We start from the raw sequence: 144,179 nt of genomic DNA on the forward strand, positions 1-144,179 counted from the left end.
TTTAAGAGAATTTTGGGTAGGTACATGAATGGGAATGGTATTCAGACTATGGTCCGGTTGCAGTTTGACGGGAGTAAGCAGTATAAATAGGTTAGCACAGACTAGATGGGTTGAAGCTCCTTTCTGTGCTGTAGTTTTCTATGGTTCAAAGGTTCAAATAGCCATGAACTACAAAAAAGAGAAGACATGCATGCTCCTCCCTGCACGAAAAGGAAAAAGGAACAAAACTCACAAACCTTACACCCCCTACCCCCTCCCTCATAGAAAAGCTAACTCATTAACCACACAGAAAATGGCTGCTGGAAGGTCAAACCCCAAACTCCCAAGTCCTCCCTCAAAGAACAGTGACAATAAAATCAAACCCTCAACCCCCTTCCCCTCAGAAACAACGACAATAGTAGCAAATCCCCTAACTCCTTCTCTCACACACAAATCGCCTACACAGAAAAACAACAAGAACATCTGATGCCAAATCCCCAAACTCTCCCTTGCACAAAAATGAACATAACTCACTGGGAACCCCAACCCACCAATCAGCAACAAGAAAGAATGCAGAGATAACTGAAGGAGTGCAATATAAATAGTGTAATAAGTAAGTACAGTCTAATAATTACATAGGATTCTATCCTCATAAAATTTGCACTCTGATCTGGGCAGCATCATGGACCTTCTGTACCTTCTCTAAAGCTTCCACATCCTTTCTGTAATGAGGTGACCAGAAACCATAGAAACCATAAACTATGACAATCTTCTACATAATCTACCACTCCACCTCTGCATAGTTACTAAACAATCCTTCTACTTCCTTATTCACGTCATTTATAAAAATCACAGAGCAAGGGTCCAAGAACAGATCCTTGCAGAACACTACTGGTCACTGACATTCAGACAGAAAACCTTTCTTCGACAACAACCCTCTATCTTGAATTGGCAAGCCAAGCCAATTCTGAATCCATACAGCCAAGTTTCCTTGGATTCCATGCCTCCTGACTTTCTGAATAAGCTTACGTAGGGAACATCATCAAATACTGTATTAAAATCTATATACAACACATCTCGGGCTCTACCTTCATCAATATGCTTTGTCACATCTTCAAAGAATTCAGTCAGGGCTGGGAGGCATGACCTACGCATCACAAAGCCACGCTGACGATCTCTAATCAGACTATGTTTCTCTAAATGGTCGTAATCCTGCCTCTAAGAATCTTTTCCAATAGTTTGGCCACCACTGAAGAAAGATTCACAATAATGTGAATCTTATGAATCAATGATAATGACAAATCATTTCCTTTATTGATTCAATTTATCTGACCTTGTGGCAGAGTATGAACTGGTAAACAGCATCACAGTTTGCAAACATCTGAAAAAGAATCAGAGGAAAAACTAAACTTTCCAGATTCATGGAAGCTTTGTCATTAGAACAATGATGGTTAAATATTTTCAGAGCATGACCCTTTCCAAGCCATGGAAAAGCTTGTTCCTTCCTGGGAATCAAGTCAAAGTATACCCTTTTCCGATAGTCAGAGGTTAGAGGAAGAGTTAAAATTATCCCATTGTATTACAAAATGAGAAAGGCAGACATGGTTGGAGACCAGGGTAGTGGAAGTCTATCAATAGAGATACTTCCTATAAATTGCTAAATGTGTTGAAAGCTGTATTTGATATCACTGATCTGTTTTCCATTCTGATAAAAGAAATTCCCCATCTTTGAAAACTGGCTAGAATATATTGGCATCAATGGATTTTGGAGAGCTGATTGGCCAGAAATGTGGACACAAGGCATGGCAATACCCACGATCCTACTCAGCAGCAGAAAATACTTCAGGGGGCCAATTGGCAGACTCCTGCTTCTCTTTCTATGTTCTTACATGAATGACTGATCTAATTTGTCAGCAGTGTAAAGGCTTGCTGCTGAGATTTAGTTGTTCAGGCCTCCTGTTGTTACATCAACCAGCATTACACAGGATTATCTGAAGTAATTCTTGAACAATTGACACACCAATGTTCAGCAGACTTTGACTGATTAACTGCCTACAGTTAAATTAATTGCCGCTGCCAATTTCTTTATGCTGGCACTTACTCTGAGTTTCTGTGTTCACAACATGACACTTCAGTGTTTCAATTCAATGCAGAAAGTGCATTCAAAATGCTTGTGATCAAGCTTTGCACACAATTCTTTCCACTCCTGGAGTATGTTTAGAACTAGTAGCATTGCTCTGATCTTCATCCCATCTTGTAAAGCACAGACAATGGATGTGTTGAAACAGCTTTGCTGGAGCATGTAACGTAACTCAGGAAACCTATGTCATACCTATTGATATTCCTCCTGAACATTACTGCTGTTTCCAGACATTTGTAGCTGAGCATTTCCAAAGTATCTGCTGAAAACTGAAGCACCCTTTCTGTAAAAGGCAATTTTCAAAGTTGTTAGTACGTCAAAGAAAATTGCTAACAATCTTTTAAAAATATATTACAGAAAATTGATAACCATATATTCAAATCACACTGCGGCAGCTGGAGAATTTAATTGAAGTTATGAAATTGTTCATGAACAGTTAGTTCCCACAAGCCATCAGGCTGATCAATAATTCCACCCATTAGCTCACCCCATCACCACTAGCTACAAATCAGCCACCCCTCTCTACATCCTTTGCGCCCCCCCCATGCACAGCCACTTTGCACTTGCGTTCCACAGCCCATACCTACACTAACACAATCACTGTCCTACCATATTTTCATGAGCCCTGCTGCTACCTAGTAGAGTTACCTAGCTTCACTTTATGTACATGCAATCAGACTATGTATATACAGGGTGTATGGGGTGTCCAGGGAGGTGAAGCACCTCGGGTGAAGGGGCTTGTCATGTCCATTTTGGGGCAGCTCACTCACCTTTGGTCCCCACCGGACCTTCAGCTCTCACCTGTGGCTCCAAGTAGCTGTTTGCATGTGACAGCAGCCACACCCTGAAACACTGCTTCAACATATGGGCTAAACCATGCGAGAGTAGCTGGTGGCCTCGTACCCCAGTGAGGTAAGGACACGCCTGTTCTAGCATGCAAAGTCAGCTCTGGCAGACTGGACAGTGAGATCCAATGGCCAGAAATGCAGTTCTGCAATGCTCTGTGGAGAGCAAAGGGCATGACAAAGCACAGAAGATGTCCTGGCCATCGATGCAACCAAGGAAGACACCAGTTGGTTGTACCACTGTACCCAGCCTTCTGAGGTCAAGAGAGTGGAATTGTCTCAGTGCAATGACTTTCCCATTTTAAAAACGCTCCTGTACAGGTTTCCTGTCATCATCGGACATGATGGACAGCCACCATCTATAAAAGCTAATCTAATTTACATATGGACGCACTCAAACAATTACTTGAACATTGTGTTTTGTAAGGTTACTTTTATGTTTATATTTATTGTTTTTATTTTTTTATTGTGTTCTTTATGCTTATTGTGTTCTTATATGCTACATCAGATCCAGAGTAACAATGAATTTTTTTTTTCTTTTACACTCATGTACTCAAATGACAACAAACAATCTTGAATCTTGAGATTGAAATAACTCTAGAATAAGAAGTCAGTATTTGTAAAAATAACTAAAGGATCCCAGAAAGGCTAACTCTGTTTCTCTGTAACTCTGAAGCTGCCTGACCAACTGAATTTACAGGCTTTCCTGATTTTATTTCAAACTTCCAGCTTCTGCAGTTTTTGATCTTCACAAAATGATTTTTTTTGTTGTAAAAACCCAAATGGATTCACCAGTGGTTAGCCTGGAAGTGACCTGGCAATGCAATTGATTTTGAAATGGCCTCTGAAATGACAGTGAAAATTAGGAATTGGACAGTAACTGTTGGGGGTGAATTAACTACTAAAAACAGTGATTTCTTCTGTTAAACTATCATTAGTAAATTTGCGTTAGAGGTTAATGAAGAACTGCATATGCTGTACATTGCTAGTCTTAATGCTGCCCGCATGAAGTCTTCTTCTGTGAAGCAGCATTAACTTCCTAACGAACCTGGTGAAGACCCACAAAACAGATAAATGCGTGCTATTGTGTAGTTTATATAAAAACTTCCTCTAGTTGAGCACCTTCACTCCATCTGCAACAAGCCAGATTTCTCAATGGCCAACAATTTTATTTCTAATCCCCATTCCCATTCTGACATGTCAGTCCATGGCCTCCCTTACTGCTGTGATGAGCCCATTCTCAGGTTGGAGGAGCAACACCTCATGCTCCATCTGAGTAGCCTCCAATCTGATGGCATGAATATTGATTTCTCTCCCCTCCCTGTCTCTCTTCTTCCATTCCCTATTCTGTCTCCCCTATTAGCTCTTCTCTTTTCCTCACCTGCCTATCAACTCCCTCTGGTGCCCCTCCTCTTCCCTTTCTCCGATGGCACAATCTTCTCTCTTATCAGATTCCTCCTTTTTCAGTCTCTAACTTTTTCCACCTATCACCTCCCAGCTAATCACTTCATCCCCCTTCCCCCACCCACTTTTACCTTCCTCATCATCTGACTTCACCTATCACCTTCCAGCCTGTACTCTTTCCCCTCCCTTACCACCTTATTCTGGTGTCTTTCCCCTTCCTCCCCAGTCCTGTTCTGGGCCCGAAACATGAACTCTTTATTTTTTCCATAGATGCTGTCTGACCTGCTGAAATCCTCTAGTATTTTGTGTATTACTCTGGATTACCAGCATCCAATGAATCTCTTGTGTTCTACAAGACGAAACTTGTTCCTTGAGTTTCAATTACACAATAGAGTCAATAGTATAATATTGTATGTTAGACCATAAGACATAGAAGCAGAGTTAGGCCATTCAGCTCATCGAGCCCGCTCCACCATTCCATCACAGCTGATTTCAGATCCCACTCAACCATGTACACCTGCCTTCTCGCCATATCCTTTGATGCCCTGACCAATCAGGGAATGATCAACTTCCACCTTAAATATGCCGACAGACTTGGCGTCCACTGCAGTCTATGGCAGAGCATTCCATACATTCACTACTCTCTGGCTAAAGAAATTGCTCCTTACCTCTATTCTAAAAGGTTACCCCGCAATTTTGAAGCTGTGTCCTGTAGCTCTGGATACTCTCACCATAGGAAACATGCTCTTCACATCCACCCTATCTAGTTCTTTCAAACTTCGGTAGGTTTCAATGAGAATCCCCCGTATTCTTCAAAAATCTTGTGCATACAGGCCCAAAGCTACCAAAGGCTCTTCATATGTTACCAACATGCTGAAAGTGCAGCATAAATGCATCATTGATATAAAATACCAGATACTAGATCACTGAGATAAAAACATAAAATATTTAAAATACTCAGCAGATCATGCAGTACTTAAGAAGAGAAAATTAGAGTATTAACAATCATCAAGCTGAAATATTAATTTTGCACCTTTCTTCCCAGATTCTGTCTAACCTGCTAAATGTTTCCAGTATCTTAATTTCTTTTAATCTAGAGTAAGGGCACAGTAACCAAGGGAATGCAACCCTTCATCCTAACCGTTTAGCCTCCTCAAACTCCCCTTCACTTGCTCCAGTAGAAAGGACCCTCATTGCATCTTAGATTTTGTGATTGATCTATAACTTCAAGCATTCAAAGTGCATTGTGAGATTCACGCTGTTGACTATTTGACCCATTCACTCTGTCTGGAAGCAATGCACACCCCCACCACTGCACCACACAATACAACAGTAAGCCTGAACAGATTCACATTCAGTCTAAAAGCTGGATGATGCTGAACTTCCCAAAGCCGGGAATCAGAGACAGTAGAGGAAAATGGGACTGTATTGCCAAGGCAAACCTAAGTCATGTTGGGAACAAGGCATCAGTCATGGAAAGCAGGGATAACAAGGTTGATCAAATAATTTTGGATTCTAGATCATGCCCCTCCTGGACCAATAACAATGCAGCACTCAAATTCTGACAGGTATTTACCTGCCCTTCTACCTCTGGAAGTGACTGAAACCTTCATAGCAATACCTAGATCACATCAAAAATGGGAACAGGGCTCTTTTCCTTATTGTAGAGCGTTGACTTCCATGTTCAAAAGGCTTGAATCAGGTGTGTGCACTGGACGCTGAAATGGATACAACTTGTGGAGATGATACAAGAGTACAAAGTGGAAGTGCTTGTAAGTAAATGGTTCAGAGTTCTTTTGATTTTAAGAAAGATCACTTATTGGTAGCTTTCGTGTTTATGCTACTACTCAGAATTAATGCAAATAAATTGCTGTCTTTTAACAAACTTGTTTTTGTGTGTTTTTTTTTCTTTTTGCTGAATAAGAGACATAGTGTTCCTGCCTCAGGTCCAATGGTTCAATCTCAGCCAACACTCAGAAGCTCTGAGAAAGTAGTGTTTGTATGACTGCTACCTTTGGAACTGAGGGCCTATGTTCACCTGGGCCTCTGTTACAAAGTGGGCAATGAAACAAAATCATGTTACTTAGTGTCTTGGCAGCATTGCTGGGAGTCAACTACCACAAATATTATGCTAATATTTCTCCTTCTGCAAATGCAGCTTCAAGTTTTATCTCCTATTCTCATGTTAGATCTCCAGCTTATCCAGTTTTTTTATGTATATTAGGAGACACAACAGTCACTAGGAGGGGATTCTCTCATTGAGGAGAGGAAGGAGAAGGAGGAGGGGAAGAAATAGAGCTCTCAGCCTAAGAATACTTCATTTAATTACTCTTGCACTTTATTGATATTTATTTTTGCAATAAAATATATTCATAAAATGCATAAGGAAGTACAGTGTAATCAGTATGTTTCTTTGGTAACTCTCAGAGTCATAGAGATGTACAGCATAGAAACAGGCCCTTCAGCCCATCATGTCCATGCCAATACCATTTAAACTGCACTCCCACTGACCTACACTGGGACTGTTGTGTCCATGCATAACTGTATATCAATTAAATAAAAGTAAACCAACACGGGAAATGGCTTTAGCAGGTGTATTCACATGGCAACGAGAGAGAGCAATCTGTGTGCATAGACAACAGCACATGCACAGACAACAAATCAATATGTAGAGCTGGGGGGTGGGCAGGGGTTGCCATTGCTCTAAAGGAAATAGACACATACTTCCTCTCCCATATAAAACTGTATATACACATAGCATTCGATTTCCCTTCCATAAACCCATATTCCAGATAAACATGCTTTCACAATAACAGTCCATAACTAACATCACATCGCGGCTGCTCCAAAATGATATCGTATTTGTTAAGTAGGTACCGTGCACAATCCTGATTTGATGGAGACAGACGTGAGGAGCACGGAGGAACATCTGGAGAAACTTTTGAAATGCCTGCTTCGCTGCCGTTGCTACTGTGCGATCAAGAATCACCGGAGGGGAAGGCCCCAAATCCTCGGCTTTGCCTATTGCCTGTTGCCGGGGCTGGGGTTGAAGCGCTCGGCAGAGATGGTGCTCGGTGTTGGAGGCTGGTCGGAGGCTCGAAGTTTTCGGACGGACTCAAGAGTCGGTTGTGGTTGGGTGCTTCCAGGGTGCTGCATCGGCAAGTTTGTGGTGCTGGAAGCTCATGGCAGGAAGAGAACTTCTCTTCCTTCTACCGTCTGCATAAGATGATGGGACTTTGGAGAGATATTGAGACTTTTTTTTTTACCATGCCCATGGTCTGTTCTTTATCAAATTACGGTATTGCTTTGCACTGTTGTAACTATATGTTATAATTATGTGGTTTTGTCTTTTTTTCAGTCTTGGTTTGTCTTGGATTTCTGTGATATCATTCTGGAGGAATATTGTATCATTTCTTAATGCATGCATTACTAAATGACAATAAAAGAGGACTGCGTGTCTTCATAATCTAATCTAAGGGTTCAGTCTTTCGGGTGGTGCACTGTTTCTTTCAGGAGTGGCATTATGCTTGGCAGGTGTCTTGTCCAAAACAACATTCTCGGTTTCTAGTATCACATTGTTGTCAGTGACATCATCACCAGGAGGTAAGTCCAGTGATGGTAATGTGTCCACCTTGTTTGCTGCAGTTGACTAGGTGTGTTCTTCAGTTGAACATCCAGTATCTGGTCCACATGAGGTCTCCATGTCTAATCTCCAACATTTACTGATCACCAACATCAGTGGTCCAGTTTAATAACTATCCTATCGGGTGTCCAGTTGTCTTCTCGGTAATCATGCCACAGGACTTCCTGTCCGACCTCGAAGCTCTTTGCTGCTTCACTTGGCAACTGGCTGAACTGTTTATTCTGCACTTCCCTCTGTAGATCTGGTTTCAGGAGGTCTGTGTGAGATCTCAGATTTCTGTTCATGAACAGCACTGCAGTTGTTTGATTTGTCATCGCATGAACAGAGTTCCGATACACGAAAAGGAAGTTGTCCACCTTATGCTGTAGAGAAACGTCCTCCTTCTCCATTGCTTTAATGGACTACTTGAAGGTTTGGATAAAGCTTTCAGCTAACCCATATGTTGCTGGGTGGTGAGGAACTGATTTGAAATGTCTGATGCCATTTTTCTTCTTGAACAGTTGGAATTCTTCTAATGTGTATTGTGCTCTGTTGTCACTCACAATTTATTCTGTAAGCTATTTCTGGCAAAAATAGTTCTTAGAGCGGAGATTATCTTTGCTGATGTGGTTGACTTCATTGGTATAACCTCTGGCCACTTTGAATGAGCATCCTCAGCAATCAGAAACATGGAGTCCATGAATGGCCCTGCAAAGTCAATAAGTACTCTTTTCCATGGTGACGATGGCCACTCCCATGGGTATAGCGCTCTTTGTGGGGGTGAGTTTTGAACCTTTTGGCATCCTGAACAGCTTTTAGCCAAGACTTCAATCGGTTTATCGATTTTCTTCTCAAACACCTTCTGATTAGCATTAAGCAGTTGTGCCTGTCTCTGGTTAGTGCTACCATTTAGGCTGCTGTTGCCTGTTGATGCCACACTGAGAACTCATCCAATTGCATCCAGAAAGTGCCGGGACTCCACTTTTCAATACATACAGCTCTAACTGCTGTGTTTGGTATCCATACCTTCAGTTTGCCTTTGGGAGACACTTTTTCACCTGTGTAAGTCTTTAGCATCACTGGTCTTCTCTAATGGAGTCTCAGAAAACAGTCTGTTGTCGTCATCCTCTGGAATTATGGGTAAAGTTGACCCTGTATCCAGCTCCATTTTCAGTTTTAAACCGGATACACCTATTGTGATCCAAATGATTTAGTGATCTGTTTCAGTTATACTATGCAGTTTTAGGCATGACAGTTTAACTTTGTCAGACTCTATGTTGTCTGATTCTGTTTTACATTTGGTAACATTATACATTTGTTTAATTTTGTGTTTTGTGACTTTTCAATCGGTTGTACTTTTTGTCCGCCTTGCACATTCTCTCCATGTGACCTTGTCTGTGACACTTCCTGCAGAATTTTTCTTTGAACCATCAGTTATTTGCATCATGGGAGGATTTGCCACATCGATAACAATTTTGGCTTTTTGCACTATTCAGGGACATTTTGTCCATTTCACATTCTAACCTATATTGTAATGGTCAATGCCCATTTCTAAGGCTAGGGCTCTTTCTGCCAGTATCCTTGTTTGAGTGCTTTGACAATGCAAGCACTCAAACAAGCCTGACCCTTAATACATCAGAGAGTCCATCTCTAAAGTCACTGCACTGGGAAAAATTTGCACAGTTCTGCAATGTATTCAGACAGTCTTTTATCTTTTGACTGTTTCCTTCTGTAAAATCTAAACCCCTCAGCTATTACCAGTGGTTTAGGGCTCAAGTGATTTTGTACAATTGTAATAAATTTGTTGAATGTATTGCTTGCTGGCTTTTCATGGGTTACTAGGTTGCATAAGAGACTGTACATCCTTGCACCTTTAAGCTAAAAGGTGTATGGGATTTATTCTGCACCTCCACATTGTTCACATTACAATACAGTTCAAACTTCTCAATATATGACTCCCAACCTTCATTAGCATTATCAAATTCGTCAACTTTCCTGAATGAAGCCACTCCCCGTTACTTTCACTTCAAATTCAACGTGTCTTTCACTATTATTATGCACTGTACTCACGCATTTGTTTGCATCTCCGACAGCTTTCTTGTGCTGTTTAACTCTCACTGTTTGTCCCGTAACTGCTGGTGCAGTTTCTGATATTTTCTGACATCCAGGTTAGCATTTGTCATCAATTTGTTGTGTCTGTGCACAGCTACATATCTATCAAATAAAAGCACACACATGGGAGATGGCTTTAACGGGTGTATTCATATTGCAAACAGAGAACAATGTCTGTGTGCGGACAACAGATCAAAACCTAGTGCTTAAAGAAATAGATCCATACATTACAGGGACCATAGCTCTCCTTAGCCCTCCTATCCAAACTTCTCTTAAATGTTGAAATCAAGCTTCCATGGACTACTTGTGCTGGCAGCTCATTCCACACTCTCATGACTCTCTGAGTGAAGAAGATTCCCCTCATGATCTCCTTAAACTTCTCACTGTTCACACTTAAGTCTTGAACTCTGGTTGTTGTCCCACTCAAACTCAGTGTAAAATGCATGCAGGCATCTATACCCCTCATAATTTTATATGTCATCAAATCAGTGCATTCATTGTGTCCCACCGAAACTCAGTGTAAAATGCATGCTTGCATTTGTACCCCTCTTCGTTTTATGTGTCATCAATTCAGTGTATTCATTGTATCATCAAGTTAATGAATTTTACTTGCAAGCACCAATACAACACATGTGGCCTTCTCTGAACAATTTACCATTCTAGTATTAGAGAGACTGGTACACTCGATACAACCCCTCAGTGTCCTGTGGCAACGGGACCTTAGATTGAAATCCTTCCCAACAATGTCTTTGTGATGGTTATGTGGATCATCCCATAGCACATGCTCCTGCAGCCTGGAATGTGCTAGTTAGAATTATTCACTCATTGCATTTGGTTGGACTTAAAGACCATCAGATTTAAGCAGACCAAGGAGTGTCTTTCATTGTTGATACCTTCCAGTAGTAACTGATGTTTTTTTTCCAGTATGTATTCCCTAGAACAATGCATAGACTAGAGAATCTTCCATGATGTAACTGCTTGGGATGAACCTTGAGAAGAACCCCACATCCTTTCTCTGATCTTCTTGGCAAGTGCACAGTCCACAAAGAGCTGGTCAGTCATCTCATCCACACTAGAGCTGCCACAAAGGCCATATATGTTAGGAATGAGATCCTGAACGTGTTCTTGCATTTGAATAAGATCATGCTTCAGCTGTAACTTCCAGTCAGAGGAAGGGCCATACTGCCAGTAGCTATCAAACTGACAGTTACAATGAACTCATCTGAGTCTGGCTACTTTCCCTGCTGGAGCTGAAGTTATTGGCAACACCTCACAGCTTTCCATCCTTAGTTGCATAATGGAGATCTCCATGCTGTGAAAGCTGACTACATTTCACTCTCTCCTGCCAGAGACCAGCAGGTGAATAGAATGTGCAGCTTTGCTACCTCTGACTGCATGTCAACCCTGCCCTTTACTGGAGCCAAAAGACATTCAAATCTGTTAACTAACCCCCCTCTTCCAAGGAACAAACACTCAGTGGAAACATTTATTCTGCTTTTCTTCCACAGTAGCTCTCTGACCTGCAGAGTGCTCCCACAACTTTTTAAATTTGTATTTCCTAGCATCCACAATTTTTGCTTTTGTATAAATCTAATATCTTCAGGGCTTGCTTTACATGTTGAAGGTGAGTGCAGCAATACAGTAAGTGATGACTGACATCTAATTTACATGTGAGCACTGATAAATTTGTTCTGAGGTTTTCTTAGGTGCACTAGGGAGCCACCTAGAGGGAAACCAGGAATTGATTGTAATATTGAACCGTGGACTCCTATTTTAAAAAATATATATTCAAATAAATGATAAGAAATGTGTAATGTGTAACTAAATGAATGACATCTATTTTACCTTTTGCTAAAAGCTAAATTGACCTAAGTTGGTATTAAAATGAATTAGGATCAGCATAAGAAAATTTGGCATACTGTATCTATATTTTAAAAGATGAGTTTCATACTCCATTGAGTTTGGCTTGTTTTACATTCATAAAGCAATTGTCATGTAAAAGGAAATTAGGTAAAACTATAGTTAACGGACAGGAGGAAAATTAAAGGCTTGAGCTTATACTATTGGCAGATTATACACCAGGAATGAAGGTGATGTGATATGAGATAAGGTCTGAAGCTCTCACCATTCTCTCACAGCCAAAAGAACACTGCACTTAGAGGACAACTTGCCTTTAATAAGTACGAGCAAATTTTAACTGTTCTTGGTCAATTGATAGTTCAGTCAGCATCGGCTGGTTCCTGAACAAACAGCAGAAATGGCCTTCTGTTGAAGCAACACTGTAAAATTAATCAAACATTGTGGTGCTGTATACCTTCTGGAAGCTATCACCTTCAGGCCATACAATATTTAATATGAGTAAGTATTAATTTTATGGAGAGTATGTCTGTGGCAAATATTGAAAAACAAAACTTAAAATATTCTTATTGATATGGGTTATACCTGTCAGTAAATGTGCTTAAAATAATTCCTTATATGCTATTTGTTTTATAAAACATTGTTGCTTGACGATTTAGATTCTTATACCACCTTATAAGGAAAGACTCAGTTAAGGAAAATAATATGTTAAATAACTGCAGACCTAAAGAACTCGCTGAGTCATAGCTTGATTATTCAGTCTGATTTTAACCAGCTCCATGTTCAAGCATATCCCCCATCTTATTAAAGTAATCAAACCAGAGAAATTAAATATTCCCTTTCTGCTGTAGTTAATATTCCCAGTGCCTGGATCCAAGCCACAGTTATTTTTTTGTCAATCATCTTATTACTTATGTTTGATCAAATAGCAAACTGAATACACAGCTTGGATGGTGCTGTTAAATATGTGAAATGCACAGAATGAATACGGTCAGCCATGCCCGTTTCCTTTTGACTTATTACCTTTCATTACTACAGGAGCAAAGGAAGCAATTAAAAACAAAAAAAAAACAGTTTGAAAATCTGACAATTAAAAAAAATTGTGATCTAGTGTTTTGTACATTGACTGGCTTCACACTTGGAAACACATTGTGTTCCTTCTGGTTAACCTCTTTCTCCTTTCAGTTCTGTCCTTGTTCCACTTGAGTAGGCATGAACAATAGAGGAAACAACAAACAAACTGATTTACACCCTTAAAATAATAATTTCTTAATGTGCGTGGCTTAATTCTACATTTTGTCATTTTTTTTCCTGGAGCTCTTATTATATTTATATTAACAGGACTCTGGAAAAGGGCAAATGTTATCTTTGGATGTGCTATGCTTTTTGTTTTTAGAAACATTGCAATTCCCTTCCAGTAGAATGAACGGATCAAAGCCATAAACTGTCAGCATACTGGGAAGCCCTTCAGAAATCATGAGGTTCTGGTGTCTATCTCACTGCTCAGCCAATTACCTTGTAGAAGGTAAGTGCTCCTGGAAACAAGCAAGTGCCTCTCCATTCTGTGTAACAATAGGGACTTGAAAGCACTGATGATGAATAAAGCCTGACTCTGGTGCTTAAAGGGCCTGAAAGCTGTTTATTTGCTTCAGTGCATTGGAGAAAACAGCTTTTAGCAATGAGCTAGAGATAAAATCGGAGTCCAAGGTGCCTCCAACTGGCAATACATAAACACTGAAAGTGATTCACAACTTAGAGGTGAAAAACACAAGCCTTTTAATGTGCTTCTGGTGGGGGAAAGGTCAGGAGCAATGACTTATTTTGCCTTGCTGAAGACAGGGTTATGTCAGACTGGGATCTATGTGCCATTTGATGACAAGGTCATGGATGGAAGGATGTTATCTGTGAGAAGGCAAAGGATTTGCTGGGTTTTGTGGCTCTGTAGATGAGAGATTTCTGAGAGGGGAGATTCAGCATTGGAATTATAAATGCATTGCACTAGATTGAATGTGATAGAGTGAAGATTTGTGTGAGTCAGTCAAATGCAATGAATTGGATGGGAAGTTTGTTTGTTGCTTCCATTATGATGGGCATACTGATTGAATCTAGGATGGAAGAAGAGAGAAAATTTAACTTTGTACAGGGATCAACAAACCAAGGAAATTAGAATTGAATCAATAAAGATAAATTGAACTGGTAACCAGCATCAAGATTCTGGCAACCAGCATGAAGATTCGAACATTGAGGATAGAAATAGGGAAGGAAAGGAGTGTGATATTTGATGGATGGGTGCATGAAGGGGCTTGACATATGGTCGTAATTTCTGTGGACATATACTGTGGATGAAAAACAAAGTGGTAAAACAAAAGCGATAGCAGAATTTCAGACAGAAAAGGCTATGAGGTTGGTTTGTTATAGTTCATGTAACATAAATACAAAACAGTTACCAATGAATGATAAATTATTAATGGATGATCTCATTGGACTATGGTTGAACCTCCATGGTCCAACATATTAACAAACATAACCATTCTCTTTTTAAGGTGGCCCTTAAAGATATGCTTGCTTCTAATTATGTGAATGGGTTAGCTAAGGAATGGTACAGTAATTCCATTGGTCAGTCAAACTATAACTGCCGCAATGAAGCAAGTTCAAAGTAAATTCAGTATCAAACTACATATATGTCACCATATACAATCTTGAGATTCATTTTTTGTGTGCGTACTCAGAAAATCCAAGCAGCATAATAGAATCATTGAAAGACTGCACCCTACAGAGCGGATAAACAACCGGCGTGCTAAAGGTAAAAACTGTGCAAATACAACTAGAAAAATAATAATATTAAATAAATAAACAATAAATATCAAGAATCTGAGATGAAGAGTCCTTGAGAATGAGTGCATGGGTTGTGGAAACAGTACAATATTGGGGCAAATGAAGTCGAGTGAAGTTATCCTCACTGGTGATTGAGGGGTAATACTATTTCTGAATCTGGTGGTGTGAGTTCTCAGCTTCCTTATTCCTGATGACAGCAGCAAGAAGAGAACATGACCTGGGTGATGGCTGCTGCTTTCCTGTGACAACGATCTGTGCAGATAGTGGGGAAGACTTTACCCGTGATTGACTAGGCCATATCCATTAGTTCTTGTAGGATTTTCTATTCTCAGGCATTGGTGTTTCCATACCAGGCTGTGATGCAAACAGGCAATATACCCTCCACCACAATTCTATAGAAATTTGTCAGTACTAGATATCATGCTGAATCTTCGCAAACTTGTGGTGCACCGGTGCTGATGGAGATTGTGCAGATGTTGTTGCCAATCCAAGCTGAGTAGAGTCCACAAGTGAGGAAATCAAGAATCCGATAGCACAAGGAGGTGAGAGACCAATTTCATGAAGTTTATTGATGAGTTTTGAAGGGATGATAGAGTTGAATGGTGAGCTATAGTCGGTAAGGTATATCCTGATGTGTGCATGTTTGCTGTCAGATATTCCAGGGCTGAGTGAAGAACTAATGAAACACCACTTGAGCTGGTGAGCAAATTGAAGTGGATCCAAGTCTCTTCTCAGGCAGCAATTAAGGTGTTTAATCAACAACCTCTCAAAATACTTAATCAGAGTGGATGCATTTGGGTGATAGTCATTGAGGCAGTTCCATGTTCTTGGGCACTGGCTTGAATCAGGTGGCTACCTCAGACAGACCAAGTGAGAAGTTAAAAATATCAGTGAACACTCCAGCCAGTTGATCAGCACTGATCTTTAGTATTCAGCCAGGTATCCCATCTGGGTCACATGCATTCTATGAGTTCACCCTCCTGAAGGATGCTCTCATGTTGACTTCGGAGACTGAAACCACAGGATCATCCAGGATGTCATGCACCAAACTGACTTGTTGTAAAATGGTTGTTGTATCATATCAAATTCTTCAACTTTGAATTGCAGTGTTTCATTACCAAGGACTTTCAGGTACAATATATTACACTTTTTGAAACTTCAGAATATTCTAAACCATTTTGCCTCTAATGAAATCAAAACACACATAACCCTGAAAGAACTCATCAGATTAGGCATCAATGGAAATGAATAAACAGACAATGTCTCAGGCCAAGGACTTTCATCAGGACATTTTTGACGGCCCTATTCAGTATTGTTGCAGGACAAGATATCGAGTTGAAGACTTCTGACTTACACATTTTGGCCTTTAGCTCTCTTATAGATAGGAGGGCACTTTTGTTAAATGGAAAGATGTTTCTCCTCCTACTCGTGCACAATGGTTATGCGACGTTCTGTCATGTTTAGATTTAGAGAAGATTCGTTGTTCAATTTCTGAATCTCGTCAAGACTTTCAAACATTGTGGGGACCCTTTCTGAATTATTTTCAAAACCCTCAATTCATTGTTTAAATTTAGATGTTGGCTATTATTAATTTTTATTATACGAGAAGTTATTTTACCGTTTTTTCTCTTTAATAAACAACTTCGGTCTTGGTAGGGGTTAGACTCTTTTTTTGTAATAAATTAGTATATTTCAATATAACCTTTATTAACCTACATGAATATGGGGTAATGAGATTGTTATTATGAATAGATATAATGTAATTGTTTTTTTTTACCTTTATATATACTTTCTTGTACTCTGTATTCTTCTATGTAGAAACTAATAAAAATATTGAAAGGAAATTTAGTCAACATTCTAAACATTGGAAATCCAGTAGCCAGTTGGTACATTGCAAACTCCAATGAAAAGCAATGAGACAATGAGCTGATAAGCCATTTAGTGGTATGTTAACTGAGATAGAAATATTGGTCAGGACGCCAAAGGTGGCTCTCTTTTATTCTTTTTTGAACTAGTAGCAGAGGATATCTGGTGTTCATCTGAGTAAATAGATGTGTTTTAGTTTCAAATAACATCGATATAAACATACCCCTGATGTAACTAAGTTTGAGTTTTTGGGTAAAATCGTTTCAGGCTATAATCGGAAACAGAAAATTTGATGCATTCTCTCTTTGTTCTTCTCATCTCCAACATCATATTTGTACAAAGAGTACAATTACTGACAAACTAGCCTGTAATCTTAAGTGCTGATTACTTCTGCATTAGGAAGAACTTAAAAACAGAACGGTCATTTTTAAAGATTTATTATTATCTCAGTTGGTGAAAGCATAGTGTCTCGTAGCAATAATGCCAGGGTATCTTTGTCAGCCTTTTGCATGCCAGATTGGCTTCGGTGAACTTCCTTAAAGTTCTTCAGTCTTCTAAGGATAATTGGCTATGGCAATAAGTTGAAAAAAAAATTCATAAAAATTGCATGTGCATTAGACAGACAGTTCTTGCCAGAAAACTCCCTTCAGATAATATACATCTTCTCTACCTGTTGTGAAGAAAGTCTTTGCCCACAGCAAAGATTGACATTTTTCACAAGGCCAAAAAGATCCTTCAGTCACCTCTCTTTCTGAGGCCAGCTTTAGACGTCTCACATCTGACAGACAGTAAAAAAGAACTAATGAAGGCTTAACTTTGTAGCAGCCCCTTCACCCTAATCTAAGGAAGATAGGATGATACTGGGAAAATGCTTGAATAACCTGTTCTTGAACCTACTTACGTTTCAAACTTTAAGCGGATTAAAGTGTTTTTGCATCTGTCCTTAGGTTAAGGGTGAAAAACCTACATTTGTAATCAATTGTCATCTGGCTTTCTCAACAACTTTGGAGGGATTTCACAGAATTACAGAGCCTAAATCTAAAAGTCAATTTATTTTTTTTTTTCCTTCAGCGGTTGAACAGGGCACAACTGCGCAAGTGCGTAAAAGTCAGACTGTGAGGCAGCGGGAGAGTTGAAAAGTGAGCAGATTGAGAAGAGTCAGTCATTTCTTCAGTGGTTGAACGGGGTACGACTGCGCAAGCGTGTGAAAGACGGACCACGAGACAGTGGGAGAGTTAAAAAGTGAGCAGATTTAGGGAGCAGGCGATGGAGTAGAGGGAGACAGAGTAGGAGGCTTTGGCTCGAGAGGCTTCTACGAGCAGAGGCTGAGGACAAGCTTCACTCCAAGTGAGGTAAGGCCAGGTAAGTTCCTTTATTTAGTTTAATTACCTTAAGAGTGGGTAATGGAGGCAGCAGTTAGGGCAGTTGAGTGCTCTGTTTGCAGTATGTGGGAAGTCAGGGCGAGCATAATCGTCCCTGATGACTACACCTGTGAAAGGTGCATCCAGCTGCAGCTCCTGACAAACAGAGTTAGGGAACTGGAGCTGGAGCTGGATGAACTTCAGATCATTTGGGAGGCAGAGGCAGAAATAAACAGGAGGTACAGAGAGATAGTCACCCCGAAGAGTCAGGAGACAGGTAGCTGGGTGACTGTCAGGAGAGGGAAGGGGAATAGACAGAATGAGCAGAGCACCCCTGTGGCCGTTCCCATCAATAATATACCGTTTTGGATGCTGTTGATGGGGACAACCTACCAGGGACAAGCTGAGTGTCCCATCTCTAGCACCGAGACAGGACACTCAGCTCAGAAAGGAAAGCGGGAACAGAGGAGAACAGTAGTGATAGGGGATTCGATAGTTAGGGGGACAGACAAGAGGTTCTGTGGGAGAGATTGAGAATCCTGGATGGTCTGTTGACCCTCTGGTGCCCAGGTCCGCGATATCTCGGATCGAGTTCTCAGTGTTCTCAAGAGGAAGGTTGAGCAGCCAGATGTTGTGGTCCATGTAGGGATCAATGACGTGGGTAGGAAGAGTGAGAAGGTCCTGAAAGGTGAATTCAGGGAGTCAGGTGCCAAGTTATAGGACAGGACCTCCAGGATAGAAATCTCAGGATTGCAACTGGTGCCATGTGCAAGTGGGTTTAGAAATAGTAAGATAGCACAGATCAACACATGGCTGAAGACATGGTGCAGGAGGGAGGGCTTCAGATTTATAGATAATTGAGCAGTTTTCCAGGGAAGATAGGACCTGTTCCAACGGGACAGTTGACATCTGAACTGGAGGGGGACAAATATTCTTGCAGGTAGGTTGGCTAGAGAGGCTGCAGTGGATTTAAACTAGATACAAGGGGGGAGGGGAAGAAGAGTGCAGGAACAAATGTAGAGGAGAAGGAAGAAAAAGGAGATAGTAAAGTTGTTTGCACCGTTAATGATAAAAAGAGTGTAAGAGGTTGAAAATTTCTTAAATGCATTCATTTTAATGCTAGGAGCATTGTAAGAAAGGTGGATGAGCTTAGAGCATGGATTGATACCTGGAAGTATGATCTGGTAGCTATTAGTGAAACATGGTTGTAGGAGGGGTGTGATTGGCAACTAAATATTCCTGGATTTCCTTGCTTCGGGTGTGATAGAATCAGAGGGACAAGAGGGGGAGGTGTTGCATTGCTTGTCAGAGAAAATATTGCAGCAGTGCTCTGGCAGGATAGATTAGAGAGCTTGCCTAGGGAGGCTATTTGGGTGGAATTGAGGAATGGAAAAGGTGTTGTAAGACTTATAGGGGTGTATTATAGGCCACCTAATGGGCAGTGAGAACTGGAGGAGCAAATTTGTAAGGAGATAGCAGATATTTGCAGTAAGCACAAGGTTGTGATTGTGGGAGATTCTAATTTTCCACACATAGACTGGGAATCCCATACTGTAAAAGGGCTGGATGGTTTGGAGTTTGTAAAATGTGTGCAGGATAGTTTTTTGCAGCAATACATAGAGGTACCAACTAGAGAAGAGGCAGTGTTGGATCTCTTGTTAGGGAATGAGATAGGTCAAGTGACGGAGGTATGTGTTGGGGAGCACTTCGAGTCCAGAGATCACAATGCTATTAGTTTCAATATAATTATGGAGAAGGATAGGTCTGGACCCAGGGTTGAGATTTTTGATTGGAGAAAGGCTAACTTTAAGGAGATGTGAAAGGATTTAGAAGAAGTGGATTGGGACAAATTGTTTTATGGGAAGGATGTAATAGAGAAATGGAGGTCATTTAAAGGTGAAATTTTGAGGGTACAGTACCTTTACATTCCGAGTTAGGTTGAAAGGAAAGGTTAAAAGTTTCAAGGGATATTGGAAACTTGGTTCGGAAAAAAGAGAGCAATTTATCTACAATAAATATAGGCAGCATGGAGTAAATGTGGTGCTCAAGGAATATAAAGAATGTAAAAGGAATCTTAAGAAAGAAATTAGAAAAGCTAAAAAAGATATGAGGTTGCTTTGTCAAGTAAGGTGAAAATAAATCCAAAGGGTTTCTACAATGTTGTATTAATAGCAAAAGAATAGTGAGGGATAAAATTGGTCCCTTAGAGAATCAGAGTGGTCAGCTATGTGTGGAACCAAAGAGATGGGGGAGATTTTGAACAATTTCTTTTCTTCGGTATTCACTAAGGAGAAGGATATTGAATTGTGGAAGGTAAGGGGAACAGGTAGGGAGGTTATGGAAACTATGATGATAAAAGAAGAGGAAGTGTTGGCGCTTTTAAGGAATGTAAAAGTGGATAAGTCTCCGGATCCTGTCAGGATATTCCCTAGGACCTTGAGGGAGGTTAGTGTAGAAATAGCAGGGGTGCTGATAGAAATATTTCAAATGTCATGAGAAACAGGGATGCTGCTGGAGGATTGGCAAATTGCTCAAGTTGTTCCAATGTTTAAAAAGGGTTCTAAGAGTAAACCTAGCAATTATCGGCCTGTAAGTTTGATGTCAGTGGTGGGTAAGTTAATGGAAAGTATTTTTAGAGATGGTATATATAATTATTTGGATAAACAGGGTCTGATTAGGAACAGTCAACCTGGATTTGTGCATGGAGGGTCATGTCTGACAAATCTTATTGAATTTTTTGAAGAGGTTACTAGGAAAGTTGACGAGGGTAAAGTGGTGGATGTTGTCTATATGGACTTCAGTAAGACCTTTGACAAGGTTCCACACGGAAGGTTAGTTAAGAAGGTTCAATTGTTAGGTATTAATATTGAAGTAGTAAAATAGATTCAACAGTGGCTGGATGGAAGACACCAGAGACTAGTGGTGGATAACTGTTTGTCAGGTTGGAGGCTGGTGACTAATATTGTGGCTCAGGGATCTGTCCTGGGTCCAATGTTGTTTGTCATATACATTAATGATCTGGATGATGGGATGGTAAATTGGATTATAAAGTATGCAGATGAGACTAAGATAGGTGGTGTTGTGGATACTGAAGTAGGATTTCAAAGCTTGCAGAGAGATTTAGGCCAGTTAGAAGAGTGGGCTGAAAAATGGCAAATGGAGTTTAATGCTGATAAGTGTGAGGTGCTACATTTTGGTAGGACTAATTAAAATAGGACATACATGGTAAATGGTAGGGCATTGAAGAATGCAGTAGAACACAGGGATCTAGGAATAATGGTGCATAGTTTCCTGAAGGCGGAATCTCATGTGGATAGGGTGGTGAAGAAAGCGTTTGGTATTGGCCTTTACAAATCGGAGCATTGAGTATAGGAGTTGGGATGTAATGTTAAAATTGTACAAGGCATTGGTAAGGCCAAATTTGGAGTATTGTGTACAGTTCTGGTCACCAAATTATAGGAAAGATGTCAACAAAATAGAGAGAGTACAGAGAAGATTTACTAGAATGTTACCTGGGTTTCGGCATCTAAGTTACAGAGAAAGGTTGAACAAGTTGGGTCTTTATTCTTTGGAGCATAGAAGGTTGAGAGGGGACTTGATAGAGGTATTTAAAATTATGAGGGGGATAGATAGAGTTGATGTGGATAGGCTTTTTCCATTGAGAGTAGGGGGGATTCAAGCAAGAGGACATGAGTTGAGAATTAGGGGGCAAAAGTTTAAGGATAACACGAGGGGGAACTTCTTTACTCAGAGAGTGGTAGCTGTGCAGAACGAGCTTCCAGTAGAAATGGTAGAGGCTGGCTCGATATTGTTATTTAAAGAAAAATTGGATAGCTATATGGACAGGAAAGGAATGGAGGATTATAGGCTGAGTGTAGGTCGGTGGGGCTAGATGAGAGTAAGCATTTGGCACCGACTAGGAGGGCTGAGATGGCCTGTTTCTGTGCTGTAATTGTTATATAGTTATATGATTATTAAGATGAGAAGGTCCTTCAATATTTTCTCCTATCTTGGCAGACCTGCAAACAAAAATATTGTTGTCATCTGATTATGACACCTATTCTTCATCAATTAGTCTACAACAGAGTGGCCCATAAACCATGGCAATAGTCTTCCATGCTTTCATCCAGTGAATGCAATTGTGTGAACAAATGCCAGTGAAAAATAATAAATTGCATTTAATTATATCTCCATAATTCAGGGAAAATGTTGCTAAGGGAATCTACATGGATTCAAGCCAAACCCTTCTTTTTCTGGGAAATGTTTTTGCTTTAATCCTACTCCAATAGCTATCTTCATGACCTCGTGTCCCAAAGACGTTTCTTTAATGGAATAATTCTGATGAGTAGTCATTTTTATAATGTGATTCTAGAAACAGAATTTGCACACAAAAGGTGACATAAGCGGAACAAGACAATTACTCAGAGTTCTTTTTTAAATATTGATTGTGATTAAATTTGATCATGGTATGGTGCAAGGCTGAGGGACTTGGGGAATTCTGCTCTTCTTGCAAAAATGTGATTGTCTTTTAACTCTATCTGTTCAACAGACAGTCTCAGTTCAATGCTCTGTTCAAAGTTGGTGCCTTTGATCATTCAGCACTCTGTCCTACACTGGAGATTAAATCTAGGTTCATATGTAACGTACTGCATAAATTTACAACTTTCTAAATCAGAGGGAAAACTTTACAAACAATTCACATGTATCAAAGAAAGCAGAATATGCTTCCATTTTGTTGAATAATTGGTGCTTTGGGATGTCAGTAACATTGGAATAAAACTGTGCTGTAATTATCCTGCTAAAAGTAAGTCTTCTACATCCTATCATATTCAGTCCAGGTCAGGACTGAATGCAAGTACTCCAGTAGTAGTTGTTAATTATGTGCTTAATTTATAGAAGTCAGCACACTTAGTAATTTTTTTGTGGAAGTGACAAACTGTGCTGCATTATCACTGTTCTTGTGATTGTATTAGTTCTTAATTTCAAGAATAAAAGACATTGGACATTAGAAAGAGAAGCTGAAATATGAAGGGCACAAGTAGATACTTTAACCATGAGCAGAGCATAATTTCTTCAATTAATTGTCAAATGGGCTTATCTTGTTATCTCCATGGGTACATCTTTTAAAATTTTCACTTATCAGTTTTTATGAAGACAATATTCAAAGGGAAACTACTTAAAGTGGTAATGAATCTTTTGTTCTTGGAAAGGTGCTTGTATTATCCTTAAAACATAAACTCTGTGACTCTGATTCAGAGATCTGTAGGGTGTCCTATGATTTGCAAAAGAATTTGGTGATAAAAATGTTCCATGGTGCTTCCATTCTGTGAATATTTCACTTTCAATATAAGGCCAGGCTGAATTGTTTCTTTCTTGTTTGCAGTTGCTGATTTTTGGATAGCTTCAGTGAAATCTTTATTCTTACAGTCATCAATCTATGGTTGAGGCTTAAGTGGTCAGCTGTGATGTGACATTTGGCTTTAGCCATCTTTCTTTCCAGTCCTGAAGTCAACTGCCCAAAACGTCAACTGTTCGTTTCCCTCCACAGATGTGTGTGCTACTCAAGATTTCTAGCATCTGCAGAAGGTCTGGTGCCTATGACATTAATGCCAATTGAATTTAAAATATTTCTTCAAGTATTCATAAGGTTGAGATGAAACATATAGTAACTCCTGTATAAAAATTACTGGTCACATTTGGCACTCTCAAAGTCCTGCTCACTGGTGAGAGCTTTGCTCTCTGTTCAGCTAATCCCTTGATTATTTTTATATGTGATTAGTTTGACCTAAGTTTTTCCACCTATGAATGTTCTATTCATGGTTTACCTACAGTACATGTAAAATATCATGAATATTTCTTCATTACACCTTGAAGTAAAAATGCAGTTTAATTTTATGTGCTGTCTGAACACCTTTAAGACATCTCTTCTTTCAGACCGATTCTGTTGATAATCTCTCAAACATCAATGGTAAACAATTATATTTAATGGATTGTCCATCCTTTTCTTCCTCATCCTTTCTTGCATGTCACATAGACCAAATCAAAAGCTGTCTATGGATGTGATTGTGCTGGTGAGTATACAGAATAGATTGGAGGATTTTAGTTATGGGGAAAGATTGGATAGGCTGTACTTGCTTACCATGACTGGCTGGTGACCTGATAGAAGTATATATGATAGGAGCATACATTTAAGGTGAGAGGAAGGGATTTTGAGGTGTAAGAATTTTTTTCAGAGGTGGCAGTAAATATCTGGAATGCGCTGTCAGAAGAGGAGATATTTATAAAGCATCTTAGATAGACACAAATTTCATGACATATGGCAGTGATATTAAACCTGATTCTGATTATGATCACCAGTTCCTCTACAAAACCCTCTGTCACCTGCACTTTCTCATTCCCAATAGGACAGGGGTCCCCAACCTTTTTGCACCGTGGACTGGTTTAATATTGACAATATTCTTGCGGATCGGCCGACCAGGGAGGTGTTCAAGTAGGGTTAAACTCACCTCAACGTGTCTTTTAGAGTTGCCAACTTGCTCACTCCCAAATAAGGGACAAAAGTAGCAGTCAAATCCCAGGACACTTATGTTTACTCCATGAAAGACTACTATGACCATGAAGCCTTGCACAGGTACCTGTGCGCGCATGCGTGACGTGCGCATGCACGCATGTGCTGATTTTTTTTCCACAAATTGGTTTTGGCTTAATCTTCCTGACTATACTGTACATACATTATTTCCGCTTTATATAGGCTGTGTATTTATCATAAATTTCCTGCTTTTACTATATGTTAGTGTTATTTTAGGTTTTATGTGTTATTTGGTAGGTTATTTTTTGGGTCTGGGAACACTCAAAAATTTTTCCCATATAAATTAATGGTAATTGCTTCTGCGCTTTACACAATTTTGGCACAAGAGGTTTCATAGGAACGCTCTACCTTAGCGGGGGAAATACAGGACAAGAACGGTCCCATTTGGGAGAAACTAATTTAGCCCAATATACGGGATGTCCCGGCAAATACGGGACAGTTGGCAACCCTATGTTCGAGTTCAACAGTGCATGACAGGGAATGAGGAAAGGTGCAGCTGACTCATATCGTTTCCTCGCGGCCTGGCGGTTGGGGACCGCCGCTCTACAACTCGTTCTCAATGTTATTTATTTCTAATTTCTTTTTATTATTATTGTTTGTTTTTTAGTAATTACACAGTTTGTCTTCTTATGCACATGGTTTGTGCGTCCGTTTTTGTGTGTAGTTTTTCACTGATTCTATTGTGTTTATTTATATCGACTGTGAATACCCGCTAGAAAATGAATCTCAGGGAAGTATATGGTGACATATACACACTTCAATAATAACTTCACTTTAAACTTTCTTCCTCTTAACTCAGCTTACAATTTCTTTCAGTGCTTGCACACAATCCTTCATTCTGGGAAGAGGTACAAAAAGTTAATACTTCATTATTAATTTTATCTTGTATGCATTTTTCACCATATTTATCATTAATATGACCTTTCTGTCATACTATAAACATTTCTTTTTGTAACTTTCACTATAGATTTCCGAAAGAACTCCAGAAGAGAATTAGGAAAATCAGGAAAGGTCATGAAAAGTCCTTGATAAGTTGGATTAAAGACAATCCTGAAGAGCAAGAGAATAACTAGGGAGCAGGTAGGACAAGACAAGGACAAGTGAAGGAACATGTGCTTGGAGGTGGATGACGTGGGTGAGGTCTTAAATGATTACTTTAAGTATTTTTATGCGTACTTGCCAATGAGAAGGATGTGGAGGATTGGAAGATCAGTATGAGTATGATACTCTTTTGAGATAAAGAAGGAAGTAGTGTTAGATCTCTTTAAGAAAATGAAGGTGATAAAACCCCATGGCCTGATGGCATACACTTCAGGTGATTGAGAGAAGCAAGAAATGAGATTGCTGGAATCTTGACAATATCTTTCTAATATCTCTCACCAGAGGGATGGTCCCACAGGACTGTTGAGTTATTAATGTTGTTCTATTAGTCAAGAAGGGATTTAAGACTAATCATGGAAACTATATACTGGTGAGTCGCATATCAGTGGTAAGGAAGTTACTCGAGCGGATTCTTGGGGATAAGGTTTATGTGCATTTAAATGACAATAGTCTAATTAAAGATGTTCAGCATAACTTTGTGTGGAGCAGGTCATAAGACCAAGGAGCAGAAGTCAGCCATTTCGCCTATCGAGTCTGCTCCGCCAGTTTATCTTGAGCTGATCCATTCTCCCACTTAGTCCCACTCCCCCGCCTTCTCACCATAACCTTTGATATCCCTGGCTACTCAGATACCTATCAATCTCTGCCTTAAATACACCCAATGACTTGGCCTCCACTGCAGCCTGTGGCAACAAATTCCATAGGTTCACCACCCGCTGGCTAAAAAAAAATTCTTCACATCTCTGTTTTGAATGGGTGCCCTTCAATCCTTAAGTCATGCCCTCTCGTACTAGACTCCCCCACCATGGGAAACAATTTTGCCACATCCAATCCGTCCATGCCTTTCAACATTCGAAATGTTTCTATGAGATCCCCCCTCATTCTTCTAAACTCCAAGGAATACAGTCCAAGAGCAGACAAATGTTTCTTATATGTTAACCCTCTCATTCCCGGAATCATTCTCGTGAATCTTCTCTGAACCCTCTCCAACGTCAGCACATCCTTTCTTAAAAAAGGAGCCCAAAACTGCCCACAGTACTTCAAGTGAGGTCTCACCAGTGCCTTATAGAGCCTCAACATCACATCCCTGCTCCTATACTCTATTCCTCTAGAAATGAAGGCCAACATTGCATTCGCCTTCTTCACCACTGACTCAATCTGGAGGTTAACCTTAAGGGTATCCTGTACGAGGACTCCCAAGTCCCGTTGCATCTCAGAACTTTGAATTCTCTCCCCGTTTAAAAAATAGTCTGCCTGTTTATTTCTTCTACCAAAGTGCATAACCATACACTTTCCAACATTGTATTTCATTCGCCACTTCTTTGCTCATTCTCCCAATCTATCCAAGTCTCTCTGCAGACTCTCTGTTTCCTCAGCACTACTGGCCCCTCCACTTATCTCTGTATCGTCAGCAAACTTAACCACAAAGCCATCTATTCCATAATCCAAATCGTTGATGTACAATGTAAAAAGAAGCGGCCCTAACACAGACCCCTGTGGAACACCACTGGTAACCGGCAACCAACCAGAATAGGATCCCTTTATTCCCACTCTCTGTTTCCTGCCAATCAGCCAACACTCTATCCACGTGTAAGTGGTTTCTACTTTTATGTCACTGCGTACGTTAATCAAAATGGCTTCTTTGTTATGTTAATCTCTTATGTTACTGTGTATGTGAGTTAAAATGGTTTCTTTGTTATGTTAAATGCTGATAAAGTCTCTAGCTAGCACTTTGCTTGGGTTATAACAGATAGCAGAGTACTATGAACCAATGGGTGTCCATGTGATTCTTTCTTGGGGTGATATGCTGTCTCATGTGATTGGGAACCAGGGGCTTTTGGCGGGGAGTCGGAGGAGAGACCGTGAGGACAACGGACGTGCGGGGAAAGCTCAGGTTGATCACTCCGGGTGGTTCTGAGCTATGAGTCACCGGGGTCAGAGTGGTCCCGAAGAGGTCCCCGAGCTCCAATGAGTGCACGAAGAACTTGAACTTTGATAAGTCTGGCACCTTTTCCGTTCATTTTATTGTATTGAACTTCTGTTAATCACATAGATTTAGTAATATCTATAAAGTGTAATTGGTAAAATGTACAGTGTGTGCTGGCTTATGATTGATGTTTGACGTTGAATCAGGTGGCAGTTGTACAGCAACTGACACAACCGGGAGAGCAGGCAGGCAGCGGACGGGGTTTCCCTGAGAGAAATACGAGCCAATATAGCTGAGCGTTACACACATATATAACTTTCCCGTAGTTCTATGGGCCCTTATCTTGTTAAGCAGCCTCATGTGTGGCACCTTGTCAAAGGCCTTCTGAAAATCCAAATATACAACATCCACTGCATCTCCCTTGTCTAGCCTACTGGTAATTTCCTCAAAAAATTGCAATAGGTTTGTCAGGCAGGATTTACCTTTAAGGAATCCATGCTGAGTTCTGCCTATCTTGTCATATGCCTCCAGGTTCTTGGTAACCTCATTCTTGACAATCGACTCCAACAACGTCTCAACCACTGATGTCAAGCTGACAGGTCTATGATTTCCTTTTCGCTTCCTTGCCCCCTTCTTAAATAGCGGAGTGAGATTTGCAATCTTCCAGTCCTCTGGAACCATGCCAGATTCTATAGACTTTTGATAGATCATTACTAATACCTCCCCAATCTCCACAGCTACTTCCTTCAGAACATGAGGGTGCATTCCATCTGGTCCGGGAGATTTATCTACCTTTAGACTATTCAGATTCCTGAATACTTTCTCTGTCGTAATTGTGACTGCGCACACTTCTCTTCCCTGCCACCCTTAAGTGTCTGGTATACTGCTGATGTCTTCCTCAGTGAAGACTGATGCAAAATACCTATTCAGTTCCTCCACCATCTCCTTATCTCCCATCACAATTTCTCTAGCATCATTTTCTACCAGTCCTATATCTACTCTCACCTGTCTTTTGCTCTTTATATACTTGAAAAAGCTATTAGTATCCTCTTTGATATTATTTGTTAGCTTCTTTTCATAGTTTATCTTTTCCCTCTTAATGATCTTCTTAGTTTCCCTTTGTAAGTTTTAAAAACTTCCCAATCCCCTATCTTCCCACTATTTTTTGCTTCCTTGTATGCCTTCTCCTTTGCTTTAACTTTGGCTTTGACTTCTCTTGTCAGCCACGGTTGCATCCTTTTTCCATTTGAAAATTTATTTTTTGGAATCTGTCTGTCTTGCACCTTCCTCACTTCTCGCATAAACTCCAGCCACTGCTGCTCTGCTGTCTTTCCCGCCAGTGTCCCTTTCCAGTCAACTTTGGCCAGTTCCTCTCTCATGCCACTGTAATTTCCTTTACTCCACTGAAATACCGACACGTCAGATTTCAGCTTCTCTTTTTCAAATTTCACAGTGAACTCAATCATGTTATGATCATTGTCTCCTAAGGGTTCCTTCACCTTAATCTCTCTAATCACCTCCGGTTCATTACACAATACCCAATCCAGTACAGCCGATCCCCTAGTGGGCTCAACAACAAGCTGTTCTAAAAAGCCATCTCGCAGACATTCTACAAATTCTCTCTCTTGAGATCCAGTGCTGATAAACTGTCTCTCTTGAGATCCAGAGCCGTCAGTAATCATGCCTTACTGACTTACTAACATGCCTTAAAAACTAAGTTTTTTGAGGAGGTGTCAAAGGTGTCTGATGTAGGTGGAGATATGCATATTGTCTATGTGGATTTTAGTAAGACCTTTGACTAAGTCCCTCGTAGGAAGCTCATCAAAAATATTAAGATGCAGGGATCCAAGGTAAATTTGCCATTGGGTTTCAGAACAAGCGTGCCCATAGGAGACAGAGGATAATGGTCAATGGAATTTATTTTGACTGAAGGTCTGTGGCAAGTGCAGTTCCATAGGAATCCATACTAGGACTTCTGCTGTTTGTGATATGTATATAAAAACTTAATGAAAATGTAGATGGGTGGGTTAATAAGTTAGTAGATGATACGATTCTCTTCCAACTATTGGAGATACTTATCAGGAGTGCTGAGTATGCAGGACCCTTAGCATTGTCAAAGATTCCTCCCAGGCATTATTATTTGTTAATTTTTTGTGGTAATATTACTATATGTGTTGTTTGTAAGTTATATGTGCTATGTTGTGCACCTTGGTTCAGACATATATACAACTGAATAATAAAATATTTCAGAATACTGACATTCAGTGTAAGGTGTATTAGAATACAAGTTAAAAAGGAAACACATTAATGCTACTGGCTCTTCATTCCTGATGAGACCTGAGTGATGGTAGGGAGTTTAATAGTCTCAGCACCTAAGGGAAGAGGCTACTTCCCATCCTAACAGTCCTGGTCCTGCGTAATGGTAGGGGTCAAAGAGATAGTGGGACGGACAAGACAAATGGCCAATTCAGTTTGAATCCTATGTGGTGTACATGTATACGGTTGAATGACAATAAACTTGAACCTGATCTAGAATTTGAAGATTTTTAGTGCTGTGGACAGGGTAGAAGATTGCCAACAGATACAGTAAATATAGGTCAATTGCAGCTATGGGCAGGGAAATAGCTGGTGGAGTTCAACCCGGCCAAATCTGAACTGTTGCAAGATGGGAGGTCAAATGTAAAGGGACAGTACATTGTTAAAGGAAAGCCTCAAAGCAGTGTTGATATACAGAGTCCAAGTGCATAGTTCCATAAAAGTGGTAAAGAAGTTGCTTGCCTTTATTAGTTGAGGAATTAGGTTCAGCTGTATGTTTCAGCTTTATAAAATTCTAGTTAGGCTATATCTGAAATATTGCATTCAGTTCTGGTCTCCGCATTGTAGAGAGCATGTCAAGACTTTGGAAAATGTGCAGAAGTGGTTTACTAAAGTACTGCCTGGATTAGAAGGCATGTGCTGTAACAAGAGGTTGGACAAACTTGGGCTGCTTTCTCCGGAGCAACAGAGGCTGAGGGGAGATCTGACGGAGTTTTATAAAGATTATGAGGGGGCATAGATGATTAGACAAAGTGTATCTTTTCCCCAAGATTGAAATGTCTACTGAAATGTAAGCGTAAAGTGGCAGGACATGGGATGATGAAGGGGACTGAGGAGCTGTCGAGAAGAGGGCTAATATATACGCATGTGTTATTGGTACAGTGGGTTAATGGGTGGAGGTGTTGATCAGCCTGGTGGCTTGGGGAAAATTACTGTTTTTGAGTTTGTTGGTTCCTGGATGAATATTTCATAACCTGTTCCCTGATGGGAGAAGTACAAACAGTCCATGTGCAGGGTGGTACGATCCTTCACGATGTTACTGCACTTTTTCAAGCACCTTTCTGTATATATGTCATTGCTGATGGGTAGGTTGGTGCCAGTGCTGAGTTTTAGGTAACATCTGTGGAAAAGAGTTAATGTTTCAGGTAAATCTCATTTCCATTGATTCATACTGATGAACGGTCATCAACATGAAACTTGAAATCTGTTTCGCCCTGCACAGATGCCAGCTAAGCATTTCCAGCATTTCTTTTTCTTTACTTTCAGACTTCCAGAGCTGCAGTCTTCATAAACTTGGAGGCTTATTTAAACTGACAGTAATGTACTTCCATAATACAAAGGACCAGGGATGTTGAATCCCAACATCACTAGTCCCCGACAAATTTATCTTCCCAATAGCAAAGTAACTTTCAGTCAGTAAAATTATCCAGCTTCAGTTTGCAGTGCATCTACTTCAACGATCGATGATCCTTTGGGACAGAAAATCAGTGTGCATTCTAACATGTTTAAAAAAAGAACTAAAGATGCTGGAACTCATCTAAAATTATATTTCTCTCCTTTCTGTTTCTGATGAAGGATTCCAGACCTGAAGCATTAGTTGTTACTTTTCCTACAGATGCTACTTCACCTGGTGAGTATTTCCAGGGTTGCCTGGTTTTACCTGTGGTCTTGGTTTTGTTTGTATACAACTGCTCCTTGGCTAACGTTAACATATCATTTGATATCCTTAAAAATCAACTTTCACAAGAATCCCATTTATATGCACCTGAATTATTAAAAGCTGCATTTTAACATAATTATGGTTAATCATAAAATTTCAAAATATTGATTTAACTGAAAAAGACCATTCAGTCAAATCTGAGTTTAATTGATTTGGCAAGACATTTTTGATTTGGGCGCCACAGTAGTATAGTAGTTAGTGTGATGCTATACATCGCAGGGTGTTCTGGAGTGCGGAGTTCAATTTCAATGCCATTTGCAAGCAACTTGCAGGGTCTCCTCGTGAATCACGTGCATTTTCTCCAGGTGCTCCAGTTTCCCCTCTCAGTTCAAAAACATACTGGTTAGTAGATTAGTTGGTGATTGTAAATTGTCCTGTGATTAGGCTAGTGTTAAATAGGTGGTTTGCTGGGGGTGGGGGCGCAACTCATTAGGCCAGAAGAATCTGTTCCACACTGTATCTCTAAATAAGTAAGTAGATAAATAAAAGATCAGTCCAACTAGCTTCCCTATGTGACATTACTCTTTCCTTTCTCTGTCATCTAATTTCCTTTCCCTTATTTTGCATTAAACGAGACATTGTACAGATGCAGCACGGTACCATGGCAATGTCTCCTTACCTGAGCTCCTATGTTTAATCAATATCTCTCTCACTGTATTCACTGCACTTATTCTGAGCTCATAACACTTTTTTTCTCAATGTTTGAAAACTTGAGTTAAAAATTGCCTCCACTACATTTCAACAGGAATAATTAGTTGATTTTACCCAAAGGATAAAGTTACATATGGAGACATTAAATTCCTTTGTACAGATTTCACAACATCTATGGCTGATAGCTTCATTTTGAAATTATAAACTAATTCTTTGCAGTTCAAATTAATAATATGCTCTCTAGTTATTTACTGATTTTATTCTTATCCCTTTATTTATAACACTTTTTGCTGCCCTCTCTCCTTTATATTACTGACACATTGAGGTTCTTTATGACCTTGGGGAGTTAGATATGCACGGATATCCCTGTCATCTTCAGTTTCATGCATGCACCACAATATTAATTGGTCCTTTCATGTCCGCTTGACTGCCAGTTTTTAATTGGCCACAGATAACCCTCCATCTCTGGCTGTCGGAAAAACAAGTGCAATGTTGCTAGCTCAAAGAAGAAGCTTACTGATTGCATTAAATTGATACTGAACGCTGTAGGATATCTAGCCTGATGGAGCCACATCTTCAAATCTTTTCATGTATCTGTACAAGGTCAATGTTGCTCAAGGATTATATTTAAAATTAATATACAATGTCAATGGCCAGTGAGTTCTAAACTGACGGTTTAGTGTTTCCAATGCAAGTTTCATGTATGCATTAAATATACAGCAAAAACTTAAATCGTACCATTCTGCCCAATTTCATCAACAGATTAACATTGGGATACAATTAGACAATTGGGATACTGATGCTATTTCAGCTCTAAGTCACCCAAAGGACTAAAATCTGGAAGAATTCTTGTGTTGAAGCCACTAGAGGTGTTCGTGAAGCTCTGCTTCTGTAAATCACAGGATCATTTAAGCTGGGTGTTTATAAAATATGTCTTAATTCAGAGGGATTTAAATTTTTAGGCTAAGATATTGCAAACAACCCAAGAAAGATTAGCATAATTTACAATGCTGTATAATTTTTACCTTTCGTTCACTGTGAACCCATAGGTCAAAGCTATAAAAATGCAACTCTTTTGAAGCAATTACCTGCAAGTCTCAGGAAGACTAATGGATTATTGAAGAGCTCATGGTTAATCACACTTGAATGCAAGAGGCTGTGAGAGCTCAGCTGAGCAAGAACTCTCATGTACCCTGCTAAGTCATACTCCATCGCTACTCCTTTCTGCCACAGATCATCAGTTCCACTGATCTGTGAGCACAAACAGCACGATAGAGGAACTCTTTCTCTGCATGTGCTCCAAAAAATGTCCAAGGAGGCAGTTCCACCATTCCTGCAAATGTGTGTTGACCATTCACATTTGCAGGAATGGTGGAGTTGACCATTCATGTCAAGAACTAATAGACAAAGAAAAAAAATAACTGCAGATGCTGGAAATAAAATCAGAAAGTCTTAGAAATACTCAGCAGGTCAGGCAATATTCTGATATCAAACATTCAGCCCTTTTCTCTTACCACAATAACATCTGACCCATTAATTATTTCCAGCACCTCTAGTCTTGATTTCAGGAATGGGACCTCTAACTCCCACATCCTGCCCAGACAACCAGACAGGTTTTGTTTTTTGGACTGTCCATGCCCCCAGCACCTACTGCTGACTCCCCTTGTTGAGACTTCTCACTATCAGAATCAGAATCGGGTCTAATATCACTGGCATATGTCATGAAATTTGTTGTTTAGTGGCAGCAGTATAGTGCAATACACAAAAATACTATAAATTACAATTGGAGTATATAATAAATAAGTATATAAGTGCAAAAAGAGAACAAAAGTACTGAGGTAGCATTCATGGGTTTCTTCATTTTCCTTTCAGAAATCTGATGGTGAAGGGGAAGAAACTGTTCCTAAAACATTGAGTCTGTGACTTCAGGATCCTGTACTTTCTCTCTGATGTTAGTATTAAGAAAAGAGAATGTCCTGGGAGATGGGGTCCTTAATGATGGGTGCCAACTTTTTGAGGCATTGCCTTTTGAAGATGTGTTTAATGCTGGGGAGGGAGTGCCCATGATGAAGCTGGCTGAGTTTGTATCCCTCTGCATCTCCTTCTGATTCTGCGCAGTGGCTCTCCATACCAGATGGTGTTGCAACTAGTTAGAATGTTCAACAAGGTACAGCTGTAGAAGTTTGCTAGAGACTATCTAACCTGAGTGATGTGTCAGGGCCTGGATTGGTGGTTGAGACAGAAGATGAGTATAGTGGGGTATCAACAGGTCTATTTTCCTCCTTGTCTTCTGCACTGTCATCAGTGCCGACTTCGGGACGAAAGGTCCCGAGTTTGAATCCAGCTGGCTCCCCTGCATGCTTTCCATCTAAACTGAGTTACGAGCTGGTGGTCTCTTTGGAAACTCAACCAGCAGAAGGCAATGGCAAACTACTGCTGTAACTTGCCTCGTACGCGGTTTGCCACTACATCAGAGAGGCGTGAAGGGAAATTGTCCGCTAACCGGAGAAACTCCAGATGCGACGTACCTTTCCTTTCCTTCTGCATTTACTGTGGAGATCACTCAGATTAAATCAGAAAAGGGCAGGTATTGCACTGTACCAAAGATTTTCAACGGTTTCAATTGCCAGATGTAGACAGATCAAAGTGTATCCAATTCACTTTTTTTATTATTTTACTGGCTGTAGGGGAGAATAATTTATCATTGACTAATCGCGACAATCAACTTCTAACAAATGATCTGTAACAGACTCAGCTCTAATAAAAGGGAGACTTCAGATATTCAGAACTCAGTGGCTCTCAGATACAGTGACCTTTTAATCTCATTCAAGCTACAGTTACGACACATCGTTTCTTGACTTGTGTTTGTATGCCATTGCAAATATTGTGTGACTCAAGGAATTTCTGTTGAATACATTCTGACAAAAGCTTTGCATTCATAGCGACTATTTTTTTAAAAATTACAATAATATGCTAGTAGATACTCAGCATTCTATCAGAGTGAACCACTAATTGCACTGCAATTTAACTTGAAGACAATGGTACTGTCGGTAAACCTTTGTCACCTTTATAGAATAAACTTAAAAGAATCTACTTGTAAGTGAGTGATTTTAACATTGATTTATCACACCATTAATACTTCTGCCAATGCTACCATATTAAAACATATTTCCCACACTGTCCCAATAAGGCCAAAAAGTTTGTTTCCTCCAGATTCCAGTTCCATAGGAAGAGTGGAATGACTGGGTTTAGATTTTATAAAACAGTTACTTGCTCATCTAAATCAAGGCAGAACAACAAGTGCAGTCTCATTTATCACTGCCATTTCAACGTGATTTCTAAACTTGGATTCTCAAGCGGTTGAGGTTTTGATGTGAAGGCAATTATCTGATTCCGTGTTTCCAATCACAAGGGAATAGCTCAGACCTTCTATTTCAGTAGTACAGGAGGGTGGGAGTGCTTGATGGTGGAGATTTCCACCATCATTCAGAGATGTGAATAGTACATTGTGCAGAATGGGCACTTGGCACTTAATTCATATATGCCAAGACAAGAAAGATTACTAGAAGAAATGAATGGTCAGAAAACCTTACCTGCTAGCTACTTACTTAACCAAAGAAATATATACATATTTCCGGTTTAAGACGATCTAGTGATGTCCAGTGACTGCTTATCAGTGGCAAAAAAAGCAAGAAAACTACTAAATAACTTAATAGTAACACTTTGTTAATAGACCATAAGACCATAAGACAAAGGTGTAGAAGTCAGCCATTCAGCCCATCGAGTCTGCTCTGCCATTTTATCATGAGCTGATCCATTCTCCCATTTAGTCGCACTCCCCCACCTTCCCACCATAACCGTTGATGCTCTGGCTACTCAGATACCTATCAATCTCTGCCTGAAATACACCCAATGACTTGGCTTCCACTGCCGCCTGTGGCAACAAATTCCACAGACTCACCACCCTCTGGCTAAAAAAATTTCTTCGCATTTCTGTTCTGAATGGGCACCCTTCAATCCTTAAGTCATGCCCTCTCGTACTAGACTCCGCCATCATGGGAAACAACTTTGCCACATCCACTCTGTCCATGCCTTTTAACATTCGAAATGTTTCTATGAGGTCTCACCTCATTCTTCTAAACTCCAAGGAATACAGTCCAAGAGCGGACAAACGTTCCTCATATGTTAACCCTCTCATTCCCGGAATCATTCCAGTGAATCTTCTCTGTACTCTCTCCAATGTCAGCACATCCTTTCTTAAATAAGACCAAAACTGCCCACAGTACTCCAAGTGAGGTCTCACCAGTGCCTTACAGAGCCTCAACATCACATCCCTGCTCCTATACTCTATTCCTCTGGAAATGAATGCCAACATTGCATTCGCCTTCTTAACTACTGATTCAACCTGGAGGTTAACCTTAAGGGTATCCTGTACGAGGACTCCCAAGTCCCGTTGCATCTCAGAACTTTGAATTCTTTCCCCATTTAAGTAATAATCTGCCCGTTTATTATTTCTGCCAAAGTGCATAACCATACACTTTCCAACATCATACTTCATTTGCCACTTCTCTGCCCATTCTTCCAATCTATCCAAGTCTCTCTGCAGACTCTCCGTTTCCTCAGCACTACCGGCCCCTCCACCTATCTTCGTGTCATCAGCAAACTTAACCACAAAGCCATCTATTCCATAATCCAAATCGTTGATGTACAATGTAAAAAGAAGCGGCCCCAACACGGACCCCTGTGGAAAACCACTGGTAACCTGCAGTCAACCAGAATAGGATCCCTTTATTCCCACTCTCTGTTTCCTGCCAATCAGCCAACGCTCTATCCATGTATGTAACTTTCCCGTAATTCCATAGGCTCCTATCTTGTTAAGCAGCCTCGTGCGTGGCACCTTGTCAAAGGCCTTCTGAAAATCCAAATATGCAACATCTACTACATCTCCCTTGTCTAACCTACTGGTAATTTCCTCAAAAAATTGTGATAGGTTTGTCAGGCAGGATTTTCCATTAAGGAATCCATACTGAGTTCTGTCTATCTTGTCATATGCCTCCAGGTACTCTGTAACCTCATCCTTGACAATCGACTCCAACAACTTCCCAACCATCGATGTCAAGCTAACAGGTCTATAATTTCCTTTTGCTTCCTTGCCCCCTCGTTAAATAGCAGAGTGACATTTGCAATCTTCCAGTCCTTTGGAACCATGCCAGAATCTATCGACTTTTGAAAGATCATCGCTAATGCCTCCACAATCTCCACAGCTACTTCCTTCAGAACACACGGATGCATTCCATCTGGTCTGGGAGATTTATCTACCTTTAGACTATTCAGCTTCCTGAGTACTTTTCTGTCGTAATTGTGATTGCGCACACTTCTCTTCCCTGCCATCCTTGGGTGTCCGGTATACTGCTGATGTCTTCCTCAGTGAAGACTGTTGCAAAATACTCGTTCAGTTCCGCCGCCATCTCCTTATCTCCCATTACAATTTCTCCAGCATCATTTTCTATTGATCCTGTATCTACTCTCACCTGTCTTTTACTCTTTATATACTTGAAAAAGCTATTAGTATCCTCTTTGATAATATTTGCTAGCTTCCTTTCATAGTTAATCTTTTCCCTCTTAATGACCTTCTTGGTTTCCTTTTGTAAGGTTTTAAAAACTTCCCAATCCTCTGTCTTCCCACTAATTTTTGCTTCCTTGTATGCCCTCTCCCTTGCTTTAACTTTGGCTTTGACTTCTCTTGTCAACCACAGTAGCATCCTTTTTCCATTCGAAAATTTCTTCTTTTTTGGAATATACCTGTCTTGCACCTTCTTCACTTCTCACATAAACTCCAGCCACTGCTGCTCTGCTGTCTTTCCCGCCAGTGTCCCTTTCCAGTCAACTTTGGCCAGTTCCTCTCTCATGCCACTGTAATTTCCTTTACTCCACAGAAATACCGACACATCAGATTTCGGCTTCTCTTTTTCAAATTTCACAGTGAACTCAATCATGTTATGATCACTGCCTCCTAAGGGTTCCTTCACCTCAATCTCTCTAATCACCTCCGGTTCATTACACAATACCCAATCCAGTACAGCCGATCCCCTAGTGGGCTCAACAACAAGCTGTTCTTAAAAGCCATCTCGCAGACATTCTACAAATTCTCTCTCTTGAGATCCAGTGCCGACCTGGTTTTCCCAATCCACTCGCATGTTAAAATCCCCCAAAATTATCATGACACAGACTTTCTGACAAGCCTTTTCTATTTCCTGTCGTAATCTGTAGTCCACATCCCTGCAGCTGTTTGGAGGCCTATAAATAACTGCCATCAGGGTCCTTTTACTCCTGCAATTTCTTAGCTCAACCCATAAAGATTCTGCACCTTCCGATCATATATCACCTTTTTCTAATGATTTAATATCATTTCTTACCAATGAAGCCACACCTCCCCCTCTGCCTACCTTCCTATCCTTCCGATACACCGTGTATCCTTGGACGTTCAGCTTCCAGAAACATTCATCCTTTACCTAGGTCTCAGTGATGGCCACAATATCATACCTGCCAATCTGTAGCTGTACAACAAGATCATCCACCTTATTCCTTATGCTGCGTGCATTTAAGTATAACACTTTAAAGACCAGTATTTGGTACTTCTCGTTTTGATTTCACTGCAACTTTATTGCACTGCAACTCATCCCAATGGCTACAAATTTGCCCCATCACCTGCCTGTCTTTCCTGACATCTTTACTGCTCACTATCTTAGATTTATTTCTATTTTCCCCTTCCTCCGTTCTGTCATTCCGGTTCCCATCCCCCTGCCAAATTAGTTTAAACCCTCCCTAACAGCTCTATTAAACTTTCCCGCCAGGATATTGATCCCCTTCGGGTTCAGGTGTAACCTGTCCTTTTTGACCAGGTCATACTTCCCCCAGAAGAGATCCCAATTATCCAAGAATCTGAAGCCCTGCCCACTGCACCAGTCTCTCAGCCACGCATTCATCTGCCTGATCCTACTATCCTTGCCCTCGCTAGCACGTGGCACAGGTAGCAATCCCGAGATTACTACCCTGGAGGTCCTGCTTCTCAGCTTCCTTCCTAACTCCTGGAAATCTCTGTTCAGGACCTCCTCCTTTGTCCTATCAATGTCATTGGTACCAACATGTACGAAGCCAACTGGCTGCTAACCCTCCCCCTTCAGAATATTCTGGACCTGATCCGAGACATCCCGTACCCTGACACCTGGGAGGCAACACACCATGTAGGTATCTCTATGAGGCTCACAGAACCTCCTGTCCCTTCCCCTGACTATGGAATCCCCTACAACTACTGCATTTCTCTTCTCCCTCCTTCTCTCCTGCACAACAGCACCAGGCCCAGTGCCAGAGACCCGGTCACCGTGGGCGTCCCCTGTCAGGTCATCCCCCTCAACAGCATCCAGAACAAGATATTTGTTGTTGAGGGGGACAGCCACAGTGTGCTCTCCACTATCCGGGTATTTCCCTTCCCTCTCTTGACAGTGACCCAGTTTTCTGACCCCTGTAACCTAGGGATGACTACCTCCCTGTAGCTCCTGTCTATCACCTCTTCACTTTCCCTGATAAGCAGTAGGTCATCAAGCTGCAGCTCCAGATCCCTAACACAGTCTCTGAGGAGCTGCAGCTCGGTGCACCTGGCACAGATGTGGCCATCAGGGAGGCTGGAGGTCTCCCAGGATTCCCACATCTGACACCCTGAACAAAGCACTAACCCTACAGGCATGCTATCTAATTCTACAGGAATGAAACAGGAAAAATAAGTCTACTTCACCCACTTACCTCGCTAAACAGACGAACTTTTTAAACTGTTAGCTCCTACCCTTAGCTGTGAGAGCCCTGCTGTTGCTGTCTTTCCGGGCCGATTCGCGAAAGGAGGGGGGAGAAAAAAAGTGTTGGTGCTTCGCTCTTGCCTCTTCCCATTTACCGCCGAAGCCCGTTGAAGCCAAAGCCCTACACTCTGCTCCCACTAACCCCGCTGCCCGCTCTGACAGCTGCCTGCTGTATAGGGTGGTCTCCTTTTTAAACTCACCGCGCTGTCCTGTTGACATCACGCGCCTGCGCAGTCCTGTCCTTCTTGCACTCGAAGATGTTTTTAAAAAAACTGCCTTTCTTCAGAATTCAGCTCCGAAGGATAAAGGATCAATGCTAACAATAAGAGGTGAGCAGTGGTGGTGGCAGAGGCACAGGCAAGAAATGGTCAAGGAATGTGGAGATGAGTGGTAGCAGAGATGGAAGCACAGGGAAGGCCTGGTTGAGGCAAGCAAAAGCAGAGGCAGATCACAGTAGAGTCGTGGCTTCCCTGAGAGCAAGGAAAGTCCCAATGTCTGATCAATAGGAAATGTCAGGCATGGTCGGAATTATTGCAGCAGGGTTCAGGCCCCAATAGCCATCTGAGAGCAAGGAATAGGCCAATGCTTGGATGATTTAAGCACTGGGTCAAATGGAACAAGTCAGGGTGTCTGGATTTTCAGCTTCTGCAGAATCTTTTGTGTTCCTGGTTAGTGTTTGTCTGAATGTGACCATTTGCGATTAAAATATTGGAAAATCCCACGCTGCGTACACCTCAATTACTGATAAGCACCAGTAGTGGATGAGATCCTGACAAAAGTATGATCAAAAGATCTTTATAAGTATTATTTATTTTCAGTCACCATTGATTGAATGTCACATCTATCTGACAGTCTAGCTTATTAAATGCTACCTCAATACCAAAATTTCTAGCTGTGTAATTAGGTTCCTTGGTCTCAATGGATGAGTTTCAGTTGCAATAAGGTGCTAAAGGGATGCACTCTCATGGGCTGTCTTTATGTCAAGTGCTATCAGAGTTCCGTGCTCCCTTTCTGCTTTCTGTTTCTAACGTGAAACACTCGTGAATGTCACCAATACACCAGATGATAACTGTGGAGCACTTGCTTTGCAGCTGTTGTTCCAACTCTGCTTCAGAGTGAGCATTGACTGCTTTGGTAAAGGTCAGTAGAGATCACAGCTAGTTGAAACAATTGCTCCGCAAGTTAGTTTTAATTAACTCTGACAGTGAAAACACAAAACACACATACGTTTAAGCTGTTGGACACTTCAGAACTGAACAAGTGATTTGTGCTTGAAAGTTAGTTCAGTATTTGAATTTTCACAATGTGGCTATTCCAACTACAGGAATGTTAAATGAAAATAACAGTTAGCCACACCCTGGTTGTTAAAAATACAAATCTGGACTATTTATTTAGAGAGCATAATAAGCATTGTGAAGTATTTAAACTGGGGGATGGCACAGTGGTGTAATAGTTAGTGCAATGCTTTATAGCATCCGCTGTAAGTTTGGAGTTCGATTCTCACCACTGCCTGACGGGAGTTTTATGTTCCCTCCATGATTGTGTGGGTTTCTTCCAGGTGCTCCAGTTTCCAAAGAGATGTACTTAGGGTTAGTGAGTTGCACCAGAAGCATTATGAACCTTGTGGATTGTCCAGTATAATCCTCACTGATTTTATTTGATTTGACACAAACACCACATTTCACTTCATGTTTTGATGTATATGCAACAAATAAATATCTTTACTGGGTGTGCACATCTTGCACAAACCTCTCATGGTCCCAGTTTAGTTCCTCCACAATCGAGATAGCTCACCAATGCCTGTACTTTCTAAAGAAGCTGAAGAGAGCTGGACTATGCATATCAATACTCATGACATTGAGAGCTTCCTAACATGATGCATCATCATGTGGTATGGAAATTGCATTGTGGCAGATGGGAGGGCTCTAGAAAGGGTAGTTAAAACTCTGGTTTTGCTTTGTGGTATGTCTGAATATCCTATTTTTGTATCAGAACTTTCCAGACAATGTCTGTGAAGCTGCCAAGAATGCTCTGAGTATCAAGGAAGACTATCTTAAGTGGTTCCAGACATTGTTCAAAGAAATGTCAAAAATTTGCTTCAGTATAGAACTCAGAGTAGTAGTGGAGTGATGTTATTCTGTCTGGAGGTCTGCGTGTCACCAACTCAGGGGAAATCCTGGTCTGGGATCACTTAAAATGGAGAAGCAGCATTGGGAAAGCACTCAGCTTGACTGTCCTGACCGTTACTGAGCTAATTAACACAGTTCTGGTATAAACTCTTGACAGGTAAGGCTTGACAGTTATCATCTGGTGTATTAATGACTTGGATGAGGGAATTAAATGCAGCATCTTCAAGTTTGCGGATGACACGAAGCTGGGTGGCAGTGTTAGAGGATGCAGGGTGACTTGGATAGGTTGGGTGAGTGGGCAAATTCATGGCAGATGCAATTTAATGTGGATAAATGTGAAGTTATCCACTTTGGTGGCAAAAATAGGAAAACAGATTATTATCTGAATGGTGGCCGATTAGGAAAAGGGGAGGTGCAACGAGACCTGGGTGTCATTATACACCAGTCATTGAAAGTGAGCATGCAGGTACAGCAGGTGGTGAAAAAGGCGAATGGTATGCTGGCATTTATAGCGAGAGGATTCGAGTACAGGAGCAGGGAGGTACTACTGCAGTTGTACAAGGCCTTGGTGAGACCACACCTGGAGTATTGTGTGCAGTTTTGGTCCCCTAATCTGAGGAAAGACGTCTTTGCCATAGAGGGAGTACAAAGAAGGTTCAGCAAATTGATTCCTGGGATGGCAGGACTTTCATATGAAGAAAGACTGGATGAACTGGGCTTGTACTCGTTGGAATTTAGAAGATTGAGGGGGGATCTGATTGAAATGTATAAAATCCTAAAGGGATTGGACAGGCCAGATGCAGGAAGATTGTTCCCGATGTTGGGGAAGTCCAGAACGAGGGGCCACAGTTTGAGGATAGAGGGGAAGCCTTTTAGGATGGAGATTAGGAAAAACTTCTTCACACAGAGAGTGGTGAATCTGTGGAATTCTCTGCCACAGGAAACAGTTGAGGCCAGTTCATTGGCTATATTTAAGAGGGAGTTAGATATGGCCCTTGTGGCTACGTGGATCAGGGGGTATGGAGGGAAGGCTGGGGCGGGGTTCTGAGTTGGATGATCAGCCATGATCATAATAAATGGCGGTGCAGGCTCGAAGGGCCGAATGGCCTACTCCTGCACCTATGTTTCCTGCTAGAGATTGGTTCAGGAAGCTTCCATCATTCTCCAGTAGGCTTATGCCTATTACCTTTCTTTACAGTATTGATTGCCTGATAAAGTATTCTGATGAGGATTCACTTTTAAAATTATCATACTTTTAATGACCAAACCTCAAGCACTTTGAAAATCACTGACAATCATTTTAATTGTTCTCATCTCTTGCAGTGTGATACCATTAATAATGTAACTGAAAGGGATAAGGGATCAGAGAATTAAGCTGAAGTCTCAAATTACCATTTATTTCCAAACTCCCTGCTGATGTGGGGACGCTTGATGATGGCACTTGGAGGTGACCAAGTACTTTAGCAAGGAATACATCTTAATACATTTTCTATCAGACTTCAATTACTTCAATCTCCAGTCTGTTTTCTTTTGTGGTTTTGCTGTATAAATTTGTTTTCCTTCAAAAACTCGTTAGTTACTTGATAAATTTGCACAGCCTCAACATTCAGAGCTATATATTAGCAATCTGGGAATGTGCTAACGCAGATCAAAGATACAGCGTAAAGTGATCAATTGTGATTCCTCATTAGGGAGCTGGAAAATTACTCCATTTCTGTCATCTGGAATTGAATTGTCTGTCTTATTTTCCATGTAACTGCATCCCACACACTCACTTAATATCTATTCAAACATATGAAATAACTACAAAATGTGCTGGGTATTAGGACTGATGAAGGGTCTCGGCCCATAACACTGACTTTTTATTCCTTTCCATAGATAATATATGGAATATATAGCTCTGAATGTTGAGGCTGTGCAAATTTATCAAGTAACTAACGAGTTTTTGAAGGAAAACAAATTTATACAGCAAAACCACAAAAGAAAACAGACTGGAGATTGAAGTAATTGAAGTCTGAGTTCCGCCAGCATTTTGTGTGTTACCCTGGATTTTGAGCATCTGCAGAAGCTCTTGCATTTATGAAGCAATTAGGGATGCCTCGATACTAGAAGGTACTGCAGAGATAAAGATTTTTTTTTCTCTTTTACCTATTCTTTAAGACTGCAAAAGACTCTAAATGTAACAATACACAGTCAATCGAAATATGTTTTTTAAATCTGCAGATGCTAAGGATCTGAATTAAGGACAGAAATACTCAGTTGTAATAGCATAATGAAGTCAATGGAGAAATGAAGCAGCTTCTTTATTCGGCAAAAGAGGACACAGCAGGCACCATACTGAGGTGTTTTCGGTCGAAAGGTCTTGCTGGCTCAATATGGAACTCAATATTTTATGTGCTAAACATAAAAGGACAACTCTATATTTACAATGTATCCACAATGATTTCTTTGAAACTACACACAAATTTCACACCTCCCAATTCACAGCCATACCACAGACATCCAAATGAATTTTAACTGGCATTTCCGGGTCTGTGATTCACAGATCTTAGAAACTCATTGTTCATTTATATTAAATCTATAATTTACATCTGTATTTGAGGATTGGTGGCTGAGAAGTCATTTACTAAATATAAATGTGCTAAACCGAAAAATTGCTCTAACACAGGTTTGCAGCATCTGTGAAGATGTTATTCAGCATTTGTGAAGGGGCCCTTTGAAAGGAAAGAGAGAGAGAAAAGAAGCATAACTAAAAAAACAATTAAATATAAATATACAAGGGAGATGCCCTTTTTTAAAGAAAGGGGCTTCCCTTCCTCCACCATCAACTCTGCTCTCACACACATCTCCCCCATTTCACACACAACTGCTCTCACTCCATCCTCCCACCACCCCACTAGGAATAGGGTTCCCCTTGTCCTCACCTACCACCTTACCAGCCTCCGGGTCCAACATATAATTCTCCGTAACTTCTGCCACCTCCAAGGGGATCCCACCACTAAGCACATCTTTCCCTCCCCCACCACCCCCGCCCCACCCCCCCCGGCTTTCTGCAGGGATCGCTCCCTATGCGACTCCCTTGTCCATTCATCCCCCCCATCCCTCCCCACCGATCTCCCTCCTGGCACTTATCCTTGTAAGCGGAACAGGTGCCACACATGCCCTTACACTTCCTCCCTCACCACCATTCAGGGCCCCAGACAGTCCTTCCAGGTGAGATAACACTTCACCTGTGAGTCAGCTGGGGTGATATACTGCGTCCAGTGCTCCCGATGTGGCCTTTTATATACTGGCGAGCGCAGACTGGGAGATCGTTTCGCTGAACACCTAGCTCTGTCCGCCAGAGAAAGCAGAATCCCCCAGTGGCCACACATTTTAATTTCACGTCCCATTCCCATTCTGATATGTCTATCCACGACCTCCCCTACTGTAAAGATGAAGCCACACCCAGGTTGGAGGAACAACACCTTATATTCCGTCTGGGTAGCCTCCAACCTGATGGCATGAACATTGACTTCTCAGACTTCCACAAATGCCCCACCTCCCCCTCGTATCCCATCCATTATTTATTTATATACACGCTTTCTTTTTCTCTCTCCTTTATCTCCCTCTGTCCCTCTCACTATATCCCTTGCCCATTCTCTTGGCTTTTTTCCCCCCCCGCCTTCCCCTTTTCTTTCTCCCTAGGCCTCCTGTCCCATAATCCTCTCATATTCCTTTTGCAATCAACTGTCCAGCTCTTGGCTCCATCCCTCCTCCTCCTGTCTTCTCCTATCATTTCAGATCCCCCCCTCCCCCTCCCACTTCCAAATCTCTTAATAGCTCTTCTTTCAGTTAGTCCTGATGAAGGGTCTTGGCCTGAAACTTCAACTGTACCTCTCCTAGAGATGCTGCCTGGCCTGCTGCATTCACCAGCAACTTTTATGTGTGTTGCTTGAAATTCCAGCATCTGCAGCTTTCCTCGTGTTTGCGAAATATGAATAATTAGTAATTTTAAATTGTAGAGAAACTTGCAGGAGCATTAGAAAAAACTGTAATGTCTGTGATTTAGTGAGAACAGGTCAGTAGATTAATGGGACATTTAGATAACTACTTTGTGTTGCCATAAGGAGGCTGTGTGACATGCCAAAATGCTTAGACTAATCCTCTAGTACAGCCTGATCTATCTGACCTGTCAGTGTCTCCTCCACTGTTACCTTGAGGCCCAAGACAAGTTTGAGGAACAGCACCTTATATTCCACAGCCTTCAAGATTCAACATTCCAGCTTTAGGAAACACACTTTTTCTATCTGTATTGGAACTGGCCATTCTATTGTAAGTCATCCATTTATGATGGCTTCATTTTTATTTCTTTTATTCATACTGAGCAGCCCACTAAGTGATACATAATTCTTTGATTTTAAATAAGGAAATGCATGATGTTTTTGTCTAGAGACTAAAGTCATATATTATGTTAATTATTTCAAGTGAAATGAGCAGCACTGTCAAAATGAGCATCAATTATCCTTCCTTAAATGAATATAGGAATGTGTTGGTGTAGAGTCACTATAACAAATGAGTTCCATGTGCTAAAGGGATTGTGATGCTGTTGTTAGCATGGAGTTCTCAGACACTGACCCATATAGAAAGAATGAATGGTGATATTGAGATGTGGGGACTTGGAGTGAAACCTACAGCTGAGTTTGTTGTTCTATTACTTTTAAGCAAGAAAGACTTTGGCTTTGGAACGTACTGTTAGGGAAAACTTGCACATTGCTGGAGGATACATTGTGGATTGTACAGCCTATATCATTATTCCTTCAGCTACTATGATCCAAGCTCTGTAACTCCCTCAATTTCACTGTTAGGTGGCCCACAGGACATTAACACCGAAGTAACTTCCCCCTTTTGCTCCTAAATTTAACTCATAAGACCCAATATTGATCTTTCCAGCATCTCCTCAAATATTGTTTTTGTTTGCTCAATCAAGGAGAGAAAAATAAGTATTTGAAAGTTAAAGATACAGATTTCATAATATGTGACTGTAGGTATTTTGATCTGAGGCAAACTCTCAAGCTGGGAATGATGACATCCGGCCATATTTCCCCACAGCCTTCCCCACCCGTTCTCAGCTTCCCAGTTTTGGAATTTACCTCCAACATACATTGTCTACAAAAACCTGGTACACTAATGAAATTCAATCCCCTTCACAATCACTGTTTCTGGCTGAAGCTTTATCTCTCTCCTACCATAACTTCCACCAGAAATGACCATCCATCACCCATTCCATTGCTTTGTGCTCTGTAGCAGTACCTCAAGCTTTCTCAGTTGGTTGGATTCCTTCCATAAATTCAAAAACATCAAGATTTAGTTGTCCTATATATATTTACCCTCACCAAATTCCTGTTAATTTTTCACCCCATTGACTTCCATTGGATCCCCACCTGCAATACCTGAAATTTGAAGCTTAAAACATACTATTATTTTGCCTCTCTCTAGCTTTGCCTCTCTGTCTCCCAAACTTTTGACCTGTCTGTCTCCTTTTTTTTATATCACTATTGATTGTGATCTTTTTTGACCTAACACTGTGGATTACTTGCACTGAACCACTTGGCCTCTCACCAACCTCTCAATGTTTTAAACCCTCCTTAATATGCACCAGATCAGAGTTTATTTTCCCACTAAATACTTCAATTTGCAAGGTTTCTAGACTTTACAGGTTCTATATAAATGCAAATCTTTTTAAGACTCACGATCTGTACTCTGTTTATAAACTGTGAACTGGAAAAGGTATGTATACTTCAACCCCTGAAAATAAATGGAAGTAACAATGAATACAGAAGAATTTTCAAGAGGTTGGAAATACAAACCTTTCAGAATGTTATTTGCTCAAATGAAAATCAACATATTACTGTAAACTGTAAAATGATTCATCTTTAGTTCCAGTCGCTGGAAACATCCAGATTACACCACTCAACTATTTTGTCAAACTGATGACTAACAGCAAAGCAAGAGACTGACAGCCGTTTAATGTTTAAGGATTTTAATACTTTTTGGAAAAAATGTTAGAGCAGCATCATAAATTCTACTTTGAAAGCACATATACTATGGCAAGTTCTCTTGGGAATTTCAACACTTGACTCCCATTGTCAAGTTTGAAAAGAATAGATAATGTAGAACGTGTGAGAATTAACTTTGCTTTTATTAATTTGTTTTTCCCATCAATTCGAAAATAAATAAATTGGAGAAAGTTTATCTTTCTTTTGAATTCATTGTTTCTGTTGATTCAGCTGCTTCATTCTCATCAAAGTCTAATGTAATTACCTTCAGAATGCCTTAGGAATGTTGAACCTGATTTGGCTCTCAGGAGGAAAGCTGTAATTCATAACAATGCTGACAGTGATCTGATCACTTCTGTGTGCATTTTGCTTATAATGTTATGCTTTGCATCTTGCTACTTTGACCCATGCGTCTGTTGGATTTACTGTTGAGCCTGTTACTTTACTTATTTGGCACAGAGTTGATTACTGCCCTGTTTTTGAACACCTTCCATTGTGCAATTATTTGAAAATAGCTTTCACAAGTGCATTAATCAAGAAAAAAATATTTATTGAGTAAATGCAGGCATTTAAATATCCAATACAATATTCATAGGAGCTAATTTGATGCTCTCACTTAATTGTATTTGATAAAGCGACTGTGGAGAAGTGGTTCTCTTCTGGGGTGTCTAGGAGTCACATACAGTACTGTGCAAAAGTCTAAGGCAACCTAGCTTGTTTGAGGTTTCAAATGGTATGACCTTCACAGGGCCCTGATCTCAACATCATTGAGACTGTCTGGGATTACCTGGAGAAACAGAAGCAATTGACACAGCCAAAGTCTGCGGGAGAACTGTGGCAAGTTCTGCAAAATACTTGGAACAACCTACCAGCAAATTTTCTTATAAAACTGCACAACACTGTACCCAAGAGATTTGATGCCGTTTTAAAGGAAAAGGGTGGTCACACCAAATATTGGCTTGACGTTTTTTTTTAATTGTTTGCTGATCTTTATAGTAATCTTTTTGATATTTAGAAACATCCATGGTCTCATTGAACATGGAGCATGGTTTGAAATGACATTTAGCCTACAATATCACTGCTTCAAGAGGTGATATCTGTTATCAAAAATCCCTACCATTCGAGCCATGCCAACTTCTCATAGCTACCATCAGGTGGTAGATAACAGAAGCTGCAAGTCCTGTACCAACAGATTCAAGAACAGTCCCCTCTCATCAACCAATTTGTCTTAGAACCAACTTCAGTATAGCAACTCTATAACCACTTTTCACTACAATGACATTTTTATAGATCTAATCGTGTTCTTTCTTGTATAATTCATCTATAATTTATATCTTTCTTGTGAATTTGCATATATGATTCTATATGCCTGTGATGCTGCTGCAATTATGTTCTTCATTGCACCTGTATTTGTTCAGATGACAATAAATTTCACTTACATTTTGACATTGGCGGCAACTGATTTGGATCCTCAGGTGTACATTGTTATTCAAATGTTGTGTAACGCTCAGCTATACTGGCCTGTATTTCTCTCAGGGAAACCCCGTCCGCCGCCCGCCTGCTCTCCCGGTTGTGTCGGTTGCTGTACAACTGCCACTGGATTCAGCGTCAAACATCAATCATCAGCCAGCACACACTGTACGTTTTACCAATTACACTTGATAGATATTACAAAGTCCATCAGATTAATAGAAGTTCAATACAAAAAAGGAGTGGAAAAGGCGCCAGACTTATCAGAGTTCAATTCCTTCATGCACACGTTGGAGCTCGGGGACCTCTTCGAGACCACTCTGACCCCGTCAACTCGCAGCTCGGGACCACCCGGAGTGATCAACCTGCGCTTTCCCGCACATCTGTCGTCCTCATGGTCTCTCCTCCGACTCCCCGCCAAAAGCCCCTGGTTCCCAGTCATATGAGACAGTATATCACCCCACGAAAGAATCACATGGACACCCATTGGTTCATAGTACTCTGCTATCTGTTATAACCCAAGCAAAGTGCTAGCTAGAGACTTTCTCAGCATTTAACATAGCAAAGAAACCATTTTAACTCACATACACAGTAACATAAAAGATTAACATAACAAAAGAATCCATTTTAATTTTAACATAACAAAGAAGAAACCCCTTACAGTTGGAATATTCTTTGCTCCCCTTCCTAAATGTTATTGATTTACGGGTTATATTGGAACTGAACACAATGGAATGTAGTCTTCCACTAATGAACACAGAGACATGAGAGAGTGCAGGAGTCTGGAGCAATGGACAATCTGTTGGAGGGACTCAGAGGATCAAGCAGCATTTGTGCAGGGAAGATAATTGGTGTTTTAGGTTGAAACCCTGTACTTGTCTGGGACAACTCCAGGCTTTCATCAACAGTTCCTCCAATTTCACTTGAAAAGCAAGCAATCCAATGTCAGTAACCTCTCACAGGCTGGCATCGACAGTACGATTCAACAACTGATCAACACTGTTGAAATGGACACCTATTTCCGATCTCTGTCATGGGAAGAAAGTTCCAGTTAGGTTGAGGAAAATATTCAAAGATATGTGCAGAACTTCCTTGAAATGTTACAATATTTCTGCTGATTCCTGGGAATCTCAGGCCAAGAACCACAAAGCAACGTGAGGTGATATTGAGGACCCCAAGTCCATGCATCACGAGCCCACAGATGTCTTGTGTAAACAGCAGAGCAAGCCAATCACTTCACAAAACAGAGGGCTGTAAGACTGGAGGAGATTACAGAGCAAGAAGGTGAAGTCATGAAAATCCGGAAAGCAAAGATAAGCATGGATAGCTAAGATGATAAGAACATAAAATGAGAAATAGAAGCACAGATAGGCCATACTGACATTTGCATCCTCTCTTATTTGCCATAGCTAGTCTTCTGTCTCTGGTGTACTTATGATTGCCTGAGTTGCAGCAATCTAACAGCACTCAAGAACAAGCAGCTACCGTACATCCTAGGATAGGCATTCCAATAATTATAAGCTTCAGTATAAAGAGATTTCCCCTATCTCAGTTATGAATGGCTGAACTCTTTCCCAGAACTATGCCAATTAATTCTAAATTCTCCAGTCAGAAGAAAACATTTTGGATGAAGCACAGTATCTGCAACACTGTTGATTTGAATGGTGATTATACAGCAGTAGACAACAGTAGTATTTTTGTTTAGTAAGTATTTATCCTTTTTGGTTAGTTTATAACTATTTAAAAGTGTGTTAATTTCTCTTTCATTTTAAAGGACTAATACGTACATTCTATCAATTCATTTTTGATTGTTGAGCTATTTTGACAGGTTTTGAATGATGGCCAAGCTGAGGTGTGGCTTTGCCGTGTGTCAGTTGTTTGCAGACAGTTTTGAACACAGATTCATTCTAGCATGATCACCTTGCCAATTACATCAGTCATGCCCCACTTGTTAAACCACAGAAATACAGGAATGTTTCCTGCTGTATTGTTCCTCAATTCACTGAGATGGAAGTTATTCTGTGAACTAAGCTCAAAGTGACATTAATACTTAATGTGAAAAAGACTAAGGAGCTGGTGGTAGACCTGAGGAGAGCTACGGTACCGGTGACCCCTGTTTCCATCCAGGGGGTCAGTGTGGACATGGTGGAGGATTAGAAATACCTGGGGATACGAATTGACAATAAACTGGACTGGTCTAAGAACACTGAGGCTGTCTACAAGGAGGATCAGAGCCATCTCTATTTCCTGAGGAGACTGAGGTCCTTTAACATTTGCCAGACGATGCTGAGGATGTTCTACGAGTCTGTGGTGGCCAGTGCGATCATGTTTGCTGTTGTGTGCTGGGGCAGCAGGCTGAGGGTAGCAGACACCAACAGAATCAACAAATCATTCGTAAGGCCAGTGATGTTGTAGGAATGGAACTGGACTCTCTCACAATGGTGCCTGAAAAGAGGATGCTGTCTAAGTTGTTTGCCATCTTGGTCAATGTCTCCCATCCACTACATAATGTACTGGGTGGGCACAGGAGTACATTCAGCCAGAGACTCATTCCTCCGAGATGCAGCATAGAGCATCATAGGAAGTCATTCCTGCCTGTGGCCATCAAACTTTACAACTCCTCCCTTGGAGCGTCAGACACCCTGAGCCGGTAGGCTGGTCCTGGACTTATTTCATAATTTACTGGCATAATTTACATATTACCATTTAACTATTTATGGTTCTACTACTATTTATTATTTATGGTGTAACTGTAACAAAAACTAATTTCCCCCGGGATCAATAAAGTATGACTAAAGTTTCTGAATTTGCATGGATAACACCAGGTCTGTGCACCTTGCACAGTGCAGTCTTGTTTCTGTGAATGGTCACTGGTTGCACATTGGTAGAATGGTACCTGTCTCTGGTGATGAATTGCAGGTACTCCAGTACCCTGTTAACCATCTCCACAGCCCAAGTTTCTCCTCATGCAAAGGTTCCTGGGCTGTCAACATCACACATGTTCTATCCTGTGCCCAACACATAGATGCAGTCATGGAAATGTCACGTCAGTAGCTCTACTTCATGAGGAGTTGGAGGAGATTTGAAGCATCATGAACAATTTCTACAGGTATACAGTGGAGAGCATTCTGTCTGGCTGCATCACCACCTGGTGCGGAGACCTCAAGGCTACAACGTGCTGGATCGTAAAAGGCTTTGGAGAGCTGTAGGTTCAGCCAGCTCAGTCACAGGCTCAACCCCGTCGGCTATAAGGGCATCTTCAAGAAATAGTGCCTCAAGGAGGTGGCATACGTCATAAAGGATCATTCCCTCGTCTCACTATTACCATCAGTAATCAAGATCGCTCACAGTGGAGGGACGCCATCAGAAAAGGTGTGGACGCTGCTGAGAACAAGCTCAACCAGGCAACAGAGGAAAGGCACCGGAAGTGCCACAACAGAGCTTCTGCCCCTCCAGGCCTCACCTGCCAAGTATGTAGCAGGCAGTGCCTGTCAAGGATTGGCCTGTACTGCCACTCCAGGACGCACATATCAAACCCCACTAACTGACTGAAAGGAACCATCATCATCCTATGGGATGGATAGCAAGAGAGACAGAGACCATCAGTGAGGAGGTGCGGGAGCCTGAAGATACAGACTCAGTGTTTTAGGAAAACCTCCTTCCCGTCCACCATCAGATCCCTGAATGTCCATGACCCATGAACACTACCTCACTATTCCTCTTGCGCTATTTATTTTATTTTTTACTGTAATGTACAATAATTTTGTCTTGCATTGTACTGCTGTCTCAAAAAAAACAAATTTCATGACATATGTCAGTGATAATAAAGGTGATTTTAATTTTGATTCTATGATGAAAGCTGTGGGCTTTCCAGGTTCTTGCATGGTTATCATGTAGTGTGTGCTTTAAAAAAACATAGGAAAAAATGCTCCCAGGCACAAGTACACCCAATAGCACTGGCTAGAGGGACTAGGAGATACCCCACTCGGAATGGTTCAGCCTCCCTCCCCTGCTGTACCTAAAGCAAAGACACTTGTTGGCTCATATACACCAAGAGCAAAAAGGATCAAGCAACTTTTGGCTATAATGAGATGAATTAGATGACCATAAGTTGCAAGATGACAACCGACAACCCACAGTGCACTAGATGGTTAAAACTTGTGAGTTGCAGCTAAGAATGTGTTAGAACCTGCTCCATGAACATTTAAGTCAAAAATATAATTAGTTTTTGCTTGATACAAGGACCATAATTTGAGGTTTAAATTCAGTGGGGTTGGTGTATTGGGGAGAAGGGAGAGGTGGGATGGGGGAGGGGATACTTCACATCCCCAGGGTGTCACTTCAACCTATTAATTAGGATAAAGGATCCTACTTGCTTGGAGCTGCCACTCAATATGCAGCATGTTAGAATAACAGGGGTATTGGGTCAACTTACAGAATAAGGAGAGTGAGATCTGTGCAGATGTGAAGGTTAACTCCAGATTCAAGTTTAACTTCTTCCACTCTACCATTCACCCATTGGATGTTACCAACAAAATAGCAAAAAATCAAAAAAAACATTAAGGTGCTTTGAGTTTCAGCATCCACAATATCTCTAGTTGGATAGTTGGTTAAAATTTAAACTCTAATTTCTGATTTTAATATATTTCAAAGAAATGCAGAAGTAAACGTTCACATGTTTAGGCAGAAATCTGATAAAGGCCGGATTCAAGTGATTAGAATATGTAACCTTCGAACAGCTCGCAGAAGAAATAGTCTTTGTAACAAATGGACAGAATGACTAGAATTTTAATGTTGCCTTGCCTCGGGATAAAAACAGAATTGATTCTTCTTTGAACAAGTGAGGTACATTTCACATTAATCCACACTGTACAAGCACTTGGTTAGATGTACTATGTTTCAACACAATAGCTTCCATTTATATAGCAGCTACAGTCAAAAATTAGGCAAAAATATCCCAGATTTCTTTATAGGAGCATTATCAAACAAATTTTGTACAGCCTATTTAAGTCAATGACCAATATCTTGGACCAAAAAAACATGAAGTTTGGGAAACAACTTTCAACTAAGCACACTATTGCTAAGTCCTAACTGCAATGAATCCAACACTTTTAGAAATATAACATTTTTTGCTCGCATTTGTATTGGTACTTAAAATTATCAACCTACAGAATTGCTTCTCTATTTCTCTTTCCATTCTTGCCCACAATTCTTTCAGTCCAGTTATATGGTCTCAACCTCAAATATTGACTGTCCATTTTCTCCAGGATGCTCCCTGATCCAAAAGTCCTTTCGCCAGCTCATTTTTTGTTCCTTCATCACCCCTTCTCGACATCCACCACACAACTATCATTTATATTATCCTTTCCTTTCTTAATCTCCATTCTATCAAAGACATCTGCTTTGTTCTCTCCTTACCCCACGTCAACTTTTCTGCTACTTAATATACTTAATATGGTTGATTCTTAAACTTTCCACAATTTAATAAGGTATCATAAACCTTAAACATTAATTCTGATTATCTTTGTTTAGATGATGCACATCTGGTAAGAATTTCCAGGTTTGCAGCATGTACAGCACGTTATTTTTGAATCTTAGACACTAAATTGTTTTAAGGTTTGTACACAAAAATAGTAAAATCTAAGCATGCTATCCCACCACAGATAATACAGTAGGAATCCAACTGGTCACTTGGAATATATTTATTTGTTGCTTCAAGTAACTCATGCAGAACAAAATGCTCACAAGCACACTCACAATACCACTGCACAGGGATAGAGGAGATATCCCAATCATACATTATGGATTAGTCTCAGAGTATCATTTTAAATTGGAACAAACTGGTGTCAGGTAATTCTTCTATGGAATTAATTACATACACATTAGCAGCAAAAGGAGACTTTTGCTGATTCTAACCAGCATTTTTTTCTTGTGTCTTTTGTCTACATCCTGTCTAAATATACATGAAAAATTAAAGAATGACTTTAATCAGGCTAGCTTCAAGAAGTTTCTGCTTAATTATTATCAACATATCAAATGCAGTACAAGGGGACACAACACACTCAACCACTGCTATACCACCATCAAAAATTGCTATCCCTCACCCGCAAATTTGACTGGCTGTGCTTTGTCTGCCTGCATACAGACAAAGACTGAAGAGCATGGCACTGGTGAAGAGGCCTGAAGAGCTAGATGTCAGAATCAGGAGTGAAAATTGAGGACTGTTTCGAGTCGTTGGACTGGAACATGTTCAAGGGTTTGTCAGCAGACCTAAATCAATATGCCACACAAAATTCATAAGAACTTGAGTGGATGAGTGTGTACCCATGAAAACATTCTGAATCTGCCCCAACCAAAGGCCCTGGATGAACCAGGAGATTCATAATCTTCTTAGGGCAAGGTCTGTTGTGTCTAGGGCTGGTGAACCAGAATCATATAAGAAGTACAGGTATGATCTTGGGATAATCATTATGAGAGTAAAGTGTCAATTTCAGACTAAACTGGAATGACAGGTGGATGTTTGACAGCTGTGGTAGCACATCCACAACATACCTTCCTACAAGTTGAGATTGGCAACAAGCTAACCTTGTAGGAAGTGACAACAACTCACCACTCCCAGATGAGCTCAATGAGCTCTCATATAAATTTAGATAGAGTGAACTAGGATACATCCACACAAGTCCCCACATTTCCAGATGAATCTGTAATCTCATTCTCTGTGGCTAATATTTGGGCATCTTTCAAATGGGTGACTCTTTGAAACGTGTCTGAACTGGATGATATAGCTAGTACCAATGATTTGTGCAGACCAACTGGCTGGAGTATTTATGGGCACACACAAACTCGTACTTCTGCAGTCTGAGGCTTCCACATGATCCAAAAGGACATCTACTGTATTCATGACAAAGGAGTGTGCAGTGACGTGCCTCAATGACTACTGCCCAGTGAAAGGTTTGTTATGGTGCAAATCAACTCTTGACATAGAGATGACCTGGGACTGTTCTAATTTGTCTAACACTGCAACAGATGCAATTTCTCTGGATCTTCACTCTGCTCCGGATCACTTGGGCAACAGGAGTTCATAAATCAGGCTGCTGTCCAACTACAGTTCCCTGTTCAACACAGTCATCTGATCCAAACTTATCACAGACCTTCAAGATCAGGGCCTCTTTGACTCTCTGTGCAACTGGATGCTTAACTTCCTCAAATGCAGATTTCAATCAATGAGGATTAGTAACAAAAATTTCCATCTTTCTGATTATCAACATAGGTGTTCCCTGCTCTACTCTCCCTATACACATGAATGCATTGCTAAGCACAGCACCAAAGCCATCCTCAAATTTGTTGAAAACGTTACTGTTGGAGGATGAATCACTGGTGGCGATGAGTCAAATTACTGACTCAGAGTGAGATTGATACTAACCTCTTGCTAATCGTCAAGAAAATTAATGCTGATTGTTGACCTCAGGAAGAGGAGCAGGAATATGCCCCAATTTACATTGGGGGAAAATCGGTAGAGGAGAAAGTCAGCAGCTTTAAATTGCTGGGCATTAACATAGTAAGTGGCTAGTCCTGAGCCGAGCACATAGACACAGTCATAAGGAAAACACACCAACATCTTTACTTTCTTAGGGGATTGAAGAAGTTTATTTTGTACCTGAAAACTCTAACTTCTTCAAATGTACTCTTGAAAGGATCCTGTCAGGTGCATCATGGTCTGATACAGTAGTTCAATTGTGTGAGAAACTATGACGCTGCAGAGAGTAGTGGACCCCACCTTCTTATTCTGGCTTCTCTTGTTCTTTCCAGTCTTGATGAATAGTTTCAGCCAAAACTCTTGACTCTTTATTCCTCTCTTTGATATTGGCTGACCTGCTGAGTTTTTCAGAATTTTTTGTGTGTTTTACTCTGGATTTCCAGCCTTTGCAGAATCTCTTGTTTTGGAAACTGCAGCTGCAAGATAACCAGAGTCGGGAGTTGATAATTGAGGAAGGACAGTTCTGAGGAAGAGGAGTTTGTGCAGCACCATTAATAAAGGAGGCAATTGGGGTACTAAGCAATGATTAGGATGTAGGATAGGGATCTATTTAATTCAACTTAAACAAAATAACAGGATATCAGAAACTGATAGATATTAGTTTTCAGGCACATGTGCTGGAGGAACACAGTGGCCCTCTTAGGGCAGAAAGAAATTGCCAATGTTTTGGGTCAAATCCCTGCATCAGACACTCTTGCTTCAGATTCCAGCTTCTGCAGACTCCTGAGCCTGGGAATGGGTGCAGGTATGTACTTCAGTCTTTAAAATGTAACAACATTATGGGAGCTCATTTGTATGTAAAGATATCCATAAGCCAGGCGTTCTTAACCCACGGACAACCCAAGTATAAAACAAGTCAAGTTAACAGTAAAAAGATAAAGGATAAATTCATGATTGGTTTATTAGATCAACAGGTTGACAAGCCTACTGGGAAAAAAAGGTTATCAAAAATATCATTTAATGGTAAATTAATAATTTTGTTGTAAAGGGGTCCATGTGAAGATTGACCATAATATAATGGACCTTCCAGATGGGTTTCAAAGTAATATGATTGAACCGGAAACCTGGGTTTTAAATCTTAGGAAGGAAACAATGAAGATATAAGAGCTGGCTGGTATTGACCTGGAAAATACAATGAAAGATTTGAGACTGAACAATTGATGATTATTTTTTAAAGAAATAATGCAACAAATAGAAAAGAAATATCCTTTAATCCTGTAATCGCCGAGAAGAAGTGATTTAGATGACAAGATAAATTAAAGGCATCATTAAATCAAAAGAGGCTTTATACTTTGCCAGAAATAGCAATAGGCCTGAGGATTGGAAGCGTTTTGAAATTCAGGAAAGGATGCCCAAGAAATAGCAAGTTAGACAATGCAAGTTGACTGTTGAGAAACATACAAATAAGACTGTAAAAGCCTCCAGACTATAGGATATGCAAAAAGAAGAAAAATTAGTGGGGCAAATTCAGATCCCTTACTGATAGAGTTCTGAGGATCTGACACATCAGCTCTGATTCTATCTCTCCAGTTGCTGCCTGACGTAGTATATTATTTGCAATATTTCTGATTTTACCTCAGAATTCCAAAGTTTCCAGTTATTGCTTTTAGAAACACAAAATCATTTTTGTATTATAGAAACATAGAAACATAGAAAATAGGTGCAGGAGTAGGCCATTTGGCCCTTCAAGCCTGCACCGCCATTTACTATGATCATGGCTGATCATCCAACTCAGAACCCCGCCCCAGCCTTCCCTCCATACCCCCTGACCCCGTAGCCACAAGGGCCATATCTAACTCCCTCTTAAATATAGCCAATGAACTGGCCTCAACTGTTTCCTATGGCAGAGAATTCCACAGATTCACCACTCTCTGTGTGAAGAAGTTTTTCCTAATCTCGGTCCTAAAAGGCTTCCCCTCTATCCTCAAACTATGACCCCTCGTTCTGGACTTCCCCAACATCGGGAACAATCTTCCTGCATCTAGCCTGTCCAATCCCTTTAGGATCTTATATGTTTCAATCAGATCCCCCCTCAATCTTCTAAATTCCAATGAGTACAAGCCCAGTTCATCCAGTCTTTCTTCATATGAAAGTCCTGCCAGCCCAGGAATCAAACTGGTGAACCTTCTTTGTACTCCCTCTATGGCAAGGATGTCTTTCCTCAGATTAGGGGACCAAAACTGTACACAATACTCCAGGTGTGGTCTCACCAAGGCCTTGTACAACTGCAGTAGTACCTCCCTGCTCCTGTACTCGAATCCTCTCGCTATAAATGCCAGCATACCATTCGCCTTTTTCACCGCCTGCCGTACCTGCATGCCCACTTTCAATGACTGGTGTATAATGACACCCAGGTCTCGTTGCACCTCCCCTTTTCCTAATCGGCCACCATTCAGATAATAATCTGATTTCCTGTTTTTGCCACCAAAGTGGATAACCTCACATTTATCCACATTAAATTGCATCTGCCATGAATTTGCCCACTCACCCAACCTATCCAAGTCACCCTGCATCCTCTTAGCATCCTCTTCACAGCTAACACTGCCACCCAGCTTCGTGTCATCCGCAAACTTGGAGATGTTGTATTTAATTCCCTCATCCAAGTCATTAATATATATTGTAAACAACTGGGGTCCCAGCACTGAGCCTTGCGGTACCCCGCTAGTCACCGCCTGCCATTCTGAAAAGGTCCCTTTTATTCCCACTCTTTGCTTCCCGTCTGCTAACCAATTCTCCACCCACACCAATACCTTACCCCCAATACCGTGTGCTTTAAGTTTGCACACTAATCTCCTGTGTGGGACCTTGTCAAAAGCCTTTTGAAAATCCAAATATACCACATCCACTGGTTCTCCCCTATCCACTCTACTAGTTACATCCTCAAAAAATTCTATGAGATTCGTCAGACATGATTTTCCTTTCACAAATCCATGCTGACTTTGTCCGATCATTTCACCGCTTTCCAAATGTGCTGTTATCACATCCTTGATAACTGACTCCAGCAGTTTCCCCACCACCGACGTTAGGCTAACTGGTCTATAATTCCCCGGTTTCTCTCTCCCTCCTTTTTTAAAAAGTGGAGTTACATTAGCCACCCTCCAATCCTCAGGAACTAGTCCAGAATCTAACGAGTTTTGAAAAATTATCACTAATGCATCCACTATTTCTTGGGCTACTTCCTTAAGCACTCTAGGATGCAGACCATCTGGCCCTGGGGATTTATCTGCCTTTAATCCCTTCAATTTACCTAACACCACTTCCCTACTAACATGTATTCCGCTCAGTTCCTCCACCTCACTGGACCCTCTGTCCCCTACTATTTCTGGAAGATTATTTATGTCCTCCTTAGTGAAGACAGAACCAAAGTAATTATTCAATTGGTCTGCCATGTCCTTGCTCCCCATAATCAATTCACCTGTTTCTGTCTGCAGGGGACCTACATTTGTCTTTACCAGTCTTTTCCTTTTTACATATCTATAAAAGCTTTTACAGTCCGTTTTTATGTTCCCTGCCAGTTTTCTCTCATAATCATTTTTCCCCTTCCTAATTAAGCCCTTTGTCCTCCTCTGCTGAACTCTGAATTTCTCCCAGTCCTCAGGTGAGCCACCTTCTCTGGCTAATTTGTATGCTTCTTCTTCGGAATTGATACTATCCCTAATTTCTCTTGTCAGCCACGGGTGCACTACCTTCCTTGATTTATTCTTTTGCCAAACTGGGATGAACAATTGTTGTAGTTCATCCATGCAACCTTTAAATGCTTGCCATTGCATATCCACCGTCAATCCTTTAAGTGTCATTTGCCAGTCTATCTTAGCTAATTCACATCTCATACCTTCAAAGTTACCCCTCTTTAAGTTCAGAACCTTTGTTTCTGAATTAACTATGTCACTCTCCATCTTAATGAAGAATTCCACCATATTATGGTCACTCTTACCCAAGGGGCCTCTCACGACAAGATTGCTAATTAACCCTTCCTCATTGCTCAAAACCCAGTCCAGAATAGCCTGCTCTCTAGTTGGTTCCTCGACATGTTGGTTCAAAAAACCATCCCGCATACATTCCAAGAAATCCTCTTCCTCAGCACCTTTACCAATTTGGTTCACCCAATCTACATGTAGATTGAAGTCACCCATTATAACTGCTGTTCCTTTATTGCACACATTTCTAATTTCCTGTTTAATACCATCTCCGACCTCACTACTACTGTTAGGTGGCCTGTACACAGCTCCCACCAGCGTCTTCTGCCCCTTAGTGTTACGCAGCTCTACCCATATCGATTCCACATCTTCCCGTCTTATGTCCTTCCTTTCTATTGCGTTAATCTCTTCTTTAACCAGCAACTCCACCCCACCTCCCCTTCCTTCATGTCTATCTCTCCTGAATATTGAATATCCCTGAACGTTGAGCTCCCATCCCTGGTCACCCTGGAGCCATGTCTCTGTGATCCCAACTATATCATAATCATTAATAACAATCTGCACTTTCAATTCATCCACCTTATTACGAATGCTCCTTGCATTGACACACAAAGCCTTCAGGCGCTCTTTTACAACTCTCTTAGCCCTTATACAATTATGCTGAAAAGTGGCCCTTTTTAATGCTTGCCCTGGATTTGTCGGCCTGCCACTTTTACTTTTCTCCTTAGTACTTTTTGCTTCTACCCTCACTTTACACCTCTCTGTCTCTCTGCACTGGTTCCCATCCCCCTGTTGTGAACTAACCTCCTCACGCCTAGCCTCTTTAATTTGATTCCCACCCCCCAACCATTCTAGTTTAAAGTCACCTCAGTCATGTGCCAGTAATACTTTGCCAGATGAGCAATTTGACATTTTCTTGCAAAAGAAATAGGGCTTGCTAGATCTTTACTCACTCAGTTAGCCTGTGTCCATCCCTTTGAAACTTCCTCTGATGCTCTTCACTACTTACTTCACAACTTACTTTCATACTGATCTTGTGTCACCAGCAAATTTGGTAACCATACTCTCATTCAAGTTATTTGTATAAATTGTAAAAATTGAAGTTCTCAGCACTTATCCCTGGAAAGATAACTCGGCACATGTTGCCATCCAGAAGCAGCATTTATGCTTACCATTTTTTCCCTATTAGGTAGTCATCCTTTTCAAGTTACGCAAGATGGGAACAGGCCATTCAGCCCATCATGTCTTCTGGCCATTCATCTGCTTTAACACATTTCTATATTCAGGAGCTCAAGTGCTTCTCTAGATATTTTGTAAATGCTGTTAGCAACACTGGTTGAAACTCTCTCAGGAAATAAGTCCTCCAAACACATATGCCACTTATTTACACAATACCTATTAACAAGTGTCTTCTGGAATCACATTCCCTTTTACATGTTACTTCTTCAACAAACATTAGCAAATGAGGCAAACATATTTCTAGTTCCACACAACAATGTTCACTTTACTTGATTACATTATTTTTAATTTTTAATTTTAATTTTTTTTTTATTCAGAGCACAGAATAGGCCCTTCCAGCCCTTGGAGACACGCTGCCCAGCAACCCACCAATTTAATCCTAGCCTAATCACAGTTCAATTAATGATCAATTAAACATAGAAAACAGAAAACCAAAAACCTACAGCACAATACAGGCCCTTCAGCCCACAAAGTCGTGCCAAACATGTCCCTACTTTAGAAATTACTAGGGTTGCCCATAGCCCTTTATTTTTCTAAGCTCCATGTACCTATCCAAAAGTCTCTTAAATGATCCTAGCTTGTCCGCCTCCACCACCATTGCCGGCAGCCCATTCCACGCATTCACCGCTCTCTGCGTAAAAAACTTATCTGACATCTCCTCTGCCCCTACTCCCCAGCACCTTAAACCTGTATCCTCTTGTGGCAGCCATTTCAGCCCTGGGAAAATGCCTCTGACTATCCACATAATCAATGCCTCTCATCATCTTATGCACCATTATCAGGTCACCTCTTGTCCTCTGTCGCTCCAAGGAGAAAGGGCCACGTTCACTCAACCTGTTCTCATAAGGCATGCTCCCCAATCCAGGCAACATCCTTGTAAATCTCCTCTGCACCCTTTCTATGGTTTTCATATTCCTTCCTCTAGTGAGGTGACCAGAACTGAGCACAGTACTCCAAGTGGGGTCTAACCAGGATCCTATAAAGCTGCAACATTACCTCTTGGCTCCTAAATTCAATTCCACAATTAATGAAGGCCAATACACTGTATGCCTTCTTAACCAGAGTCAACTTGTGCAGCTGCTTTGAGCATCCTATGGACACGGACCCCAAGATCTCTCTGATCCTCCACACTGCCAAGAGTCTTACCATTAATATTATTTTTGACCTACCAAAATGAACCACTTCACACTTATCTGGGTTTAACTCCATCTGCCATTTCTCATCCCAGTTTTACATCCTATGGATGTCCTGCTGTAACCTCTGACAGCTCTCTACACTATCCACAACACCCCCATCCAATGTGTCATCAGCAAGCTTACTAACCCATCCCTCCACTTCCCCATCCAGGTCATTTATAAAAAAATAACAAAATGTAAGGGTCCCACAACAGATCCCTGAGACACACCACCGGTCGCCGACCTCCATACAGAATATGACCTGTCTACAACCGCACTTTGCCTTCTGTGGGTCAGCCAGTTCTGGATCCACAGAGCAATTGTCACTTTCCCACTGTCACACTTGATAGGTCTTATTCTTTCATGTCTTACCCTCTTGTTCTTCACATACTTGTAGAATGCCTTGGGATTTTCCTTTATCCTGCCCACCAAGGCCTTCTCATGGCCCCTTCTGGCTCTCCTAATTTCCTTCTTAAGCTCCTTCCTGTTAGCCTTTATTCTTCTAGATCTCTAACATTACCCAGCTCTCTGAACCTTTCATAAGCTTTTCTTTTCTTCTTGACTAGATTTACTACCACGGCTCTTGTACCCTATCATAACTTCCCTGTCTCATTCGAACATACTTCTTCCGTACCTTTCCCTGAGAACATCTGTTCCCAATTTAAGCTTCTAAGTTCCTGCCTGATAGCTTCATAATTCCCCTTACTCCAATTAAACGTTTTTCTAACTTGTCTGTTCCTATTTCTCTCCAATGCTATTGTAAAGGAGATAGAATTATGATCACTATCTCCAAAATGCTCTCCCACTGAGAGATCTGACAGCTGACCAGGTTCATTTCCCAATACCAAATCAAGTACAGTCTCTCCTCTTGTCAGCTTATCTACATATTGTGTCAAGAAACCTTCCTGAACACACCTAACAAACTATATCCCATCTAAACCCCTTGCTGTAGGGAGATGCCAATCAATATTTGGGAAATTAAAATCTCCCACCACGACAATTCCGTTATTATTACACCTTTCCAGGATCTGTTTCCCTATTTGCTCCTCGATATCCCTGTACTATTGGGCAGCCTATAAAAAACACCCAGTAAAGTTATTGACCCCTTCCTGTTCCTAACCTCCACCCACAGAGACTCTGTAGACAATCCCTCCATGACGTCCACCTTTTCTGCAGCTATGACACTATCTTTGATCAACAGTGCCACACCCCACCTCTTTTGCCTCCCTCCCTGTCCTTTCTGGAACATCTAAAACCTGGCACTTGAAGTAACCATTTCTGTCTCAGAGCCATCCAAGTCTCTGTAATGGCCACCACATCATAGTACTGGTCCACGCTCTATGCTCATCCGCTTAGTTCACAATACTCCTTGTGTTAAAATAGACATGTCTCAAACTGTCAGTCTGAGCGCATCCCTTCTCTATCACCTGCCTATCCTCCCTCACACACTGCCTGCAAGCTTTCTCTATCTGCAAGCCAACCACCTCTTCCCCAGTCTCTTCAATTCGGTTCCCACCCCCCAACAATTTTAGTTTAAACTCTCCCTAGTAACTTTAGCAAACCTCCCCACCAGGGTATTGGTCCTCCTGGGATTCAAGTGCAACCTGTCCTTTTTGTACAGGTCACACCTGCCCCAAAAGAGGTCCCAATGATCCAGAAATCTGCATCCCTGCCCCCTGCTCCAATCTCTTAACCACGCATTTATCCTCCAGCTCATTCTATTCCTATATGCACGTGGCACAGCCAGTAATCCCAAGATTACTACCTTTGCAGTCCTGCTCCTCAGCTGCCTTCCTAACTCCCTGTAGTCTGTTTTCAGAACCTCTTCCCTTTTCCTACCCATGTCATTGGTACCAATATGTACCACAACCTCTGGCTGTTCTCCCTCCCACTTCAGGATATCGTGGATAAATCTGAAACATCCCAGACCCTGGCACCTGGGGGCAAACCACCATCCGAGTTTCTTCCCTGCGTCCACAGAATCACCTGTCTGACCCCCTAACTACAGAACCCCCTATCACTACTGCCTTCCTCTTTCTTTTCCTACCCTTCTGAGCCACAGGGCCAGACTCTGTGCCAGAGGCACGGCCACTGTCGCGTACCCCTGGTGGGACAGGAGTACTTATTGTTCAGGTGCACAGCCACAGGGGTACTCTCTAGTACCTGACTCTTCCCCTTCACTCTCCTGACTGCTACCCACTTGTCTGTTTCCCGTGGCCCCGGTGTGACCACCTGCCTATAACTCCTTTCTTTCACCTCCTCACTCTCCCTGACCAGATGAAGGTCATCAAGTTGCAACTGCAGTTCCCTAACACAGTCCCTTAGGAGCTGCAGCTCAACACATCGGGTGCAGATATGGCCGTCCAGGATGCTGGGAGACTCCAGGGCTTCCCACATCTGACATCGAGCACAGAACACATACTTTCTTTCCGCAATTAACACAGGTGAACCCACCTTGCCTCGTCCCATTACTGCCTAAGCCCGTTGAGCCAAAGCCCTATCACTCTGCTACCCTCTCATTCCTCTGCCCACTGGATATGGCAGTCTTATTTTTAAACTCTTCCTGTTCTACTGGCTGACGTCAAGCACCTATGCAGTCTTGCCTCTCTTTACCCCGAGTAGTAAAATGCCTTTGCTCCGTAATTAACTTACCAATTTGGACTGTGACAGGAAACAGAAGCACCAAAATGAAACTCTCAGTCACAGGGAGAATGTACAAGCTTCTTACAGCCAGTGGCACCATGCATTAACATCTTAATAATCACTTCTACTATTTTCCCTTTGACAACCATTAAACTAACTATCCCATTGGTTTCTGCTTTCTGTCTCCCTCTCTTTAAGAACAACATGATAACTACTATTTTCTAATCTAATAGAACCTCTCCTGACTCTAGGGGAGTTTTAGAAACTCATTTACTATCTCATTGGTCAGTTCTTTTAAGGTCTTCCAATGAATTCCATTGTCATCCAAAGACTTGCCAGAGCTTCAACAATTTACTCAGTATCTCTTTTTTGTTGGTTGCAATTTTCCTGAGTCCCAATTTCTGGATTGGAAGATTTTCATTATGGGAAGAAATTGCACGGGAAGCTGGAAAGGAGACTGAAAGGTGGGCTGATAGAAATAAATAAGGTTAGCTTTTGGAAATACATAAAGTAATAAAAGGCATAGATAATTAACATCAATTTGCCAAGGTTGGGGCATCAGAAACAAATGGACATATGTCTAAGGTGATAGGAAGAAATTTAAAGCATTGTTCCTTTTTTTGCACAGAGTATTTTATATATAGGACATGTTGCCAGAACAAGTTGTAGAATCAAATACGATTACTACATTTAGAGCCATTGAATGGATACATGGAATTTGTGTAGCCAGGAATGCAGGTAGGCATGGACTTACGAGAGACTGTAGGAAGAAGATAGTTGATGGTCAGGTGCATGACCCACTGAGTTCTTTCGTTGACATGGACTTTCATACTGAAGCCTGATGAAAAATACCTGTGTTACATGAGAATGGCAGTGAACAAACCCAAGTGCAGAACACAGATGCATGGGCAGAGTCAGGAGGCATTATTACCATAGCAAGCGTGGAATCAGTTTCCAGGAGAGTCTTTATCCAAAGTCTTGGGTTTGGAGAGAATCCAAGAGCCATACTAGACTTAGAACTGATAGTCCTAAGAATCATGAAACACGGTTACTTACACCACAGTCAACCAACAAACTGGCAGCTCCTTGTTGTGATCACAAGGTCTTTATCCTGCCTTTTCTGATGGAAAGCAGGTGTGTGTAGTTAGTGGAACCTGGGAATGATTAGAAATTGAACGAGGGGATTGAGGCCCAATTCCTGAGGTAAATAGCAAGGTAGGGGGATTGCCAGAAGGGACCATGACTACCTGCTTATCTGCCTTGTCCTGTGTTTTCCATTAATATTTCCCAAGCTCACTCCTTAACAAATTAATTTTACTTTGCTTACTTGTTCCTTATTTAAGTATCTGTAGAAGCTCTTGTTACCATTTTTTAAAAAAAATTCTAGCCAGAATTATCTCATACTCCATATTTTACCTTATCAATCTTTTGGTCAATTTTCACTGAACTTTAGATTCATGTCAATTTCCTGACCTGCCACTCATCCTTATGCAATTGTAAGCTTAATTTCTAAATTTAATAGAATATATATTTATTTTTAGATAATCATAAAATTTCACAGTGAAATAGCTTAAGTCCATTTCTTCTGAGAGCCCTTTAAATGCCTGTCACTACTTCTTGATTGACTGATCCTCTAAGCCATTTTTTTCCAGATTACTTAAGATAAATCTGCTTCTAAATCTGTATTTAAGTTTAAAAGATGAGTCTTGGACCCATTCTTTTCTCCTATAAACTACCTGTAAAATTCAATTGCATTAGGATTTTGCTACCCAAGGGCCACTTTGTAAGATCGATCAGATAGAAGCAGCATCTCCTTGTGCAAGTTCTTGTGCCATCACTTGTCAGTCATTCAGTTTCCCAGTCTCCAGGTAGAATCAGTGGGATCTAAGGAATAATCAAGCATGATCAGATCAACAGTATTAACATAGAAACATAGAAAATAGGTGCAGGAGTAGGCCATTCGGCCCTTCGAGCCTGCACCACCATTCAGTATGATCATGGCTGATCATCCAACTCAGAACCCTGCCCCAGCCTTCCCTCCATACCCCCTGATCCCTTTAGCCACAAGGGCCATATCTAACTCCCTCTTAAGTATAGCCAATGAACTGGCCTCAACTGTTTCCTGTGGCAGAGAATTCCACAGATTCACCACTCTCTGAGTGAATAAGTTTTTCCTAATCTCGGTCCTAAAAGGCCTCCCCTTTATCCTCAAACTGTGACCCCTCGTTCTGAACTTCCCCAACATCGGGAACAATCTTCCTGCATCTAGCCTGTCCAATCCCTTTAGGATTTTATACGTTTCAGTAAGATCCCCCCTCAATCTTCTAAATTCCAATGAATATAAGCCTAGTCGATCCAGTCTTTCATCATATGAAAGTCCTGCCATCCCAGGAATCAATCTGGTGAACCTTCTTTGTACTCCCTCTATGGCAAGGATGTCTTTCCTCAGATTAAGGGACCAAAACTGCACACAATTTTCCAGGTGTGGTCTCACCAAGGCCTTGTACAACTGCAGTAGTACCTCCCTGCTCCTGTACGCGAATCCTCTTGCTATGAATGCTAGCATACCATTTGCCTTTTTCACCGCCTGCCGTACCTGCATGCCCACTTTCAATGACTGGTGTATAATGACACCCAGGTCTCGTTGCACCTCCCCTTTTCCTAATCGGCTACTATTCAGATAATAATCTGTTTTCCTGTTTTTGCCACCAAAGTGGATAACCTCACATTTATCCACATTAAATTGCATCTGCCATGAATTTGCCCACTCAGCTAACCTATCCAAGTCAACCTGCATCCTCTTAGCATCCTGTTAACAGCTAACACTGCTGCCCAGCTTCGTGTCATCTGCAAACTTGGAGATGCTGCATTTAATTCCCTCACCTAAATCATTAATATATATTGTAAACAACTGGGGTCCCACACTGAGCCTTGTGGTACCCCACTAGTCACTGCCTGCCATTCTGAAAAGGTCCCGTTTATTCCCACTCTTTGCTTCCTATCTACCAACCAATTCTTTATCCACATCAATACCTTACCCCCAATACCGTGTGCTTTAAGTTTGCACACTAATCTCCTGTGTGAGACCTTGTCAAAAGCCTTTTGAAAATCCAAATATACCACATCCACTGGTTCTCCCCTATCCACTCTACTAGTTACATCCTCAAAAAATTCTATGAGATTCGTCAGACATGATTTTCCTTTCACAAAATCCATGCTGACTTTGTCCGATCATTTCACCGCCTTCCAAATGTGCTGTTATCACATCTTTGATAACTGACTCCAGCAGTTTCCCCACCACCGACGTTAGGCTATCCGGTCTATAATTCCCCGGTTTCTCTCTCCCTCCTTTTTTTAAAAAGCGGGGTTACATTAGCCACCCTCTAATCCTTGGGAATTAGTCCAAAATCTAAAGAGTTTTGAAAAATTATCACTAATGCATCCACTATTTCTTGGGCTACTTCCTTAAGCACTCTGGGATGCAGACCATCTGGCCCTGGGGATTTATCCGCCTTTAATCCCTTCAATTTACCTAACACCACTGCCCTTCTAACATGTACTTCTCTCAGTTCCTCCATCTCACTAGACCCTCTGTCCGCTACTATTTCTGGAAGATTATTTATGTCCTCCTTAGTGAAGACAGAACCAAAGTAGTTATTCAATTGGTCTGTCATGTCCTTGTTCCCCATAATCAATTCACCTGTTTCTGTCTGTAAGGGACCTACATTTGTCTTAACCAATCTTTTTCTTTTCACATATCTATAAAAGCTTTTACAGTCAGTTTTTATGTTCCCTGCCAGTTTTCTCTCATAATCTTTTTTTCCCTTTCCTAATTAATCCCTTTGTCCTCCTCCACTGGACTCTGAATTTCTCCCAGTCCTCAGGTGAGCCGCTTTTTCTGGCTAATTTGTATGCCTCTTCTTTGGAATTGATACTATCCCTAATTTCCCTTGTCAGCCACGGGTGCATTACCTTCCCTGATTTATTCTTTTGCCAGACTGGGATGAACAATTGTTGTAGTTCATCCATGCGCTCTTTAAATGCTTGCCATTGCATATCCACCGTCAACCCTTTAAGTATCATTTGCCAGTCTATTTTAGCTAATTCACGTCTCTTGTTAAGGTGCAGGGATGAAATCTGGATGTAACCCAATACTCTCAGGTCTAAGAGGTGAACTGAACAGTAGATTTTCAATTATTTGTCAAACAAATTGATTGCATTTAAGATAGTTTGCATCCATAGCATCATTAGGAACATATTATAGTGTGTATATTATTTATTGCTGGATTTTGTACAAAACCCACAACGTATAATTTTCAGTTTTATACTTAGATTATTTAACTTATATATTTATATGTACATCTGAATTTTTGAGGTGGTAGTTTCACATGGTGAGTTTTAGAGTGCTGTACAAATTTCATGGGAAATCTTTTCATATGATGATTTATTCAACTCTCAGCACATTTTCCAAAATTAAAACAAGCCTATGAATCAGTATGGCTCATCCTGGGAAATGTCATAGAATCGGAGTAATGTAACACTGGAGAAGACCTCAGTATATGCCTGCTTTTCCATTGAGTAATTTAGTTAATACCATGGTCCGCCTTAGATTCATACTCTTGCAATCTTTTCTCCTTTGGGGTTGATTCAATTTTCTTTTAAAGGTTGTCTTTGAATTGTTTTCTCCACCCTGTCAGACAGTATATTCCAAATCCTAACAACTCATTTAGAATGTTTTTCCTCATGTCACTACTTGTTCTTCCAAAAAGTGAACTTAAATCTCTTTCCTCTGGTAACTGGTTTTTCAGCTGCAGAAAACAGCTTATTCTTTACTCCATTTTAAACCCTTTGTGATCTGAAACAGCTCTGAAAAATTTCCAAACCTATGCAAATCCACTTCTATTGTAATTTCATGGCCACACTTTGTGTACAGCTTTTTCTGGATTTACTAAAAAATTAAATTTGATTTACTACAGAAGCATGCTTACCTTTGTCTCAACACAAACAAAAAATCTTACTGTGCACAACAGACACACAGATAGAGTCAATTGGTATCAAGTGATTGTGAAGGCAATAATGGCAGATCCAACATCTTCACCAGAATTCTGAGGGATATCCTGACTCCATACATGACGGAGCAGGCACAAAAGTGCAGAAACTGAAAATAAAATTTGTATTGTTTGGTCTAATTGTGCTTTTTTGTAAACACTATCTAAAATTTATGCCTAATGTATGTTTTTCTTCTGAATTCTGCTTATATTATATTATTAGATTATGAGGACATGCAGTCCTCTTTTATTGTCATTTAGTAATGCATCATTAAGAAATGATACAATATTACCTCCGGTGTGATATCACAAAACACAGGACAGGCCAAGACTGAAAAAAGTAACAAAACCACATATAACATGTAGTTACGACAGTGCAACAATACCATAACTTGATGAAGAAGTTGATGAACACAGTAAAAAGTTGAAAGTCTCTCAAATGTCCCACATCTCACGCAGACGGGAGAAGGAAGAAAAACTCTCCCTGCCATGCCCACCACAGTCCGACTCTGAGTCATCCGAAAACTTTGAGCCTCCGATCAGCTCTCCGACACTGAGTACTGAGCGCCATCTCTGTCTGAACGATTCAACCTCAATCTCGGTCGCCAACAGCAGGCAAAGCCGGGGATTTTGAGGCCTTCCCTCCAGAAGATTCCCGACTGCGCAGTAACAACAGCAGCGAACTGGCGTTTCAGAAATTTCTCCAGATGTTCCTCTGTACTTTCACGTCCATCTCCATTAAATCAGAATTGTCCACGGCCCCTATTTAACGGATACAATATCATTTTTCACTGGAGGGCTGTGCGCGCGCGGCGCGCTGCTCTCTCTCCTCCCGTGATGCTATATGCTTGTGATACTGCTGTAAGTTTTTCATCACACCTGTACATACTGTACTTCTGAATTTGGAAATGTTGATTTTAAATTTAACCTCATGTAATTGATTTTGGAGTTATGGAATTATATTCCCTATTATTCCAACAGGAACCATACTTCAGTTCTGAATGTCAGTTGCAAACAGCAATCAGCTTTAGGTTAAAAAGGCAAGCTGTACTGTCTACAGAGCACAGGCCTACAGCAGGAGTCTGGCAAAGTAATGTGACCATGTATGCATCAGCCAAATATAAGGTAATGTGGTTATGTTATTTGCCCACATCAAGTGAGGCAGCATTAACTAAATTGTTTTGCACCATTGTGATTGAGATCGAAGAGATTTCCAAGCAGACTGATTTTGTCACTTAACACATCAAGTATATTTGCTCTTTCAGTAATTAGGATACTTATGAACAAAGGAAATTAGCCCTCACAATTTTAATTCTGGGTATCAGAGTTCTCTGTCCTTAGAAACTTTTACACCTTGCATGTTAATTACTTTGTCCCATTAGAGGTCTTTGAAAATTCAGAGGTGCCTTATCAGTTACAATGTGCTCTCATTGTAAATACAACCAATGGCCAATTTATTAGGTACCTCCTGTTCTTAATAAATTGGTCAATGAGAGTATGTCCATGGTCTTCTGCTGCTGTGGTTCACCTGCTTCAAGGTTCGACCTCTTGTGTGTTCAGAGATGCTCTTCTGCACACCACCTTTGCAAGGTATGGTTATTTGAGTTGCTGTCCTGTTCCTGTCAGCTTGAATTCATTTAATCATTCTCCTCTGATCTCTTTCATAACAAGGCATTTTCATGCACAGAACTACACTTATTGGACTTTTTTTTTGTTTTTCGCACAATTCTCTGAAAATTCTAGAGACTGTTGTGTATGAAAGTCCCAGAAGATCAGTAGTTTCTGAGATACTCAAACCACCATGTCTTGCACCAACAATTATTCCACAGTCAAAGTCACCTTTCTTCTCAGTTCTGATGTTTGGTTTGAACAACTGCTGAAACTCTTAACCACATCTGCATGTTTTTTTTGCGTGTGCGTGCATGCATGGGCGTCTGTGTGTGCGCGTCTGCGTGTGCGTGCGTGCGCGTCTGCATGTGCGTGACGATGTCTTTTTTAAGCCTTTTATAAGGCGCGGAGCGAGAGAAGAGACTGTGTGGCACACCACTCCTCACACAGACATTTTCCCAGTATTTTCCCCTTTTTATTTTACGAGGGTGAGTTGCGATATCGACACTCAACCCGGCACGGATGGAAAGCATACTCGAGAGTGGCCCCGACTGGATTCGAATCTGGGAACCTCCGTTCTGGGGTCCGGCGCTGATGTCATTGCGCCACCAGCCGGTCACATCTGCATGTTTTTTATGTATGAAGTTGCTGCTATGCAATTGGCTGATTAGAAATTTGCATTAATGAATAGGTGCACAGATGTACCCAATAATGTGGCCACTGAGTGTATGTGATTCAATAGAACTATTTGTCTGACTTGGATGTTGAAGTAAGTAATGTCATTGGGGACGGTGAAAAGCACTGAATTTGTTCTTAAGAGTATAGAGTCTTGCTGTATTTTGAGTTTGAGAGAGGGCATTCAGTAGAATGCCCGCTTGCTGTGGTGACTACCATCTTCAGTGTTACTTCAGTGACTCAGTTCACAGTAACAATTCCTACAACCATTAACCTGTTGACATGCTCCCTTGCTGTCATGAGGACACATGAGTTGATCTGATGAGAAGTCTGTTAGTTCCTATATCTGTGATTAGCTACATGCTTGCTCTTCCTTGTAATCAAACAGTCTCAAACAAAACATTGTGTACTTAACGGGAAACACACTAAAAGTGAAGTTCAACAAAAATAACAGAAGATTTAGATGCAGTTATTTACCAATAACATCATATAACAATATAAAAAAATTACACCCATGTTAATTGAAAGTCATTCTGATTTTCTTTGTCTTCATATTTTTCCTTAATTTAAGTTTTACTTTGTTGCATAGTGACAATATCTGCAATGCTGCCATCACAAATCCTTTCGTGATTGTCCCTGCAGATTACCAAATATCATATGGGGTTGTTTGCTTCCTTGTGCAGTTTTCACATTTCACGGGAACTGTATCCTGAAGCATTTGTAGCATAGATCTGAACTTCATGCTTCTCTCCATTGACTTTCCTACTGTGTTGGCCTGCCTTTGTCACAATAGGATACTGTAGATGTTGTCACTTTTCTCAGTGTCTACATCCAAAAAAAATCTAAACATACACTGTGTGAAAGGGATTTTAGCTGATGGCATTACTAGCAATAAGTGCAACGTGGAACTGTTAAAAATGTTAAAGTTCGTGCTTGCAAAATTGAATTTAGCATGTAAGTATAGATGAATTTCTTCAGCATTCACAAAAATATGTTCACATCCTTCATGTTCTCAAAGGCTTATTAACTTGGTATGGTTACATTTTCTACATAAATTATTCCGTTTTTCATCAGCAGGGGAAACATTGGCTAACTGTCATCAGAGCAATAGTGCAATATTTTCATTGATGCCCACAATTATTCTTCGCTGGCAATTCTGAGGAGAATACTGTTGGGTGTTTATCTTCCTTCTCTGATCCTAGTTACAGCTGTATTCTCTGGTTTGTTTTATATCAGCTTCTGCAATTTGAAAGAGACTTGCTAACTCAGTATCAAAGAGCTTGATGTCCCTTTCAAGGGCTTTGATTGTTTTGATATATATCTTTCAAAGATTTGCATTTTCAGTTTTCACCCAAAATCGGAAAATTGATATTTTACAGCAAGTGATCTCAGAATTAAAATATTGCCTTTATTTGCTAGTTCCCTTACATTAAGGGAGATTAGCATCTCCCATACCACACTCTATAATAAAATGTAGGGTCAGAAATATATACCTCTGTATAGAAAGTCTCCAGTGTTTCTGTACCAGCTCAATATTTGCAAGTGTGTGCAACATTATAGTCAAAACGTCTACAATTTTTATCTGTTTCTCAGCAATTTAACATGCATTCCATTAAGAAATTTATCCTTTCTAATATATAACTTTTCCATGGCAATGAATAAATGTTGACTGTTCATTCATTTCCATAGATACTGCCTGACCTGTTGAGTCCCTCCAGCATTTCGAAAGTGCTGTTTTGGATTTACAGCATCTGCAGAATTTCTCATATTTATAACTTTTCTGTCCATTTTTTAGACTATGCTGTACCGTACCTGAACCACCTCTTTCTTTCCTGGAGTTCACGCTTTCTCTTCTTATTTCTTTTTTTTTTAATTCTCCTTCTGAAGTTTCCATAATCAGCCTAGTTCTTAACCTGACTTGAGTCATAAGTCCTGTTTTAATTATTTTACTTTCAACTTCTGAGCCAAAAGCTCATGCATAAATGTCCTTCCTTTTCACTTCTACTAATGGATCTAGACAATGACAGCATCCCACTTGATGTGGTGAATTTGGACTTTGAAAAGAGATACAAAAGAAATACAGCATATGACAGGTTTATCATCGAGACTTGAAAAATAGAGTTAAAAAGAAGTAGCAACATGGGTAGGAAATTGACTTACTAACTGGAAACAAACAGTGGAGTGAACGACTTTTTTCACTGGAAAGAAATAGATGCTGTAGTTCCACAGAGATCAATATCGGACGAAGATGCAGTATTTCCTTAATATACTGTATATTCACAACATAGGCCTGAGTACGATTTCCAAATTTTCAGATATAATAACATGCACAAGTGGACTGAATGGTGAGAGAGATAGTAACAGAATTCAAATGAAGTGTAAAATGTTATGGGCAAGCTGGTGGGAGCAGATGGACACATGCCAGGTGAAGGCGAAGGATGTAAGGATGTCATCAGACTCAAAATTAGGTTTAATGTTATTGATGTATGTCATGAAATGTGTTGTTTGCAGCAGCAGTACAGTGCAATACATAAAACAAACAGTAATAACAATTTTATATATTTGAAAAATAAAATTAAATAAACAGTGAAAATAGACGGGGCCAGGTTCTGAGTTTTTACCACACTTGCTTTGGTACAAATATCAAGAAGTGTGAAAATTGCCAGTGCTTTGCAACATTGAGGTCTGTGAAAAACAATAATTTTGAACTGCCAGGGTCATCTCCTGTTCGTTACAGACACTCTTTCAGGGCAATGCTTCTTAAGTGACACGGGTGCTCCAGTGAGTGTGTTGCTAGCATCACCTCTTGACGAGAAGTCAAAGAGCAACAAAACCTTGCTGGAGACTGGCAATGGCAACAGGATCCAGACTTACAGGACACGACGGGTGATGCTCTGCCCCAGTAGATTTATGTTATACATGCCACTTCATCCTGGCTGTAGTGGCTAGACCTCTGCGCAGTGCAGGTTTCCTGTGTGCCAAAGGACTGTTAGTCGATCTTAAGAAATGCAGGATTGTAGATGTCAAGAAATTTGGTCCATTACTCTATTCCCCACTAAGTTTCCCACAATGAATCTGTCAAGCACATGCACCACGACGGCTGGGCAAACTCCCAAACCTCACCAAACCTACATTCTCCACTATGGTCTCAAAACATGGGGTCAAGCACCAAATTCCGACAACTGGACCACCAGTGCATGCACACGCACATGGACTGGATGGACCCAGAAAAGCTGGTAACCACAAAGGCTGAGTTTACCAACATGGAAAGACTTGGCATTGTATGCCGGTCAAATAACCCCTGGGCTTCATCCCTCAATATGGTCCCTAAATACGAAGATGGTTGTCATCCACGTGGTGATTACTGTCGTCTTAACAAGGTTTCTACCGCCGATTGTTACTTGGTTCCAAACATCCAAGAGTTTCAGCACATTTAGGTTGATTATTAACCCTGCTAAATGCCAGTTTGAGTTGTCAACTATTGACTTTATCAGCCATCGCATCTCCGCAGAAGGTATGAAGCCCTCCCACCAAAAGTAGATGTTATTATGGATTTCCCACCGTTACACACTACTAAAAAACTACAAGAGTTGTTAGATGCAATGGCCTGTGTGAGCAGTTTCACCACTTAAAGTCTGCTCTGAAGGCTTCCCTAATAGATGAGGGTTGGCGTGACTGTCTCCCATGGACCCTGCTGGGGCTCCAATAGAGGACCTGCAGTCATCCGTGGCCAAGCTGGTATATGGGCAACTATAACTAAGGTGATTTTATTCCACAGATCACAACTGCCTGGTCAGCCTCTCAACATGTTCCACCCTTCTCAGTAAGTTCAATTCCTTTGCACCTATGCCCACCTCCAGTCATGGCGCACAGTACTCACTTTCTCCTGTTGGGAAAAAACGACATTAGGTTGGGGTTTACTTTACAAGGCTGGGCTGACCTGATGATGTATCATGTGAAGTTCTGTTCCTGCGCTTCTTGTTCTCAGTGTTTGGAGTACAATAAATAAGTTGTTATGCCATTTTGTTTGCAAAAACCTTCATTTTATGCAGCTTTGGTTGCCACAATCTCTAAAGATTGCAATTGTGTTGGAGAGGAAACAGAGGACATATACCCGGATATTGCTTGAGATGGGATGTCTGGATTGTGGGAATATACTGGATGGGCTGGGGTTGTTTTCCTTTTGAGCAGAAAAAGAGTTTTAGAAATTATGAGAAGCATAGATAGTATAGACAGCTGTGAAGTTATCCCTATAGCTGAGGTATCGATAATATGAAGACTCATAAGTTTAAAGGACTTAAGCAAAACCTCCTTTTTCACCCAGTAGGTGGTTGGAATCTCACCCAATTCTTTGACAAATTATCTTGAATCTTTGATATCCGATTAGCTATTGGTTGATGAGATTTCTTCCTAATGACCCTGTCAAAACCATCCATAGGCTTTTACAAAATCTCAATTTTTTAATCTCTCCAAACACCAAATTTCGTTAGTACAAGTCAAATATATCTCTTTTATTTGATATTATTCAACTATAATACCAAAGTATTTAGAAAGTAGCACTTCAAAGAATGATGAATGTAGAATATAGATTCAATGAGGACTTTTAGAATGAAAAACAGTTATTAACAAGATGCTGTGACCTTATGGTGATAGAACAGGGGATTGGGATTAATCAAATAGAACTTTCAAAGAACTAATATAATGGTTTGAACATTTCTTTATGTTCTATCTGATCCTATCATTTAATCAAGTTGTCAACTGGGAGCTGTCTCTCTTTTCTATTCAATGAGTATGTACTTTTTTTTAAGTTGTGGGAAGGAGGAGGAAAAAACAATGTAAAACCCAAAAGTGACAGAATTTTCCATTAATATTATTATATATCTAATATAAACCTATTTAAAATGTGCAAAAATTGTTAAAGTCACTGCTATTATTGCTCAGTTATTGCAGCTTTTTGGTTTCACTTCCATTTATGTGATCTCTCAGTTTACTTTGAAATGCAATAGACTTCAATCCTTTTTGCCAGACTTACGGTTTCAATTATTGTCTCTGTTTAAGAATCTACTTACTCCTTCATTCCACTCAGAAATATACCAGTTCCTATAGTGGGGGAGTCTCGGACCAGAGGGCACAGCCTCAGCCTCAGCCTCAGATATTCCTTTACAAGGAAAATGAGGAAAATTTCTTCAGCCAGAATCTGTACAATTCATTGCCACATTCAGCTGCGGAGTTCAAGTCATTTGGTATTCTAAAGTACAGTTTGATAGGTCCTAGATTAGTAAGGGTGTCAAGTGTTATAGGGAGAAGGCAGAAGAGCAGGGTTGAGAGGGATAATAAAATAGCCATGATGGAATGGTGAAGCACACTCAATGGACTGAATGGTCTAATTCTGCTCCTTTGTCTTATGGTCTTATGTTATGATTTAAGTAGTAGGTTTCATCTTGTAAAATTATCTACTACTCCAACTCGAATTAAACTACTTTCAGTAGCTAGTGGTGATCATTTTGGGATTACTTAGTGCACCATAAGAGAGTTAATCAATGATACTTGTTCAAGAAACAACATAGAGCTGTTGAGAATACAGATCATACCTTAATGAAGCGACAGAGTGTGTGGGGGGCAATCTCTTCTCCCAGCTTACTTGTTGTCTGAGCAGGTTCGTGATCCTATTGACATGTGTCAAGTTCTGTTACTGGGTCGGAACAATTATGATTACAGGCTTATATGTCTTGGGAAATCTTAATCTGTTCAAAGTAAATCTTCTCTGCACATCAGTAGGCACTGAAACAAATTATGGTCCTGATGAACAACAGTGTTTTATATGGGAGAACATTCCATATCATTGACACTGACCAAGTGGCTAAAAATAGCACACGTCAGCAGAGAACATTTCCTTTCAGTGCTGCTCCTCCGAGGAAAACCTTCCAAGGCACAATAGTGCCGCTAATAATTAATTGAGGGAATGCATTACTATTAAGGTATGTGGGTCAAGAGCTCATGAGTATGATCTCTGACCTGCAATGCATTCAACAACATTGGCTAATGTTAGGCAATGTAACCTGGGATACAACGGCATAGTAGCAAATGATCGGGACCTGGACGTTGATGAAGAGTCTTAGCCCAAATGTCAAATCTATAGATGCTGCCTGACCTGCTAAGTTCCTCCAGCATTTTTTGTGTGTTGCTCTGGACACTTGAGCCCCACTTCACTTAATGCAATTAATACTAGAATTAAATGTAAATGGTAATCAGTAACTGGTAAACAGAAATATTAACTATGAAACAGCCAGACTGTCTCAAGATGTCACTAAAATCCTCTAGAGAACTATATCTATTATCCTTACTCAGTCAGTCAGTATAGTTGACTCAAGCATCCTCTAAAATGGTGTAATAATCCATTTTGTTCAATGACAATTAAGACGAGCCATAAATACAAATATAACAGTGATGCTCTAATCCCAATAATAGATGAAAAGACGTTTTTGATGCCCCTGGATGTGACCTCAGGATACCTGAGGAAGCTCCCGTCCATATCCTAGTGTGTGTCTGTAGGCGGTAAGTCATGGTGAATTGGGCTCAGATGGAATAAACATGGTGTATTGGGTTCATAGGCAGCTGCAGTGTTTGCAGAACAGATTAATCAAACAGGTTGCTCTCCCATCGCCAAATCCACCTTATTCCATTGATTGCCCCATGGGCAGTTCATTTGTAAAGATTTCCTGAGCACTCTTGTCTCTGCAGCTAAATAATGAAGAAAAGACTAATGAATAATAATGATGGCACATTTTCAATGTTCTCCACTCATTCATTAAAAATCACTCATCAGAATTACATCCCACAGTGTCTGAAATGATGCCATGTTGCAGTTAGATGGCTTGTTTTGAACTGTCTGCCTAATAGCCATTGTGCCCAAGCCTTTAATATTTACTCAGTCCTTCGGAACTGCTCATTGCTTCATAAGTAGAGCAGTTCAAAACTCTCTATTGTTTCATTTCTTTCGCTGGTCATCCATTAAATTCAGTCCCTCTGAGATTAAGATTTCCAAACCTGTCACTGGAGGAGGTTCCATCGATATTCCCAGCAATATCAGATATTTGTGGAGATAAAATAGAGAATGGAGACACTGGGATTCAAAAGGAACAACAAACTGCTGGAGGGACCCATTGGGTTAGGCAGCATCTGTGAAGGCAAATGTATTGTTGATGTTTTGGACTGGAGCCCTGCATTAGATCTTTGTTCTTTCTATACATTTTTTATAAATTGACCAAGAAATTTGCTCTTGTAGTAAGATATGTAGACACAAGGAATGGCCAAACACTCAAGGACAACCCCAGTATTTCACCAGAAAGATGCCTCAAAGACTAACCTGCAATAGCCCTTAATATTCAGGAATCCTAATTTGCCATTGAAAGGGGGAGATCATAAACCCAATAACACTTTTCATTATACAGAATGGAAAAGTCAGAAACACATGTCAGATGATGTTACATCTGTGGAGAAGGGTGAAAGAAAAAAACAATATTTCAGGTCAATGACCCTGTATTAGACTTCCAGAATTTAAAATTCTTAATTTATCTTTTGCTTGTTTATATATTAGAATATATTACTGATAATAGTGCAGCACAGGATCAGGGTCTTCACCCAGCATGTCTTTTTGACCATGATGCAAACCTAACTAATTCCATCTGCCTACATGTGATCTGTATCTCTCCATTTTTCCCTGATCATATGCTTGTCTAAATACATTTTAAACTTTGCAAATGTATCTGCTTCTCCTTCCTTCCCTGGCAATACGTTGCAGCCACCTACCTCTTTCTTCATAGTATTAATGGTAAGATTCTTGGCAGTGTGGGGGATCAGAGGGGTCTTGGGATCCGAGTCCATAGGATGCTCAAAGCAGCTGCGCAGGTTGACTCTGTGGTTAAGAAGGCATACGGTGTATTGGCCTTCATTAATCGTGGAATTGAATTTGGGAGCCGAGAGGTAATGTTGCATTACCTGGTCAGACCTCACTTGGAGTACTGTGCTCAGTTCTGCTCGCCTCATTACAAGAAGGATGTGGAAGCCATAGAAAGTATGCAGAGGAGATTTACGAGGATGTTGCCTGGATTAGGGAGCATGCCTTATGAAAATAGGTTGAGTGAACTCGGCCTTTTCTCCTTGGAGCGACAGAGAATGAGAGGTGATCTGGTAGAGGTGCATAAGATGATGAGAGGCATTGATCGTGTGGATAGTCAGAGGCTTTTTCCCAGGGCTGAAGTAGTTGCCACAAGAGGATACAGGTTTAAGGTGCTGGGGAGTAGGTACAGAGGAGATGTCAGGGGTAAGTTTTTTACGCAGAGACTGGTGAGTGCATGGAACAGGCTGTCGGCAACTGTAGTGGAGGCAGATACAATAGGGTCTTTTAAGAAACTTTTGGATAGGTACATAGAGCTTAGAAAAATAGAGGGCTATGGGTAAGCCTAATAATTTCTAAGGTAGGGACATGTACGGCACAAGTTTGCGGGCCAAAGGACCTATATTGTGCTGTAGGTTTTCTATGTTTCTATGTTTCTGTGTAAAAGACTTGCTGTGCACATCTCCTTTGAACTGTACCCCTCTCACCTTAAGCCTATGCACTCTAGCATTTGACATTTCTACGTCAGCAAAAGCAGTCCAAGTGTTTACCTATCCATGCTTCTCATAATCTTACACATCTCTGTCAGGTCATCCCGCAATTTCCAATGCTCCAGAAAAAACAAGAAGTTTTCCCCTTAGAGCTTCTTAGATTTCTCCTTTGAGCTAATATCCAACAATCCAGGCAACATCCTTGTGAACTGCTTCTACACTCTCTCCAGCACAATCACATCTTCCCTACAGTGCAGCAACTAGAACTTCACATAATATTTTGGATTAACGTAGCTTCCCAAATTTAAATTTGCCAGCTGCCAAGGACAAATGTGAACTCACGTGTCTAAGTCATGATTTAGAGCACTACTCTTGCAACTTCACCACAATGCCATCATAAGCATATCAATAGGAGAGGATGGATATAATATCTCTAAGCAGTACTGGGAGATTCAATATCCAACATTCTCAGTGTTTGATAAACGATCTATAATCTTGCCACCTAGAAGGACTTCCATCATAACATGTATCTATTAGATTAGATCAGAATTGATTAGATTTATTTATTAATCACATGTACAGTGAAATGTGTTATGTTTTATGTTAACAGCCAACTCATTCTGAGAATGCGCTGATGGCAGCTCATACATCCTGGTGCCAATAAAGCATGCCCTCAATGTTCAACAGAACAACATAGAACCACCGTTCAACCCACACACACAAGCAGGCTGCCAACCTCCAGATCATGGACCCAGATTCAAAGGCATTGGGCCTCTATCCTCTGGACACTCTAACCACAGGTTTTGACCTCTAGATTTTCCAAGCCCATTGACGTCTGGGCTTTGAGCTCCGAGCTTCGACCTCTGGTCTGGAAATATAAATTGACTAAAACAGTGGTACAGCTGGTAGAGTTTCTGCCCCACAGCTGCAGTGACCTGATGCCCAAGGTGCTGCCTGTGTGGTTTGCACATTCTGACAGTGGTGCTCTGGTCTTGTACTGTCCTCCAGGTTGCTCCAGCACAAACATTACAACAATCTAAGAACTACCTTAATCTCTCTCTCTCTCTCTCTCTCTGCTACATGTTTTAGGGCCAGCCTGGTATCAGTCTTGTATCTTGTATGCCAACTTCAACTATTCTGACTACAGTTATGGGATCATGTTATTGAAGTCCTTACTGAACATTTACGACATTACCTTTGCACTTCTTTCAATAAGTTCAGTGAAGCATGACATTTCCTCCTGAAGTTCCTGTGTTGAATAAATTCATCCATTGAGGGGTGAAATGAATGCTTGAAAATGACAAAAAGTGCTCATTATTTTCTTTTTCCTGAAACTCAGACAAGGAAGTCAATGGAGATAACTTCAGATGTGGAATATTGTGTAGTTATCCTATGTGACTAAAAACAGATTTTTAAGAGTGGCGCATGACTACAGGTCTTGTTGGCTCAGGGAAGTGGGGTAACAATGTGTGTTATATGGTAGGTGGCAGCAGTAGTGTGGATAGAGGAAATCCAATCGTTTTGGTGCATTTGGAATGGTTTTAGATAAGGTCCCACATAAGAGACTAACATCCAAAATTATAGCATATGGGAAGGGGAATAATGTTATGTCATGGATAGAGAGCTAGTTGGCAGACAGGAAGCAAAGAACAGAAATGAACAGGCCCTTTTCTGAGTAGCAGGCAGTGATTAGTTAGGTACTAGTTCAGGACCTGGGTTATTCAGGATGAGGAAATTAAGTGTAATATCTCGAAGTTTGCCAATGGCACAAAGCTGGGTGGGAGTGTAAGCTGAAGGAAAGATGTAGGAAGGCACTTGTCCGGCTTGGTAGGTGAAAAGGATATAAAGTGAGGTCATATGTTTTGATGGCTGAACAGGAAACAGATTATGTCCTGAAGGGTGATAAAATATTAAGGGGAAGATGAAGCGAGACCTGGAAGAGCTTGTGCACAGGTTGATTGAGATAAACTGATTAGCACAGCAGGAAATTAAGAAATTGAATGGTATGTTGGCCTTCAAAGGAAGAGGGTTTATGTCCAGGAGCAGAGACGTCTAACTGCATTTGTACCAAATGTTGCTGAGATTACACCTCGAGGCTGTGTGCAGGTTTAGTCTCCTAATCTGATGGAAAATGTTTTGGCTATGGAGGGAGAGCAAAAAAAGGCTTGATTCCTGGCATGGCAGGACTGGCTATGAACAATGATTGAGTTGTTTGGACTTCAAATCATCAAAATTTAAAAGAATGAGATTGTCGTTTATAAAATTCTCATGGGACTGTACAGAAAAGACGCAAAAGGAACATCTCTGCAGATGTGAAAGAACAGAACTAGTTGGTCACATGATGTATGTGATATAGAACTGAGATCTGGATAAATTTCTTCAATCAAAGCATATTGAATGTGTGCAACTACTTAACACAGAAGGCAGATGAGACCAAATTTTTAAATATGTTCACAAATGAGTTAGACATAGCTCTAATGGCTAAAGAGATCAAATAATATGTGAAGAAAGCAGGAAGAGGACACTGAATATGAATGATTAGCTGGAGTTTTTATTTTCTTATTGATTTATGAAGCTGTAATTAATGATAGAACAGACTCAACTGTCTAAATGGACTAATTCTGCTATTTTCTAAGGATATAATTTCCATTCTATTGGCTCATTTGCCTTTTCTAGCTTCTATTTGATTTGACTTCCAAACATTCAAAAATATAGGTTAGTTTAATTAAACATGAGAAATTTGATTCTCGTTGTAAGTTTAACTGTCAGTTTGAAACATTGGCAATAAATATGCTTGACTTTTGTCTCCCTGTTATTGCTTTGAGATTGATTCTGGAGGGGAAGGGTAATTGCAGCAATTATTTTGACCATAATTTTGCTCCTATAAGATATAGGAGCAAAATTAGGCCATTCAGCCTATTGAGTCTGCTCCACCATTCCAGCATGGCTGATTTATTATTCCTCCCAACCCCATCCTCCTGCATTCTCCCTGTAATTTTTGATGCCCTGATTAGTCAAGAATTTATTGAACTCCACCTTAAATATACCCAATGACTTGTCCTGGAAAGCTGTTTATGGCATTGAATTCCACAGATTTACCACCACCTGGCTAAAGAAATGATTTCCTCATTTCCTTTTTAAGTAGATGTCCCTCTATTCTGGGGCTGTACCCGTAGGTCCTAGACTCCTCCACTATCAGACGTATCCTCTCCACGTCCACTCTTTCTAAGCCTTTCAATACCCGATAGGTTTCAATGAGATTCCCCCCCTTATTATTTTAAAATCCAGTGAGAACAGACACAGAACTATCAAACACTCCTCATGCATTAACCTTTTCATTCCTGGGATCGTTCTCGTGAATCTTCTCTGCGCTCTCTCTAATTCCAGCACATTTCTTAGATAAGGGGCCCAAAGCTGCTCATAATACTCCAAATTATGTCTGACCAATGTCATATAAAGCCTCAGATTTACACCCTAGCTTTTGTATTCTAGTCCTCATGAAATGGATGTTATCATTCCTTACCACTGACTGAACATGCAAATTAACCTATAGGGAATCCTGCACAAAGACGCGCAAGTCTCGTTGCACCTCTAATTTTTGAATTATCTTCCCACTAATAAATAGTCCACATCTTTATTCCTTCTGCCAAAGTGAATGACCGTACACTTCACTACGCTATATTCCATCTACCACTCCTTTGCCCATTCTTCCAACCTGAATAAGTCCTTCTGCCGACACCCTGTTTCCTCCAAACTACCTTCCTCTCCACCTATGTTCACAGTGTCCACAAATATGGCCACAACATCATCAATTATTTCATTCAAGTCACTGATGTATATTGTGAAAAAAAGGTGGTCTCAACTCTGACCCCTGCGGCATAGTACTTGTCACTGGCAGCCAACCAGAACAGGCCCCCTCTATTCCTACTCTTTGCTTCCTGCTAGTCAGTCAATCTCCTGAGCATGCTAATATCTGTCCTGCAGTACAATGGGCTCTTATCTTCTTAAGCAGCCTCATGTGCAACACCTTGTCAAAAGGCTTCTGAAAATCCATATAAACAACATCCACTGACTCTCCTATTTCTATCCTGCCTGTTACTTGCTCAAAGAATTCCAGCAGATTTGTCAAACAAGATTTCCCTTTTAGAAAAAAACCATGCTGACTTTTGCCTATTTTATGATATTACCCCAAATCTCATCTTTAATAATAGACTCCAGCATCTTTCCAACCACTGAAGTCAGACTAACTGGCCTATAATTTCCTTTCTCCCTCCCTTCTTAAAGAATGGAGTGACATTTGCAAATTTAGCAGTTGTCTGGTGATTCTTGGAAGATCATTACTAATGCCTCCACAATCTCTCCATCTATCTCTTTCAAAGCCTTGTGGTGTAGTCTGTCTGGTCCAGGTGACTAATCTACACACAGACTTTTCAGCTTCCCAAGCACTTTCTCCTTCTCCTTAGTAATAACCATGGCACTCAGTTCTGCTCCCGACACTTTCATATTTCTGGTATTTTGCTAGTGTCTTCCACAGTGAAGATGGATTGAAAATACTAATTTAGTTCATCTGCGATTTCTTTGACCCTCCCCCCCATAACTACCTCTCCAGCATCATTTTTGAGCAGTCCAATATTCACTCTCATCTCTCTTTTACTCTTCATATATATGAGAAAATCATTTTGTATCTTTCTTTATTATTGGATAGCTTGTCTTCATACACTATTTCATATTTTCTTTCTTTATGACTTTTTTAGTTACCTTCAGTTGTTTTTTTAAAACTTCCCTTTTCCTCCACTTTTCCACTATATTTTGCTACATTATATGCCCTCTCTTTTGCTTTTATGTTGTATTTAACTTTCCTTGTCAGCCACAGTTGCCTCAACCCCCCTTCAGAATACGTCTTCATCTTTTGGATGTATCTTTCCTGCGCCTTTTGAATTTTCCGCAGGAAAACTATTCGTTGCTGTTCTGCCTTCACCCCTGTTAGTGTCCCCTTCCAATCAACCTTGGTCAGCTCATTACTTGTGCCTCGAATTTCCTTTACTGGTATATCTGATTTCAGCTTGTCCTTCTCAAACTGCCATATTATGATCACTACCACCAAAGGGTTCCATTACCTTAAGCTTCCTAATCACATTTTGATCATTATGAAACACCCAACCTAGATTTGTCATTCCTCTAGTTGCTAGCTGCTCTAAAAAGCCATCTCATAGCCATTCTACAAATTCCCTCTGTTAAGATCCATCACCAATCCAATTTTCCCAATGTACCTGCATATTAAAATCCCCCACGATTATAGTAACATTGCCTTTTTTACATGCCTTTTCCATCTTCTGTTGTAATTTGTACCCTACATTTTGGCCATTGTACATAACTTCCGTCAGGTTCTTTTTATCGTTGCATTTGTTTAACTCTACCCACCAGGATTCTACATCTTCCGATCCTACGTCACCTGTTTCTAAGGATTTGATTTTATTTTTTACCAACAGAGCCACCCCACCCCCTCTTCCTGCCTGCCTGTCCTTTCAATACAATGTGTACCCTTGGATGTTAAGCTGTTTGATATGTTCCATATTTTTTCTCATCTGTTTCAACATCTGTACACTGACCAAAAATGTGCAGTGTATAGGAAAATAAAGTACTAAATTTGGAGTAGGTTCCCAGAAGAATATAATCCTATCAAAATACATCAAGATACGCTAATACAAGAACTTTATTTCCATTACATTTTAGAGCATATAAGTCATCTTCTATTGTGAAACAGAATTATTGAGGCTACAAATCGAGTTACGTCGATCCCCTGAGAGAAGAGGAAATTTGTTTTCAACATCTGCAGGTGCAGTGCATTGTTTTCCTATCATAATAACAGTATCTTGAGGAGATTTAATAAGATGGAGTTTCTGACGTACTTACTGAGGCTACCTAACCAAAGCCTTAATGATCTGTTGCAACACAGTCCAGCCAATTATGAAACAACAGTGGAATGGCTATATTGTCAAGTGTACACTGTGCATTGATGTCAACTCTGGTGTGATGTTCATTTAATTTTTCCATATCAGCAAATGTCAAGAGATGCTGTCAAAACCCCAAGCTCTGGATTTCACTTCCTACTTATTTTCCTCATTATCTTTGCTGTTTCTTTATTATACTCTTTATAATCTGCCCCACTCCTGAATTCTGGCCATCTGTCCTAGTATCTCCTTCTGTAAGTCAGTGTCAAAAGTTTCTGTGGCCACCAGTCCTGTCAGAATCTCAAGATGTTTTACTATGTTAATCATGTTTTACAGGTGCAATACAAACCAACCTAAAACCTTCTGTTCCCCTCTCTACAGATCTTGCCTGGCTTGTTAAGCATTTCCAACATTCTATGCTTTTTTTTGCCTCCTTCATCTTTGACAATCCCTTGATGTTAAGAATGTTGATGTTGCTTCATTCTGGTTTGGCGACCTCTCGGGTGGCTGATGAGTTCAATGTAGGAACTGTGTATTGATCCAAAGATGAGTTTATTAATCTGTTTCTTCTGCTACATATGGAGCACATACATGTACTCTTATGCAAGCTTGACATTCCCAATGTCATCCTGCATACCCCTTTTCCATTTTGAGCACAATGGGCTACATGTTCCTAGCTGTCACTAGGAATGTTACATATCTTTAATTCTGGATTCTGCCTTTTTGAGGCATCACCTTTTGAACGTATGCTTGATGCTGGGGAGGCTAGTGCCCATAATTGAGCTGGCTGAGATTATGACTTTCTGCAGCTTTCTCCGATCCTGTGCCATGGCTCCTCCATATCAGATGCAAGAGTCTTTGGTGGCATACCATTTCTCTTCAAACTCCTAATGAAATATAGCCATTATCATACATTCTTTGTAAATGTATCAATATGGTGAGCCCAGGATAGATCTTTAAAGATGTTGACATCCAGGAACTTGAAACTGTTCACCTTTACCACGGCTGAGCCCTCAATGAAGGCTAGTGTGTGTTCCCTCAACTTCCCTTGAAGTAGGAAGGCCTTGGTAATTGGGTTATTCTTCTCACAATGTACCAAGGTCCAGTGCATAACTTTGTATTGCATCCCATCCATACAGACCATTATAAAACAGAAGTAGAATCAGGCAATCAAAGGGAAAAGCAATAACAAAGTGCAGAATATTGTGTTACAATTACAGAGGAAGTGAAGTGCAGACAGACAATAAGCTGCAAAGGCCATGAATATGGTAGATTGTGAGGACAAGTGTTTATCTTTATTGTTCACTCAGTAGTCTTCTGACAGTGAGAAAGAAGCTTTATTTACCTCATTACAGGAAGAAGGTGAAGGCCTGCAAGGGGTGCAGAAGAGACACTGCCTAGATTAGATGGTATTAAGAATTATAACTAGTGTTGTTTTCACTGGAGTGTCAGTGGCTGAGGGGAGACCTCACACATGGTTATAAAATCATGTGAGGCATAAATAGAGCTGACTGTCAGAATCTTTGTGCTAGGGTAGAATTATCAAATTCCATGCATACATTGAAGGTGAGAGGGAGAAATTTCAAAGGCGAGACAAGTTTTTTTACACAGTGGTAGGCACTTGAGCAGGGTGCCAGAGAGAACAGTGGAGGCAGATAATGGCATTTAAAAGGCTATTGGATAGATACTTGAATATGTGGAGAATGGAAAGATGTGGATAATGTACAGAAAGAAGAGATTTAATCCAATATCATGGGAGAAGTGCCTGTAACATCCACGTAGCTGGACCAAGACTCCCAATGTTTACTCCCAGTGACTAGAAGCTCTCAAACATTTCCATCTTAGCACCATTGATACAGACAGTGGTGTGTACTCTACTGTGCTTCCTGCTTAAGAGAATGACCAGCTCTTTTGTCTTGCTGATATTCAGAGGAAGGTTGTTGCTATGAGACCAGCAAAGGTCCATGGAATTGGACGATTTTATGGACCTGCACTGGAGACAAGTATTGGGGCATACATGGGAGCATTTTGCAATTATGGGAAATAGCTCAAAGGTCAGAAGTAAAATTAAATTTCTTGGATTTTGAGTTGAAAAATATCAGAATAATGTCAAATTTCAGTCATATCAACAATTCAGATCAGGAAGCATGATATAAAAATATGTTGGAATGATGTTGTCAAATTGGGGATAAGGTTTATATAATGTTGTGGAAAAAGCTAAAGAATAAGAATCAGAATCAGGTTTATTATCACCGACATGGAAAGTAATTAAAAACTGTTAATAAACTACTTTTTTATTATGACACCAAAATGCTATAAAGTTACAGCTCAAGGTCATGAACTGAACCATGGAAGACAAGACTGGAGATTTTTTTACTTTACTGTCCAAATTCACCACTTGTAAAGAAAGCCTCTAAAGAGGCAATGCTTCAAGAAGGTGGCATCTATCACTATGGGCCCTCACTGTCCAAGATATGCTTTCTTCTCATTACTGGCATTGGGGAGGAATTACGTGATCCTGAAGACCCACACTCAATAATTCAGGAACTGCTTTTTCCTGTGCACTCTCAGATTTCTTTACGGTCCATGAGACCACTATCTTATTACTGTTTTGCTTTACCTTATTCATTTATTTTTGTACTTCATACATATTTATATATTGTCCTGCAATACTATCTTAAACAACAGATTCCAGTTTGTGTAAGTCAGTGGTAACAAATCTGATTCTGATCCTAAAAGACAAATTTCACTTCTTTTTCCCTAGAAACTACACATCCATCCCAGCACTAATAGTAATGTCAGCCTTCCAGATATGGAAAGCATTGCCTGCCTCAACACAGTCACTTCCATTTACGAGCAAATTTAGGATGTTAACCTCCTACTCAGTCTTCCTGATCCTCCAGATCAGTCTGCTCCCTTAAGATTTTTAAGAGTGTTCAGCTTCAGAACAGCCCTTGGACGGAGGATGCAAACATCCTGAGTCACACTGGTAGAACAAATTGTTTCTCTGGGTCAAGGCAAATTTTTCAGTACAGTGAAGGTTTTTTTTTTGTTTGTAGAGGGAATGTAATTGGTGCTTGGAATGGACTTGTATAGTTGTAGAGTCATACAGCACAGAAACAGGGGCTTTGGCTCAACTCTCCAATGCTGACCATGATGCCAATCTAAGTTAGTCGTCTCTGCCTCTTTTTGACTCATATCTTTCGAAATCCTTCTTACCAATCTTCTCTCTCTTTGTACGTTTTGCAGAGGTTTCACTCATTAATGTTTAGCTGCAGCAGTTGTATGCAAGCTGTTCGATAAAACTAGCACGGACACTCCAAATATTCTGCAGGTGGTCCCACCAGAACATAAAGGATTAATGGCACTAAATTTTTACTTTGTTTCTCTTGCCATCTTTGCTGCCAGATCTAATGTGATCTTCCCACATTTTGTGTTGTTACTTCAGATCATAGCATCTGCAATTTTTTTGTTTTTGATTCAGCGTAACTTTCTTACTCAATATTTAATATCCTTATTGAGAGTGGTTAGCAAACACGTGGAATCTTGGGCTCTATAAATATGTCCTGCCCATGATATTTGATATGTCCATGAACATCTTCTCACACCTCACTAAGTTTCTCTGTTTCGTAAACACCCCACTTAGAACTATGACATAAGTTTACATTGCTTCCCCCATTCTTTCTATGAAGACATCACCTCTGTATTAAACACCACTTGCTCCCTGACTTCTTCTCATCTGTGTCTTGTTGCAATTCATTTGTATCACCTGTTTTTTTTTAACCACATTTCCAAATTTGAGATAACGTCAGAATAGAAATATTTTACAACACAGACACAGGCCATTTGGCCCACCATGTTCATGATAACCCTTACTTGTATCCGCCTTATTTCTTCTTCACCCTGCTGTATCTGTCCCTTCGGTTCCACTGTCAGTCATCCCACCCTCCATGTTTCTACCTGTGGCCAATCACATTTATGCATTCCTAGCTTCATTGTCCCTTCGCTGTGGCCAACACTCTCCCTGGTTCATTCTACATGGTCCCCTAGACCTTCATATTTCCATATCTGCTTGAATGACACCCTGATGTCTCCTTTTCACATCCACCTGAGAACAGCATGCAGGTGTATTCCTATCAAGCTCTCCTGAGCTCCACCTTGCCTCTCCTTTTCAGCTTGACTTCACCTGCAGTCTCTTCTATTCTCCATTCATCTGAACCCAGCAGAGTCCACACCCAGTTTATTCGATTTAGCCTGGGTCATTATACCGCCTTTATAGTCTACTTAATTGCCAGCTACAGTACCTATCCAAATGCCTAAGGTACATACAGTATATACAGCTAGTGTACCTAAGACTTTTGCACAATACTGTATTTGTCAACGTGGAGCGGTGAGTGAATTTGTAAATCTGGGGGGAGCAAAGGATGTTGGGAATGGAGAGGGTAAGTACCACAGGAGGGGTGTGGGACAGATGATGGAGGAAGAGTTCCAGGAGCTGGGGTTGGCAAGGGCGCAGACATACACAGCCCTGAGGCATCAGGCAAGGTCATTTGATTCCAATCAATTGGTTTATTGATCATTACAGGATGTCTCTCTGGTGTTTCCTGCTCCCTCCACTCTCCCTTCTCCTTTTCCCAACCATGATTCCCCTCCCCCTGCACCCTTCCCACTCTCAGTCCACAATAGAGACCCATATCAGATATAGGTTTATCATAACTCACGTACCGTACATCATGAAATTTGTTTTTGTTTTTGTGGCAGCAGAACAGTTCAATACATACTATTGCTACAGTACTATGCAAAATTCTTAGGCACCCTAGTGTTTATATGTAGACATAGAAACACAGAAAACCTACATCACAATACAGGCTCTTCAACCCACAATGCGATGCCAAACATGTCCTAACCGTAGAAATTACCTTGGGTTACCTATAGCCTTATATTTTTCTAAGCTCCACATACCTATCCAGGAGCCTCTTAAAAGACCCTATTGTATCTGCCTCCACTATCATCCAGCAACCCATGCCTCGCACTCATCACTCTCTGCATAAAAAAACTTACCCCTAACATCTCCTCTTCCGAGCACCTTAAAACTGTGCCCTCTCCTGGTAGACATTTCAGCCCTGGTAAAAAGCCTCTGACTATTGTTACATGCTCAAGGAGATCTGTTTTTTTTGTGAGAATGCTCTAATGGTCTTTTGGAGGTCACCTAATGTGATTTTCCCGCTGTTGTGAGGTCACGTGATGACACGTGCCCCGTGACTATATAAGGGTCGACTCAGGTGACGCAGTAGAGATTTTGAGTTTGTAGATTTCCAGGTAGAACGTGTTGTATCTCCGTTTCTGTTGCATTTGTTTTTGTGACGCAGTTTCATTTTTAAAACGGTTGTAGGTTCTGTTGAAAAATTCCATATTACTTGGACTGGGAGTTTGTAGCTGGAAGTGCCAATTTACTCAATTCCGACAGTTTTGAACGGAGAGTGAAGAATTCATCAAAGTGAAGGATCAAGAGAAGTTGGCATCGTTTGGCAGTTTAATAAAGGTTCGACCTTATTGAGTCTTCGTTGAAGAGAAGCTGCATTGAGGTAACTCTTGCAATAGCGCAATGAGTTCATGCAAAAAGGCTCTCTCTCTAAAAGGAATTTAAGGTCAGTCGATTTAAACTGTTTATTTTCGGCATCAGGAATCCTGCAGACAGAACCGACAGTAAAGGTGCGTCGGTGAAGAAATCGCTCTCCAGAGAAGTCTCTCCCAATTGAATGTGTAAAACTGTTGGACTTTCGAAGTTATCGCTTTAAGAACTATATCTGACTGTATTGCTTTAAGAACTGCTTTCAGCATTTAACGCTTTAAGAACCAGAGCCTAGTGGAGTTGATGAACAGCTGCGTACCTGTTTAACCTCCGGTTAAAGTTTTCCTTTGTTTTTCTTTCCCCTATCGCTTATACGTGTTTAATAAATGTTTGGTTGTTTTTATGAAACCTGTCTCGATTAATATTACTTGTTGCCAGTTACGTAACACTATCCACACGATCAATGCCTCTCATCATCTTCTACACCTCTGTCAGGTCACCTCTCATCCTCCGTCGCTCCAAGGAGAAAAGGCCGAGTTCTCATAAGGCATGCTCCCCAATCCAGGCAATGTCCTTGTAAATCTCCTCTGCACACTTTCTATGGTTTCTACATCCTTCCTGTAGTGAGGCAACCCAAACTGAGCACAGTACTCCAAGTGGGGTCCGACCAGGGTCCTATATAGCTGAAACATTACCTCTTGGTTCCTAAACTCAATCCCACGATTGATGAAGGCCAATGCACCGTATGCCACCTTAACCACACAGTCAACCTACACAGCAGCTTTGAGTGTTCTATGGACACGGACCCCAAGATCCTTCTGATCCTCCACACTGCCAAGAGTCTTACCATTGATACTATATTCTGCCAACATATTTGACCTACCAAAATGAACCACCTCACACTATGAGGGTTGAACTCTATCTGCCACTTCTCAGCCCAATTTTACATCCTATCAATGTCCCACTGTAACCTCTGACAGCCCTCCACACGATCCACAACAAACCCAACATTTGTGTCATCAGCAAATTTACTAACCCATCCCTCCATTTCTTCATTCAGGTCATTTATAAAAATCATGAAGAGCAGGGGTCCCAGAACAGATCCCTGAGGCATACCTCTGGTCACCGACCTCCATGCAGAATATGACCCGGTTACAACCATTCTTTGCTTTCTGTGGGCAAGCCAGTTCTGGATCCACAAAGCAATTTCCCCTTGGATCCCATGCAGCCTTACTTTCTCAATAAGGCTTACATGGGGTACCTTGTCAAATGCCTTGCTGAAATTCATTAACACTACATCTACTGCTCTCACTTCATCAATATGTTTAGTCACATCCTCAAAAATTTCAATTGGGCTTGTAAGACGTGACCTGCCTTTGACAAAGCCATGCTGACTATTCCTAATCATATTACGTCTCTCCAAATGTTCATAAATCCTGCCTCTCAGGATCTTCTCCATCAACTTACCAACCAATCAATAAGATTCACTGGCCTACAATTTCCTGGGCTATTTCTATTCCCTTTCTTGAATAAGGGAACAACATCTGCAACCCTCCAATCCTCTGGAACCTCTCTCATCCCCATTGATGATGCAAAGATCATCGCCAGAGTTTCAGCAATCTCCTCCCTTGCCTCCCACGCCTCCCACTGTAGCCTAGGGTAATTCTCGTCTGGTCCTGGTGACTTATCCAACTTGATGCTTTCCAAAAGCTCCAGCACATCCACTTTCTTAGTATCTACATGCTCAAGCTTTTCAGTCCACTGTAAGTCATCCCTACAGTCACCAAGATCATTTTCTGTAGTGAATACTGAAGCAAAGTACTCATTAAGAAACTTTGCTATCTCCTCCGGTTCCATACACACTTTTCCACTGTCACACTTGATTGGTTCTATTCTCTCACGTCTTATCCTCTTGCTCTTCACATACTTGTAGAATGTCCTGGGGTTTCCTTAATCCTGTTCGCCAAGGCCTTCTCATGGCCCCTTTTGGCTCTCCTAATTTTTTTCTTAAGCTCCTTCCTGCTAGCCTTATAATCTTCTAGATCACTATCATAACCTAGTTTTTTGAACCTTTCATAAGCTTTTCTTTTCTTTTTGCCTACAACAGCCTTTGTACACCACGGTTCCTGTACCTTACCATCCTTTCCCTGTCTCATCGGAACGTGCCTATGCAGAACTCCACGCAAATATCCCATGAGCATTTCCCACATTTCTTCAGTACATTTCCCTGAGAAGACCTGTTCCCAATTTATGTTTTCAAGTTCCTACCTGATAGCCTTATATTTCACCTTACTCCAATTAAATGCTTTCCTAACTTCTCTGTTCCTATCCCTCTCCAAAGCTATGGTAAAGGAGATAGAGTTGTGATCACTATCTCCAAAATGCTCTCCCACTGAGAGGTCTGACACCTGACCAGGTTCATTTCCCAATACCAGATACAGCCTCTTTCTTGTGGGCTTATCTACATATTGTGTCAAGAAACCTTCTTAAACACACCTATCAAACTCTACCCCATCTAAACCCCTCGCTCTAGGGACATGCCAATGTACTCTAAGTGGGGTCTGACCAGGGTCCTATATATCTGCAACATTATCTCTCAGCTCTTGAACTCAATCCCACAGTTGATGAAGGCCAATGCACCTTGTGCCTTCTTAACCACACAGTCAATCTGCGCAGCAGCTTGAGTGTCCTGTGGACCTGGACCCCAAGATCCCTCTGATCCTCCACAATGCCAAGAGTCTTACCATTAAAACTATATGCTGACATCATATTTGACCTACTAAAATGAACCACCTCACACTTATCTGGGTTGAACTCCATCTACCGATTCTCAGCCCAGTTTTGTATCCTATTCATGTCCCACTGTAACCTCTGACAGCCCTCCACACTATCCACAATAACCCCAACCTTTGTGTCATCAGCAAATTTACTAACCCATCCCTCCACTTCCTCATCCAGGTCATTTATAAAAATCACAAAGAGAAGGGGTCCCAGAACAGATCCCTGAGGCACACCACTGGTCACCAACTTCCATGCAGAATATGACCCATCTGCAACCACTCTTTGCCTTCTGTGGGCAAGCCAGTTCTGGATCCACAAAGCAATGTCCCTTTGGATCCTATACCTCCTTACTTTCTCAATAAGCCTTGCATGGGGTACCTTATCAAATGTGCCTAGGACTTCTGCATAATACTGTACCTCTCTGCTCTCTGTTGTTTGCTCTTGCTTCATCTTCTTAGCGTGATCATACTTCACTCTACCTGCTCTGCTGGCTCTTCATCTGCATCTTTTCACACTGCCTCACCCACTACTAGTTGCCCCTTTGTTCACTGCATCCCAGCTCATGTTTCAACCTACACGGTCCTCTAGGCCTTCAGCCTTTCAAATCCCCTTGATCTTAATTTCCAAAAACAATTGTAGATAAAAACATTGCTGAGAGTGTTTGATGGTTTGTTAAGCTTTTCTTCATGCTTTTCTTTTGCAATGTATCGACTTGTTTTGCCTCTATCTTAAAAGGTTGAAGCAACTCATAAAGGGCTGCAGGAACTCAGTGGGTGAGGCACCACCTATGGAGGGAAGGGGACCCGTTGAGTTCTTCCAGAGCTTTGTGTGCAGCTCCAGAATCACCATCTGCAGTCTCTTGCATCCGTTAGAAAATTAACAGGTCTTTTTCTGAGTATAGAACATAGAATATAGAAACCTACAGCACATTACAGGCCCTTCAGCCCACAATGTTGTACCTCCCATGAAACCTGCTCTAGAAACTGCCAAGACTTTCCCTAGCGCATAGCCCTCTGTTTTTCTAAGGTTCATGTACCGATATAAGAGGCTCTTTAAAGACCCTATTGTTTCCACTTCCACCACCGTCACTCGCTGTGTGGAAAAACTTACCCCTGACTTCCCCTCGGTACCTATTTCCAAGCACCTTAAAACTATGCCCCCTCGTGTCAGCCACTTAAGCTCGGGAAAGAAGCCCCTGGCCATCCACACAATTGACCAAAGCCCCTCATCATCTTATACACCTCTATCAAGTCACTTCTTATCCTCCATTGCTGCAAGGAGTAAAGGCCAAGTTCACTCCACCTATTCCCATAAGGTATGCCCTCCAATCCAGGCAACATCCTTGTAAATCTCCTCTGCCCTCTCTCTATAGTAGCTTTTACACAAAGACAATTGAAAGTACCTATTGTGACTGTTAGAATGACAGCTGCACCTGTCAAACCATTCCCCGACGTGGGATCCTCTGCAATTCCCTCTGTCATGTTGATGGTGTTACGATGGCTTCCTCAGTCCTCCTTCATGAGATTGTCCAATGAAATGGTTACCATATGAGGAACATCTGGCAGCTCTTGGGTTGTATTTCCTGGAGTCCAGGAGAATGAGGGGGCATTTCATAGAAATATTCCGAATGTTAAAATGCCTGAACAGATTAGATATGGCAAGTTTATTCTCCATGGTAGAGGAGTCTAGGACAAGAAGACACGACTTCAGGATTGAAGGATGTCCATTTAGAACAGAGATGCGAAGAAATTACTTTAGTCAGAGGGTGGTAAATCTGTGGAATTTATTGCCACGAGCGGCTATGGAGGTCAAGTAATTGGGAGCTTTTAAGATACAGATAGTAGGTTCTTGATTAGCTAGGGCATCAAAGGGTGTGGGGAGAAGGCGGGGGAGTGGGGATGACTGGAAGAATTGGATCAGCCCACGATTAAATGGCAGAGCAGACTCTGTTTCTATATCTTATGGTCTTATGAAATTTTGACAGGAGGATTGATCTTTATTCATACATAAATTATAATTCAAAGAATATATCAATATTCAAAGTTCAAAGTGAATTTATTTATTATCAAAGTGCCATATGTCATCAAATACAATCCTAAGCGTCCCTTGTGAACAATCACAGTAAATACAAGAAACACAATAGAATCTATGAAAGATTGCACTCAACAGGATGGACAACAACCAATGTGCAAATAATAATAAATAAATGTCAAGAACATGAGATAACGAATTCTTGAAGATGAGTCCATAGGTTGTGGGAACTTCACTTTGGAAAGTTGAGTGAAGTGATCCCTTTAGGTTCAAGAGCCTAATGACTGAGGGGTAAGTACTGTTCCTGTGTGCTCCAGTAACTTCTTCCTGATGGCAGTAGTGAGAAGAGAGCATGTCCTGGATGGTGGGGGTCCCTGGCGATGGATGCTGCTGTTGTGTGACGGCACTCTGTGTAATTGTACTCAGCGGTGGGGAAGGGTTCACCTGTGATGGACTGGGCTGCATCATTGCTTTCTGTAGGCTTTTCCATACAAGTGCTTTGCTGTTTCCATACCAGGGCACGATGAAACTGTCAATATATTCTCCACCACACATCTATAGAATTCTTTTTTCTATCTATTATTATATATTGTACTGCTGCCACAAAGTCAACAAATTTCACAACATATGCCAGTGATATTAAACCTGATTCTGATAGAAATTTATCAACGCTTAAGATGATGTACTGAATCTTCCGAAACTTCAGTTTGTGAAGTCAGAGATTCTAGAGCACATTCGGACGCAAATTAACTACAGACAGAGTCATTACACATGAATTGAGAGCCTATGTAGATTTACAATGAGTTTATCATTGATCAAGCAGGGAATGTCTGTGTTTTAATGAGTGTTTGGAATTAAATATTAAACATGGAATTTTGTAGAGTAAAGTTGTAAGCCTGGAGCACTTTCTGTTCCTTTCTTATTGAGTTAAGAAGGATGCAGTAAAGATGTTAGCACATCTACAACATCTCATTTATATCTCTTATTTTCTTATGACACAAAAGTAGGCTACTTAGCCTATCAAGCATATGTCTGCATTCAGAACAATTTTGTCTCCCCCATTCTCCATTCTCCAATTATTGGCAGCATGGTAGCACGGCGGTTAGTGCTACATGTTACAGTGCAACAACTGTAAGATTAAGCTTTGGTCAAGGACTGAGCGAGCTCTGCTGGCACTGGGAGCATGGCAACACTGGCGGTCTACCCAGCACAACCCTTGTCGATCTGATTTGATGCAAACAACATACTTCACCATGTGTTTGGTTGTTTTGATGGACATGTAAATGCTATAAAAATCCTATTTCCTGTAACCTCCTCCCTCTCACATAACAAATAACTTCCCTCTTATTCTCCAACCATCACCGAAACACTTGCAGTAGATAGATAGATAGATATACTTTACTGATCCCAAGGGAGACTGGGTTTCGTTACAGCCGCACCAACCAAGAATAGAGCATAAATATAGCAATACAAAAACCACGAACAATCAAACAACAAAATGCAAACTATGCCAGATGGCAAATAAGTCCAGGACCAGTCCATTAGCTCAGGGTGCCTGACCCTCCACGGGAAGAGCTGCAAGTTGGATAGCCACAGGCAGGAACGACCTCCGGTGCCACCCAGTGTTGTATCACGGTGGAATGTGGCCGAAGTCCAACAGTAAAAAGTTGAATATCCGGTCTACAAACACGTTCCTCGATCGTAATATGACCCAGATTGCACCATCTGTTGTTAACCAGAACAGTAAGCACCCAACTCCCTTACGCTTACCGGTCTCAGTGCACTCCCGGTCAGCCGGAACGGTCTGGAAGCCGTCCATGGAGAAGTTTCGATCGGGTATGTCCTCGTGCAGCCCCGTTCCATTGAAACACATCACACTGCACTCCCGAAACGTTCTCTGATGCCTGGCTAGTGCAGTGAACTCGTCCATTTTATTACCCACCAAACTCCTCTTCTCCATAAGTCTCTGTTGTCTCGACCCGGTCCTCTTTCCTTGACTTTGTGATCCCCCTCTGCATCCTCTGTGTGTTTTCCTCCAGATTTCAGCAGGGGTATCCGCCGCTCTGCTCCCTAAACCAGCCGGTATTAGTGCAAACAGCTGGTCCCTGGAATACACAATGCGACCATGCCTCTGTCCCGCGTGTCGGGATGCAACTATTTCCAGCGCTAAAAACCCAAATAAAACTCTCTCTACCAGCATGTTAGAGAGGGTGCAGCTTCGACGCGTTACCGTGAAAAAAAATACAAAAAATAACGTAAGTTAAAAAGTATGAAGAAAAAAGTAACAATACTGATCGGGAACGGCTGTAACAGGCTGCATGCACCACCGGCGCATGCTCACAGAGTCAATCAAACTACCTACCAGCACATTTTTAGGAAATGAGAGGACACCCACACAATCACGGAACACACACTCCACGCAGATGGTGCCATAGGTCAGGAATTAATCTGAATTTCTGGAGCTGGGAGGTAGCAGTAGTACCCACTGTGATACTGTGACACCAAGTGCATAAACATTCAAGAAAAGTTGGGGAAAAAAATGAAACGAGAATTTGCATCTGAGTATTTTCAGGCTAACAGCCTCCAGGGGAGAAAATTACTGTCATACCTGATGTGACTGCAGACCCACCAAAGCAGTTGATTGTCAACTTGTCTCAAGCCATCGATAATTAGGGATGGAAAATATATAATCTCCTTGCTGAGGGCTGTGATTATGGCATTTAAGAATTAAAGACATCCAACCAGATAAATTACTTGATATGCCACAGTCAGCAGGGTAATACAACAGGTGCTCACATTTAGTTTCTATAGTATGGTTAAACTAGTTTAGTTATATTGCATATAATATAGCATTACGCATACAATGTTACCAAAATTATTATATAAATAATGTATTTCTCAGAACTAAATGTACCTAACCTGTGAACCTGTTGTATGTGAATACTTATCAAAATACTGCCTTTTTTGCAGAACTGAAATATCACCATGACCTTTTCTGCAGTACAGAAGCATGCTGAATTAGAGATACCTAATTTATCTCTGCTTGTGTTGAACTGTGAAGCTAAATACTGTTAGATCTGTAGAGAGAACTTGAAGGGACTAACTTGAAATGGTAAAATACTCTTTGCACTTACATTTGCCTCCATTAAAATCAACTAAAACTTCATTTTAAATTACATTCTGCACACTTATTATAGATAATATGGAGAGCGTAATAATCACAATTCCAGCCTGTTCCAAGATCAAAAGCTGATATTTATGATTGGCTCATAATGATTATTCTTTAATTACCACTTATCCATAACTAAGGAATTGAATGAAAAGTACAGAGACCCTCAAATGCCATTGTGCTCCGTGTTCTTTAAGAAGCAGTAAAGGTGAAAATTAAGTTTTACAGTGAAGCTTTACGATATTCATTGAAAAGTTGGCATGGTTGGACAGAGATCAGAGCTGGGAAGGGACTCTCAAAGTTTACCCTAGTTAATGGACACCTGTTTCTGAGGAAGAAAGTGTATTCTACTGGCCATTCAGCTGTGGAATGTTGTTATGAAATTTAATTAATACAGTAACTAAGTTGAGCAGCGACAGTATGCTGAAATTTGAGAGCAAGGAAGTATATTAATTGTAATAGGATCCTTCAATCACTTGGCAGAAGATTCACAAGTTACACTTAACCGGTGTACATAGAGTGGAATATACACAACGTAGTCTCTTCACGCTGACTATAAGGCCCACTCATCACTTACCACAAAAGAAGTGCCTTCATGACTACCATCATGTCGTGCTTCAAGAGGCTGATCATGGCACACACCAAATCCAGCCTCTCAGATGATCTCACCATTTTTTTTCGATGCACCATAGAAAGCACGGATTCACCACAACTTGGTATGATAACTGCTATTCACGTCTCACTATCTTGGAAAAGCAACTGACATAACTAAAGACCCACCTGACATTGGACAGTCATTCTTCTCCTCCTTTCCATTGGACAGAAGGTACAAAAGCTTACAAACATGCACCAACAGCCTCAAGGACAACTTCTAATCTGTAGTTATATGACTACTGAACAAACTTCTTTTATAACAATGAACTCTTGATCTCACAATCTGCCTCATTATGGCCATTGTACTTTATTTTCTACTTCCACCGTACTCGCAAGGCATCAGGCCCCGACGTTGTATCTGACCAGGTACTGAAAACCTGTGCTGAATAATTGTTTGGAGTGTTCAAGGGCATCTCCACCCTCTTGCTGTTGTTGTCTGATGTTCTTACCTGCTTCAAAAGAGCAGCAATCATACCAGTGCACAAGAAGAGAAGGGTGAGCTGCCTCTATGATTATATGAATATATCACAACCACTGTAATAAAGTGTTTGGAGAAAGGTTATGAATAGAATTGACTGCAGCTTGAGCAAGGACCTGGATACACTGCAATTCGCCTACCACCACAACAGATCTACAGTGGCAGATCTCACTGGCTCTACACTCGGCTCTGGAGCACATAGATAACAGCAGAATGTACGTCAGGCTGCTGTTTATTGATTCAGCTCAGCATTCTGAACCTTAGCCTCTGTACCTCCTTCTACAGCTGAATCTTTGACTTCCTCTTTAGGAGTCCACAGACATTAATAACAACTCCTCCTAGCTGACAGGTAACACAGGCTCACCTCAAGGATGTGTGCTTAGTCCCTCACACTATTCGCTCTATGCTTATACTGTGTGGCTAAACACAGCTCAAATGCCAACTATGAATCCACAGATTACACAACTGTTGATGGTAAAATCTCAAGAAGGCTTAGAGGAGTGAGATGAGTTGGCTGGTTAAGTGGAGTCACAACAGTAACCTCACAGTCAATATCAGCAAGACCAGGTAATTCATCGTGTACTTCAGGAAAGGAAAGCTGAGTGAATGTGAACCAGTCCTTTATTGAAGGGTCAGTGGTGGAAAAGGTGAGTAGCTTCACGTCCCTGAGTACCAGCATCTCAGAGGTTCTCTCCTGAGCCCAACACATTGATGCAATCATAAAGAAGGCATGCCAGTGGCTATACTTCATTAGGATTTGGTGGAGATTTGGTATATCACCAAAGACTCTTGTAAACATTTATACATGTGAAGTGTAGAGCATTCTGGTTAGTTGCATCACAGTCTACTTTGAAGGCTCCAATGCACAATATAGAGGGTTGTAGACTCAGCCAGCCCTCCCTACCACAGGGGACATCTTCTAAAATGGTGCCTCAAGAACTTGGGTTCAAGCATTAAGGATCCTTGCTGTCTAGGGCATGTCCTCTGCTCATTACTACAATCAGGGAGGAGGTACAGGAGCCTGAAGACCCCACCATATGATTCAGAAACAACTTCTCCCTCTCTGACATTAGATTTCTGAATAGTCCATGAACCCATGAACACTATTATTCCTTACTTTGTATTATTTATTTATTCTGCAATTTACAGCAACATTATTTCTTTGCACTGTACTGCTGCCACAGATTTCACATTATATAAGACAGCGAGAATAACTCTGATTCTACACTTTCTCTGCAACTGTAGTTCTAACACTATATTCTACGTTCTGTTGTTGTTTTCCCCTGTACCACCTCAATGTGCTTATATGTTGAAGTAGCCTATACAGACAGCATGAAAGAATGTTTTTCCCTGTACCTTGGCACATGTGACAATAACAAACCAATTACCAATGCCACGACAAATTATATAATAGGTGATTAACCAGAAAACATCAAAAGTTCTGAGTCAATTCTGAGAATCTCCTTTACCTGATTGTAAACCACTTGTCTGTCACCTCCGGTGCATTTGACCTGCGACTTGTACAAGAACCAAGGTGGAAGTCCCAAAGGAAGACACAAGGACATTTTTGCTGAAGTTCTTGATTCTGAGAGTGATCATGTCAGACTGGTGCATTTATGAAAAAGCTTTCCCATGATGAGCTACAGAGCTTAATGTACATGAACAGTTTACTGGGATGGATCAAATCTGATTATCCAATTGGTTTATCCTTTCTTGCTTCCAAAAGCTTATTCATGTTTGCAAAATGAATTTTATAAATTACCTTCCATAATTTACCATTTTAAAATTGAGCATTGCTTTATCACACTTTCCTATTCTTGCCTGACTGCAATTATACTCCTCAAAAAAAAGTGAAGAGGATTATTACTCATCATCATTAAATTTGTTCTACTGTATTATGAGGGGTAATTGATAAGTTTGTGGCCTAAGGTAGAAGGAGTCAATTTTAGAAAACATAGCACATTTATTTTTCAACATAGTCCCCTCCTACATTTACACACTTAGTCCAGCGGTCGTGGAGCATACGGATCCCTTCTTTGTAGAAGTGGTCCACAACAGGGGTGATTGATAAGTTTGTGGCCTAAGGTAGAAGGAGATGATTTATTAACTTCAAACTTTCTGCATTATCACTCAAAGAGCTGAACTGCACGTGCGTGTAACAAGAATGTCTTGGACCTCCAGGTGGCCTATGGCAGGCATGATTGATAAGTTTGTGGCCTAAAGTAGAAGGAGATGAGCTATACCGCTCTTGTTACATGCATGTGCAGTTCAACTCTGAGCGAAAATGCAGAAAGTTTGAAGTTAATAACTCATCTCCTCTTTAGGCCATGAACTTATCAATTGCCCCTGTTGTGGACCACTTGCTGGAGGTCCAAGACGCCTACTTCTACAAAGAAGGGATCCGTATGCTCCACGACCGCTGGACTAAGTGTGTGAATGTAGGAAAAATAAATGTGCTAGGTTTTCTAAAATTGACTCCTTCTACCTTAGGCCATGAACTTATCAATCACCCCTCATATCATTAAAAATATGCAGCATTTATTTGACGGACATCTTGTTTTTCAATGCAGGTATATTTGTGTACATAGATTAATAATTACCTTATTCAAACTCTTTCTCTGCTACAAACAAGAACATTTGAATTTGTGCAGATATGTTCAGATATGCTCCCACTTGACTAAATGGAGACTAGGATCATAATAAAGTTTCTTGGATAAACCTTGAGGCAATAAGATGAGAAAATAAATATGTTCCATTGTCATTTTAAAAGTCCCTGTTCTGATTTTCAATGACAATCTGATATTTAAAACTGTTCACAGATGTTTTGATTTTATTTTTAATGTGTGATTTGCCATGATCTTTGACTCACTTCCTCTATCATTACTTAACTAAATGATTTCCCAACATGCAAGGTCTTTTATTGCATTTATGTTGTATGTGACAATCTAAATGTCAGCAGCACCTCCAGGATTTATTTTCACAGTTCAAGAGTTAAGCTGCAGATAGGGTCCTATCTGGCAAACAAATATTTCAAAAAGACACACACAAAATGCTAGAGGAACTCAGCAGGCCAGGCAGCATCAATAGAAAAGTGTACAGTCGATGTTTTGGGCCGAGACTCTTCATCAGGATTCGGCCTGAAACGTTGACTCTAGTCTTTTCTATAGCTCTGTGCCGTGGAGATGACCAACGTGGAGAACGACTGAAATGTGCTTTCATTCAACCAACACCCTGTCTTTTCAATCTGTCTGGGCCAGCGTTTGCACACCGGAACAGCAAAAGGTGCCAGTGTCCTGGAAAGGATGGTGTAGATCGCAGAGATCCAGTGAAATCAGCTCTTGCCTCCAAACTGGGCCAGTGTTTAAAATGTCTAAACAGGATATCATATCTCACACTAGGACTCAGGTGAATAGGTCTGGGCCTAGACCACGCTGCCCAGTGATTCACTCCTGGCCCAGATTCTGTTGCCCACAACAAAGCTACTCTCAAGCTCTTCAGATCCGCTCAGCACCCACAGCAATCCAAACTCGCACCCTAGCAGTTGAATAAGCATCAGAACTTCTCGGCCCAGTTCCCAACTTTTCCTTTTGGTGACCCAGAGTGAACCAACCTTGCTGCTGGACCAACTGTGCGGGTATCAGAATTCTATCTGCAACGATTTTGCAACACGCGGTCTCAGCTAATCTTCCAAACTCACCAAGCCATCACTCTCCCCTTCACTGTTTGTGGCAATAATTTAACACATTTTATTTCAGAAGAGGTATTTTTAGTTATGGTTCTAGTTGGATTTCTTATCTGTTTGACTACCAGAAGCTGACTCACATATTAAGCAGCACTGTCTTAACCAGAAATAATCGGAAATTATATGATGATTTTATAAGATGTTCTTTTGAAAATATAATTACCAATTTTCCCAAGTGTAATGACTTGGTTTATTGATCATGTGCTATATAGAGCAACAACAGATTCAGTCCTGAGAAATAGTACACTGCTCTTGCAGATTATTCATATATCCAATCTTTATATGGCCTGGAAAACCATGGAAAACATAAACCCTTTACAAAAATACTTATCCTCACCTTTCAAATGGATTTTGGAAGCAAGAAAGAAAGTTTTAGAAATAAATATGAGCAATTTCATGCAAATATCCAGTTCAAGCTATAACAGGAGAAAACTAGCATGACACCAAAATTACGTAGAAGTGGTAAAATATATACTTTGTTTTAACTTGAAGTACCATTTTCAGGCATTACATGCATCTCAAATGTTGCTAATGTTTCAGTGACATTTAATACAACACTGTTGATTTCATCTTCACTGAACCTGAGATGAAGTCAGACTAGATCTCTAGCTACTAGATAAAATTAAGTGACTTTGGTTTTGTGCCTAATACAGGATGACATGGAAGATCCTGATGGTGAAGAGACTGTACCATTGAGCTTGCACTTTGCATTTACTAGGAAGTGTCAGTGACAACATAAAAGCTTGCAGGCCCTGGAATCTGGAGAAACTAGTAACCTACTGGAGGAACTCCGTGGATCAAGCAGCATTTCTGAGAGGAGAGGGATTCCAAACATTTTGGCCAAAACCTAGTGTGGGGTGGAATTAAAAATTCAACACAAAGCATTGACAACTTCACTCAATCAATATTTCTCATCTATATTTACTTTGGAGAAAGGCTTGGATGTTATAGATCTCAGTGAGGTTAATATCACTGAGATCTATAGTGTCCAAGCCTTTCCCCAAAGTAAATATAGATGGGAAATATTGATTTTGGACATTAACCGTTTCTTTGGCTCTGCACAGAACTCCAGAAGCGTTTCAGCAAATGAAGCATGTCCATGGATCCCTCAGGGGTATATGACATCTTAGGTTGTGAGCCTGCATTAGGATCAGCATCTGCTGCTTCAACACTGTAAAAGTATGGAGGCACTCCAGCGATGGAGAAGAAGCATGGTGATGGCCAGAAGAAAAGTATCCTCTTCACATCTTATTTTTCCAGTTGCCCACTTACCACTGTAAATGTTCACTCTCTCAGTAGGACTAAACCTCTCAGTTAGCAGATTTGCTAATGAGAGAAATTCTTAGGCAATCTTTAGAAGTCGCCTCATCATTTTTTTTCCAATCACTGGGGCATTGCCATCTCTGGGAAGGCAGCAGTTCTTGACATTTCACTTCTAACTTTGCTTGAACTGAGTGCATTGTAGGTATTTTCTGAGCAATTAGGAATTGATTACATTAGTGAATATCCCAAGAAGCAGGTCAGATCTGATAAGACCTTCAGACTTCCTTCCGCTAAATGGTCCAAAAGAGGATTCTTTTAATGAGGCTTTGGAAATCTTACCTTTATTAATTAAAGGGTTTTATTTTCACGTTCATTTAATTAACTGAATTGAACTTCTGCAAGTGCTGTGGTGGGCTTTGAACTTATGATTCCCAAATGCTGATCTATGAATAGAAAATGCTGAAGACACTTAGGAATTCATGTAAGGACTAAAATAGGAAATACATAGTCAGATCAATGATCTGTCATTAGAACTTTCCTAAATTGTATTGGTGAGACCTTCCACTGTCCAATGATGAGGTAAACACTCATTTATTTCAAAGTGAGGAGAGCCAAAGCAATAAAAGTTGAAAGGACATTGTAGGGGGAATATCCACAAACAGCTCTCTAAAAATAAATTCCCCTTTGTCTCCATCCTTCGTAGTCACTTATTCTAAAACTGGGCCACCTGGTCCCAGGTTTCTCCACAATTATGTTTCTGTGTTTATCCCACCAAACTCCTTTAGAATCTTATATCCCTTAATGAGATCAGCTGTCATTCTTCCAAGTTCAAATAAATACAGAGCAATCCTCTGAAAATTTCCCAGTAAGAAAACTTTTCATTTCTTTAATTAGCATAATCAATCTGTTGTGAGTTCCCAAATATGTAAGCTTGTCAAATCCCTTTCCATAGAACAATTGGCAAATTTGTGCAATTCTCCTTAGAACAAGTAAGATTGAAAGGAGATTTGACAAAGGTGTACAAGATCAGAAGTGGTTTAGACTAGGTATGTGGAAGTAAGCACTTCCCCTTAATGGATGGTTCATGGACTAGAAACAGATTTAACATTTTGGGAGAATTATACAAGGGGAACTTTTTTTTTCACTCAAGGCTAGTTACAATTTGGAAATTATCACTGTGTTGGTGTCAGAAATTGAATCATCCAGTACCTTCATTAATGGAATAGAAATTAGGGTTATGGTAATGAGTGTGGGACTATGTTGCACTACTGAGATTTAGCATTGACTCAAAAGACCAATGGGCTCCTCAATACAGTGACAATACTATGATTATATCAGTAACTGTTTTGTGTTCTTTCAGCAATCATGGGTTCCCAGCAATAGTGGATTTTTTAATGCAAAACCATCCCATTTTGATTGTATGAGTGAAATAAGGTTGTGTGCATGAATTGTCAAAATTGCCTCTTGTTCATTAGTCATATTTCAGTTACACTCTTTAAATATTCCTTTGATAGCATCTGCTTTTCCTTATATTCAAATGCCAACTGGGAGAAAACCTGCTGTGTGATACTGAGCTCCTCTCTGAGCACTTGGAACACAATCTGCACAGCTCTCAGAACAAAGGGCATCGCTTTGAAGCACTTTGGAAGAAAGCACAATTTACCTAATTTACAAAATGATTTGCAAATGTAACTTAGCTCATAAAAATATAAAAGCCAATAGAATATTGCAGTAACATGTTAGCTATCATTGTAAAATGAAAGCCTTAACTCCTCACTGCATTTTCCTATTACATTGCTCGAATTTGGCTTTCGAAATTGTCTCTCCACATGCAAATTTAGGACCATTAAACACTTCGCTGTGAAGGTTGATAGCCTTTACCAACTTATTTTTTAAAGTGTTTATCTTTGTGGAGAGAAGGAGATAAACTGCGGTTTTGCTGGACACCTGCATTCCTATTTACATCACAATATTCAGCTGAAGATTGGGCACTGTCTCCTAGTGCCACTGTTTCGGAGTGTTCAGAACCGGCAAAGTTGCACACCGACTTTATAGGACTTCTAGATTCTCTCGTTTCCTCAATGTGCTGCAACACTTGTTATCTGTCTACACAATGTAATCTTAAATTAAAAAAATGTGCTTTGGGGACATTGTTGCCAATATATGCAGGACTGAAAATGAATAATCAGAGAATGAACACTGGTTTAGAAATGCAAGCGTGAAAAACGGAAGGAGTCATTTTAAACTTTTTGCACCATCATAAGTGGCTGACAGGAAAAAAAACTGAAGTAACCAATTTCCCCTCACAGATGTTGCCCATGCCATTGTTAAACCTGGCAGAAATGAGAAGAAAGTCAATGATCTGTTTCAATGAAAGGCTTGTTAATCAAAAATAAATCGGCATCAAGCTATTCATTCTGAAGACTTATTTGAGGATGGAAACCTCAAGTCAAAGATGAATCAGCATTTAGGAGGAGACTGAAAATCTGGCTGAGTGATGCCACAACAACCTCTCACTCAATGTCAGCAAGACCAAGGAGTTGATTTTTGACTTCAGTAGGAGGAAATGGAAGATCCATAAGCCAATCATCATCAGGGATCAGAGGCGGGGAGGGTCAGCAACTTTAAATTCCTCAGCGTTATCATTTCAGAGGATCTGTACTGGGTTAAGCATGTAAGTGCCATTACGAAGAAAGCGTGGCAGTGCCTCTACTTCCTTAGAAGTTTGCGAAGATTCAGCACATCATCTAAAACTATGACAAAGTTCTGTAACTGTGAGGTGGAGAGTGTATTGACCAGCTGTATCATGGCCTGATATGGAAACACCGATGCCCTATATGAAAAAGCCAACAAAAAGTAATGTATACTGCCCAATCCATCACAGGTAATGCACTCACCATCACTGAGCACATCTCAACAGAGCGCTGTCACAGGAAAGCAACTTCGATCATCTAGGACCCTCATCATCCATGTCTTGCTCTCTTCTCATTGCTGCCATCGGGAAGAAAGTGCAGGAACCTCAGGACCCACACCACCAGATTCAGGAAAAGTTATTACCCCTCAGTCATCAGGCTCTTAAACTAAAGGGAATAATTTCACTCCATTTCATTTGTTCTTTCAGTAAACTGTTCCCATAACCTGTGAACTCATGTTCAAAGACTCTTCATCTCATGCTCTCGATATTAATTTCTTATATATATTAAGTATAATAATTATTATTTATTTTATTTCTTTCTGTTTGTATTTCCACGGTTTGTTGTCTTTTGTACATTGATAGTTTCTCCATTATGATGGGGGGGCAGTCTTTCATTGATTCTATTGTGTTTCTTGTATTTACTGTGAATGCTTACAAGAAAATGAATCTCAGGGTTGTATATGGTGACATATATGTTCTTTGATAATATATTTACTTTGAACTTTGAATTTCTGAACTTTGAAAATTGACAAAGATAGCTCTTTTACAAATATTGAAAATGTTATGTTTTATGAGAGGTTTTTGACCTGAAATGTTTACTTTCTTTTGCTGCTCTCAACAGATGTTTCCTGACTTGCTGAGCATTTTCAGATTTTCCTGTTCAACTTTAAATATCTTTTTAATGTTATACTCCTGTAGAGAAAATAGTGTATAGGTTTATAGACGCAAACAACAGGAATTCTGCAGATGCTGGAAATTCAAGCAACACACATAAAAGTTGCTGGTGAACGCAGCAGGCCAGGCAGCATCTCTAGGAAGAGGTGCAGTCGACGTTTCAGGCCGAGACCCTTCGTCAGGACTAACTGAAGGAAGAGTGAGTAAGGGATTTGAAAGTTGGAGTGGGAGGGGGAGATCCAAAGTGATAGGAAAAGACAGGAGGGGGAGAGATGGAGCCAAGAGCTGGACAGGTGATTGGCAAAAGGGATACGAGAGGATCATGGGACAGAAGGTCCGGGAAGAAAGACAAGGGGCGGGGGGGGGGGGACCCAGAGGATGGGCAAGGGGTATATTCAGAGGGACAGAGGGAGAAAAAGGAGAGTGAGAGAAAGAATGTGTGTATAAAAATAAGTAACAGATGGGGTACGAGGGGGAGGTGGGGCATTAGCGGAAGTTAGAGAAGTTGATGTTCATGCCATCAGGTTGGAGGCTACCCAGACGGAATATAAAGTGTTGTTCCTCCAACCTGAGTGTGGCTTCATCTTTACAGTAGAGGAGGCCGTGGATAGACATATCAGAATGGGAATGGGAATGGGATGTGGAATTAAAATGTGTGGCCACTGGGAGATCCTTGCCCATCCTCTGGCTCCCCCCCCCCCCCCCGCTTGTCTTTCTCCCCGGACCTCCTGCCCCATGATCCTCTGATATCCCCTTTGCCAATCACCTGTCCAGCTCTTGGCTCCATCCCTCCCCCTCCTGTCTTCTCCTATCATTTTGGATCTCCCCCTCCCCCTCCAACTTTCAAATCCCTTACTCACTCTTCCTTCAGTTAGTCCTGACGAAGGGTCTCGGCCTGAAACGTCGACTGCACCTCTTCCAAGAGATGCTGTCTGGCCTGCTGCGTTCACCAGCAACTTTCATGTGTGTTGCTTATATGTTTATAGAATCAGGATCAGCATATTTATATACTGCCCTGAAACACTTCCATTGATAGTGTTTATCCTGTAGGGGGATTCTAATTCATTCGAACCTTAATATTAACCAGGAGATTAATGCTAATTCTAGTGTAATCCCTTTCCAATGTTCCATAAAACTAGAAGAGCATAAGAGATAGGAACAGAATTAGACCATTTAGCTTATCGAGTCTGTTCCACTATTCGATCATGGCTGCTTTATTTTCCTTTCAACCCCATTCTCCTGCCTTCTCCCTGCAACCTTTGACACTTTACTATTCAAGAGCATATCAACTTATGTTTTAAAATATATACAACACCTTGACCTCTATAGCTGTCTGTGGCAATGAAATCCACAGATTCACCACCCCATAGCTAAAGAAATCCCTTCTTATCTCTCTTCTAAAGAGGTGTCCTTCTATTCTCAAGTTGTGCCCTCTGGTCCTAAAACTCCCACACTATAGGGGATATTGCCTACATGCCCACTCTATCCAGCCCTTCAATATGTGGTAGGTTTCAATGTGATTTCCACCTTCCCCCCACCAATTCTACTAAATGCCAGTGGGTACAAGCCCAGAGCTATAAACTATTCTTCATATGTTAACCCATTCATTCCCAGGATCAGTTTCATTAACCACCTCTGGGCATTTTCCAATACCACCTTGTCCTTTCTTAGATATGGGATCCAAAAACACTTAAAATACTTCAAGAGTTGCCTTACTAATGCATTAAGAACTTCAGCATTACAGTCTTTCTTTTATGTACTTGTCTTCCTAAATCAATGCTAACATTTCCTTACTACCAACTCAATCTGCAAGTTAACCATTAACTGAATACAGCACTAGGACTCTCAACTTTAATTCCACGTCCCATTCCCATTCTGATATGTCTATCCACGACTCCTCTACTGTAAAGATGAAGCCACACTCAGGTTGGAGGAACAACACCTTATATTCAGTCTGAGTAGCCTCCAACCTGATGGCATGAACATTGACTTCTCTAACTTCCATTAATGCCCCTTCTCTCCTTCTTAGCCCATCCCTTTTTTATTTATTTACTATTTCTTTTTTTTGTCTTTTTTCCTCTCTCTCTTTTCTCTCCCTTTGTCCCTCTCACTACTTGCCTGATCTCCATCTTCCTCTGGACTCCCCTCCCCCTTTCATTTCCCTAGGCCTCCCGTCCCATGATCCACTCCCTTCTCCAATCTTGTATCCCTTTTGCCAATCAACTTTCCAGCTCTTAGCTCCATCCCTCTCCCTCCTCCTATCATCTCAGATCTTGCCCTCCCTTCCCACTTGCAAATCTCTTACTATCTCTTTTTTCAGTTAGTCCTGACGAAGGGTCTCAGCCTGAAACGTTGATGGTACCTCTTCCAATAGATGCTGCCTGACCTGCTGCGTTCCACCAGCATTTTGTATGTTTTGCTTGGATTTCCAGCATCTGCAGATTTCCTTGTACTAGGACACTCAAATCTCTTTGCATCTCTTACGTGTGAATTTGCCCCATTTAGAAAATAGTCTATGCTGATATTCCACTTCCAAAGTGCATGTCTATACACTTCCCTACACTTCATTGACTACTCCATTGCCCATTCTCCTAATCTGTCCAAGTCTTTCTGCAAACTCCATTTCCTTAATAGTTCCTATCCCTCCAATCTTTAAATTATCAACAAACATCTACAAAGCCACCAATTTCATCATGCATATCATTAACATACAACATGAAGAGTAGCGGTCCTAATATTAACCCCTGTGGAACGTCTCGTCATTGGCAGACAAACATTAGCCCTGACGAAGGGTCTCGGCCCGAAACGTTGACTGTACCTCTTCCTATAGATGCTGCCTGGCCTGCTGCGTTCACCAGCAATTTTTATGTGTGAGGCTCAATTTATTCTCATTCTTTGCATCCTGCCTGACAGCCTATCTTCTATCCATTATCTGTCCTGTAATACCATGGGCTCTTAGCTTGCTTCGCAGCCTCATGTGTGACACCTTGTCAAAGGCTTTATGAATATCCACTGACTCTTCTTTGTCTATCCTGCCTGTTATTTCCTCGAAGAATTCTAATGGATTTGTCATGCTGACTTTGGTCTATTTTATTATGTGTCTGAAACGCACTGGATAATCGACTCTAACATCTTGCCAACCACTGAAGTCAGGCTATCTTCCTGTCTTGTGCCTCGCTCCCATCTTGAAGAGAGGATTGACATTTCAAATTTTGTAGTCCTCCAGAACCATTCCAGAATTTAATGATTCTTGAAAGATCACCTTTAATGCCTCCATTATCCCTTCAGATACCGCTTTCAAAACTCAGAGGTGTATTCCATTTAGTCCATGTGATTTATATACTTTCAGACCTTCCAGCTTCCAAGCACCTTCTCCTCAGTAATAGCCACTGCACACATTTCTGTCCCCTGACACTCGAATTTCTAGCATACTGTTGATCTCTTCTACAGCGAAGATTGACACCATGTATTTAATGTAATGTACTTAACTTATGTTCCACAGTATTTCAAAGTACTTAATGTGTTTGTCCAGCATTTTTCTGTATCCTATTGCTAACTGTTGTGTGCTGGGGCAGCAGGCTGAGGGTAGCAGACACCGACAGAATCAACAAACTCATTCATAAGGCCAGTGATGTTGGGGGGATGGAACTGGACTCTCCGACGGTGGTGTCTGAAAAGAGGATGCTGTCTAAGTTGCATACCATCTAGGGCAATGTCTCCCATCCACTACATAATGTACTTGTTGGGCACAGGAGTACCTTCAGCTAGAGACTTATTCCACCGAGATGCAACACAGAGAGTCATAGGAAGTCATTCCTGCCTGTGGGCATCAAACTTTACAACTCCCTTGAGCCAATAGGCTGGTCCTGGACTTATTTCCTGGCATAATTTACATATTACTATTTAATTATTTATGGTGTGTGATGAGAATACACATAAATTAAGATGTTAGCTGGCCTGGGCTGGCACCAGTGGGATCAGCAGTTGATCTGCCACCTGTCTTCAGGAGAAAGAGAGATAAGGAAAACAATGGAGCAGTATTTGGAGATGTTAATGAAGGGACGGGAGAGAGTAATGGAAGGAGAGCTGTCAAGATCGGCTCCCCCTTTGAACCCTGAACTGTTTGAAGTGATGGACAGGCGATACCCCAGCAGGGGGATAAAAAGGGACAGGTTCGCTAAGGCAACACACACACGACACCCCGAGGTAACGAGACCCTGGAAGTAGTGCATCTCCCACAAGTCGGTGGGAAGTTTTGGACGGCTGCTCGCGGGATCAAGCCATAGACGCACAGGGTGGAAAGGCACGATCGGCTGGAACCTGGTGTGTGTCCGCCCTTGCCTGGGTGCCAGGTTCACCGCAGAGAAACGATCGTATCTGGAAACAGAGGGGTCACGGTCGGTGACCTCAGATGACATCACAAAGGGCTCGCACGAAAGCTGACTGTGAAGAATATCGAAGGTCTGTGTGTGGAAGCCGTTTGAATAATCATTCATTTTGCTCTCTCTCTCCTTCCCCCCACTGTCCATCTCCCACAGCAGCGATTACTGCGAACTGAACTGAACTAAATTGAACTGAACTTTGCATCACTTTGAAACTGGTCATTTACCCCTAGACAACGATAGAGCTTGATTGATCCTGTTACCTTAATTCTGTGTACATGTGTGTTTATCATTGCTGAACTGTTGCATTTATTATCCTTTTGATTAGAGTACTGTGTTGCTTGTTTCTTTAATAAAACTTACTTAGTTCTAGTAATCCAGACTCCAACTGAGTGATCCATTTCTGCTGGTTTGGCAACCCAGTTACGGGGTACGTAACAGGTGCAACTGTAACGAAAACCAATTTCCCCCGGGATCAATAAAGTATGACTACGACTATGACTATGACTATCTCTCCATAGTCATTTTCTGGTGGTCCGATATTCACTTTTGTCTTTCCTTTACTCTTTATATATCTAAAAATAAACTATTGGTATTCCTTTTAATATTATTGGTTAGCTTAATTTTATGTTTCATCTTTTCTCTCCTTGTTGTTCTTATAGTTGCCTTCGGCTAAGTTTTTAAAGTTTCCTAAACCTTTATCTTTCCACGAATTTTCGATTGATTATATGCCCTTGATTTTGCTTTTGTGCGGTCTTTGACTTTCCTTGTCAGCCACAGTTGTCCCAAACTCTCTTTAGAATGCTTTTTTCTTCCTTGGGATGAATTGAACCTATGTCTTCTGAATTACTCCCAGAAATTTCAGTTATTGCTGTTCTATCTTCATCCCAGCTAGTGCTCCTTCCAATGAACTTTCGCCAGATCCTCTCTCATGCCTCTGTAGTTACCCTACTCAACTGTAATATCAATGCATCCAATTTCAGCTTCCTACTCTCAAACTGCCTGATGTTTTCTATCGTATAATGATCACTGCTTCCAAAGGGATCATTTACCTTAAGCTCCCTCATCAAATCTGGTTTATTACACAATCCCAGTCTAGAATTGCCTTTTCCCTAGTGGGTTTGACCACAAACTGCTCTAAAAAAGCCATCCTCACAGGCATTCTACAAATTCATTCTTTTGGGATCTAGCAACAAATTGATTTTTATGATCTACCTGCACATTGAAATCTGCCATGACCATCAGAATATTGCCCTCTTTGTACGCATTTTCTATCTCCCATTGTAATTTTTTATCCCACATCCTGGCTCCTGTTTGAAGGCCTGTGTATATTATCTTTTTCTTCCCAGCATTTCTATGAGTAGGCACATCACCTGAACCCCTTCTCTGGCAACTGGTATTGGTAAGTAGTTTATTATCGTCATCACGAAGTGGGATGCAGTGAAAAGCTTTGCAGTCTGAGGTAGTGCAAAAGGAAAAAAAATAAGAGAATGCAAAATATAGTGTTATAGTTACAGAAAAGTGCACACAGACAAAATGCGCAAGGAACATGGTGAGGTCGATTGAGAGATCAGGCTGCCTTGAGACAGGTAGTATATGTTCTCAAGCTACTATAATTTCTCCCTGATGGTAGAGGGGGAAGAAAAGAGAATGAACGGGTGCGGAAGGTGTCTTTGACTATGTTAATTGATTTTCTGAGGCAGTGGTACGTGTGGACAGAGTCAATAGAGTTTCTCACCATAACCCTCCTGAAAGTCAAAGTCCAAAGCCAAGTTTATTGTCATATAAGGCCATAAGACATAGGAGGAAACTAAACCATTCAGCCCATCAAGTTTGTTCTGACATTCCATCATGGCTGATTTATTATCCTTCTCAACCTCATTCTCTTAACATTTGATGCCTTGACTGATCAAGAACCTATCAACCGGCACTTTAAATTTACCCAATGATTTGGTCTCCACAGCCGTCTGTGACAATGAATTCCACAGATTCACTACGCGCTGGATAAAGAAATTCCTCCTCATCTCTGTTCTAAATGGCCATCCCTCTATTCCGAGGCTGTGCCCTCTAGTCCTAGACTCCCTCACTGTAGGAAGCATCTTCTCCACATGTATTGCTCTGGTACAATGAAAAACTAACCTGCAGCAGCATCACAGGCACATGACATTAGAGATAAAACATTCACAAGAAAAACATATATTAAATATGTATTATGCAATATACATACACAAATCAGATAACAATGCCTTTTCTTGTGTAAAGTGGTCAAAATAATTATATTATTATATTGATGTAGTAATTAGGACTGCTCAGGCTGGTTCAAGAACCGAATAGTTGAAGGGACGTATTTTCTTTCGTGATAGTGTAGGATCTTCACTGTGGAAGACACTAGCAGTGTGCCAGAGGTCCATGAATGTCAGGGAGCAGGAGTGAGAGCTTTTGCTATTACAAAAGAAAAAATACTAGGCAAACTCAAAGCTCTTGAGGTGGATACATCACTGGGACCAGATGGACTCACAACACACTGGAGGAAGTCAGCAGGTCAGGCAGCATCCGTGGAAATGATCGGTCAATGTTTTGGGCCGGAACCCTTCATCAGGACTGAAGAGGGAAGGAGCAGAGGCCCGATAAGGAAGGTGGGGGGAGAGTGGCAAGGAGAAGGCTGGTAGGTTCCAGGTGAAAAACCAGTAATAGGAAAGATAAAGGGGTGGGGGAGGGGAAGCAAGGAGGTGATAGGCAGGAAAGGTGAAGAAGGAATAGGGGAAAACACAATGGGTAGTAGAAGGAGGCGGAACCATAAGGGAGGTGATAGGCAGCTGGGGGAGTGGCAGAGTGAAATAGAGATAGAGGAAGGGAGGGGGAGGGAATTACCGGAAGTTGGAGAATTCAATGTTCATACCAAGGGGCTGGAGACTACCCAGATGGTATATGAGGTGTTGCTCCTCCAACCTGAGTTTAGCTTCATCATGGCAGTAGAGGAGGCCATGTATGGACATATCCTAATGAGAATGTGAAGCAGAGTTGAAGTGGGTGGCAACCGGGAGATCCCATCTGTTGTGGTGGACGGAGCGGAGGATTTCGACGAAGCGGTCCCCCAATCTGCATCGGGTTTCACCGATGTAGATGAGGCCGCACCGGGAGCACTGGATGCAATAGATGACCCCAACAGGCTCAAAAGTGAAGTGTTGCCTCACCTGGAAAGACTGTTTGGAGACCTGAATGGTGGCAAGAGAGGAGGTGTAGGGACAGGTGTAGCACTTACGCTTACAGGGATAATTGCCGGGTGGGAGGTCCATGGGGAGGGACGTGTGGACCAGGGAGTCACGGAGGGAACGATCCCTGCGGAAAGCAGAGAGGGGTGGAGATGGAAAGACGTGCTTAGTGGTGGGGTCCTGTTGAAGGTGGCGGAAGTTGCGGAGGATAATGTGATGGATCCGGAGGCTCATGGGGTGGTAGGTGAGGGCAAGGGGAACTCTATCCCTGTTGTGGTGACGGGAGGATGGGGTGAGGGCCGAAGTGCGGGAAATGGAGGAGATGCAGGTGAAGACATCGTTGATGACGGCAGAAGAGAAACCACGATCCTTAAAGAAAAAGGACATTTGAGATGTCCTGGAATGGAAAGTCTCATCCTGGGAGCAGATGCGGCAGAGACGGAAGAACTGGGAATAGGGAATGGCATTTTTGCATGTTGCAGGGTGGGAAGAGGTATAGTTGAGGTAGTTATGAGAGTCAGTGGGCTTATAGAAGAAGTCAGTGGACAGTCTATCTCCAGAGATGGAGACCAAGATATTGAGAAAGGGGAGAGAAGTGGACCAACCAAATGAATTTGAGGGCTGGGTGGAAGTTTGAAGTGAAGTCAACAAAATTGATGAGCTCAGCATGGGTGCAGGAAGCAGCACCAATGTAGTCGTCAATGTACCGAAGGAAAAGTTGGGGAGCAGTACCAGTATAGGTTTGGAGCATAGACTGTTCCACATAATCAATGAAGAGGCAGGCATAGCTGGGGACCATGCGAGTTCCCACAGCTACACCCTTGGTCTGAAAAAATGGACTACATCCTAGAGTTCAGAAAGAGGTTACTAAAGAGATAGCAGATGCATTAGCTATGATCTTTCAAGAATCACTCCACTGCTAAAAATGTCACTCCACTCTTTAAGAAGGGAAGAAGGCAAAACAAAGGAAATTATAAGCCTGTTAGCCTTACCTCTGTAGATGGGGGAAATCTACAAACCATCTTTGTAGATGGTTTCTGAAAAGGCCTTTAATGGTTGGCTGCAAGTGACTCATTGTGTTCCTCAGGGGTCAGCATTGGGACCACTACTTTTCACATTAGTTGTCAATGATTTAGGTAATAGATCCGATGGATTTGTGGCAAAGTTTGTGGATGATATGAAGACAGGTGGAGGGGTAGGTAGTGCTGAGGAAGCAGGACTGGTGCAGGGTCTCAGACCAAAATGTCGACTGAACTTTTTTCCATAGATGCTGCCTGGCCTGCTGATTTCCTACAGCATTTTGTGTGTGTTGCTTGGATTTCCAACATCTGAAGATATTCTCTTGTTTGCAACCAGTCAGGATGCTTTCAACCAGTGTATATTTAGTAGTTGGTTAGGGTATTCAGTGATAAGACAAACCTCCTTAAACTAAGAAATTAGAAACACTGGTGTGCCTGCCTTGTGATTCTTGTGATTGCATCTATTTTCTGGGCCCAGGATAGGTAATCCAAGATGGTAAATGTTGTAATGTGAGCATTATTAAAAGTAAGTTAATACTAATTAGGATAATGGGAGGGTTTACTTCCATTCTTTTTACTTCTGGTATGCTCTGTATATGGTGTTTCAGCCATGCCATACGGGTTGTGAAAGCCTCTGTACATACCTATCAGTTTTGACGTTCAAAATAAAGTTGTTTCTTTGGCATGAAGTTGTCGAGTGTTCCTTTTTCAAAGTAGGAGTTACCAGATATTTTTGGCGACGAGGTAAACTGGTTTTGTGGACGTGTCGGCACGTTTCGAACGGGAGCAGCAGCGCTGATAAGGGGCCTCATGTTCGGATGGCTACGTTTGGAACTATCGTTGAATTTGTGGAGATAACAGAGGACAGGCTGGAGTATGAGGAAAGGTTGGGATACTTTTTCTGTGCTAATGGAATTACGGAGGAGGCTAAGAAGCGCTCTATTCTCCTGAGTGTGTGTGGGGCGAAGACTTACAAGCTAATAAGGAATTTAGCCACACTGTGGAAACCGGGGGACATTCCATATGACGAATTGGTCAAGCTCGTGGGGAAACACTACAATCCAAAACCTTCTGTGATAGTCCAACGGTGTAAGTTCCACAGCCGTTTCAGGAAGCCAGGTCAATCTGTGGCCAATTTTGTGGCCGAGCTTCGGCAGCTGTCGGAGCATTGTGATTTCGGAGCGGTGTTGGAAGACATGCTCCATCATAGATTGGTATGCGGCATTAATAATGACAACATACAACGCAGCCTGTTAGGGGAAGCCCCACCGCTGACTTTCAAGAAAGCCTTAGAGATTGCCCAAGACATGGAGATGGCTGCTAATAATGCCAAGGATACTCAGAAAGGACATGGGGGGTCGCGGTTGGCAGCAGTGCACCAAGTCAGGAGGGAGACTGGTAAACAGGTAAAGCGGGTGGAATGTTTCTGGTGTGGAGGGACGCACTACGCAAATGATTGCAAATTCAAAGACACTGCCATGCTTGTAGCAAAAAGGGACATTTAACTAAAAAGTGCAGAAGTTCAAAGGGTAAGATTAAGCCTGGGCAGGGGAAAGCTCAACAGGCTCAGGCAGCCACACACCATCTAGAAGAAGCAGATGAAGAGTCAGTGTGTGCCCACAACATGTTTGCAGTGGAAACAGATGAGAAACCACCTGAACCATATTATGCCACAGTCACCGTCAGGGGAAAAGACATTGAGATTGATTCAGGGGCTACTGCATCGGTCATTAGTGAGGAGACCTACAGGAGGACATGGGGGTCCAACCTGCCTCCCATCAGACCATCAAAGCTCAAACTTAGGGCCTACATGCTGCTCGCGAGGATTCAATGGAGTACGTCACAATCAACACGCAAAAGTATAATCGCCTGGTGTTTGGAGTGGTGTCCAGCCTTGCCATATTCCAAAGGACAATGGACACTTTGCTGCAGGAGATTCCGCACGTAGCAGTGTACCTTGATGATATTTTGATCACGGGGGCTACGGAGGTGGAGCATTTGGCTAATTTAGAACAGGTGCTGAAAAGGCTCTCAGATGCAGGGCTGCGGTTGAAACGTGGAAAATGTGTGTTCCTGGCATTGAGTGTGACTTACCTGGGACACAAGATCACAGCTGAGGGGCTTTGCCCTGTGGAGGACAAAGTGAGAGCTATTAAGGAGGCCCCAAGCCCTAAGACCATCACGGAACTCAGATCATTTTTGGGCATGGTGAATTATTATGGCAAATTTCTTCCTGACCTCTCAAGGGGTTTGACCCTGCTGTATAAGCTGCTTCACAATGACACTAAGTGGCAGTGGGGTGAAGAGCAGGAGAAAGCTTTCAAGGAAGTGAAAGAACTCCACTCAGCAAAGCTGTTTGTTCACTATGACCCAGACAAGGAGATCACCATTGCATTGCGATGCCTCGCCCTATGGAGTCGGGGCAGTTCTCTCATATGTAATGGAGGACCATTCAGAGAAGCCTATTGGTTTTGCTTCATGTACCCTGACAGCTGCTGAGAAGGGATATTCACAGCTAGACAAAGAAGGTGTGACCATTGTTTTTGTGGTCAAACGCTTTCTTCAATACCTTTATGGACGCATATTTACAATTTATATGGACCATAAACCACTGAGCCTGCTCAGTGAGACTAGTTGCATCCCACCACTAGCCTCAGCCAGGATACAGCGTTGGGCTCTTACATTGTCAGCCTACCAGTACACTATAGTGTACAGAGCGGGTGGGAATAATGCAAACGCCGATGCACTGAGTCGACTACCTTTACCTGAGACACCTGTTGCTACATATGTGCCTCCAGAGACTGTGTTTTCATTGGAGAGACCATCAGAGACACCTGTAAATGCGACCCAGACCAAGCAGTGGCCAGAGAGGGATCCAGTCCTGTCCCAAATCAAGACTTTTCTTTTACAAGGTTGGCCCAGAGTCGTGGAAGGAGAGGAACTGAGGCCTTATGCCAAACGCAATACAGAACTCAGTCTGCAGCAATGGCTGCCTGGGGTTATTCTTAAGCAGAGTTATCCCGTCTCCTATGTTGTTAAGCTGACCGATGGGCGTGTTTTCCACAGACATCAGGACCATGTGCGCCTGCGTCATGGTACCGGCTCAGAGGCAGACAGTTCCATGGAGTTTCCTTTTGTGAGACAGACTATGGTGGAAGCATGTCCACCAGTGATTTTGCCAGAGGGAGAGACGCTGGTAGAGGGGTCTGGGTCCGCGGAAGAGGATGGACATTCTCACGCAGACAGACAGACCCCTCTCATGCCCCCAACACCAGACCCACCCAAAGCACCATCACCTGTGTTGCATACTGAGTCACAGGGGGTAGTGCGCAGATCACAGCGCACTTGTAAACCTCCTGACAGACTGAATCTTTGACGGGACAGTTTTTTTTTTGTTGTTAGATTGAATGTTGAATCTGTCATGTTTTCCAGATGTTTTGTATTGATAAACTGTTGCTGAGATACCAGTATAAGTTTTCAGGGGTACGCAAGTTAATAACACCACTGTTTTTATTTCCTAGTTTTTTACATTTGGGGAATGTTGGATTTTTAAGGGGCAGAAATGTTGTAATGTGAGCATTATTAAAAGTAAGTTAATACTAATTAGGATAATGGGGGGGGGGGGCGTGGTTTACTTCTGTTGTGCTCTGTATATAGTGGTCAGCCGTGCCGTACGGGTTGTGAAAGCCTCTGTATATACCTATCAGTTTTGACGTTCGAGATAAAGTTGTTTCTTTGGGCATGAAGTTGTCGAGTGTGCCTTTTTCAAAGTAGAGGTTACCACAGTAAAGACCGAGGAGCTTAAAGCTGATGATTCTCTCCACGCCAATGCCCCAATGCCACTCTCACTATGTATCTCATATCTGTTCTTTTGGCCTTTTACTGACACAGCATTCTTAACTAAAGGACGTTCAGCTCTTCTATCATGTTTCACATAGGTGGCAATCCTGCTTAGAGTATATCTGCAGTTAGGTTCTGCAGGATTTTTAGTTTCCTGGTTTTTCCTAGCTTTCTGTCTTCACAATATCCAGAACAAAGGAATAGGCCATCCTTCTTGGGTGATCAAAAAGTTGGAAGGAAGATCGTCTGTCTCTTCTTTGGGTCCAGCTTCACTGAGATACATATACTTTTCTTTTATTCTGCATATTTGATGCATTTCGACCACTGACATCCTAAGAGACAGGAGAAATTCCATTTCTCAAAACTACCCTCTAATTGCAAAATACAGTTTACTTTCATTTCAAAGCCTATGTCATGCATTCAAATACAGAGTGCAGTATATGAAATTCATTGAACTTCGTGCTCTATGAATACTTAGATCAAGGAGACTTGGCATTATTCGGGCAGCGGCATATATCTATGCATCCCAGTCTAAGGATGAATGTAATACAATTTTTGATCCTTTATAACAATATTTGCTTAACATATAGTTGCAGCACAGTGGGTTAATAGTATTGTTTGCTGCAGTTGCTGAAATAACAATAAATGTCACAGTACTTCTCACTCAGAACACTTGAGGAGTGCAAGCCAGCCTCAAGGCACCCATACAGCTTGGTAGTGCTGCTGCGAATTGAATTAGAAGGATGGTTTTATGCTGCAGTCTTATTCACTGGATGAGAGGTCCTTGATTCCTCCTGCTACTGGCAAGTCATTTATGGGTCACAATGTCAAACTATGGCAGAAGCAGTAATGTAGATTTCTGAGTTAAAAACACGGTCATCCATTCAGAGAATCAGTTGGGGAAATGTTCATTCATAGATGGAGTAGGAGGAAATAACATAGCTTAGGAAACACAATTGGAATAAATGGAGATGTCTCCAATTGCAACTGGAGACAAAGGAATGTAAAATGTAACCTATAAATCAGAAGGACTTTAAGATGTATACACCCTAGAAGTGCATCTCCATATTGCATTGCAATATAGTGGGCAGGTTCCCCTCCACTACCACCCTCCTCCATCTGGCAGAGCTGGTTCCCACCCTCAACAATTTGGCCTTCAGCTCTCCACTTTCCCCAGACTTACAATGACCAGTGTTACGTACCCCGTAACTGGGTTGCCAAACCAGCAGAAATGAATCACTCAGTTGGAGTCTGGATTACTAGAACTAAGAAAGTTTTATTAAAGAAACAAGCAACACAGTAATTGAAAGGATAATAAATGCAACAGTTCAGCAATGATAAACACACATGTGCACATTAAGATAACAGCATCAATCAAGCTCTATCGTTGTCTAGGGGTAAATGACCAATTTCAAAGTAACACAAAGTCCAGTTCAATTTAGTTCAGTTCGCAGTAATCGTTGCCATGGCGATGGACAACGTGGGGGGAGGGAGAGAGAGAACGAGAACGAATGATCATTCCAAAACGGCTTCCACTCACAGACCTGCGATATTGCTCACAAGCAGCTTTCGGGCGAGTCCTATGTGATGTCACCTGAGGTCACCAACTGTGACCCCTCCTCTAGATGCGGTCGATTCTCTGCAGTGAACCCGGCACCCAAGCGAGGGTGGACACACACCGGGTTCCCGCTGATCGTACCTTTCCACCCTATGTGTTTATGGCCCGGTACTTCCCACCGACTTGTGAGAGGCGCACCGCTTCCAGGGTCTCGTTACCTCGGGTGTCGTGTGTGTCGCCTTAGCGAACCTGTCCCTTTTTATCCCCCTGCTGGGGTATCGCCTGTCCATCACTTCAAACAGTTCAGGGTTCAAAGGGGGAGCCGCTCTAGACAGCTCTCTCTCCCGTCCCTTCATTACACATCTCCAGATCGCCTGTCCATCACTTCAAACAGTTCAGGGTTCAAAGGGGGAGCCAATCTTGACAATACCCAGACTGATGGCTCCTTCATTAACACCTCCAAATGCTGCTTCATTGTGTGCCTTATCTCTCCCTCCCCTGAGGACAGGTGGCAGACCAACTGCTGATGCCACTGATGCTAGCCCAGGCCAGCAAACATCTTAATTTATGTGTATTCTCGTCACACCAGCTAAACAGTACATTTGTGTACTGTGGGAGAAAACTGTAGCACCCAGAGGAAACCCATGCAGTTCACAAGGAGAACATACAAGCTCCTTGCAGATAGCATTGAAAAGTCATGAACTCCCCAAGCTGTAATAGAATTGTGCTAACTGTTACACTACAGTGGTGCCAATCTTCATGAGGTTGAGTGAGCTCGTGCTTTTCTCTTTGGAGTGACAGAGGTTGAGAGCTGACTTGGTGGTAGTGTATAAGATGATAAGAGGCATAGACTGAATGGCTAGCCAGAGACTTCTTCCCAATAGAAATGGTTCAATCCAGAAGCAGATTCAGGCTTAATACACTGGTATATATCGTGAAATTTGTTAACTTAACAGGGGGCATACTTCTAAGATGATTGGAGGAAAGTATTGATGAGATGTCAGAGGTTCATTTTATTTACACAGAGAGTGGTGGATATCTCTTTTGAATGTGGATTCAAAAATTTTTCCAAAAATTTTAGCAACTAGGCTAGAGAAGGTATTACCTCAAATTATCTCTGTGGACCAAACAGGGTTTATTCAAAACCATTATTCATCTTTTAATATCAGGAGGTTAATGAATATTGTTTATACCCCTTCACTTAACACTCCGGAATGTATTATTTCATTAGATGCTGAGAAAGCTTTTGATAGAGTTGAATGGCCATATTTATTTAGTGTGTTCGAGAAATTCAATTTTAGTCTGATATTTATATCCTGGATTAAATTGTTATATCATACCCCAGTAGCTTCGGTTTGTACTAATAACCAAAGATCTCCCTTTTTTCTTCTATCTCGCGGTATTAGGCAAGGATGCCCTCTTAGTCCTTTATTATTTAATATTGCACTTGAACCTTTAGCAATTGCTATCCGAGATTCACCCAACATTTTTGGTATTACCCGCGGAAATGAAATACATAAATTATCATTATATGCACATGATTTGTTATTATATATCTCTAATCCGGAGAAATCAATTCCTGTTATTTTATCTTTGTTGGCTCAATTTAGTAATTTTTCTGGTTGTAAATTGAACCTTAATAAGAATGAATTATTTCCCCTAAATAAGCAGGATTCTATTTATGGATGTCTACCATTTAAATTGGTTACTGACTCTTTTACATATTTAGGGGTTAAAATAACTAAAAAGCATAAAGATTTATTTAAAGCTAATTTTTACCTTTAATTGACCAGATTAAACTTTTGTTTGCTAAATAGTCACCAATGTCTTTGTCACTGATCGGTCGGATCAATGCTATCAAGATGATTATTTTGCCTAAATTTTTATATGTATTTCAATCGGTACCAATTTTAATTCCAAAATCTTTTTTTGATAATATTGATTCAAAAATTTCCTCATATATATGGCAGAACAAAAACCTTAGGTTAGGTAAAAGGCATTTACAGAAATCTAAAAAAGAGGGGGGGGTTAGTGCTGCCAAATTTTAGATTCTACTATTAGGCAATTAACATTTGATACTTAAAATTTTGGTTACGGGACTTGGATGTAATTTCAAGTCCACATTGGGTAAATCTTGAATATAATTCTTTACAAGGGTTTTCATTGGGTTCTGTTTTAGGGACCTCGCTTCCTTTTATTCTTTCTAAATTGTATAAACAAATGAATAACCCAACAGTTAAACATTACGTATATGGTTTCAATTTTGAAAATTTTTTGGGTTGAACCAATTTATTTTAGCAAGTACTATTATACCTAATTTCTTTTTTTCTACCCTCCACTATGGATCAAGCTAATTTAGATTTGAAAATCAAAGGTATAGTACAATTTCGTGATTTACTTTTGAATAATTGTTTTATGTCCTTTGAACAGCTATCTAATAAATATAATTTACCTAGATCTCACTTTTTTAGATATTTACAGGTTAGAAACTTTTTAATTAGTTTCTCCTAATTTTCCATATTTATATCCAATGGATATTTTGGAAATATAAATGGAAATTTTAGATTTAAATCTTCTTCAGAAAGGTGTTGTAGCAATTATTTATAACATAATTATGAATTTATGTCCTGATGCATCTAATAAAATTAAAACTGATTGGGAAAGAGATCTCAAGATTAGTGTACCGATTGAAAAATGGGAAAAAATTCTTCAATTAGTTAGCTCATCCTCTATATGTGCTAAACATGCGTTGATACAGTTTAAAGTAGTGCACAGGGCTCATACGTCCAAAGATAAATTATCTCATTATTACTCTTATATAAATCCTATATGTGATAGATGTCATTCCGAGACAGCTTCTTTAACTCACATGTTTGGGTCATGTCCTTTGTTGAAAAAGTATTGGAAAGATATTTTTGATATTATTTCAACGGTTTTGAATATTGACTTACAACCTCACCCAATTACTGCTATTTTTGGGTTACCAATGATAGAATCAAATCATTTAACCTCTTCAGCTCACCGGATGATTGCATTTCTTACTTTAAAATAGCTAGAAGATTCATTTTGCTGAATTGGAAAGAGATTAATCCTCCTACCACATTTCATTGGTTTTCTCAAACAATGCTGTGTTTAAATTTGGAAAAAAAAATAGTAGTGTTGTTTATGACCCCTCTATCAAATTTGAAAAGTCTTGGAGGCCATTTATTCAACATTTTCATATAATGTAATTTGACCATTTCCAAACTTATTTTACTTCTTTGTAATATTGGTTGAGCGGAACGGAGTCATCGATGCTAAGGTTTTCTTTTTTCTCTTTGTTTATGATGTTACAAAACAGCCCATGTCTTTTTTTCAGTTTAGTTGATTCATTCTGTTTAGATTTTTTGGGGGAGATGGTCTCCTTTTTCATGATTTTTTAAAGATATTTTTCTTTGTTTTATATTATTCATTTGAATCCTATGTGATTAGGAGTTTTATCATTTAAGTGTTATCTGACTTTATAATCACTTATGTTAATTATAACAATGTATTCCCAATAACTTTGTACTACTACCATGTTATGTTTATTTTTATGAAATTAATAAAAAGATTGAAAGAGAAAAACGAGAGTGGTGGGTGTATGGACAAGGGTGGAGATACAGGCAGATATATTAGGGATATTTAAGAAACTCTTAGAAATAAATATGGATGATAGAAAATAGAGTGTTATATAGGAAGGAAGGGGTAAGTTGATTTTTCAGTAGATTTAAAGGTCGACGCAACATCATGGACTGAAGAGCCTGTACTGTGCTGTAATATTCTATATTCTATAAACTTACTAGGATCATTATTCTGCCACGTACACCGCATGTCAGACGGAAGGATCCCGAAAGACCTGCTGTACGGGGAACTGGCCTCCGGCAAGAGAGCACAAGGATGGCCCCATCTTCGTTTCAAAGACGTTTGCAAGAGAGACATGAAGTCACTGAAAATGAACGTAGAGAGGTGGGAGGACATCGCAAGCAATCGCTCTCGCTGGAGGCTGGAACTACGCAGAGGTCTAAAAAGAGGAGAAGAGAAGCTGAGGCTTGCTGCTGAAGAAAAGCGTACTCGTTGGAAAAACAGCACCAAGACAACACTGGAGGACAGCGCCTTCAAGTGCAGTCGATGCAGCCGAGACTGTCACTCTCGTGTAGGCCTCGACAGCCACAACAGACGCTGCTCTAACACAGACTGAAGCAAGACTTTCCAGGCACAGATCCATAGTCTCGCGAGACTAACAGATGCCACCACCACCATTCAGCTAGAATTAAAAGCTCACTGGTGAATTAATTTGCTACCATCTCTTTTTCATAATGGGGTTCTCTGAATCCTGTGTAGGAACTATTACTTCCTAATTACTGAAAATGCATCAAAGGGGATTACTCAGATTCCATAAGACCATAATGCATAAGAGCAGAATTAGGCCATTTGGCCCATTAAGTCTGCTCCACCATTCAATCATGGCTGATCATTTTTCCCCTCCTCAACCCCATTTCCCACCCATCTCCCCGTAATCGTTGATGCCGTGTCGAACTAGAATCTATCAATCTCTGCCTTAAATACACCCAACAACCCGATCTCCACAGCCCCCTAACAAATTCCAGAAATTCACCACCCTCTGGTGAAAGAAATTTCTCTGCATCTCTATTTTAAATGGACGCCCCTCTATACTGAGGTTGTGCCCCCTTGTCCTAGACTCCCCCACTATGAGAAACTCCTTTCCACATCTACTCTGCTTAGGCCTCTCAACATTCGTAAGGTTTCAATGAAATCCTCCCTCATTGTTCTAAGTTCCAACGAGTACAGAGCCAGAACCATCAAACGTCAAATGGTGCAAGTTGAATCATCTGCAGCTCAATATCAGTAAAACAAAGGAGATGGTGATGGACTTTAGGAAGATTATGTCAGCACTGCTCCCTGTCGCTATTGGTGGTGAGGATGTGCATATGGTGAGTACCTGCACGTACCTGGTGGTGCTCCTGGATGACAGACTTGAGTGGAGCACCAACACAGAGGCTGTGTACCGGAAGGGTCAGATTCACCTCTGCCTCCTGAGGAGACTGAGGTCCTTTGGAGTATGCAGGCCCCTCCTTCACATGTTCTACCAGTCTGTTGTCACCAGTGCAATCTTCTAGTGTGCTGGGCAACGGCATCAACATGGGTGATGCCAACAGGCTCAATAATCTGATTAATACTGTAAAACCATAAGATATAGGAGAAGAAGTAGGCCATTCAGCCCATCGAGTCTCCTCCTCCATTCAATCATGGGCTAATCCAATTCTTTCGGTCATCCCCACTCTCCTGCCTTCTCCCCATACCCTTTGACGTCCTGGCTAATCAAGAGCCTATCTATTTCTGCCTTAAATGCACCCAATGACTTGGCCTCCACAGCCACTCGTGGCAACAAATTCCACAAATTTACCACCATCTGACTAAAGTAATTTCTTCCCATCTCTGTTCTAAATGGATGTCCTTCAATCCTGAAGTCATGCCCTCTTATCTTGGACCCCCTTACCATGGGAAATAACTTTGCCTATCCAATCTGTTTAGGCCTTTTAACATTCGGAATGTTTCTATAAGATCCCACCGCCCCCCCCCCAATTCTCCTGAACTCCGGAGAATACAGCCCAAGGGCTTTCATTCCTGGAATTGTTCTCGTGAATCTTCTCTGAACCATCTCCAATATCAGTATATCTTTTCTGAAATAAGGGGCCGAAAACTGCGCACAACTGATTAGAAAGGCTGACACTGTTATAGGAGTCAAATTGAAAACACTGGAGGCTGTGGTCGAACAAAGGACACTACAGAAAATCCTGGTAATTTTTGGCCGGTGTTTCTCACCCTCTGTATGCCTCCTTGGCTGAACAGAGGAGCACTTTTAGTAACAGACTAAGATAGCTGTGTTGCTCCAAAGAGCACTACATGAGGTCATTCTTACCCGTGGCCATTAAGCTCTATAATGAGTCAACCCATAGCTGGGGCTGTGATGACCCCTCCCCACACTGTTGGACTGTTTGTGATAGCTTAATATTTATTCTTCCTGCTTCTCTTCTAATATTTATATCTGTACACTTGAAATGCTACCGTGACACTGTAATTTCCCTTGGGATCAATAAAGTATCTATCTATCTATCTATCTGTCTATCTTGAATAACCATGAGTTACAATAGTGGTATGTAGGAGTGGATGGGCTACAGCAGCAGAAGACCACATTGTGCTCCACCTCCTGTACCTAACAAAGTGGCCACTGAATGTATGTCTCATTCAACCTCCTGCATTCTACTACACCAATATTGAGAAAGAGAGTATTTTAAGCTCATTTTAATGTTCCGAGATTCATCCTTACAAATTCCTGTAATCTCACTTTTCATTTTCTACCAGCTACACAACCTGCTAAGAAAGCTCTGCTTTAGCTGATCATTTCTCATTGGCTATTTGAGTAATTAATTACCTGGTTAGGCAATCCTTTGCTCAGTGTGCTCCGACCACTGGAAATCTCTGTATGACCTTTCAACCTGACAACAATCAGCCTTTAGAAATTTCTTACTAAGCTTTTCGCTGTATCTTCAATTTGCCTCTTGTTGTTATTCACTAATCCAGTGAAAGCAGTAAGAAGCTTTCCTTCCGCCTCTGAAAGGATCACCATCTAAGTTTAAATAACTGTGTTAGTAAAGTGATTTATGTTCAACAATATTTGACAGACTGCTGTGAGTCCAGCGAAGGTCATGTGAAAAACAGCTTAAAATGGGCTGTCAAACACAATTTAAAAAGTCTTGATATTAGCCAATATAATTAGCCAATATGAATATAATTTAAAAGCTTGATTTGTTGAGACTTCCCATTAACCTGTTCCCATTGCAAAGTCTGGTCTTCACGGTTGTAATGGGTAGCTACCTCTGTATATTCCGAGTATACTGTACAAACTTTCATAGTACAAAAATGAAATTTTGGGCTGAACATCTTCTTGGATTTGTTCCATTGGCAACATGGCAGAATGTTACAGAGATACACCATGTCATCAAACACTCACACATCTACAGACGTACTGTTGAAAGTATTATGGTCTGGTACAGCAATTTGAATGCACAGGAATGTAAGAAGCTACAGCATGTAAAGAACTCTGCCCAAAACATCATGGGCATATTCCTCTTCACCATTCATAGTATCTTCAAGAGGCACTGCCTCAGGGAAGTAGTATCAGTCATCACAGATCCCCACCATCTGGATGGTGACATTGTTTCACTGCTGTGATCAGGCAGAAGCTACAGAAGCCTGAAGTCCCTCACCAACAAGTTCAAGAACAACTACATCTGTTCACCTGTTTGGTTATTAAACCAACTGGCAAAACCATAATCACTACAGTTTAGCAACACTGTCACCACTTTGATTACTTCGTATTAAAATGTACTTCTTACTTGTACGAATTGTGTAATTTTGATTAAAATCTGTGTAAAATATGTTTCATTTATGTTTTAAATACATGAGACCACAAGACATACCGTGGGATTCGAAGTAGGCCAATCAGGGGATTGAATCTGCTCCACCATTCCATCATGGCTGATTTATTAAACACCATTCAATCCCATTCTCCTGCCTTCTCCTCGTAACCTCTGACTATTCAAGAACCTATCAAACTCCGCTTTAAATTTACCCAAAGACTTGCCCTCTACTGCTGTCAGTGATAATGAATTCCACAGATTCACCCCCCTCTAACTAAAGAAATTCCTCTGCATCCCTGTTCTATCAAGATGCCCTTCTAGTCTAAGGCTGCGTCCCTAGTCCTAGACACCCCTGTATAGAAAGTATCTTCTCCATAACCACTCTATCTAAGTCGTTCAATATTCAATAGGTTTCAATGAGGGCCCCCACCACCTTCTTCTAAATTCGATGGAGTACAGGCCTAGAGCCAATCAATGATCCTCATATGCTAACCCTTTCATTCCTGGGATTGCTCTTGTGAACCTCCTCTGGACCGTTTCAAACACTGGCACATCCTTGTTTAGATGAGGGTCCACACTGCTCACTCACCACATTATATGATGTTATGTGCCTCAGCTGTGAGCAAATTTATCAGTGTATTTGTTGATATGACAATAAACTCAACTTTGAATTTGACCTTGAGATGAGCACAAAGTCCAGAGGAATTACACCAAATGACATTTACTTTCATTTCTGCACTATTCTGGCCATTCATTTGGTCTTTTATCATACTAACAGAAGGACATTCAAATCACTTTAGTGGAATGGCGTAGCAGATATCTTTTGAAGTGTGTATCAAGCTTCAAATTCCTTGGTGTCCACATTTCCGAGGATCTCACCAGGTCCTTGAACTCCTCCACCCTGATCAAAAAGGCACAACAACGCCTTTATTTCCTGCAGAGCATCAAGAAAGCTAACCTCTATCCCTGGATACTGACGGACTTTTACTGCTGTACCATTGAGAGCATACTCACCAACTGAATCTCAGTGTGGTATGGCAATTGTCCAGTATTGGACCGCAAAGCTCTCCAGTGTGAGGTGAAAACAGCCCAGCGGATTATTGGCACCCAATTGCCCACCATTGAGAACATCTACCATAAATGCTGCCTGGGCAGGGTGAAAAGCATTATCAAGGATGCATCTCACCCTAACCATGGACTTTTTACTCTTCTCCCATCCGGTAGGTGCTACAGAAGCCTCCGCTCCCACACCAGCAGGCACATGAAGAACATTTTCCCTGAGGTTGTGACCCTGCTGAACCTCACATCACAGCGCTAAGCAGTATTGCATCAGTATTGTACTGTCTCAGTACTTTTATATTTGTGTGCTGTAACATTTACTTTTTACTCACAGTTATTTTGTAAATAACACTATTCTTTGTATTTCTGGTCAGATGCTAACTGCATTTCATTGGCTTTGTATCTGAACTCGGCACAATGACAATAAAGTTGAATCTAATCTAATCTAAAGAGGTCCAAAATGCACCTAGTTTTTCCTCTGTTCTTGATTTGAATTCTAAACTTTACATTGACACTGTGTGTGTGTGTGTGTGTGTGTGTGTGTGTGTGTGTGTGTGTGTGTGTGTATGTGTATGAAATGGGGATGGAAACTAGGTGGTAAGTATATGGCTATGGGATAGCAGACATTGTCAGAGAATATAAAAGTGTAAGATATAATAGCCATTAATGGAAACCAGATCCAGCTTCATACTGCTTTCAAATTCAGCCTACGAGCAATAAATGTGCTTTTTTTAACTGGAGGAACTGCATATTAAAAAACAATATTGTCAGTGAAGGGAATAGAATATAGACTCACAGAAGGATGCCGCTTAAGAGATATACTTTGAATAATGACATGACTAGGTAGTGTAACAATATGTGCATTGCTCTACTGCACCAGTGACCACTGATGGACTACAAGTCCCACCACTGTAAGGAGTTTGTATGTTCACTTTGTGGCCATGTGGGTTTCCTCCAGTGTCCTCCTACATTCCAAAGCAACACAGTCAGGGTTAGGGTTAGTGAGCTGTCAGCATGCTCTTTAGACACTGGAGGCACACTAACACATCTTTGGCACAATCCTCAGACTTTGTTGGTCATTGGCGCAAAACAACTCATTTCACTGTATGTTTCAATGTTTCCAATTACATGTGACAAATAACTAAAGCTAAAGTGTTGGCCAAGCTCAGACATCATAGTACTATATTAATTGGACTACATTGAAACTCCAGCCAGAACTATATAACCAGTCATTAGAACTTAACATCAGACATCTTTTTCTATGTGACTTTGCACTATTACGACCTAAATAAGGAGGGTGGGGGTGGGGAGGGTTGGTCACAGGGGACAGCAGAGTTGAGATTGCTGAATGAGATCAGAGGAGATTCTAGACTGACTATTTTTCCACTAGGCACATCAGCCAAAGCCACAGCCATCTTTCTTCTGTCAATCAGTCCTTGTGATGTTTGTGTCTCCAAAGAGCCATCGCTCATTGCAGTGTGGTAAAGGGAAAATGTTTTAGGTGACAAGGTTTGTTTCCTAACAACCTTTTAATATTGATCCAAGCTACCTTGCTCCAATAAAGATATCTGAATATTCAGACGTGGCTTCTCAATAGTGATTTTAGATATGTTATTTGTAAATGTGCCACTCTCCAAATACGTAAGTAATGTATACAATTGTCAGTAATGAAACTGAATTTAATTATTTCTGTTATTTTTGTACTTAAAGAGCATAAAAGCATGATTGACTTTAAGTTTAGAGAGATTCTTGTAAAAAGCACTTGTGCTGAATAAATATCTGCTGTACCTGCAGTTCTCATCTCTATTCAGCTCATTCAGTTACAACTTATACCGATGTATGTAAATGTGTACAAACACACACACACAAAACGATAAATCGATATAGAACATAGAATAATACAACACAGGAGCAGACTATCCAGCCACAAATTTGTGCAGAGCTAATTAAACACCAAACTAAAATAATCCCTTCAGCCTACACAAAGACCATATCCCTCCATTTACTCACATGTATGTGCCTATCCAAGAGCTTCTTAAACATCTGTATCATCACCTCAACTGGTAGCATATTCATTTCACCCACCATTCTCTGTAAAGATCTTGCCCCACTCATCTCCTTTAGGCCTACCCTAATTCATTTTAAGTGCATGCCCTCAAGTAATAGACTTTTTGATCCTGTGTACGTACACTTGATACATAATTTGATCATCAATGTGAAGTTCTAATGTTGAACCTGATTATTTCTCTTAAGCTTCATTGCCAGGATCGATTTTGATGATAAAATGTCAGCTGCAAGCTTAGGCAAAGTCATAATCATTCTCACATTTAATCATTCCATCTTTATAATGCCATCAGCTTACACATCTGAGACTACATCATACAAAATTATCTGTGCCGTCTCAAAGAGCAATGGATCTGACAGTTTAATGTCAGTAGACTCATCACATTAGCAATAGCAAGTGGTCTGACATATAGAACGAAAATTTTGGCATTTATTTGAGAAAAGTCCCTCAATTTTGGAAATTTGATTAATCAGTATGTGAAGCAAAGAAATATTACTTAGTTGACTCCCCTCGCCCCAAACGGTTTTCACAAGTTTGATCATTTACAGCTGCTTTGTCCTCACATTAATTCAGAAACAAAATTTCTTGTAAGAATGTTGCTTCTATCTATTATGTTGACAGTCTTAAGAACTTTTCTGTAAAAGTTCTTTCAAAACATTGCAAGGCATATGGGAAAAATCAGTTAGAAAATGTCAACTTCAAACACTCAAGTTCAATATTATCAAAGTGAATGCATGCCTGGGAGGAGAGGAATGGAAAGGTTTTCTGTCGTCCTGTTATGTTGTAATGTCATGAATAGAAATGCAACTGCTTTAATTACATAGGTGGGCAGACAAGAGCCCATTGAAACATAGGAAAACCCACCATAAAGAAAAGACATTTTTTCACATTGATAAACAATGAACACCATGGAGGGCCTCAGCAGGTCAGACAGTATCTTTGGAGGGAAATGGACAGTTAAAAATTCAGTTCCAGGTGAAGAGTCTTGACCCAAAAAGGCAACTGTCCATTTCCTTCCATGGATGCCGTCTGATCCGTTGAGTTCTTTCAGCACCTTGCGGGTTGCTCTAGTTTCCAAAACCTGAAATCTCTTGTGCTTTCACATTAATCAGCTTTTCTGTTTTAGTTGCTCAGGTGAACTTGTCAGAGCTGTCTGGAAAGTCACTCTTCTAGTTTCTCATCATGTAGATCATATCTTTGCACAGACCGGGAGACCAGGTTCATTGGCACTGCCCCAGCTTGTGAGAGTTCACATTAAAAGATGAACTCTTGATCTCCCAGTCTGTCTCACTGTGGCCCTTGTGCATTATTTGCCTACCTGCACTGCACTTCTCTGTAACTGAAACACTATTTCTGGTTTCTGTTTTACTCTTTACACCCTCAATATTCTTGTGTATGGAATAGTCTGTGTGCATAGCATGTGAACAAAATTTGTACTGTATTTGAGTACATATGACAATAATAAACCAACACCATTATAGAGATCAGACTCTGTCTCTGAAGGAATTATTAAATCGTCACTGCAAAGTCAACTCCAAGAATTGACTTGTGTTTCCCACATTGTTGAGCCTCAGCAAAACCCTTAATGAAATTTAAACCAGTTCTGGACAGGTGTATCTCAAACCTGCACGTCTCTATTTTGGAGAGTCAATGACTCATACCTCATATTATATCTCAGTATTATTTATTTATTTTTATTGTTATTTACACGTTATGTCTTCCTTTGCACATTGGTTGTTTGTCAGTCGTTATTATTTATAGTCTCTCATCAATTCTATTGTATTTCTTTATTTTCCTGTAAATGCCTACAAGAAAATGAATCTGAAGGTAGTACATGGTGGCATGTAGGTACTTTAACAATTTAAATTTACTTTGAGATTTTAATTCTGCCTGAATTCACCCTGAATTCCTTTCCTTGATATAGAGGAATCAATGACAGACGTTTCTGCACAGAAATTTTGTGACCTCTTATAAATGGAGCAAAATCTGGACATATGTAACTATATTCTTTTACAGCTTTTGCCTTGGCTTTTGTTAGCACCCAGGCTACAAATGTAAATACATTTTAAACATCTTAGCACTACAAAACAAATCTCAGTCATATTGTTTCATAGTACCGAATTATGGTATGTAACTTTTATGCCATTTAGATGATCCATTAGCTGAAGCATGCAGCCAAACCAATTGCTTTATTATTATCATTCTTTGAAATTTTGCAGTGTTTTTTTTAGTCTGAATATTATTTTTTCAATACACTGGTACTAAAGTAGTAAAGAGTTTAAGAGAGGTATAAGAGTATCTGAAACCAGCATTTGCCTTGAACCTTATAAAATGTGGGAGGAAAAGTTTTGGTTGGGTTTCTAGCAATAAATCTGACATTATAACAACATTTCCATTTATATACCACTTTGACATATGAAAGCACCTTGTAGGATTTATTATGCTCAGCTGCATTGACTGCTGTTAATGTGGGTAAACACGCCAGCCACTCAATTCCAAAGCAGTCAGCACTGAGATTTGCAGTCAGTTAAATTTGCTTTATAATTGTATTGGTTGATGGAGGCTTTTTGGACAGTGTACTGAAGAAAATCTCTAATCTAATGAAAATATACTTAACATCCACCAGAACAGGTTGATGGGTTATACCGAAACAAAAATCATTGCAAGATCATTTCTATGATATTGCTATTATGCTATATTTTGTATACACATGCTAAGAGAATACATGCATAAGACTATAAGGCATAATATCATGAAAACTAGGAGCATTGAGTCTGTTCTGTCATTCAATCAAGGTGATTTACTTTCCATCCTTGGGGCTATTTTCCATCCCCTGCCTTCTACCCATAACATTTGATGTTCTTAATAATCAACAGCCTATCAACCTCCACTTCAAGTATACTCAATGACTTGGATGCCATAGCAGTTTGTGGCAATGAATTCCACATATTCACCATTCTCTGGCTTAAGAAGGTCCCACTTACCTCCGTTTTAAAGCGACGTCCTTCTGTACAGAGACTGTACCCTCTAGTCTTAACTCTCCCACTATTGGAAACATCCTCTCCACTCTATCTAGATATTTCAATATTTGCTTTAGGAAACCATGCTGACTGGCTTATTTTATCATGTGCCTCCATGTACCCTGAAAACTTTCACCCACCATTCTTCTGGAACTTCACTAGTGGTAATAACAAAGCAAATGTATCTACAAGTGTTTCCACAATTCTTTCCCTGGCCTCCCCAAGGTCCAGGGGTGCATTTGGTTATACCTGGGGATTTGTCCACTTTAATGCCTCAGTCTTCATAATTTGTATATGTCCATGATGACACTACTTCCCACACTCTTTTCTTTGCCATCTATGTTAGTCTTTTTGGTGAACATCGAGGAGAAATAGACATTAAATATGTTGGTCATCTCCTGTACTTCACACCTAAGCAGCTCTGATGATCCTTAAAAATTCCTAGTCTTTCCTGAGTGACCCAAAAACAGGAATAATGAGATGGTGTTCATGGGTTTTATATTCCATTCAGAAATATGATAGTGGAAGGGATGAAGCTCTTTCTGAATTATTTGGAGTTGGTCTTCAGGCTCCTATACCTCCGCCCTGATGGTAGAAATGAGGAGAGGGCATGTCCAAGATGGTGAATGCCGCATTCTTGAATCACTGCCTCTTGAAGATGTTCTCGGTGATGGGGAGGATTATAAAGCTGGCTGAGTCTACAACCCTCTGTAGCCTCTTGCAGTCTTGTGCATTGGACCCTCCAGACCAGATTTTGTTACAATTTGTTCAGGATGATCACTACCATATATCCATAGAAATTTGTAAGAGTCTTTGGTGACATTCCAAATCTGCTCAAAGTCATAATGAAATAGAGCTGCTGGCATGATTCATGCATGATTCATGTTCTTCAAGATTGCATCAATATGTTAAGCATAGGGCAGAACCTCTGAGCTGTTGACTCCCACAACCATGAAGCTGTTCATCCTTTCCACCGCTGACCCCCACCCCATGAAAAATCAGAAACAGAATCAGGTTTATTACCTCTGACATGTATATGTTGTGATATTTGCTGTTTTATGGCATAATGCATATAAAATACCATAAATTTTATAGATATGTTCGACAGAGTACATATCAAGCTTTGTTCTCAATTGTGCTGATCTTTACATTCGCCTAGCAAGTTGATAAAATTTGATTATAATCCCACAATGTTTTGCAGATTATAAAAAAGATTTGGGACGTCAGACATTGTCCCCTCTAAGCTGCACTGGTGCACAGTCACACAGTAACTGAAATGCTCCTGCGCACGTAGCTTTTGTTGCCACGCAGCCTGGATTTTATTTTATAAAATAATTTATTAAAGTGACATGCAGGTTTCAGGCCATGTAAAAATTTCCTGCTCAGAACAATAATTGGTCTGTGCAACTGTAAAAAATATTAGGAGGAATGTTGATATCAGGAGCTGAGATTATTTTTTAACTGCAAGATATCCAGCCTCTGGCTATGAGGGAAACACAGTTGTAATTCTGGACAATATTACCTCTGGGATGGTAGCGGAAGCTTGGTGATGGGAATGGGTGATTCTACTTTCTTGATAGGATGTTGTCTTGTGCTTTTATACTGCAAATATTACTACTTATTAGACCACGTGAATATTGTGTTGGTCTTGCAGCTTGCAGGCATTGGCTATTTCAATTGCTGAGGAGTTTCAAATTGAATTAATCAATGCACAATTACCACAAAACATCTGCAGGATAGAAGCAAGATCATGTGATGAAACATCTGAAAATGTTTGCGCTTACGAGACTGGCCTGAGGAACTCCTGCAGTAATGTCCTGGGTCAACAATGACTGACCGCAAACAGACACAGCCACCTTCTTTTGTGTGAGGTACAACTTCAAGCTGGCAAGTGTTCCTTTCATGCCATTGACTAGAGTGTTGCAGATTTCTTTGAGGCTGCACACAATCAGACGTTGCCCTTATCTCAGCTTATTCCCAGTCTACATCTGAAAAAGCAGTTCATTGATCCACTTGTGGCTCAGGACCGTGAGTGATCCAGAAGAAACATAGAATGAACATATTGTGGCGAGCATTTGGTCCATAATGACAGACGAGGAAGCTCTTTAACTCAGCAACAGTTTTATTGTGATAGACACAAACAGACCAGGTACCATGAACCGGAGAGTGAACCCAACCAGTCTCACACAGATGGGGGTGGTGACCATCACACACCCCGGTTACAGTTAGGGTGACCCACAGATACACAAGCAAATAACTGTATAACCCAAGCTAAAATGTAACAATAAATGAACTGGAACTTCCCACCATAATCCTACAAAAGCATTTTAACACAAGAACAGTAAACAGTGCTGGTTATTAGAAATGCAGGGGCAGGCTGTCGACTATGCCCTGCCCAGAGTGTCACAATATATATGCATATTTATTTGCGAGAAATTTTGCTTGATGCATCAAGATCGGCGCAAGCATGACGGGCTAAAAGGCCTGTTCCTGTGCTCTACTGATTGACACTTTATGTTCAATTTGTACAGATATGCCGAGATCCTTACCATAGCTGTGACCTATTGATCCTTGGACTCACTTTGCACCACACACTGTCGGAGCAGTGCTGCCAGGATAATCAAGGACACAACCCACCCAGCCAACACACTTTTCATCCCTCTTCCCTCCGGGAGAAGGCTCAGGAGCTTGAAGACTCGTACGGCCAGATTTGGGAACAGTTTCTTTCCAACTGTGATGATTGTAAGTTCTAGTATCAATTGTTTGGCGACAATAAAGTATAAAGTATAATAAAATATAAAGTATTGGTTACTGGAATCAAAGCAACCCACCCATTGGTTGTACAGAAATCAATCTGATGTAATCCTGGCTGTTTTTCCATTCGAGAGTGAGATTAATGGTTGTACTTATTCATAACTATTACAACATAAGTGTTCTCTTGTTGGGAATGTTTTGTTTTAAGAGGTCCATTCAAAAACCTTCATCCCAGCTGGACACATCCTTTTGCAGGTTTAATACCTTCCTTTGCAGGTCATGCACTGAGCTCAGCACAGACAGTATTAATCAGACTATTAATTAAATACAGGAGGACATGGCCGTCTGAGCACCAGAGCTCTGCTATTTATAAGATTAAGAACAAAACTTTCCAGGAAATTTCAACAGCTATTGTGTGCCTCATTCTTGAGTTTTTTTCAAATAAGTCACAGTATCATGAAATTAAATAGAAACAGAAAAAAGGTTTGACAATAGTCAATGATGGAAAAGTAAATTGTTAAGATATTAGATCACACAGTGTTTTTTGGGTTGTACAATTGAATGACTGTTGGAAGAACATGATAAGTGTTAATGGGAGGGACCTCAGTTTCTGCTGTCTGCAGCTTGTTTCTATCGAGAGCTCATGGCACATTATGGAACCAAGAAGGCAGGGCCGTTGGCAAGGCTACAGGAGCTGTGTTGCAGTGCAAGATTAGTGTGGGCATCAGGCTAGCTGAAGATGAGCAACCATGAGTTACAGGCTGGATATGGTTTAGCAGTTCAGGAATATAACTCAGTGGATGCATACTTGTAAAGCACATTTCTCTGCAAAACTTATGCTTCCAAATGCCACAGAATTTTAAGTGACAGCTGAAGGTCTTGAGAAACAGCTCTGTGGCTTAAAACTATAGAGCTTAAAGAAGAAAATGGTGTAACCACAATGAGCAGTTTCTCAATGACAAGGATACAATGGGCTGGAGCCCACAAATAGCCAACCTAGCAAGTCCAGATAGAGTCAAATTGGAGAAGATTGCTACTGATAGTGATGGAGCCTAGGACTAGTGGGAACAGCCTTAGAATAGAAGGATAACCTTTTCAAGCAGAGATGAGGAGGAATTTCTTTAGCCAGAGAGTGATGAATCTGTGGAATACATTGTCACAGGCTGCTGTGGAGGCCAAGTCATTAGGTATATGTAAAGCGGCAGTTGATAGGTTCTTGATTAGTCAGGATGTCAGAGTTTACAAGGAGAAGTCAAGCAAATGGGATTGAGAGAGATAATAAACAAGCCATGATGGAATGGTGGAGCAAACTCAATGGCTTGATTGGCCTAATTTTTCTCCTACGTCTTATAGTCTTGTGCTCTATGCTTTTTTTGCTAACCACTGGGCTAGCATGTCAATTGTTGTGCCTGTGCAACTACATATCAATTAAATAAAAGCAGGTATGGGGAACGCAAACACGAGGAAATCTGCAGATAACCCACATCAAAGTTACTGGTGAACACAGCAGGCCAGGCAGCATCTCTAGGAAGAGGTACAGTCGATGTTTCGGGCCGAGTCCCTTCATCAGGACTAACTGAAGGAAAAGCTAGTGAGAGACTTGAAAGTGGGAGGGGGTGGGGGAGATCCAAAATGATAGGCGAAGACAGGAGGGGGAGGGATGGAGCCAAGAGCTGGACAGGTGATTGGCAAAAGGGATATGAGAGGATCATGGGTCAGGAGGCCCGGGGAGAAGGAAAAGGGGGAGGAGGGAAACCCAGAGGATGGACAAGGGGTATAGTCAGAGGGACAGAGGGAGAAAAAGGAGAGAGAGAGACAGAATGTGTGTATATAAATAAATAATGGATGGGGTACGAGGGGGAGGTAGGGCAGTTGAACATTGACTTCCCTAACTTCTGCTGATGCCCCACCTCCCCCTCGTACCCCATCCGTTATTTATTTTTATACACACATTCTTTCTCTCTCTCTCTCCTTTTTCTCCCTCTGTCCCTCTGACCATACCCCTTGCCCATCCTTTGGGTTCCCCCCCCCTTTCCTTCTCCCAGGGCCTCCTGTCCCATGATCCTCTCATATCCCTTTTGCCAATCAACTGTCCAGCTCTTGGCTCCATCCCTCTCCCTCCTGTCTTCTCCTATCATTTTGGATCTCCCCCTCCCCCTCCAACTTTCAAATCTCTTACTAGCTCTTCCTTCAGTTAGTCCTGATGAAGGGTCTTGGCCCAAAACCTCGACCGTACCTCTTCCTAGAGACGCTGCCTGGCCTGCTGCGTTCACCGGCAACTTTGATGTGTGTTGCTTGAATTTCCAGCATCTGCAG

Source organism: Mobula birostris, chromosome 2 (genome assembly GCF_030028105.1).
Source record: "Mobula birostris isolate sMobBir1 chromosome 2, sMobBir1.hap1, whole genome shotgun sequence".
Classification (NCBI taxonomy): Eukaryota; Metazoa; Chordata; class Chondrichthyes; order Myliobatiformes; family Myliobatidae; genus Mobula; species Mobula birostris.